This window comes from Neovison vison, chromosome 13, assembly GCF_020171115.1.
Source record: "Neovison vison isolate M4711 chromosome 13, ASM_NN_V1, whole genome shotgun sequence".
Lineage (NCBI taxonomy): Eukaryota > Metazoa > Chordata > Mammalia > Carnivora > Mustelidae > Neogale > Neogale vison.
The window spans coordinates 82,305,175-82,449,353 of NC_058103.1; the positions used below are offsets into that span (position 1 = coordinate 82,305,175).

The 144,179-nt window shown below is 43.4% G+C and overlaps 2 protein-coding genes and 1 pseudogene across 5 annotated transcripts; 1 reads left to right on the forward strand and 2 right to left on the reverse strand.

The window, feature by feature from the left end:
* Positions 1 to 19,641: 19,641 nt before the first annotated feature.
* SQOR (sulfide quinone oxidoreductase) lies at positions 19,642 to 87,624 on the reverse strand. 4 transcript variants are annotated; one of them, XM_044230160.1, is made up of 10 exons: positions 87,542 to 87,624; positions 51,124 to 51,374; positions 47,606 to 47,776; positions 40,543 to 40,596; positions 38,271 to 38,465; positions 35,364 to 35,573; positions 29,554 to 29,737; positions 21,745 to 21,812; positions 21,273 to 21,451; positions 19,642 to 19,960 (listed from the first exon to the last, which is right to left on the reverse strand). In XM_044230160.1, exons 2-10 carry the CDS (start codon positions 51,355 to 51,357, stop codon positions 19,903 to 19,905), a joined length of 1,353 nt encoding a protein of 450 aa, XP_044086095.1. In that variant the 5' UTR covers positions 51,358 to 51,374; positions 87,542 to 87,624; the 3' UTR covers positions 19,642 to 19,902. The 4 variants fall into 4 exon arrangements, with proteins under 4 accessions (XP_044086095.1, XP_044086097.1, XP_044086094.1 ...); XM_044230162.1 differs by lacking the exon at positions 87,542 to 87,624 and adding an exon at positions 73,134 to 73,152; XM_044230159.1 differs by lacking the exon at positions 87,542 to 87,624 and adding an exon at positions 72,908 to 72,999.
* LOC122894847 lies at positions 72,080 to 72,167 on the forward strand (annotated as a pseudogene).
* BLOC1S6 (biogenesis of lysosomal organelles complex 1 subunit 6) lies at positions 84,992 to 103,954 on the reverse strand. The gene is made up of 5 exons (XM_044230165.1): positions 103,443 to 103,954; positions 98,430 to 98,571; positions 90,290 to 90,377; positions 88,191 to 88,277; positions 84,992 to 87,746 (listed from the first exon to the last, which is right to left on the reverse strand). The coding sequence occupies exons 1-5, from the start codon at positions 103,522 to 103,524 to the stop codon at positions 87,627 to 87,629; spliced, it is 519 nt and encodes a 172-aa protein (XP_044086100.1). The 5' UTR covers positions 103,525 to 103,954; the 3' UTR covers positions 84,992 to 87,626.
* Positions 103,955 to 144,179: the final 40,225 nt, after the last annotated feature.

Sequence of the window (144,179 nt, forward strand, 5' to 3'; positions counted from 1 at the left end):
GAACCTCTTGGAGACGCGAGGACCACCATGCACTGAGTACACAGCGCCACCTACAGCACTATCCGCGCAATTCATCATAGCCCTCTTGAAAAGCAGAAACAACCTGGGAAACACTTCAGGGATTCAGAGCAGAAAGTATCTAGCCTAAACTTTAAATTTGGCAGATACTATGTTTATTTAAGGGTAGGAAAAAATAGAAAACTCCAATAACGTGGAGGAGTTTGGCCTAATTGATTACAGTCTTGTATTTTGCTTACTTGCTCGCTTTAGGCTAACAACAGTTCTGACATTGTGATTTTTTTTTTCCTGAGGTCTGTTGCAAGAATTTACCAGGAAGTAAAATCAATCAGAAATAACCATCAAGAGCAGCTGACAATGAAATCTGATGTGAAACATTCAGTCAATCATCTGCCATCTCTGAAATTTAGAAAATAAAACCCTAGTAGAAGAGACTCCGAGTCTTCAAACCAACAAGAGCTAGAACTGGATGTGATCACAGCTCAGCATTCTGGAAAGGGCTGCTACAGTCACCTACCCATTAACTCCTGAAAGTCTCACCATCCTTCCTCTCTTTTGAGTCCATTTTCGCTGACTATTTTATTTATATTTAATTTAAACTGATTCAGCATCTCCTAATGGTACAGGAAGAGAGAGGATAGAAGAGGGAAAAACAAATATACAGACAAGATTAGCTCTTAACCTCAAAAACTTGTGCCATTTATACTGCCGAGCCTAATTTTATCCATTTAATATAACATCCTGTAATATACAGATTCATGTTTTCTACCAAGTTTTATTTGCTCAGAAGAGGAAAGGTCACTGTGTTTGGGAAACTTCATGCAGACGGAAAAAAGAATCTCACTTCTTCAAATTCAAGCTCAAATGTCAACAGGAGATAGCATGTGAAACAGAAGAAACGACACAAGCAAAGTCAGTACTAGATGAGCTCTACATAAAATTGCACTCAGGCTGCACACACACGGGCAGAGAGAAACACACCTTCCCTCACACAAAATCCACTCTCAGTATCCTGCTTTGTTCTCACAACATTTATTATCACCTATTTATTATTCCTATGATTACTTTCTGTCTCCATGATAAGCTATACAATGACAAGAACTTTGTTTCATTCACTCCATATTCTCAGTAACACACCTGGCACATTGTAGCTTCTAGATAAATATGGAGGGTAGGAAGGGAGGGGGGAAGGAGTGGGGGAAAGAATAGGAGGAGGGGAGGTGCTAAGGACACCCACTGAGAAGCAAATGAGGAAGATCATGGGAAATTAGATACCAGGGATGATGAGGATGGAGTATGGGGTGTCTTGAATGCCAGGTGGGAAACTTCGATTTTTTTTCTGCTTCTTCAAAGCTGCCAGTTGTTCAAAAGATAATGACAGTAGGCTAAGCTAAGATTTTAGAAGATTGATCTGGTGAAAGTATAGGATGACTCTGAAGGGAGACAGATTAGAGGTGAAAGGAGCAGTTACTGTGAAATAAATAATGGGGTAGTGATGGGTTACAACCATTGAATAAAGTAAGAATCTATAAGACCTTAAAGATATCAATAAATAAATGAGTACAAGTCCAAGACGAATCTGGAATATTCTGCTGTGTCAGAAAGTAAGGAAGTGCATGTAGGTTAATGAAGATATGTCAAAAGGACTAAGGAGACAGCTGGAAGGGGGTCCCATTAGCCAAACTTGGATATTTGAAACTTCAAAATAAGTGATAGTGATGGTTTACAGCCTATTGAAAAAAATGAGAGCTCATGAAAACTTAAAGATAAAAATAAGTGGGGAAGAAGAGAAAATTCTTTCTTACGGTAAAATGCCAACTAATAAATGGAAATGGAATGATGGAAATGGGCAATCACCATTTGGCAACCATGGCGTAAGTTATTAGTAGTTGCTAAAGCGGATGAGTAGAGATTTAATGAGTAATAGGATACTGATGTAATTTCAGAATATCTTCCCACAAAATATTTACTAATCACAATGGGGGGGAAACGGTGGCTTTATTGGTGGAGAAATCTTGCAGAAACCAACTTGACAAGGTGGTCAGGATAAATCCCATCAGATATTAACAGGAAGAGTGACCATCAGCTGCTCACTTGGCTGATGCCCCAAGAGCACAGCATCCTGTCCATGTAATTCCTGCCGAGAATGTATGGCATGAGTCTGCTCATGGGACACAGCAGCCAGACCCACACTGAAGGTCAGCCTTTGGAATGGAAAGGTCACTACTCTGTAAATCTTTCTAGGTCATGCAACACAGGGAAATACTGAGGAACCATTGCAGGCTGAAGGAGACTAAAGAGCCATGACAACTAAATACGTGTGAGCCTGGGCTCGATCCTAGACCAGAAAGGGAAAAAATAACATCGTTGGGACAGCTGGGAAAACTTGGATGGAAATGTATTAGTGTTGACTTTTCTTTTTTTTTTTTTCACTTGGAGTACTGGATTGTAGGGTGGTTACTAAGGAAATTACTATTTGGGGGAAAGACCCAGTGTAGTATTTAGAGGTGCTGAGGTTTCATATCTGCAGCTTGCTCTTAAATACTTCAGATAAAAAAGAGCAAGAACAATGATTCTATATAATAACAAAGTTTATTTTTAATTATAGTAAGATGGTATATAGAAAGCACCTGGCCTATGGCAGATTCTCATTACAAGTTAGTTGTGTTCCCCCCCCGAAAAAGAGGGGGGAAATGTTAAGTCTGTGTCTACAAACTCTGTCCAAAATAAAAATATCACATAAACTCTCTCTTCAACTTACAAGGGGGTGGCCCACCCAAAGACACATTGCTAATGATAGGTATTGAGCCACACACAGTATAATGATGGTTCTTTTTGGATTACAAAGCATTTTTTAGTTCATTATCTCATTTTATCTTCACAGTACCCCAGGGAGACAGGCAATTATCATTATTGTTGCTTGTTTTTTATACTATTATTATAGTTATTATTAGGAAGAAATAGCAGTTCAGAGACCTCAGAGTTGGGCTAAATAAATAATAATTAAAATGATGGTTTACCTTCCCAGAGAGCAGCAAGATTATACTCATAACTTACACGCTCTTGTATATAGAACCACAACCTAATACTCTGCGGACAACAGAGGTGTCTCTTAGGACCCAAAGGAGAATGATGCGACTGTATATTCACTCTGGAACTGGTCCAGCCTGACCTTAACATGCCTGCCCATGGGCTTGACGACCCCCAATATATGCTTTCCATCTCTGCACCGGTTAGAAGATGAGTAAGTTCTGGGAATCTACTGCACAGCGTAGTGATTATAGTTAATAATATTGTTTCATGTATTCAGAAGTGGCGAAGAGATTAGGTCGTAAATGTTCTCGCCCCAAAATGAAATGGTGATTATAGACATAATGCAGGTATTAGCCAACGCTAGGGTGGTCATCATTTCACAATCTATAGGTGTAACAGATCGGCACTTTGTACCTCTAAGACTTACACCATGTTCCATGCCAATTATATCTCAATAAAACTGGGGGGGAAAGGTCGATGTTATAAAAGACAAACAAAGGCTAGGGACATGTTCCAGGTTAAAGCTTAGCTAGGGGGACATGACCTTAGCTAAGGGGACATGACAACTACATGTAATCCCTGGCATGACACTGGAGCCTATACTAGAGGGGACAGTGCTCTGGAGGACATCATTACATCAACTAATAAAACTGGAATATGAGCAGAAGATTAGGTAAAATACTGTATCAGTGAAACTTTGTGAGGTTGATAACTGTACTGTGAGACAAGAGACTACCCCTATTGCAGTATTTGGTAGATTTAGTATTGTAGTTTAGTATTGAGTATAATGCAGTATTTAGGGCTAAAGGCCATAATGCACGTAACTTCCATAAACTAGTCAGAAAAATGCACACATGCATGCATATATGATACCTATATATACACGTAGATATGTATATGCATATGTATGTTCATGTGTGTATACACATGTATATACATATATAAATGTGTGTACATGTATATAAATGTGTCCATACAAATACTCCACATATTTACAGAGAGAAGAACGATCAAGAACACAAATGACAAACAGGAGCAAAGTGTCCTGAGAGGTGAATCTGAGTAAAGGGGATATGGGTACTACTTGCACTATTTTATGTTGGCATGTAAGTTTGAAATTATTTCCGAATAAAAAGTAGGGGGAAGAGAAAGAAAGAAAGGGGAGCCCTGGCCCCCCACTGCTGGATTCTGGAAGCACTGATAGGGAAAATTCAGGTCTGTCTTTGGCCCTCTTCAGTCCCTCTTCTGTGCACATTAAAAATAGCTGAATTTTTTAAAGACTTTATTTAAGAGAGAGAGCACAGAGGGAGAGGAAGAAGCAGACTCCCCACTGAGCAGAGAGCCCAACATGGGGCTCGATCCCAAGACCCTGAGGATCATAACCTGAGCCAAAGGCAGACACTTAAGTAACTGAGCCCCCCAGGCACCCCAGTAGCTGATGTTTTCATAGTACTCTGGTGCTTCTCAGACACCGCTTTATGTGCCTTATATATATTAACTCACTTAATAATGGTTCACACACTGCTATCCCATCTGATATCAAAAGCCCAATTTTACAAATGAGAAAAGAGTATATATGAGTAAGCTGGAACCTCTTTATGAAGGGAGGTCACTGTGGGCAAGCAGTGAAGCCAGGACTTACATCTGCCTCTTTCTGCTCCGTGTTTGAGCCTCTTTCCACCTTTACATGGTTCCCAAGCCTGCACGAGTACCCAGCTCACCTCTAGGGGTTTTTAAAGTGCAGACTCCCACATCTTCCCTCAGAGGCATTGGTCAGAACCACAGACAGCTGATGTAGAGACCTATCTGTGGGTTTTGTTTGGGTGTCTGCCACCATCTTCTGCAGCTCTTCCCTTGCCCCTGCTCCTAAATAGCTAGTGTCCCACTGAACACACCCTCCCAAAACTGTGGTCCTACTCATCTGGCCTCCAGCCTCTATGGAAACATAAGCATCCAGAGTCCCCGGGTGCCTTTGAGGCCCTATCTCAATGTCAGAGTTGACATCTGTGGCCAGCTGATTCCAGCTGAGAGGTAAAAGGCATCAGAGGCCATTCCAACCTTCTGTTTGGCTCCTATGCAATACGGCATATGGTAGGCCCAGGTGATTCTGGCTCAAACGCTGACTCTCACACCTCCTTCACTGTAAAAAAAGAGGCCCCTAGTATGAAAAGCTGTTACATGGGATCCCTTGTCAGAAGCAGACACTCTGTAAACCTTTGATGATACCAACAGAGCACAGAAAGGAAAACAGGTATCTGAAGGGATCACTTCCGTAAAGGATGGACCCCGTAGCGTAAAAAAGGCCTGATAGCCTCAACTTGCCAGCAAATCTAGCCGGATTCCTTAAGAAGTGGTGCCATATTAAGAGTTCATTTTTGGAAAAAAAAAAAAAAAAGAGTTCATTTTTGGGCTCTGCCACCAACACACTGGATATTCAGCAATGACAGTAACTGGACCAGCTTCAGTCAGAGGCAATCCGTGCAGAGCCTCTGTCCCTGCTATTACAGCTCCACCACCCATGGACCCACTGTGTGAGCAGTGGGGTGACCAAGGGCATAAGCTGACAGACATCTACCAGATGAGTCATTTCATGTACATGGTTGCAGGGTGACTCTTCCACTGGGTACTGATGGTCAACATAAATATCTACATGCTTTGTGCTCACTCTTGTGGTTCAATCATATGCTTCTCCAGAATCCTGGTCTCGGATCTGCCACACCTGTTCCATCCAGTCTCCTAACCAAATTATTCACTGCTGCCTAGGAGTCCATGTAAACTACCTCAGGCCACCATACAGAAAGGACAAACAAGGGTACTGCTCACAAATCTGCCCACTGGAAGGATTTCCCTCTAGACCTAGAGGGTATTATGCTAAGTGAAATAACTCCAACAGAGACAGGAAAATACCATATGACTCCACTTACATGTGGAATCTAAAAAACAAAACAAATGAACAAACAAGGCAGAAATAGACCCATAAATTCAGAGAACAAACTGGTGGTTGCCAGAGAAAAGAATGCCAGGGGAGGGATAGGCAAAGGGGGGGAAGGGAGGGTGTGAGGTACAGGTTTCCACTTATATAATGATTAAGTCACAGGGATAAAAGGTATCATAAAGAATATAATCAATGGTATTTTATAATGTCTAATAATTTTAATAATGGTACTTTAATAATGCTAATTTAATGAAACAGATGGTAGCTACACTTGCATAAGTGTACAGAGTTGTCAGATCACTATGTTGAACACCTGACACTAATGTAACATTGTGTGTCAACTATATTTCAATAAAAAATGAATTAAGAAATATTTTTACGGGCAGGGACACCTGGGTGGCTCAGTTGGTTAAGCGGCTGCCTTTGGCTCAGATCATGATCCCAGTGTCCTGGGATCGAGTCCCACATAGGGCTCCTTGCTCAGCAGGGAGCCTGCTTCTCCCTCTGCCTCTCTGTCTGCCTGTGCTTACTCTCTCTCTCTGACAAATAAATAAATAAAATCTTTAAAAACAAAAAGAAATATTTTTAAGGGCAGATTGTATACATCTATATATTCCTTTGTGTTATCATTGATCAAAGTGGAAGGTGTGCAAAACAGATATTTACATATAAATTTTTTTTAAAAAAAGAGTAAGTGTGGGACGCCTGGGTGGCTCAGTTGGTTGGACGATTACCTTCGGCTCGGGTTATGATCCTGGAGTCCCGGGATCGAGTCCCGCATCGGGCTCCCAGCTCCATGGGGAGTCTGCTTCTCCCTCTGACCTTCTCCTCGCTCATGCTCTCTCTCACTGTCTCTCTTTCAAATAAATAAATAAAATCTTTAAAAAAAATAAAAAATTTTTAAAAAATAATAAAAAGAGTAAGTGCTACTTAGACATGGCGAACCATCAGTCAGACCAAGACTTGAAAGCAAGGGGTAATTGTGGAGTTGGGGGTTGGTGGCAAGGAAGGCTGGTGTCATTAGACTACCTTAGGCAGAGGAAAGCAGCTGCTCCAGACTTTAACCCTGAATGTTACCAACGCAAGAGAACCCAGGACAAACCTGACAGGAAGATCTAGAAAAGTGTGTAAGCTTGCAGGCATACACACATGATGTGGCTTGGCAGCCAAAACTCACAAAGGCCTCTGGTAGCTTTACAGTATCACCCCATATGGTACTGATGACCAACTTCCCAAATCGTACACAATGCCTAATTCAAAAATTCTGCCTCCTGTCACAACAGATGTAGCATAATTTCCAGTTCCAGAAATGTGCTCATAATACCTGCAGCCCGCTTCCTGATGCTGCCCAGTCCCTCCAGTACATACATGCATACATATAAACATATAATAGTGTTATACGAGACATATATACATATAAACACACAACACACACATGCACACATAAACATGCATGCACACACTCACATACAAATATACATGCACATAAACACATACACACACAAACATACACACATACATATACATGAATTCATGCATGCACACATGCGTGCGTATACATACAGACAGAAAGACAGACAGACGGTGTTTACATGGGTTTCTACAGGAGTCAAAATACAATGTGGGTTCCCCCGGGAAAAGCGAGCTTCCTAGAACACAGAAAATGAGGAGCGCCCTCTTGTGGCTCTAGCCTGACCCTGTCGCTGCCTAACCACGAGAGCCGCTTGCTTCTCTGTAAGCCTCAGTCGTCGATAACACACGGCTGAAACGCCCTCCCGAAGGGCGACTGTGAAGATTAAACAAGAAATTGGATGCACAGCGCCTAGCCGAGTGTCTACCTCAAAGCACTCAAAACTGTAGCAGTCGATGTGATTTCGATGAGGACTGGGGCCGTGATTGGGGCTGAGCAAACTCACCGGAGCAGGAAACGGTGAGGCAAGGGAGCGCGACGCCGACCCTGAGGCGGGCCGGGTGCTGGGCCGGGGGGCTGGGGAGACGCGCGGGGCCTTCCCGTGACGCGGGGCTTGGGCTCCTTTACTCAGCGCTCACGGGGCGGCCAGTTAATCAGGTGCAGGTGGTAAACAGACCCAGCTTGGCCTGGCTTCAAACCAAGCGTTCCCAGGCCCACTTTGTTACGGGATCCGGAAGGAAAGACGCCGGTGGAGACCAGCAGGTGTCCGCGGCGCAGGTGCTCCAGGCGTCCTGCAGGGGGCGCCACAGCCCGGTCCGGAGGAGAGAGCTACGCGCGCTCTCCCCTGCCACGCGCTTTCCTCTTTCCCGCGCGTTCTCCACCTGCTGTTCCTTCGTGGTTCTCACAGAGCCCATTGAGGAGCCCCACGAAGCTGAAAAGGGCCATGGTCGGCAGGTGCCAGCAGGAACCCCTGGTGTCAGTGAACTTCCTGGAGGAGGTGCAGTTGCCCCTTCCTAGTCTGGAGGGTGTTTTGCAAGTGACCAAGAGAACCCTTGCTGAGAACTCACTCTCCCTTAGAGGCCGAACCCATCTCACTCACCTGAAGACCCTCGCAGCTGGCCAGGCCTCGTACATCCGTATTTGCAGAATGAATGCATAAATAGATTCATATTGGTGGCGGAGTAGAAAACAGGATGTATCCGCCTTGTTATCCTTGTAATAAAGCTAGGTTTTCACCTCTAGCATCGCACGGGAGAATCACTCCCTTCCCACACGCATTCTCAGTCCCTGTGGCTCACATAGACCTGACACAATCCTCTTCCCCAAGAGTGGGCACATGATTGGTTCCCCAAAAAGTCACAAGCCCAGTTGGGATCATCAAATCTCTTCTCAGATTTTTCCCATTTCCACAGTCAGAAAAGAGGGACTGTTGCTTTAAGGACAAGGGAAGCCTGCCCCTGCCTGGGAGGACTTCGTCCTCCAAAGGTGGTGCACTTGAGGAAGAAACCAGCACAAAGAAAAGCAAACTGAAAACAAGAGAGGGGGACTTTGAGCCTCTGGATCTGGCCATGCCTGATCTCCTTCTCAGACTTCTAGATATACAAGCCAATAAATTACCTTTTTTGCTACTTGGAAAATGAGAGGATTGGTACTGAGGCATTTCTTCTTTTTCTTTGAGTCCTGAGCAGAAATATGATAAGGCTGAACCCTAAGAAGCCTTCCAGTGTAATCCTGATATCAATTTTTCCAAGATACTGAAAACAGACTGAGGTAGATCCCTGTTCGGCTTCTCATTTGTTACATGATCTTGAAAATCTTTCAGGTCTTTTGACAATGAACACATAGTTCCTAGCCACAGATGACAGCCCATTTCTAGACTTAAAAATTGGATTCAAAACTTTCATCTTAACCATAACCATTCAAATTAGTAGGTTTTTACAATTACTGATGTTTAAGCAGTAAACCTACAGTATTGTATTTGCACATAAAAACCATTAAAAGGCATTCCTTGTTTAGAAGACAGCCACTAATTAGTCAAACCTAAGGTGAATTAGTAGGATGTAAGGATGTATTTACAAGCTGGACTGGTACCAATTTGGAGAAAGTAAGCTAATAAAATCAGCTTTGCTGGAGCGAAATGGCACACAATGAGGTCCTTGAGTCTTATTGCTTCCATTTGCTCAGCTAAGGAAGGAGGAGGGTAAGGAGAATTTTCTACCACAATCCTGTTAAATTTCAAAGTATGGTCCCCAATCAACAGTAAGGCATTGATTCTGGGAGGAAGGGCCCTAGCTGACCACTGAGATTGTAAACAAGGTGGGTGCAGAGAGGTAAGGCTGGTCAGCAGTTGTCCCAACACCTTCTCCACACATCCTCCCATCATCCCATGTGGGGACTGATGATCTCGCCCCCGCCTTTTTTTTTTTTTTTTTTAAGAGACTTGAGAGAGGGAGAGAGAGGACATGAGAGGGGAGAAGGTCAGAGGAGAAGCAGACGTCCCGAAAAGCTGGGAGCCCTTTGCGGGACTCGATCCCAGGATTCCGGGATCATGACCTGAGCCAGAGGCAGTGGTTTAACCAACTGAGCCACCCAGGCGCCCTGATCTCTCCCCTTTTTAATGAGACCCATTCCCAAGTGCACCACTCTCTCTCCTCTTCATCCTTGGCCTCACGACTTCTTCATCCAGTCTGTTCTTCTCACTCCTTTGCTTTGCTTCAGACCTCCCTCTGCCATTCGCTGTACTTTGCAGGCCGACAGGGTCATTGGGCCAAAGAGATTGCCAACATTTTCCAAGTCCTAAAAGGTTCCCCCATAAATCTACCAAAAGGAAGATTTATAACTGCTTTTGCCTGAAAGCTGGATATTCATCAGCTGTGGGAAGATCCATTAATCCCAGGTTTGCAGTATCAATTTTTTTAATATCAAAAGTATTCCAGGAAAATCACTGAGTGAAGCGATCTGAGTAAAATCCCACTAGGGCAGATGGCAGCAACTCCACAGTTGGCAGGGGTTTGGGAATCTATCCTCCTGCAGTGCCTCCCTTCCTGTCCAGAATCTTCTCTTCAGCTCTTCTCCCTCTCCATGGCGGCAATACCATCCATCACAGTCACCCAAGCCTGGGAGTCATCCCAAGCTCCATATCCCTTGCCCTTTGGTAGTCATCCCAAAGCCCTGGGCTTGTGTGCCCTCTCCCTTTTATACTTACCCCTGTATTGAGGAGGAAACCTGGGAAAAGACAACCAGTTTCACTAAGAGTCTGCCAGCAAGAGAGGGCCACTTGCACCAGACTGAAAAGCAGAAGAGAAGAACCCTCCCCGCTCTGGCAGTAGTGACTTGTGTGTTGGCAGATGTGAGGCTTGCATAGATGTGCAGGCAACCACCAACTTCAATGTGTTGGACAACTGAGAGCCATGGAACCAGTATTCGCTGCCATGTCTCAGCCTCCTGACCTCCTGAAAATGAACAGCAGTTTTCCATGATGTTTTTTTCCCAATGTTCCAGGAGTCAGCAAACTTTCTGTGAAAAGCCAGATAGTAAATATTCTAGGCTTTGAGGGCCGCATTCAATCTCTGTCACAACTGCTCCGCTCTTCCACTGTAGGGCAAAAGCAGCCCTAAGCAATACAGAAACAGCAATGCCTATGTTCCAATAAAACTTTATATATAAAAACAAACAGTGGGCTGGATTTGGCTCACATATCCAAGTTTGCTGACCTCTATAATCTTCAGTTTCTTTCTGCCTGAACTATTTATACAGTGGTCTCTCTTTGCCTGATACAATTTCCTAAATATCCATGAATTTTCCCCTACCCTCCTTCTGTAGTGCCTTAATTCAAGCCATTATCATCTCTTATGAAGTTTGCTGGCCTTGGCTTTGGTCACTCCATCTCTAGCCTTCTCAATCCATACATCACTCGTGCTGCTACAATTCCCAGTCATTTCTGTGTAAACTCCGATGTCTCTGCATCCTTTGTCGGGGGCACACCTAAGTGGCTCAGTCTGTTAAATGTCTGCCTTTGGCTAGGGTCATAATCCTGGGATCCTGGGATCAAGACCCATGTCTGGCTCGCTGCTCATCAAGGAGTGTGCTTCTCCCACTCTCTCTACCTTTTCTTTTTTTTTTTTTAAAGATTTCATTTATTTATTTGATAGACAGAGATCACAAGTCGGCAGAGAGGCACGCAGAGAGAGAGAGAGAGGAGGAAGCAGACTCTCACTGAGCAGAGAGCCCGATGCAAGGCTCGATCCCAGGACCCTGAGATCATGACCTGCGCTGAAATCAGAGGCTTAACCCTCTGAGCCACCCAGGCACCCCCTCTCTACCTTTTCCTATCCCATGCTCTCTCTCCCCCATCTCTCTCTCAAATAAATAAAATCTTTAAAAAAAAAAAGTTAACTTTGTGTCAGTCAGGGTCCCCATAAGGAGCAGATGACAAGCCAAGTTAGGATCATTCATGATAGGTTTATTTATTTACACAGAGGGCTTGGATTAGGGGAGCCACAGGCACAGTACGGTCATTTGGGGTTTGTATCTTGGGGCTGTTTCCACCATTAGGCCCATAGGGACGGTGCAGGAGTAGTCACTGGAACCCAAAAAAGAGTCATGCAGAAAGACCAGGTTTGGAGTTTTTGTTTTCATGTCATTTGATTTTTTTAAACCTAACTCTTCTCAGACTGGTACTTTCATAAAATACAATCAAAATTCATTAGAAGAAAAAGTGATATTTGAAAACACATAAAATACAAGCTCAATTTTTTATTATTAGATTCAACAGATATAAAATATATCTGCCAAATTGCTATAAAAGTTTATAAACTCTTACTCTCAATTTCTGTTATTACCTCATCATGGGCCCAAGACATCCCACAGAGAAGGGGCCAGCCCCACCTGGAGCTCTCGTCGCTCTCTCTCCTCTCTACCAACAACCTCCACTGTTGTTGCCAACAACCAGACACTAGACAGCAGGAGACAATCTCCACACTGCCCATGCCGTCAGTCTCCCAGGGCAGAGGACAGGGCACAGAAGGTAAGGATGGAACTGGAGGAACAGAAAGCAACATAAATCCCAGCCCTTTCACAGAACTACAACAAATAATCCTAAAGTTTGTATGGAAACACAAAAGACACCCTGAATAACTAAAGCAATCTTGAGAAGAAAGAACATAGCTGGGGGCATTGTGGTCACTGATTTCACACAATATTACCAAAAAAGCTAATGTAATCCAAACAAGATGCCATTGGCATAAAAGGAGACACCAGTGGAACAAAATAGCCCAGAAATAAACCCATACATATATGGTTAGTTAAATTACAACAAAGGAGCCAAGAATTTACAATGGGGGAAAGGACAGTCTCTTCACTAACTGGTATTGGGAAAACTGTACAGCCATAAGGCAAAAGAATACAAAAATGAACTCAAAAATGGATGAAAGACTTCAGTGTTAGACCTGAAACCGTAAAACTAGAAGAAAACATAGGCAGTAAGCTCCTTGACATCAGTGTTGGTGTGATTTTTTTGGATTTGACGTGAAAAGCAAAGGCAACAGAAGCAAAAATAACAAGTGGGACAACACACTAAAAAGCTTCTGTACAGCAGAGGAAACCATCCACAAAATGAAGAGGCATCCTACTGAATGGGAGAAGATATTTGCAAATCATACATATGATAAGGAGTTATATCCAAGATACATAAAGAACTCACACAACTCAATAGCAATAAAAAGAGAAAAAAAAATTTAAATGGCAGGGGGAGGGGGACGCTGCACGCTGCACCTGGCTGGCTCTGACAGGGGGGGCGTGCAACTCTTGATCTCAGGGTTGTGAGTTTGAGTAAACATTCTTTTAAAGAAGACATACAAATATCCCGCAGACACATGAAAAGATGCTCAACCTGGCTAATCATCAGGGAAATGCAGATTAAAACCATGAAGCAGTATTATCTCACACTAGCCAGAACGTCTAGTATCAAAAGACAGTAGCAAGTGTCGGTGAGGATGTAGAGCAAAGGGAAGCCTTGTGCATTGTTCGTGGGAATGTAAATTGGTGCAGTCACTCTGGAAAACAGTATGGTGGCTCCTCAAAAAATTGAAAATATAAATACCACATGATCCAGCAATTCCACTAGCTCCAAGGGTTTCTAGCTCCAAGAAAACAAAAACACTAATTCAAAAAATATATATGCACCTTTATGTTTATTGCAACATCATTTACAATCACCAAGCTATGGAAGCCCCCCTAATTGTCCATTGATAGATGAATTGATAAAGATCATGTACACACACACACACACGTACACACACACAATGGAATATTATCAAACCACCAAAAAGAATAAAATCTTGCCATTTGTGACAACACAGATAGACCTTGAGGGCATTATGTGAGGTGAGAACAGACAGAGAAAGACAAATACCATATGATCTCACTTATGTGTGGAATCTAAAATGAAAACAAATCAAAAACCAATAAACAAGCTCCTAGATACAAAGAACAGATGGATGGTCACCAGAGGTTGAGAGTGGGAAGTGGGTGAAATGGGTAGAGGGGGTCCAAAGGTACAAACTTCCAGTTATGAAGTCAATAAGTCATGGGGATGTAATGTACAGCATAGTGACTGTAGTTAATACTACTCTATTGTATATGTGAAAGTTACTAAGAAAGTAAATCTTTAAAGTTCTCATCACACACACAAAAATTTCTGTAACTATGTATGCTAACAAGATGTTAACTACATTTATTGTGGTGATCATTCTGCAATATATACAAATATCAAATCATTATATTATACACCTGAAGTAATATGGTATTATATGTCAATCATACCTCAATTTCAAAAAATAGCCCAAAAAAAGAAAAAGAAAAAAAATCCCAACCCAAGATCCTCTATAAGCCCATTTTCTACACCGTCTTCCTATGGTCCAATATTCTATCCATACCAAATCATCTATAGTTCCCTCATTTTCCCACCTCCATCCCTTTACACATTTGTTCCCTATGCCTGGGAAGCTTCCACTCTTCTCCTGGGAAAGTCTCGCCCATGTTTCGGGATCATAGAGGTACTAATGGTTTGGGGTGCTCAAAATATTTTTCTACCAATTTCCTGTTGATAGCAACCCTGCTCCCCTAGATGTGGAGTGCACACATGGCCAAAATATAGCTGGTTAGTTCAGTTACTTAGCAAATATTTACTAAGAACTTACTTTGTGCTGTTCTATATCATACTATTGTATGTGCTGTTCTAGATCATACTCTTCTAGGTACTATTAATACAACACAGAAGAAGATAAATCCCCTGTCTGAATGATGGGGGAAACACATTTGTTTATTATGTGAAATTCATAATCCTTCCCCAGAAATGTTCATATTTAAAAAGCAAAGTTCCTCTTTTCCCTCTAGGAAAGTGAGGCTGGGAGGACATGCATATAGTTCTCATTCCTAGCCACACTGAGAAAGCTTGTCTGCCACAGAAGATTGACTCAGGGGAAAAGAATTGGGAGATGGAAAGAAAAGTACCTTGACTATATTATTTGACTCCTAGATCTAGACAAGCCTGAAGTCTACCCTTGGATTTCCTAGTTACATGAGCCATTAAGTTCTCCTTTTTTTGCTTAGGCCTATTTGGGTTAGATTTCTGTCACTTGCAAACAGATGAGTCTTAACTAGTACGGGGACTTTAACTTTTTCTGGACATTTTCCCTGAATGACTAGTATAAGTCAGTGGCAGTTCTGAATTCTATGAGCACATACAAATGGGACATCTATCTTGGCACTTGACCTAAGTAACTAAACAGAGCTCACTTAGGACAAAGACTTTCATCTTTGAATCCCCAGGGTCTTGTATATATTAGACACTTCCAAACTGTTTGTGGGTGTGATTAATAATGAATTCTCACAGTTATTAAATCCCTGGAGAGAGAGGTTGATTGAGATCAAGAGAGAATGAATACAAAGGGCCTTCTAAGATCCAAACTAGCTGGACTCAACACAACTTGGGTCCGAGCAGCTGCCCACAGGACCCCTACTTTAAAGGCACCCATCTGCTTCTATGGGATATCTCATCACAAATCACTAGGAAGCAGCCAGTCCACTTTTTTATTGACTTGAGGCAATTAACAGCTTATACCTAGAGCAGTGCTTACTATTTGCTGAGCACTAGGTAAGAGTCCTCACAGTAACCCAGGAAGGTAAATACTACTACAGTCCCAACTTTATAGGCAAGAGAACAGGGCCTGGAGAATTTCCCCTAGATCACACAGCTCAGTGAGACTCCGGCTCAATCCCAATCTGTGCTCTTAGCTATGACTGTGCATTGGCTCATCTGTATCACCAGGAACTTCCCAACTCTGAAAGTCTGTTGAAATGAGGCAGAGAGATATACTATTGAGTCACACAATCCACCTGGCTTCCAGTTAGGACAAGGATGTTGAAGTCCCCTGTCTTATGACCCCCTGTCTCCCAGGCAGGCAAGCATTCCTAGTCTAAGAGGACGTTGTATTTGAGTGCTTTGTTCAGCGACCACAGTTAACATCATAATCTTCAGTGTCTGTGCTGAACTGCTGAAAGCTACACCTTGATTCATTTGCTTACCTCAATTCTGTGAAGTAGGTGTTACCACCCGCTCTTCAGGCCCCAAGGTGATGGTTAAAAAGCCTGAGCTGAATGCTGAGATGCTAGTGAATGGGTCAGGACCCATGAGTCAGGACCGGAATCCAGGTCTGCAGTTCCAAGTCCTGTGTTCTGTTGGACTGCCCTTCAAGATCTGAAGCCAGCAGGTACCAGCACAGCAACCACAGGTCCTGCCTGTCTGCAGCTTCTGCCCCCTGTTGGCCTAGACAGGGCCCCAAATTGTACTGAGGGATGCAGTCGCCGTTCTACTACGGGCAAATATGGGAAGCTATCACTTAATTTAGGGTTTTTGACGTGTGCTCTACTCCAAGGAAGTTAATTTAAAAATCAATATTGAGGGAGAAAACTATCCAGTATTTCACCATCCATCTTTCTCAACTGTCCCTTCTACCTCTCTGTTGTGAAGTATTAACCTTGACTTTCTCCTGCTTATTACTGACAAGCATTCTCGGCAGTTAACCTAACTAGAGAGACCTGGTTTTCATTAATCCACTCAAAGAGCTTCAGCTTGGGGGACACCTGGGTGACTCAGTCGGTTAAGCATCTGCCTTCAGCTCAGGTCATGATCCCAGGGTCCTGGGATCATGGGATCAGGCTCTCTGCTCAGTGGGGAGCCTGCTTCCTCGTCTGCTCCTCCACCTCCTGCTCTTGCTCTCTCTCAGATAAGTAAAAGCTTTAATTTAAAAAAAAAAAAAAAAAAGCTTCAGCTTGGGGTACCTGACAGCTCAGTCCATTTAGCATCTGCCTTCAGCTTCTGTCATGATCTCAGGGTCCTCAGATGGAGTCCTACATCAGGCTTCCTGCTCGGCAGGGAATCTGTTGCTCCCTCTGCCCCTCCCCACCTCCACCGCTCACTGTCTCTCCCTGTCTGTCTCTCTCTCTCAAATAAATAAAATCTTTAAATAAATAAATAAATAACAAAAACTTCAGGTTATCCAAAGCATTCCTCTTGTTCCTTCCTTGCCTGAGATGATCACAATGAATTCATCCTGACTGAAAGCTCCAAGTGGTGTCTTAGGGCATGAAGAGAGGACTTTGCTTCAAAATCAGACTGGAGTTATCCAGTGCATTAAAACAATCAGAGAAGCTACTCTTAAATGTTGGATTACAAAAGCTACCTTCCTCAAAAAGAAAAAAATTCCATGTCTTTGATAATTTTGTTTGTAGGATTGTTGCAGGATTATGTGAGGAAAGTATCTAGTACTGACTATGCCCCAATTCTCTACTAGGTATGAGACATACATGTGTTACATTAATTAATTAGCAATTCTCTTAGCCAACACAAAGGATCTGTGCTCCTCATATAACTAATTACTCGCCAGTCTACTCTCTACAACCAACCTCTGGGTCTTCAACACATAGGAAGTATAAAATACAAATAGTACTTGCAGTGTGATTTTTTGTTTGTTTGTTTGTTTTCAGAAAGTTGACATGTGATAGTTAGGTCAACAGAGAAAAAGACACCAAGACTTATTAGTTGCTATAACTGGGGGATGGATTTGGAGTCATTTTTATTTTTTGTTTATCTCTGTTCTCTACATTTTCTACAAGAGTCAGACATAGAGGATGCCTGGGTGGCTCAGTGAGTTAAGCCTCTGCCTTCAGCTCAGGTCATGATCTCAGGGTCCTGGGATTGAGTCCCACATCATCGGGCTCCCTGCTCAGTGGAGAATCTGCTTCTCCCTCTCCCTTTGTGTTCTCTCCTTCAAGCTTGCTCTTACTCTCTCTCAAATAAATAAATTAAACTCTTTTTTTTTTCTTAAAGTTTGACATAAGAAAAAAACACTAAAAATGTTTTTAACAGCAAAAAAAATCTACTAAATCTGAAACCATGTCCCCCTTGATGACAAGTGCTACTTCCCTCCCTGGACCCCAGTGGTCCCTTAACTGCCATCCCAGCTCTGTTATTACACCCATAGCTCGCCCAGGGCTAATGCCAAGGCAGGAATTTCAACTCCCAGGAAGAAGCTCCTGGGACAAGGGGAGGGGACCAAGGAGAGATTGCTCAAATCAATAGTTCCAGCCTGGTGTCCCTTCGGTATTCTGAAGGCATCAGCCTCTGAGTGAGACAGATCTCTGCACAGGGCAGGACCTGTAACCTCACTCCAACAGGGACCCCCCCACTGGAGAAACTAGCCACCCTCACCTCTATCCTGGTCTTACCCCCTCTTCCACTACCTGATCCAGTAACTGGAGGCAGTCCCAAGGGAAGGTCTCTCCCTTGGCCAACCCTACATTTGTGGTTAAGGAGATAAGATTTCAAAGATCAAGATTTTCTGGAATTCTGGCCAATAGCGGTTACTGCCTCCTCCAGCGTTGGCAATAAATTCTGCCCAGCATCATGAGAATCCAAAAGCAACTCCCTGATGTTTGGAGATTTATTCAGAATGCATGATCGTAAGTGGACCCAGGAGGCTCTCTGGTTCACTCTGCAAAGGGTTTCAAATTGACTTGACCTCAAGCCAATGGCGTCCTCAGCCATTCCAAGAATCCCAGCCCATGCCTAAAAATGCAGAAACCGTCTTCACCCGCACTTTTGTCCACATCCAGGGAGAAAGTAATGGCTGGCTCTTTCCAGGCCCTCTTGGATCTTGCAGAGGAAGGTCATGGGAGGTGAACAGCATCCAGCTCTCCCTGATTTCACATGCCTGCGGGAATGGGCAGCCCACTAGGAGCCAGCCTGCAGCCACCTCAGGAGGGAGTCAGAGTAAAGGGCAGAATAATCCTGCCCCCGCCTGCTTCACAAGCACTGGGTGAATGTGCAGGAGGTGATGAGCTCCTTTGCTTTCCCTTTCCAGGCCTGAGGTGGGGTGGGAGGCAGTGAGCGCACCTGTGAGAATGGTCAATATATTGTCCAAACAGGACATTTTGGAATAAAAGGGGGCACTGTTAATAGCTCTGCTAGGATAGCAGATGTTAGAGAGGAATACTGCAGACAAGCCAGAGATGTGGCTACCACAGAAAACATCTTCCTTCCACGCCTATAACCAGGGGTCCTCTGCTGGAGTGGTGCCCTGTACCCTCTGGGAACAGGGGCCACTGAAGAAAGTCTGCTTTCCGAGCCAACCAAGGTCTTATCCAGCAAACCCTCCCACATCCCAGGAAAAGAGGAGGAAACTATCCCATAAACCTCAGAAGTCTGGGCAGAGCACCCTCTGTTCACTGCTGCGTCTCCCAGGCCAAAATCATGTGTGGCAGGTAGAGCGTGCTTTGTAAATATTTGTTGAATGAATGACTGAGTGCCTGAGCAGTTTCTCCAGTCATCAGCAGAACTCCAGGAAATCAGAAAGACTTAGCAGTCCTAGGTAAGTAACATTGTTACCTAAACTAGGTAACCGTTCAGGTTTGAACTCTGAATGGTTGTAACAGGCAGTAGCCACCAGCCCCCCGAAGAGGGGGTCTATGCATCCCGTGTTTAGGGCTGTCTCACACACACCGTTTGAAATAGTATTTTCCCTGGAGTGACTTTTCTGTGAATCCAAACAGACTCTGGGGAAATTGCGCCAGCTGTCCGTGGGACACTTAAAAGTAGGCAACAGGCAAGCTTCCACCACCAACTCTGGCTCCCAACAGCTATAACTTTTCATCCCACCAGTCAAGATAAAACTGTCTCATGGAATCCCAATCAATGGCAAGCTTTTATTTAAAAAATAGAAATCTATCCTCTCATTTGAATATTTCCAAAGAATCAAACTCATCCGGGGCAGACCACATGTTGGCTATCCAGAGGAACTGAAAAGGGAGGCATTTGGTCACCATGATCCAGCAATTAAGTCTTTGCACAGGGTTAGGTTTTAAGTTCTTCCTGCTGCTCTTGTTCAGTCAGCGACTATGATTTGGGTTCAGAAGCCATCCAAGGAGAGCGAGGGTTGAGCCCTCCTTAACTCATACCCAGATGGAACACCTTCCTCAGAAAAGCTGGTCCTCCCCAGTAACCCCTGGAAGAAATGACAGAGAAGATTATTTGCATCAGAAAAGATGAGGGAGACTTCAGCAGCAGGAAGTTGAAAGGGAGGCGAGGTTGCTCCGGAAGCCTGCTTCTCAGCACGGAAAGCAATGTCTGCCTAGTGAAGTAGAAAGATCCCATGACCAGAAGGGGACAACCTACTTTGGATCCTGGCTTTAACACAGACTTGCTGTGTGAGCCTGGACACGCAGACTCAATTCAGCAAACTGGTATGAAGTCTTTGCTGCAGGCAAACTGCAATCCTCTCTACGCTCATTAGCTCGTAAATTAATTATAGGTCAGGGTTTCTCAACCTTGGCCCTGCTGACATTTTGGACCAGATATTTCTTTGCTATGGGTCTGTCTTGTGCATTTTAGGATGTTTAGCAACATCTCTGGCCTCTGCTCACTAGATGCTCCTAAGCATCCCCTCCATTGTGACAATCAAATACGTCTCCCAATATTGCCAAATGCCCCCTCAGGGGCAAAATCACCCCTGGTTGGAAACCACAGGTATACATATCCTGATTTAACCATCTCTTAAGGGTTTGGACAAGTGAAATGAGATTGTCACTTTTGGGACAAAGAAGAACTATTAATTTTTATTCTATTTACTGAATGCCTACTATGTAGCTGTCTATGTGTCATCTCATTAATCCTCATCCTGTGAGGGAGGCAATGTTCCTTTCATTTTATAGATAAGAAACTTAAACATAAAAAAGAAAACATAAAGAAACTTAAACAGAGTGTTTAAGCAACTTGCCCTAGGACACTCAGTTAGTGAATGGAGGAAGCAGGACTCAGACACAAGTCTGACTCCAAAGCTATGCTCTTAATCACTAGGTTTTCTTTTTCCTGGAATACAATAAAAAACAAGGGTGGCAGATGAAAAAGTATTTGACACGTGGAAGTGATTTACTACTACTACTCCTCCTACTACTACTCCTCTACTACTACTATTATTACTATCACTATTAATCTAGCACCAAGAGAGAGAAAGGGCATGGAAAACAGATTTGGTCACTGCCAATAATGAAGAAGGGAAGAGGCTGCCTCCCCCTGTGGCTGGCAGATGTGGAATGACTCCTTTCTTTCACCCAGAGCGGCCTCTTTCCCACCAAGTATGTCTGAGGTGAGAAGACCCTAGGCCGCCATCACTCATCCAGGAGAAAACACAACAAAGCAGACACCATCTTCCAGTTCTGCTCTGGGTCCTGATGGCTCCTACAGCTTGAAGTCCTCCTTGAAACAACCATCCTGCACAAGTCGGTGAGGTGTGTCTCTACCCTAAACGATGACCTTACCTCAGCATCATATTCCAATACAGGAAAGGCATCAGGTCGGCCTTCATGAGGTACATGGTAAGTCGCTCTCTGCTCTGGTCAAAGGGGAAAGTTTCCAGCGGCTGAGCATTGTAGTCGAACTCCGCAAGAATCACACGGTTGTAGCCAGTCACCAGTGGACACGAGGTGTAGCCATCGTACTAAATTTGCATGTGAGACCAAGTTGGAAAGTGACTTTTTTCATGGTATGACAGAAATACTTGAGAATTTATGATTTACTCTAGAGAGGGCAATTTTCTTCCTTTTTTGTATATTTTCATTTTTTATACAGTGAAAAATGTAAATTATCTAACAAAAATACATACTAAAGAGGCAAAAATTAAAGTGCCCGTATGAAAGAAACCAATTAACAAAATGGCAGATTGTGGGAAAACACTGCTTTCACACAGAAGAGATGTTAATTGAGCTAGAGCTTCTTATAAGGCATACAAACCTTTTTCATTGGTTTTTGATTCTTCATAATCAGAGAAATTGTTCTGTCAAGTATTCCTGACTGGGCAGCTAGGAGAGAAATGGAAAAGTCAGAAAAGTATAAGCATCTAGGTTTTCTAAGAAAACTAAGTTGTAGGGCGCCTGGGTGGCTCAGTGGGTTAAGGCCTCTGCCTTTGGCTCAGGACATGATCCCAGGGTCCTTGGATCAAGCCCCACATCAGGCTCTCTGCTCAGCAGGGAGCCTGCTTCCCTTCCTCTCTCTCTGCCTGTCTCTCTGCCTACTTGTGATCTCTGTCTGTCAAATAAATAAATAAATATCTTAAACAAAAAAAAAAAAAAGAAAGAACGAAAGAAAACTAAGTTGTAGATAAATACCAACAAGTTAAGAAGCCTTTATTCCCTATCCGTCTAGATTTTTACCTGGAACATGGCTCACCTTACCACTCAAAGTTCTGGCTAACAGAAGGGGTTCTTTAATTCACCAAAGGCCCACACAGATGCCTCTGTAAGTTTGAAACTCAAGAGCCAGTCCTATCTGAACAAGAGAACTGTAACAGTGGCCCTACCCCAAACCCAGTTCCCCTTCTCCTAGGGGTCAATGGTTGTCAACTTGGCCTCTGTGTCCAGAATCCCCTAGCCTATTCGGATGGCCCTCTGTCCTTGTTCAGACGGCCTCAGATATATTCAATTGGGCCAAACAGTAAGTTTTTCTTTGTCCTAGAATGCCCTGGCAGAGGCTGGACCAGATGTAGACAGTCAGACAGGTAGACGGATGTTCTTGGTTTTTTTGTTGTTGTTGTTCTTTTTTTTTTTTGTTCTTTTTTTTTGTTGTTGTTCTTGGTTTTTGATGGCAAGAGTGGAAGGCTGCCTTTTCTATTATGAAAATATTCAAACTCTACCATTCTTGCTCCTTCTATCCTATCAGATGCTACTGTTTTTTTCCTGGAGTATTTTCAGAGCAAACAATCACATCAATTCACCCATAAATATTTCTGTGTATATCTCTGAAAAATGAGGAAATTTTATTATTTTTTTAAAAGATTTTATTTATTGGGGCACCTGGGTGGCTCAGTGGTTTAAGCCTCTGCCTTCAGCTCAGGTCATGATCTCAGGGTCCTGGGATCGAGCCCCGCATCGGGCTCTCTGCTCAGCAGGGAGCTTGCTTCCCCCCTCCCCTCTCTCTGCCTGCTTCTCTGCCTACTTGTGATCTCTACCTGTCAAATAAATAAATAAATAAAATCTAAAAAAATAAAAAATAAAAATTTTATTTATTTGACAGTGAGAGTGAGAGAGCACAAGCAGGGGGAGCGGCAGGGAGAGGGAGAGGGAGAAAGAAGCAGGCTCCCTGCCAAGTGGGGAAGCCGGATATGGAACTCAATCCCAGGACTCTGGGATCATGACCCGAGCTGAAGGCAGTGGCTTAACCAACTGAGCCACCCAGGCGCCCAAAAATGAGGAACTTTTAAAGTGTGAACACAATAGCATTTCTACACCTGAAACACTAGCAATAATTCCTTAATATCCTCTAATCCCAGTCTGTGTTCAATGTTGAATAATCAAACTGCCCTTTTAAAAATATAAGGCAGTTTGTGTCTCTAGAGGTAGAAAACTAGATTTACTTTTGAGGAAAGATGGGTTATGTTTATGCTGTAAAATGTTCATTAAAGCAGTTTTTTTTTGCAATCCCCAAAGTCAGGAGTCAAGAAACTTTTTCTGTAAAGGAGAATTATATAGGGTGCCTGTGTGGCTCAGTCGGTTAGTGTCCAACTCTTGATTTTGGCTCAGCTCATGATCTCAGGGTCGTGAGATGGAACCCCCCTCATCGGACTCCATGCTGGGCATGGAGCCTGCTTAGGATTTTCTCTCTCCCTCTCCCCCACTCCCAACTCCTTCTCTAAAAAAATACAATAAAGAAAAACTTTACATCTTGTGGGCCCAGAGGACAAGAGGCAAATATCAAAGATATTATATAACAAGAGAGAAAACAAGACAAAAAATTATTTTAAAAATCCAAAATATAAAAATAATTTTTTGTAATACAGGTCTACTAGTGAGAAGAATGGAATTCTTTTTCTGACCCTCAGTGCTCCCTATCATCAAACTGATTATAAATGTTAAACGAAAGAAATCATTCCTACAAAAACAGGCAGAACATTGCACCTGTCCAGCAGAGTATAATTTCCTGATGCCCAAATCAAAAGAGAAATAAATGTTTTTCCAAAATGTGGAAGTTCAAAAAAATGAGGAGTAAATAATTCTGCTTAAAAATATAAACTGGCTGGGGTGTCTGGGTGGATCAATCAGTTAAGCATCTGAATCTTTTTTTTTTTTTTAAGATTTTATTTATTTATTTGAGAGAGATAGTGAGCATGGTGGGGGGTGGGCAGGCAGAGGAAGAGGGATAAACAGGCTCTCCACGGAGCAGGGAGCCCAATGTGGGGTTTGATCCCAGGACCCTGCGATCATGACCTAAGCCAAAGGCAGATGCTTAGCAACTGAGCCAGCCATGTGCCCCAAGCATCTGACTCTTGATTTCAGCTCAGGTGATGATCTCAAGATCATGAGATGTAGCCCCGTGTCACGCTCTGTGCTCAGTGAGGAGTTTGCTTGACGTTCTCTCTCTCCCTCTGTCCCTCCCCCTGCTTGCACTCTCTCTCTCTCTCTCTAATATATAAACTGGCTGTCCTCATTGTTTTAACATATCTAAAGATCCTATTTCCATTTTGGAAAACTTTGTTCCCTTTTGAAGGCCACAAAGAGTTTGGAATCTTTACTGAAAGACCCAAGGAGGCCTCTGCACCAGGACATCCAGGCCACCAGATGAGGAGAAACAGGGCCCAGCAGGTACCACCTGCAGAGAGGCCGGGACCCAGGAAGCAGTCACACTGTGAAGTGTCGGGTATCCAGGTTTAAGGTGTGTGTGCATGAAAGTGTACGGGAGTTGTAGGTTTTCCCTGTATTATAATCCCCTTCTGTTATTCCCATACCTTCCGTTAACTTTCGTTAAATATCACATCCCGGTCTTGACTGTGGTGTGGGTAATGAAAGGACAATCTTCAGAGAAAGAGGTCTGAGCGATGGGGAAGCTAGATTCAATGTGGCAACATGGGGTCTCACTCAGAGTAGCACAGTGGTCTGGAATGAGGTTCGACACCTGGCTGAGTGGCAAGTAAGCCAAGGATGGGTTATGGAACAAGTGAAAGCCTTGCTAGGGCTACTCAGGACACCCAGGAAAGGGAATCTACTGAGCAATGTGGATCCACTTAGGGAACACTGGGACTGCAGTCATTTCATCGCTAAATTGTGAAGTGACATATATATATGCATTTAACATGAATGAATGAAAACATTCACGCTGTTTGAAATGCAAATGGACTGGAAACAACATAAATATAAATTAAAAAGAGTAGACTCATTAAATGAATTCAGGAGCAACCATACAAATGCATACAGACTGGGAAAAAAAAAACAGATGTAAAAACAATGGGGACACTCTCTAAGTGGTTAGGGGGAACACAGAAGCAGCAAATTTTCCACTTAAAACATTTTGTGTAGGGGTGCCTGGGTGGCTCAGTGGGTTAAAGCCTCTGCTTTCGGCTCAGGTCATGATCCAAGGGTTCTGGGATCAAGCCCTGTGTCTCTCTGCTCAGCAGGGAGACTGCTTCCTCCTCTCTCTTCTCTCTCTGCCTGCCTCTCTGCCTACTTGTGATCTCTGTCTGTCAAATAAATAAATAAAATCTTTAAAAAAAAAAAACTTTTTGTGTAATCGTACTTAATATTATCTCTTCAGAACAGTGAATATAATGTGTCTGAAGTAGGCCACACTCTGGGTAATCTGTGCCTCACGTGTACCCACAGGCATTCTCCACACATAAATTCAGCAGGTTACATTAAGAGAAATGTAAATTGAGAGTATCGTCACACAGTCTGCCTGTAAATCACAAAGAGAAAAGATATCTTTATAGTAGAGAGAACTGACAGGCACCCCTTTACCCACTGATAAAATCTAGCTTCACCAAGGATAAGACAAGCTAACATGGCGGGCCCCTAAGGGGAGGCAGCGGCAGGAACACAGTCTCATGTGTGGAGGGTCTTGCCAAAATGGATCACCTGAATCTAATTTTAAGAAGACCACCAAACAATTCTAAATTATGGGATGTTCTACAAGACAACCAATCTCAACTCTTCAAAAAGCCAGTGTCATAAAAGTGAAAAAAAAAAACAAACAGCCCTTAACTGGCTTATGGATTTAAGGGGGGGTGATGTGGGGGTCATAAAGGCCATTTTTATGAAAACTGGAGAAATCTGAACTGGATATGAGATGATTATATTTGAGACAATACAGTGTTCGATTCCTTCGACATGATCATGGTCTTATGGATATAGAAGAGAAAGTCCTTGTTTTGTTTTGTTTTGTTTTGTTTTGTTTTTAAAGCGAAGGTCAAGCAAAGCTTTATTTCACACCAAGCATCAAGAATCTAACTGAACGGGGCGCCTGGGTGGCTCAGTGGGTTAAGCCGCTGCCTTCGGCTCAGGTCATGATCTCAGGGTCCTGGATCGAGTCCCGCATCGGGCTCTCTGCTCAGCAGGGAGCCTGCTTCCCTCTCTCTCTCTCTGTGCCTGCCTCTCTGCCTACTTGTGATTTCTCTCTGTCAAATAAATAAATAAAATCTTTAAAAAAAAAGAATCTAACTGAACGTTCAGGGACGCACCTCTTATGAGAGGGCGACCCTTCTCTGTTTCACAGACTAGTTTTTGTGTTTTTTTTTTAAAGATTTTATTTATTTATTTGTCAGAGACAGAGGGAGAGAGAGCGAGTGAGCACAGGCAGACAGAGAGGCAGGCAGAGGCAGAGGGAGAAGCAGGCTCCCGGCGGAGCAAGGAGCCCGATGCGGGACTCGATCCCAGAACCCTGGGATCATGACCTGAGCTGAAGGCAGTGGCCTAACCCACTGAGCCACTCAGGCGTCCCTCACAGACTTTTTTTTTTTTTTTTTCCCCCAATTTATTTATTTTCAGAAAAACAGTATTCATTATTTTTTCACCACACCCAGTGCTCCATGCAAGCTATGCCCTCTATAATACCCACCACCTGGTACCCCAACCTCCCACCCCCCCCGCCACTACAAACCCCTCAGATTGTTTTTCAGAGTCCATAGTCTCTCATGGTTCATCTCCCCTTCCAATTTACCCAAAAGCACATACCCTCCCCAATGTCCATAACCCTACCCCCCTTCTCCCAACCCCCCTCCCCCCAGCAACCCACAGTTTGTTTCGTGAGATTAAGAGTCACTTATGGTTTGTCTCCCTCCCTATCCCATCTTGTTTCATGGATTCTTCTCCTACCCACTTAAGGCCCCATGTTGCATCACCACTCCCTCATATCAGGGAGATCATATGATATTTGTCTTTCTCCGCTTGACTTATTTCGCTAAGCATGATACGCTCTAGTTCCATCCATGTTGTCGCAAATGGCAAGATTTCGTTTCTTTTGATGGCTGCATAGTATTCCATTGTGTATATATACCACATCTTCCTTATCCATTCATCTGTTGATGGACATCTAGGTTCTTTCCATAGTTTGGCTATTGTAGACATTGCTGCTATAAACATTCGGGTGCACGTGCCCCTTTGGATCACTACGTTTGTATCTTTAGGGTAAATTCCCAGTAGTGCAATTGCTGGGTCATAGGGCAGTTCTATTTTCAACATTTTGAGGAACCTCCATGCTGTTTTCCAGAGTGGTTGCACCAGCTTGCATTCCCACCAACAGTGTAGGAGGGTTCCCCTTTCTCCGCATCCTCGCCAGCATCTGTCATTTCCTGACTTGTTGATTTTAGCCATTCTGACTGGTGTGAGGTGATATCTCATTGTGGTTTTGATTTGTATTTCCCTGATGCCGAGTGATATGGAGCACTTTTTCATGTGTCTGTTGGCCATCTGGATGTCTTCTTTGCAGAAACGTCTGTTCATGTCCTCTGCCCATTTCTTGATTGGATTATTTGTTCTTTGGGTGTTGAGTTTGTTAAGTTCTTTATATATTTTGGACACTAGTCCTTTATCTGATATGTCGTTTGCAAATATCTTCTCCCATTCTCACAGACTAGTTTTTAAAGGCAAAGGCCATGCGGTCGGGCCTGGCCACACACAGGTGGCCAACTGAGTTACAATTCACCCTAGTAGACATTTGACCCAGCCTATCACCTTGGTTGGGATTGGTGCCCAAAAGGCTCCCAAAGGGCAGGGTCCATACTCCTTGGTAACCAGGGAGACAGTATGCATCCCCCCCACTGATCGGATGTCTCCACCTGGCCTGACCCATCCTTGTATCTGGGCTTTGTTACCTGGAGCTGGTTTCCAGGACTTGTTTTTAAGTGAATCCCCTGGGGGAAGGGGAGCAGGAACAGTTGAACTTTAATGAAAGCCTCTTGCTAAGTAGGTCCTTATATTCCCCCCTTTTCTTTGGAGACTAGTCAAATCTTTTGACTTTTTAGCCAGGTCTATACCCCCCACCTTTTAACGGCTAACAGACTGTTTTAATGACTCCAGTGTGATTTACCCAGAAACAGTATTTCTCTCCTAAGGTTATGCAGAGCCTCCCCTTCCTTTTATTAGAAACGGTAAGTTAAGTACCCCCCTTTTTATTTTGCAATTGTTTATACCTCCCACCTGCATCTTAACAACAGAGGCAACAATGAATTTAATGAACTCATTGTTTTTTGAGTCTTAGTTTTAGTCCACGATCGGTGGGGTCCATTGGCAGCGGATGGTCTTATGAATATAGAAGAGAAAGTCCTTGTTCTTAAAGAGATATAGGTTGATGTACTTGAGGGTGAGGTATTACTACGTCAAAACCCACTTTCAGATGACTCGCCAAAAAAATATACATAGAGTAATCAAGCCAATGTTACACAAGATGACTGCCGGTTAATATTTAAAGGCTATCAGAATATTCATTGTACTTCCCAATTTTTCATGGTTTGAGATTTTTGAAATCAAGAGTTGGGGGGGCAATGATTATTAATAATGATAAAGACATTGAGTGGGTTTCCCAGAAAGCCCTTCATGGGTTGCAGTAGTGAAAGTAACAGCCAACCTGTTCTATGGGTGTGCAATTCACACAAAATACTCTCATCCCAGCCGCAGGAATGTCTGTATTTTACAGCACCCGGAGAAGACAGTTGTCTAGAGAGGACAGCATCTAAAAGCCAATTCTCCTCATCACTGCTAGTGCAGAACATGGAGGGAAAGAATTTAGTTTTCCAGGCTGAGGCCTTAATCGCGCACCAATGATGGCACGCTCCACTGTATTTGTCCTACGAGAACAATTTTCTGGTCTGCAAGCTTTCATTGACTTGCATGTGTTTTCTGTGGAAACAAACACTTCCCCAGCTTTACAGTGTTTCAAGCTAAGGAAAAATAGCCAACCTGCCTTGTGTCAGAGGCAAAAAGGAGGCCAAGCAGAGGAGTGTGGCGGGATGAGAAGTGATGGAATTCCAGAGATCAGGAAAAATGGTACCCTCTCCCAAATGGCCCCTGCCCGGCAAACCACTTCTCGGACCCAAACAAAGGCAGATGAGGTCAGGAGGCTCTTTTTTCCTCATAGGATGCTAAAACTAAGTTCACAGACAACCTGCTTCTGTGTCAGGGTGTTGGGGTAGCTGTGTCAGGGTGGCTGAAATCATTTCTAGGCCACGGAAGGTTTATTATTAATGAAATGCCATTTGTGCCAAGCTTTGGTTTTTGTGATGACAGTGACTTCGGGGTGACATCATTCTGAGAGAGTAAGAAACCTAGCTCATTCTCTTACCCACTGCGGCTGCGGTCTTTGACGTGGGAAGGTTGGTGCAGTCCCCGATGCCGAAGACATTGGGGTATTTCTTGTGTTGAAGAGTTTCTTTATCGACGTCCACCCAGCCAGCAGCATCAGCCACAGGACTCGTCTTGAGGACATCTGGCGAACTCATGGGTGGTGTTACATGAAGCATTTCATACTACAAAGAAGGAAAGCATCCACATTGGTGTTTTTTCCAGTTATTTGTCCAGCCTCAAAAGTTGTCCCCCGACCTCCCTTATCCAGACACTGAACCGTGCACTACCTACTTCACATTTGCACTAATCCACGCCTTCTCCAAGGTCTTAAATGCTCCCATGCAGCGTCCTGATAAAACAACTAACCATTCTCTTGCCTGATGTGGTCTCCCCGTAGAAAGCTGATGTGATCCTTCTGGGCAGGAGGGATTGGGAATCAGAAACACCGGAATGAACCTCACTAACCCTGATGTGTCTGTTACTCCTAAAAAAAAAGGACGTGGTGGTTCTCAGTTGCTCTCTCCCTGATCCTTGGCTGTCTACTTGCAAAGTCTGGTACTTTGGTTTTATTTTGAAAAAAAGGTGCTCAGAGTCCCCCAAACCTGTAAAAACTGTGTGCAGAGCTGGTAAGGGAGCACCCTTCCCAAATACCGGTGGACTTCCAAAATCCATGAAGGAAACCAACAGAATGCCAATTTAAGGTGAAATAAAGGGTGGTGAGAATATTCACTAGCATTTTGGAGGAGAGAGGAATCTGATTCAGTGAAGGGTTTACTGAACAGTGTAGGAAACAGGGTGGATTTTTTCCCCCACTAAAAAAAATCCTATGTCAACCACACCCTCGGCAGCACTGCTCTAACCCACCATGATCAATTCGGATGGCTCATTTAATTTTTTTAATTTATGTAATACCTTTTTGTTTATATAACATTTCTGCAGTTTATCCTTTTCAGTCTTTTTTTTATTATTATTATTTATAAACTCTAGCGATTTCAACCTGATTTAAGAGTCCCAAAACATTTCATTAAGGTGCAAACTTTAGCCTCATAAGACAATCCCGGCTTTCTGACAGTCCATAGGTCCTGGCTTCCATAAGGAGGTCCATGCCCTCGTTGGTGGGACAATTATGGCAATCATGGACAGCAGAAGGAGTTAAGGAGGTGGCTTGTCTTTATTCCCATTCTCAGCCGGTTAGAAGTGTAATTAGCCCTAAGGCAGAACAGTGCTGTAAATAGCCAGTACTCCTTTCCAAGGGGATCTTGGGTAGTTCTTTATTGGCACAGGCCCCTGAGCCTGCGTCTCCTAATGACCATGGAAACCGAGCACATGACTGCAGGATAATGTATGAAATGGGCCACAGCCATCAGCCACCAAATTACTAAGGCTGGGTCTGTTTTTCTATTGTTAACCAGAACTACTTTTTTTTTTTTTTTTAGCCGAGGGAGAAATCTTACCAGAGTCATCTCAATCCACTGGCATCAATGTGCTTAAATTTCACAAGTACACATGAATTCCATACATCTTTGCTAGAAGGAAAGTTAAATGTTTCCATATAATCATCATAAAGGCATGAAGTTTTATTTGAACTAAAATCCTACAAAAGATATACTAAGGTCTGCTTTACAGATGTATTGAAAATTAACATTGGCATTTAGCCGTAGCTTGTCCTTCATACATTATTTCCACAAACTGTGTATAACGAAGAACTTGGTTCTCCTTCATCACCAGAAAATAATCTATTCCAAATAGCGGTTTTGAAACTTTCATGTTGAGAAGCAGCATTTGGGAGGCTTGTGGGAAATGCAGGTTCCTGGGGCCCACCACCCCCAGAGCCCAGTGCAGCAGGTCTGGGTGAGGCCCAGGACTCCACACTCTAACAAAATCTCAAACAAAAATAGAGATTCTGACACACAAAACCTCTAGGTTTCTTAGAAGCTCTGGCCTGAAGGAACAGGTTTGTTTACAATGAAAAACAGGGGGCGCCTGGGTGGCTCAGTTCTTAAACGTCTGCCTTCACCCCACAGAGCCCCGCGTGGAGCCCTGCACTGGACTCCCTGCTCAGCAGGAAGCCTGCTTCTCCTTCTGCCTGCTCGTGCTCACTCTCTCTCTCCGACAAATAATAAAATCTTTAAAAAAAAAAAAAAATGAAAAAGAGAATGTCATTATATGGACAAGCCATTTCACCTTCCATTTGCTTATCTATAAAGAAATACATTATCACTGACCATTGAACAATTTAGGCTATAGGCTTTCTTTTTCTTTTCTTTTCTTTTTTTTAAAAAATCTTTACAGTGGTGATTCTCAATCCTGCCTGTACATGAGAATTATCAGAGGAAATTTTGAAACTCCCAATCATCATTTCACACCCCCCAAACTAATTAATTAAAATCTGTGGGGGTTAGACTTAGCCATCAGAACATTTAAAAGCTCCCCAAGTAATTTCCATGTGCAGTCAGGGCTGGGAGCACTACTTCAACACCTTTTAGAAGATTTTTTGAAATCCCTAGTTTAAGTGGGGTTGGGTTTGGAAAGAAAATCTGACCTGAAATCCTATCACTCAAAGGGGACCAAATATCCTTCTTCTTTATAAACCCTTTAGAAGAATAACCATTTAGGGGCGCCTGGGTGGCTCAGTGGGCTAAAGCCTCTGCCTTCGGCTCAGGTCATGATCTCAGGGTCCTTGGACTGAGCCCAGCATCAGGCTCTCTGCTCAGCGGGGAGCCAGCAGAGTCTCTCTCTGCCTGCTGCTCTGCCTACTTGTGATCTCCGTCTGTCAAATAAGTAAATAAAATCTAAAAAAAAAAAGAAGAAGAAGAAGAACCATTTATTTATCCAAGTCCCCATCCACAACTTCAACTATCAAGATCACAGCTGAGAACTGGAGTAAAAACCACAGAATAACAAAATTAAGTTCATGCACTCAAAGGCATACACTTTGCTCATATAACTATGCTGGGGGCCCTGACTTGTAGCCCATTCATTTTACTTTACAAAGAATTGAACAAGTTTGGCTATCTCATTTGCCAGTCAATAAAGAAGGAGCAGCAGCAGCTTAGATGAGCTGAAGCTGGAGGGACCTTCTGAAGTCACTTAAAACTGCCTGACAGCCAGGAAAAAAGAAAACTGAAAAGCTAAAAAAAGGACACATACAAAATTAAATAACAGAGTTGTCTGAGACCCTTTTGGAGGTGATAACTAGCCCCAGTAGGCCCTAGGAGCATAACTATATAAAACGCTATTCAAAGGGGCGCCTGGGTGGCTCAGTTGGTTAAGCGACTGCCTTTGGCTCAGTTCATGATCCTGGAGTCCGGGGATCAGTCCCACATCGGGCTCCCTGCTCAGCAAGGAGTCTGCTTCTCCTGCTGACCTCTCTCTTCTCATGCTCTGTCTCTCTCATTCTCTCTTCCTCTCAAATAAATAAATAAAATCCTTAAAAAAAAAAAAGCTACTCAAAATTAGGACCCTGAGCTGTAGCAAGCAGGTATCAGATGAGCCTGGGACATCCTGTGACACCAGAAAGCATGAAAGTGCTCAAAAATATGGCAGCAACAAGTCACAAGGCCATCGCCATCTTGAAAGGGCTCCTACTGACCAAATCTGGACAATGTGAGCACCAAAATAATTATGGACAGTAAGGAATTATAAACTATTGGGGGTTAAAACAAAATTCATGAGTTCATACCAATAACTAATGAATTAAGAGAGAAGGGAGGGCTTTTGCAGACAGAATGCTAACAGCCTACTGTTAAAGGTAGAGAAAATGCTTAATTGGAAAAAAACACCACTTTCCAACTGCCATAGTAAAGACTGGATTAGGCAAAAATGATCAGTGGATGGTAAATCCAGTGGGAAACTTAATGAGGAGGGAGTACAATGTTTGCTTGGCCTTAAGGTGTTTCCCCACAAACTTTTTTTTCTTTAAGATTTTATTTATTTTTTTTGACAGAGATCAAAAGCAGGCAGAGAGGCAGGCAGAGAGTGAGGAGGAAGCAGGCTCCCCCTGAGCAGGGAGCCCGATGCAGGGCTCGATCCCAGGACCCCAAGACCATGACCTGAGCTGAAGGCAGAGGCTTATTAACCCACTGAGCCACCCAGGTGCCCCTCCCCACAAACTTCTTATTAGTAGCAAGAGGGGAAAATGAATAATAGTTAAATAGTAGAGAAATTGGGCCATCTCTTGACTGTTGATCCAAATGAACATCATCAATGAGGGGCAGTTGACCACTGTGTGCTCTCAAATGTGATACCCTAAAAAGACAGTACATCGCTTATACAGTACACTTCAGTCTAAAATGCACAGCCAGAAACTGATCACAAGAAAACATAAGCAAACCCAAAATGAGGAGCACTCTATTAAAAAATGAAGCAGTGTGAGGTGGTCTGTATTATTCCAAAATATCAACCAAGGAAGGCCATAGAAATGTTCCAGATCAAAGGATGCTCAAGAGACATCCCAATTAGAGACAATACCTGCCTGTGGACTGGGTTCTGCCCTGGAGGGAGAAAAACACTATAAATGCTACTAGGCCAATCAACAAAACCGAATATAAACAACAGACTAAAATATTGTGCCCATGCTAAGTTACCTGAATTGGTAACTGTACTGTGGTTATGTAAAAGAATAGGGCTCTCTTAAAAGATTAACAGTAAAGTATTTAGGTAAAGGGCCATGCTATATGAAGTATATAACTCACCTTTAGAGGCTCTGAAAATATATTTTATTATATTATATTATATTATATTATATTATATTAGGAGAGAGAGAGGTCAAATGATAAAGCCAATAGGGCAAAACCCAATAATAAATGAATCTAGGTAAAGGCTATGCAGCACACAGTTTTCTTTGTCCTGGTTTTATGTTTGCAGCTTCTCTAAGTTTAAGATTATTTGCAAATAAAAGTTTAAAATTATGACCTTGAGTCATCAGTAACATTTTAAATGAGAGTCAATACACACCACTTAAGAAAGGAAAGATATGTGCAATACATTTTAGAACAAGCCTGCACTAAAAAGCTTAAAATGTGAAGTTTTGATGTTTAGAAGATTCGTCGTTGGCTCACTTCAAAATTCCTTTTTTTAATGGAACCCTTCATTCCTCTAAAGCTGCAGAATGAATAAAATGTCACTGTGAGCCGTTTTCTCATTGCTAATGGCTCTTGCCAGCGTGCTGTAAACAAGTGATTCTCCCACGGATGCTTCTCCAGATGCCTTTACATCCTGCTCTTCAGCCTCATACACGTCTGCAGAAGGACTATTCTCGCGACACGGAAGAAGGAACAGGCACACGGAATCCAAGCCCATACACAGAGGCTCCATCTTTCCACATCAGGGCATGGCTCTGCAAGATCCTGCAAGGATTCTGAAGTGCCTCCTCTTGTGCACAGGTGAAAGATGTTTAAAGACACCCCTATCTGTCGTGAACAACCCACAGGCAGGGCTGTTTCTCCATAAAACAAGACAATCACCAAATCCTCCTTTGAAGGAAGCCCTTCCTGAACTCTAGGCAAGACCTGAAGTCATCAAATATTTTTGGCTACTTCAACTGACTCAGGGGAAGAAGAATGGCGATACAAAACAGGATCAAAAGGCACCTGATACCAGTAGGTAAACGCTCCTCAGCTCCCAGGGACATCGCCTCTTGCCCCTTTCTCCTTCCGGTCTATTCTGATCCACCCCCTCCCCACCCCCCTGGTGCGCTCATTGTAACCAGCCTCCCCCAGCACAAGGATGGCAACTGGGAGGTGGGAGGCACGATGTCGCCAGCATCCAGAGGTGCGTGGGGCTGACAAGCTTCTCTCCCCCACTCACTGAGATCACTTGGGTCTCTCCAGGTTTGTCCAGATTCTCAAAAACAGCCTCCTGTCTATCAGCTCGGACTTCGATGAGGTTTTGCTTATAGTTAACGGTGAGGTTCCGCTCCTGGATGATCTCCTGCAGGGCAGCTGCATACTTCTTAACCCCAAAAATGGTTCCAAGAGAAGTGTTGAAAATGATATTGGCCTTGGATCGCTTCCCTGTCTGGAAAAAATGGAAAGAACAGAAACAATCAACATCAAAGCATTACTCCAGCCACCTTTTCTTTTTTTTAAAGCCTAGACAAGAGGGGTGCCTGGGTGGCTCAGTTGGTTAAAGCCTCTGCCTTCAGCTCAGGTCATGATCCCAGGGTCCTGGGATCGAGCCCCGCAATGGGTTCTCTGCTCAGCGGGGAGCCTGCTTCCCCTTCTCTCTCTGCCTACTTGTGATCTCTGTCGAATAAATAAGTAAAAAATCTTAAAAAAACAAAACAAACAAACAAAAAAACACCTAGACAAGAATTAAAAGAATTAAAACCCTCAAAAGAGAGCTCACCAGCTTGCTCCATCACTATACACTGGTGGGGCAAGGTGTGAACCAATTCACTATCTCCTTATTTTCTGTCAGTGACATAGGAACTAAGTGCATATTTGAGTCAAGGGTGCCATCCATGTGAAGGCCAGAGATGAAGTCAAGTCCAGGGAAAGACAAGCTGAATTGTTTACTGATATACTCATTTGTTCATCCACTCAGTCAGTATTTAATGAGGTCCTAGAGGTGACTGGTACTGTTATAGGTGCTGCGGGAACAGCAGTGACCACAAAGTTCCCATCCCATTGCCTCATACATGCTTGTATTGTTCATATGTTTCAGAGGCTGGTATTTTCCCAAATGCCTAAGATCTCACAGGGCCTGAAAGAGAAACTTCCTCTTGGCCATCTAAGCCTCGATAGAAAAGAGTTCGCAAAGAGAAGTCCAGGTGGGAAGAAGCAGCTAGTCTCTCTTTTTCTTTGTTCAGCTCCTTTTGGGATTTGTTCATCTGGAGCACACTATTTGCTTGTCTGTTCATCTTGAGAGAAAGAAAGAGGTTGGGGAGGCACAGGGGAGAGGGAGAGAGAGAATCTCAACCAGACTCCACGCCAAACACGGAGTCCGATGTGAAGCTCAACACTGGGCTTGATCTCATGACCCTGAGATTATGACCCTGCAATCATGACCTGAGCCAAAAATCAAGAGTCAGATGCCTAACGGACTAAGCCACCCAGGTGCCCCTGGATCACACTATTGGAAAGAAGTTATGTGGGTAGAAACCTCAAAAGCCTGTGCCATCCAGTAATTCTCATGACCCAGAATGACATTTCTTAGAAACAGAAACAATGACTCGAACTGTTCCTTAATTCCCCCGGGGTGGCTGGCACAGGTTTGCATAACTCAGGTGAAGGCTTCCCAGGGTGGGTTCCAAGCATTGCATTCAGACGGCACTTCTGTCCCAGCTACCCCTCCCCTTCTCTCACCTGCCCCTTTACAGAACCACAGGCTGCTCTGAATCCTGCCATTGCCTCAGGTCAAACTACACTGCAATAAACCAAATGTGACAACCCACACCTCGGTAGGAGGCCGAGAGCAGCTTCCTGCTGCTTCGGGCCAGATGGACTCAAGCTGCCGACAGGGGCCTGGACATGCTGGAGGCATGTGGAGTGTCCCCACCCAAAGAACTCTTTCCACCCAAGTCTGAAGTTCTAGGTCAACACTTTTTTTTTTTTTTTTTTTTTGCCTTTAGAATTGGCATTTTGCCTACTGTGTTTTTTAAGATGTTTATCAAGAGCCAAAAAATATTCATAACCTTGAACCTGAGTGAGAGCAATGGAAGATACTGTTTCTTTTCTTTTCTTTTTTTTAAGATTTATTTATTTATTTATTTGACAGAGAGACAGAGAGCGAGCACAAGTAGGCAGAGCAGCAGGCAGAGGGAGAGGGAGAAGCAGGCTCTCCACTAAGCAGGGAGCCCAATGCAGGGCTCGATCCCAGGGTCCTGGGATCATAACCTGAGCCGAAAGGCAGCCACTTAACCAACTGAGCCACCCAGGCGCCCTGAGGATATTGTTATGTGAACAACCAATTATTCAGCTACATGGAAAAATTTAAACAATCTCTAATGTATCTCCCCAGTAGATGTCTATATAGACATTAAAATTATGTTACAAAGATTATTTAATAACAAGTAGCACATCAAAATTTGTATGGCATGATTAAAAACATGTTAATAAAAAAAATTGGGGCACCTGGGTAGCTCAGTCACTTAAGGCTCCAACTCTTTTTTTCTTTTTTTTTTTTTTTTTAAAGATTTTATTTATTTGACAGACAGAGATCACAAGTAGGCAGAGAGGCAGGCAGAGAGAGAGGAGGAAGCGAGCTCACCACTGAGCAGAGAGCCCGACATGGGGCTCGATCCCAGGACCCTGGGATCACAACCCGAGCCGAAGGCAGAGGCTTTAACCCACTGAGCCACCCAGGTGCCCCAAGGCTCCAACTCTTGATCTCAGAGTCCTGAGATCAAGCCCTTCACTGGGCTCAACTCTGGGCATGTATCCTGCTTAAGATTCTCTCTCTTTCCCTCTCCATCTGCACCCCCACATGCTTGGGTGCACACTCTCTTTCTCTCTCTCTCTCTCTTAAAAAAGGAATGTATAGGGAAAAAATAGAAGGACATGTCAAATTGATAACAGCAGCTATATTAAAGTAATTGGATTACAGTGACTCCCTTTTTTCTATTTTATAAACTCCCAATTATATAACTTGGTGGATACATAATAAAAATTTATAAATAAAAAAGATATTTTGACATGGATAAAATGGAATTCTGGCATTACTGGATCAGCACCGCCTGCCCTCCCTGTCTCTATCCCTAGGGAGGAAGCGTACCTTCCGGAAATAGGCTTCTGACAAATACATTATCTTCTGGGGCGCTCCAGCACATTTTACAGGGGTATTTGGGAAGGTAAAGATGGCATTGCCTTCCTTGAAGTCCTGCAGAGCTTTCCATGTCTTCTCCACCGTCTTCACTGAATAATTGGACCCTATTTTGGGATGGTCAAAACCTTCAGGTAAGCCTTTGATCTGCAAGAAAGCACACAAAACAATTATTTCTTAACAAAACTGCAAATTCACAGGTATAAATTTTCTAAGTGCAAAACTCTTTTTTAGCGCCTTCGTTCTCTGCCATTTCAATAACCAATATTTCAGTGCAATTGTGAGGCCCCAGGATTCACACACACTGGAGTAGGCAAGAGGGCGAGGGACCTGCTAAGATCAGGACTGTGGTGCCTGGAGTCAGGAGCCAAACCACAGAATGGACTCCGGCCCACGGGAAGGCCTTTGCCTTGCTGGCCTTGGGAGTGTGGTTTGAACATATCTCTTCCCACCATCAAGGTGAGGACAAGAAGCCAGCCACGCTTCCTTTTTGGAGAATCAGTTGCCTTACTGGGAAGAAGGACAGGCAGAATCAAGGGCCATATTGTCAATAATCACAAACCTAAACTACCCTTTATCAGTTGTACCAACTCTTGGTAAAGGCAGTAAAGGCTGACCATTAAAAATATAGACTTGGGAACCACACCGATCTGGCTTGAGTCCCAGCTTTTCCACTTACAAGTGTTATGACCCTGGGTAAATACCAAATATCCCTAAGCCAGTGGGTCTCAAGGGCAGTTCCTGGGAACTTGCTAGGAATGCAAATGATCAGTCCCCACCCAGACCTACTAATTCAGAAACTCAGGAGCAAGCCCAGAACTCTGTCTGGCTCTCTGGTTGGTTCTAATGTACACCGAGTTTATGTTCATCATCTGTAAAATGGGTGTAAAAGTAACTGCTCCAGAGGGCTGTTGGCAGAAGGATATGAGACCACACACAGAAAGTACTTAGAAAAATGGCACTTAGAAAAATGGCACCCACGCGGTAAGTGCCCCACAAAGTGTCTGTGTTCCTGCCAGTGAGATTAACTGGACACTTGACTTGGCTACTAGAAGGTTCATAGAGTGCTGTGAAGATGGCTGAGTATCGAGCACCAGTACTTCCAGCAAGAGCACAGAGGAGCCATCAAAAATCAGTGATGAGGGTGGGCTGGTCCTTCAGGACATCCCAGGCTGTTCTCCAGACTGTAGGGCAACCACGCGACACGCACCCCTCAGCTGTCAAGGAAACAGTGCTAGGATCTCCTCCACGAGGCTCAGTGTGAAAAGCGGCTATTCCTCCGATTATTGACCATTATCTCCTGCTATAGTTTAAGTAGTTGTAATAGCAGCAGTTTCAATAGCAATAATTCTCACTATTATTATTTTTATAGAATCTCCTCATATTTTAATGTTTCTGAAGTCTCAGCCCATGCTAACAGTGGATAGTTGTTCGCTACAGGCCTCTGGGGCAGATGGGGAAATCATCCTGGATCCTAGACCCAGATGAGGGAACTGAAGAAGAGCGAGGTTGAGAGACCCACACAGAACCAGATGCCGAGACTCTGGACCGTCCCCTCTTGTGCCCTCCATACCTCCCGGTTCCTAAAGCAAAATGCACTATCCAAGGGATAAATAAACAGCTGATCTCGTATCTCCTTCATTACTTGTCTATAGTTTGAAGAGGTTATTGTTAAGGAAAAAGGTGCCAGAAAGCGGTAACCAAGTTTGTTTTAGAAGACTGCTCACAAAGGGCACTTTATGACCCCTCATCCAAGTCAAGTTGCTTCCCCAGGAACTCTGGAGCAGAGGAGACAGGGACAGTCAGAGAAAGAGAGGCAATCTGATCCCCCCTTTGGCTGACCAGGCCAGGGAGCAGGACATCATGGTGTAGACACCCCGTGGAACTGAAGGGAGAAAGAGACAACTCAGTTCTACACAGCAAGGTGGCTTTCTTGTGAGTCTGGAAAAGCCTGCTGTTTTACAAGAATTGCCATTAGGGTATGGACATGCGAAACTTGGATTAAAGCTTAAAGCTAAAACATATCATCATCGTTGACATTGTCTACAAAATCTTAAAGATTTTTTTAAAAAACCATAAAAAGACCGCTGTGAAAAGAAAAGCTAAAAGAGGATCCCTTAGCACCCTTTCCTGCCAAAATGAATACAAAGCAACTAAATGCAGCATTTGAACTTGGCATAAGGAGGCCAGTGCGACACAGAAGTAGTTTAGTTTAAAATCGTACCTTCTCATAGTCCAGCTGAATCCCAAGAGCAATAATAAGGTATTTGTAGGAAATCTGCAACACAAACAATGGTATTTTAGACCAGGATCCCAGAAGTGGCAGCCCAAGGGGTAACTCAGCCCCAGCCCCATGCCTCCATTTTCTACTGAGGACGCCTAGAGGCTGTGGGTGATGGGCAGGGCACAGGCAGGGAGTCCCGCTCCTATCTGCCATCATGTCTGCCAGTCTGTTTCTCACACCTCAGTGCTTCTTTCTCACACCTCAGTGCTTCACAAGCATTGAATAGCCTGCCTGGCCCCCAGAGGGCTTGAGACTCCTGTGTTTTTACACAGTGAAGAGGGATACAAAGAAGCAGACTGTTTGTGTGGTGCTTCTGTTAACACCTCCTCAGCTGAGGCGCTGAGGAGTGAGAGAAGCACTTCCTAATCTTAAAAGACAATCAGTTTTAAAATGTGTGGAGTCAACTGTGAATCCTTGGCTAATCTGACCTGCCATATGGATCGGATCGATATTGTAAGTGAGAAACTGCTATTTTGAGGGTCATGGAAAAGGATGTGATTTAAAATCCCCTCTTTAAATATGGGTATTGTGGGGCATCTGGGTGGCTCAGTCGGTTAAGCGCCTGCCTTCGGCTCAGGTCATGATCCTGGAGTCCTGGGATCGAGTCCCATGTTGAGCTCCCTGCTCAGCGGAGAGTCTGCTTCTCCCTCTCCCACTTCCTGCCACCCCCCACCATGCTTGTGCACAAGCTCTCTCCCTCTCTGTCAAATAAATAAATAAAATCTTTTAAATAAATAAATAAAACCTTTTAATTAATTAATTAATTACTATATTGTGATCACTCATGCCAAAGGCAAAAGTTTCCATAAGTATCATGATGGGAGATGTGGGTTTAAGAGCAAAAGGAAGAAAGCTGAGGCCAGAAAACATAAGCAAGAGAGATGTAAAGAAACAGGACTTGCCTAGAAAATTGGAGGTGGAGAAGGATCGTGATACAAGTCAGGAGCCCAGCAAAGTTGTTGTAATGAATTGGGTTGGTAATGAATTGGTAACGAAATGGGTTGTAATGAATTCCTGTACTCAAAGGAGAAGCAGAGCAGCAAGATGGGTAGGTCACAGTTGAAGGGAGAGGACTCTAAGACCTGAGAGTGCTCAGCTCAGGCTGAGGAACCAAGGGCAGGAAGTTTCTGCAGAGGCCCTGCCCTGGGATCCAGGAGGCTCAGCTCCAAGGTCACCTCCACAGTGAGGCCTCCCAACGATTCAATTCCCCTCCCCGCTGGCCCCTTCTGGGAGCTTCCTTAGTGTGTATGATGCTTTATAGAACTGGTTGCATTATATAGGAATAATATCTTCCCTCCCTACACTGAGTACCCCAGACAATAAAGGTTATGTCTTGTTCAATATTCCTGAAATTAAAGTGAGGAACTCAGTCATGTTTCTTGGATGGATGGATGATTTCAGTTGTTTGTGAAATATGTAATTTATCAAAGCACACAATAACATACACATCTTCCTCTGTATGATGTACCTATCCATAGAGCGCTGTACCCTGAAAATTCCTTGTTCCATAGCACTGTACCAGGCCCATTAACTACCTGACTGAGCTATGCTGAGTCTTCAAGGTCAGTGAGGTCAGATGGGACATGGGATCTAGGGGGTAATAATCTATAGGCAAAACATGAACATGGTCAACAAGAAAAACCTTTGGTTTGTATGCGCCCTGATTGTTTAATTACAGTATAATATTGATTATTTTTAAGGACTGGTAACAGACAAGCTTAATATTATGGAAAGAAAATCATTAAGGGAGAATAAACCCTAAGAGAACAAAGAACAAAAAGAAAGCCTTAAGCCTTCTGAGTAAATTCAAGTTTCCAGGCCAGATGATTTAAATTCTAAGGAACTGCAAAAACTTGTAGACAAGACTTTTGAGCAATTATAGTCAACAGTGCAGTCACTGCCAGAAGGCTCAATATGGGCACCTATTCTCATCTTCTACAGGAAGTGGGGGCAGTAAACTCTGATACTAACAATCTCATAAACGGGATTTTCTCCATGGTGAAATTCCAGACTCATCTACCAAATAAATGTCTCCTGGTGATTTGGAAAAAGAGCACCAAATGGGTTCACAGACTGCAAACTGCTTTCAGTCAGTCAGGGGTTAAGAACTAGGCCAGCTCACAGAGGATACCTAATAAGTATCTCCTTTTTCTTTTTTTTCTCCTGTGTTCTTTAAAAAATAGTAAGAGTAACATCTCTTGAGCATTTACTCTGCAGGAAACTGTTCTGAGTCTTTCGTATGTTTTAATTTGTTTAGTCTTCAAAACAACTCAGTGAAGGTGGTATTATAACCATTTTTTTTTTAGATTTATTTATTCATTTTAGAGAGAGAGAGGGATGAGGAGCAGAAGGAGAGGGACAAGCAGGCTCTGCACTTAGCACAGAGCCCAGTGCAGGGCTCAAACTCACGACCCTGAGATCATGATCTGGGCCGAAATCAAGAGTCAGATGCTTAAGCAACTGAGCCACCCAGGCACTCCTTATTAGTCCCATTTTATACAGGTAAAGAAACTGAGACACAATTTGCTCACAAATATTTACTGAGCATCTCCTATGTGACATACTGTGCTAGGTCCTGGACATACAACATTGAACCAGAAAGAAATTGTTCCCACCCCTCCAAGAACTCAGTGTAGTGGGTGAGATAGGGATTATCAGATAATCATAGAAATAACTACTACATCACAGAATGCTGTGATAGCTGGTCAAGGGGGAATCTGACCTAGTCAAGTAGGTCAGGAAAAGCTTTCCCAAAGGGGTATATCTAAGGTAGAGATGAGTAGGAGTTAGCTAGGAAAAGAGATTAAACTCAGCATGTGCAAATGGCCTGGGAAAGAAGGAACCCGAGACTTCTGAGGAAATGAGAGGGAAATGTGCTGGAGCAGAAACTATGAGAGAGAGGGAGAAGGAACCAGAACAAGGTTAGGACTGGAGAAGGACAAGGGCCAGTCCAAACAGCCTACAGGACACATTCCAGACAAGCAGACCCCTGCATCAGGGAGAGTCAGAGACATACTGCGTCTGAATGTCAGCAAAGACTTCAACTCAGTCTTGAAGAAATACTAATGTATAAACTAATAAGGGAATAATTTTGGTAAAATGTTAGCAAAACATATTTATTAAACAAGGTTGATTAATTTTTGCAAGCTAGAAAAAGCTCTCTAGGGACATGTTATCAAATTAAAACCTTGAACTTAAATGAAGCCATCATGGATAATGGCTAGGAAAAAAAAAAAAAAATACTAACTGGATGACAGAATTGTAAATCCACAAGATCCAGGCAAGTTGGGAAGATCAATAAAACCAACAAGATGACATCCCCCATGAGTTGTTATATGCAGATTTCTGAGATCTGGCTATAGGAGACTTTTGCTTAATAAAACCTTGGAAGAAAGTCCTGCCAGTTTACACCAACTTCTTCTCTAATCCTAAAACAAGACACTGCAACTTTCCTAACAGTCTGAGCATAAGTAAAGTCTAAGTAAGGTCAGAAGTGAGAACACCTACCAGTGCCTCTCTTTCTCAAGAGATGATATAATTTTATGATTCTTGAGATGCGCATGAACCCAACCACAGAGGGCTCTAAGCTCTATGTGGAATGTGAAGGGGTCTAAGCAAGGAGGCAAGCGCTGCTATACCAAACAGGTGATATACGTGGTCAGAGACAGGTATCCTGGACCCAAAGGAAATGAACCCTGAACCTCAGCCTTCTGTTTAATACTGTCTGATCTTCTGGAGATTCTGGAGAAAATAAGTCCATCAACAGGGATACATCATTTGTAAGTTATATATATATATCAATCTATTATATATATCCTCTTCTATTATATAGATTCTAATCCATTACATATATCCATATATTAGATACGGATGGAGAAAGTGTGACCTGACACTGGGTCATGTGGGGAAAAAAAAAACCAGAAGTCTGAAGTGACCTTAAGCCAAGCATGAATCAGCACTGTGCTAATGGTTGGTAAAAAGGCAAATGCTAATTTAGGCTATATCCAGTTGTGAGAAAGAAGAGTGTCACTCTGTTCTGGGATGTTCTGTAAACCTGCCTCCTCTTCTGGGCAACCTCTTTCATGGGGCACTGATATCCACAGATGATGTCCACAGCAGGGCGGAGAGAAAGGTGAGGGCCGTGGAGACGTTGCTGGAGGACAGGAGAAAGTGCTGAGCAAAGTGGGGTCAGGGAACAAATCTACCTGAAGACTAGATGTACCCAGACAAGAAGAGCCACCTTCAAACAGTTGAAGAATTCCGGGGCGCCTGCGTGGCTCAGTGGGTTGAGCCTCTGCCTTCGGCTCAGGTCATGATCTCAGGGTCCTGGGATCAAGTCCCACATAGGGCTCTCTGCTCAGCGGGGAGCCTGCTTCCCCCTCTTTCTCTCTGCCTGCCTCTCTGCCTACTTGTTATCTCTGTCTGTCAAATAAATAAATAAAATCTTTAAAAAAAAAAAAAAAGAAAATTAAAGAAAAAAAAAAACAGTTGAAGAATTCCTCCACAGAAACTGAATGATACCCTTGGCCACCCTACATACAGGACAAAGCAAGGAACAAGAAAGGCATTAAGCCCCAAAACGCCCTGGGGGCCCAAGAGAATATGAAAGAGGCTACAGAAAGGGTGGGTTCTGGCTCTGCTGAGGCAGAACTTTTATGTGACCGGTCTGTTAAAAAATGGAGACTGATCGCTTGTTGTCAGAGAACTCCTGGACGTGTCAGTACCAACCCATTTTAAATCCAATCCCTCCCCACAAATGGCCCACTTCCAATTACTGTGCTCTACTTCTTTTCATTAATACTCATTACCTTCTAACACACTGTATCATTTACTTATTATGTCTACTGGTTATTGTATGCCCTCCCCTGCTTAAAATGAAAACCAGGAAAGTGGGGCGCCTGGGTGGCTCAGTGGTTTAAAGCCTCTACCTTCGGCTCAAGTCATGATCCCAGGGTCCTGGGATCGAGCCCCCCATCAGGCTCTCTGCTCAGCGGGGAGCCTGTTTCCTCCTCTCTCTCTGCCTGCTTCTCCGCCTACTTGTGATCGCTGTCTGTCAAATAAATAAATAAAATCTTTAAAAAAATAAATAAATAAAACCAGGAAAGTAAGGATGTTTGTTCTTGTTCACTCATGTATGTCTAAAACTGTATTGTTTATAGAAGACACTTAATAGGGCACTGGGCCGGCTCTGTCAGACCAGAGCATGCAACTCTTGATTTCTGAGTCATGAGTCTGACCCACACTGGGCATAGAGCTTACTTAAAAAAAAAATTTTTTCTTTTTTTTTTTTTGAGAGAGAGGGAGCATGCATTGTGGGGGGGCCAGCAGAAGGAGAGAGAATCTCAAGCAGGCTCCACACTCAGCTCAGAGCCCAACCTGGGGCTTGATCTCACAACCCTAAGATCATGACCTGAGCTGAGATCAAGACTAGGAAGCATCTAGGCACCCCTAGAGCTTACTTTAGAAAAGAAAGAAGGAGGGATACCTGGGTGGCTCAACTGGTTTAAGACTCTGCCTTTGGCTCAGGTCATGATCTCAGGGTCCTAGGATAGAGCCCTGTATCAGGTTCCCTACTCAGCTGGGAGCTTCTTTCTCTCTCCAATGTTCCCCTGTTTGTTGTGTGCTCTCTCTTTCTGTTTCAAATAAATAAATAAAATCTTTCTTTTAAGATTTTATTTTATTTAAGAGAGAGACAGTGAGAAGAGAGCACGAGCAGGGAGAGGAAGGAGAGGTAGGTTCCAGCTGAGCAGGGAGCCTGATGCCGGGCTCAATCCCAGGACCCTGGCATCATGACCTGAGCCAAAGGCAGATGCTTAACTGACTGAGCCACCCAGGTGTCCCAATACATAAAATCTAGAAAAAGACAGTGAGAGAGAGAGAAAGACAGACAGACAGATGGGCTGGAGGGGATAAGGAAACCCCAACTCTGCATGCTCTCTCTCTCTCTCAAATAAATAAATAAAATATTTTTTAAAAAAGATTCTCTAAACTCAATGAAATTTAATGCAAAATTTAATCATCTCAGGATCCTGAGATGGAGTCCCAAGTGGACTCCACACTCAGTAGGGAGTCTGCTCAGAACTCTGTCCCTCTTCCTCTGCTGCTCCCCCAGTGTGTGTACGCACAGGCACGCATTCTCTCTCTCTCTCTCTCTCTCTCTCAATCTTTTTTTTTTTAACTGGTATGTATATGCATTTTCTAGATAAGGCTTTTTATCGGGTACTCAGAAAGATCCATGACCCCAGGAAGGGTTACAACTCCCTGCAGCCAATGAGTCCCTGTTTAGAGGAAGGGATTGGACTTGGAAACCTTTCAGATCCCCAACAACTCTCAGATTCTACAGTTCTATGACAACGCCTACCAGGGTGCTTGGCTCAGGGGCAGACCAGAGGACAGAACCCTGCAGAGGACTTCCGAGTCTGTCACCTCACCATCCTGCTCTCGTCCCTACAGCGGCTTTGATCTCTGGGTTTTAGGAGCAGACTTCTAAGTGGTACTGACAACTTCAGAGTCTCAAACTCCAGGAGCAGAAATCTTCCTTAGCCCTTCCTTAGCCCCACACCGTGAGGACTGCCATGGTCCCTTACGACTCCAGCATAGCACCCCTGGCATAACAGGAAAGGATATTTTCCAAATGTCTTCCTCCTGAGGTCAACTGACAGTGAGAAGCGACTGTTTCAAAGGTAAAAGGAAGGAGGTGCTGCTATTTGAACATATGGTGATAGTATCGTTGAATAAACACTCAGATGCAAGATACTGTACCAAGCAACTGAGCAAGAGTTCCACAAATCCGTGTCTTAGTTGTTCATTTATTCGTCACTCGCTCCTTCCATCTAGCCCACCCCTCACCCACCACACCCCTTCCCACCTCGTGTACTATCAACATACACACCCATGCACACACATGCATATACGTTGCCCTCCATGCGGCGGTCCCGTTTGCTAATGGCTGTCCATGAACACAAGCCCTGACTAACAAAAGCCAAAGGACCCCGATGCTTACCTCCTTGCCACTGTCTGTGCGGACACAGTTCTTGTTGGGGTCCAGCTCAACCACTCGAGTTTTGATCCATTCTACGCCAGAGGGTATCACACTTGCAGTGGGACGGCCCGATGCGGATAACTGCTTGGCTCCAGCACCCACCAGTGTCCAGATTGGCTGGTAGAAATGCCTCTGAGAAAGGATTTGAAGATCAGTTTCGATTTGAGACGGAAAGGGTCATAGTGAAAGGTACATAAGCTAGACTCTCAATGATCCCTCCTACCCCTTGCAGCATCCCGTAAAAAAGCCTTAGAAGGTTAGTCTCCCCCGAGCCACCTACTGGCGTCTCCCATTATGTTAAACTCTGAAGGGAGTTTAACCTAACACAAGAATTCTGCCAAGATCATCCCAAAAAAGCCATCAACTATCTTTTGTGACCATTTTATTATTTGTTGCTCAAAGCTGATTTGATGCTTAACTTATACATGTTATATTATACACATACACACACACACATATTATGGATACATTTATGTGCACAGACATAAAGAAAAATTAAGCATGGCAGCCTAAATGTGGTTCCTTAGAACCATCTGGAGACTTTGGGAAGTCTGGGAAGTTTACAACCACTTTTGAAGAGTCTCAAAACTTCCTGAACTTCCAATAGCGCTTCCCAAGCCCATGGAGGACTGTACACACTCTCTATTGGCCCTAGGATGACCTCTCCTTTCTCAGGGGTTTTATTTTTTTTTTAAGATTTTATGTATTTATTTGACACAGAGAGAGAGATCACAGGTAGGCAGAGCAGCAGGCAGAGATAGAGGGGGAAGCAGGCTCTCTGCTCAAGCAGAGAGTCCGATGCGGGGCGCAATCCCAGGACCCTGAGATCATGACCTGAGCCAAAGGCAGACGTTTAACCCACTGAGCCATCTAAGACGGGCACCGTCTCAGGAGTTTTATGCCCGAAGATAGTAGGCACCAGATTCTACCCCCGATGCCAAATTTCCACTGTTTTTCTAGAGTTATCTAGAGTTATCCACTGTTTTTCTAGATGGTCCTCACTTGAACTAAGCTAGTTTTGAAAGTTCTAGGGTCATGGGCCAAGGGCAGATTGATCTAACCGTGTCTGAGAATCCCGGTGCATTCATGCAGTGGCCGGGGGGATCAGGAATTCTCAAAACGGCAAAATGCCTCAAACTGGCTGGACAGAATTGCCAGCCACAGAGATGCTAAAGAGGACACGAAAAATGCCTTTGCAATCTCCGTACAGAGAGTAATAGAGGTGCTCAAAGAGAGGAAGGCAGAGGTCTCCAGTGGTGAGAACTCACTGATTTCGAATCCATCTTGAACAGGAAAAGGAATAAAAACACAACCTCAGATTCTGTTTTAGACTACAAACAAGCACTGGCTCCACCAATCGCTAAACCAAACACAGGAGAGAAAGTATCAAAGACCCGAACCCCTCATAGCACCCCTGAATGACTCCTCCTGCACCTCCTCACAGGGGAGGACAGCCATGACTCTGGCCTCCTGAATTGTGCCCAGTGCCTCAGAGAGCCGTCATTACCAAGACTAGCCCCAGTGGGACACATGCCCATGGGTGAGCTACAACACACCACAGACCCCTGATGGAGCTCTCAGTTCAGTGTAATTTAAAACACTGGGGCACCTTGGTGGCTCAGTGGGTTAAGCAGCTGCCTTTCGCTCAGGTCATAATCCCAGGGTCCTGGGATCGAGCCCCATGTCTGGCTCCTTGCTCAGCGGGGAGCCTGCTTCTCCCTCTCCCTCTATCCTTCCCTGCTGCTCATGCTCTCTATTTCCCTCTCTCTGACAAATAAATAAAATCCTTTTAAAAATTTAATTTTGGGCACCTGGGTGGCTCAGTTGGTTAAAATTTTAATTTTAAAAAATTTAAAAATTAAAAATATAGGGGTGCCTGGGTGGATCAGTGGGTTAAGCCTCTGCCTTCGGCTCAGGTCATGATCCCAGGGTCCTAGGATCGAGCCCTACATCTGGGTCTCTACTCAGCGGGGAGTCTGCTTCCTCCTCTCTCTCTGCCTGCCTCTCAGCCTACTTGTTACCTCTGTCAAATTAAAAAAAAAAATTTTTTTTTTAATAAAATAAAATAAAAATTAAAAAAATAAAATGCTGACCCTGAATTAGTCACTTTAAACAGGAAATGGTTGAGAACACACCCTCTCAGATCACAGCCTACCCATCTGAGACTACAGGCACGCCCCGGGACACCTCACAGAGGCTCGGCAGACTTCTTGAAAAGGAATGAGCTTTTCTTGACCTGCCTTCCCCATCAAACAGGACCTGGATCCATTTTGCTTTCCTCCCAAAGACACTGCTCCCAACTCGCGTACACCCAGCTCCTCACGAAACATTAGTCAAACCACCAAAAATCTGGAATATTTTTTATGAAGCTACTGGATCATCTTAAAATGTTTTGCATGAAATAGAGCCTTACACACTCTTCCCAGCTTCCTGGCACCTCTACCCTTTTCTGCTTTATAATCTGTTTATAATCCCTGGTTCTTCAATTTCTCAATCCCACTAACATCTTTCCTAGAGGCCTCCCTGACTCTCAACTCATCACCTGCTCTCCATACGAGAACAGAGAAAGGAAAGTGTAATGGCCACTGATCTCCCTCTGGATACTAGCTTGGAACTGGGAGACATTTTTGGGTTGAACTATCTCCCCAAAAGATACCAGTACCTGTGAATATGATCTTATTTGGAAATTGGGTTTTCACCGATGCAATCAAGTTAAGATGAGGTCATGCTGCATTAGAGTTGGCCCTAAATCCAAGGACTGGTGTCCTTATAAGAAGGTCACTGAAGACATTAGAGACACACAGAAAGAAGGCCATGTGAAGAGAGAAGCAGAGATTGGAGTGATGCCAGCTATAAGCCAAGGAACACCAAAGACTGTCCACAACCACCAAAGCTAGGAGAAAAGTATGGGACAGATTCCCTCTCCTCTCCACAGCCTTCAGAGGGAGCATGACCTTGCTAATACCTTCGCATTGGACTTCTAGCCTCCAGAACTGTGAAAGAATAAATCTACTGGGGCACCTAGGTGGTTCAGTTGTTAGGCATCTGCCTTCGGCTCAGGCCATGATCCCAGGGTCCTGGGATCGAGTCCCACCTCGGGCTCCCTGCTTGGCGGGAGGCCTGCTTCTCCCTCTCCCACTTCCCCTGCTTGTGTTCCCTCTCTCGCTGTCTCTCTCAAATAAATAAATAAAATCTTTAAAAAAAAAAAAAAAAGAATAAATCTACTGTTTTAAGCCACACAGTTTGTGATCATTTGTTATGGCAGCCCTAAGAAACTAATACAGAGAACATGAAAGCCTAGAGATCTGTCCTCTCCCATTCTCCCTCTCCCCACCTTCTCCCAATCCTTTGTGCGCAGAAGGAGAAGCACTAACATGGGAACAGGACAGCAACAGGGCCTGACAGCCATCCACACTCTAGCCTCCAACACATACGCACACCTACACACAGGCACAGGGATTCAAAAAGGGGAGACTTACCTCACTGGGCTCAACAATGGCGACGTTCTCCGCACCCACTCTCCTCTTCATGCGGGCAGCCATACTGATCCCACCGCTGCCCCCACCCAGCACCAGCACTTCATAGTGGTTCTTGGCGGCAAGGCTGGACCTTGTGTGCAGCTGAAGGAGGCCAATCTGCTGAGTGCCCCGCCTGAGGGAGCAGGCAAAGAGCTGGGCTCGAGGGCCAGACACCACCGCGGCCAGTGGGGTCATCTTCAGGCTGGATCAGGCTAGAAAGGAACAGATAAGGCTAGGAGTAAGGAGGGACCACTATGGGACCAAAGCATTTTCTTTCAGGGAGGAAGGGGAAGCTGGCAACTGACCAGCTCTAGTTGGTTCCCACCATCTGCTCTCAAGACCCCTTTCCCATCTGGCTGTAGTCAAAAGTCTCCTGGGAACATCACTGAGAGCTAACATTGGGCTAAGCTTTCCATTTCTCTCATCCTCCTTTCAGGACACCTCGGACTCTGTCTGAACTAGGTAGGCCTCACCTTTTAAGTTCTAATAATTTGCCTATACTTATCCTTGTCCATCCATAACCCTACGGCGTCCTGTGGTTTATCTGCCTGCCCCCCCATTTTTCCTCAGACATACTCTGTTTCTTTGACTTTTTAGTCCCTCAAAGATGTAGGAGTCCACAGAGAGATACCTGTACAATCCCTTACCATAAAGCACACCTAAGACCTTGGGGAATTCCTAAGACACCCACCTTCTGCAACTCAGAGTTCAGACCAAGGTAACTGGGGCATTGGCCGCCCTCAGAAGCCTCCTGGCTGTGCTTCCCAGCAGACATGCAATGTAATCACATCACTGACCACACGTCAGCAAAAGCCCTCCACACCCTTGGTAACTTCAACCAGAAGATAAAAAAGCCATAAAAGGAGCCCTGCCTGGTATCGTAAAGTTATGTTTTATGAACAGAATCTGCACGTGCTGCTGACCAGTCTTTTATTATGTCCAATTCAATAAACAATCTGGTTTATTTATTATTGAATCACGGTTCCTCCCAGAGACCCACTTCACCTGTTTCTGTGCTGAGCAGTTAGTGCTTTGCCAGAGAGGAAGTAAGGGCCTCTCAGGAACTGGGCCTGGCTTCACCCCATCCACGCAACGGGTCTCACACTTTGCACACCCTCTATTTGCGTAACTTGAAAGGCCCAGACTCAAAATATCACCCTCTTTGTGTATTCCATTGCCCTAAATTTTACCATCAAGTTCCGTCCTTCAGGTTCAACAATGCTCTAGGAACCCTTTACTAAAATGAGGGCACCTAGCTGGGGGATAACACTTCTAGTTGCTAAGGTCATGAACTTCATCATGGGAACACTTCAATTACATGATTTTTTTCCCTCCAACTAAAGAAGAGGAAGGCTACACGAGGGGATTACACAAAGCCAAGATGGGAAAAGGATGTGAAAGGAAGTAAGAAAGGCCCTGAAGGAGGGAGGAATGAACTAGTGGGAAGGAGGAGGAGGCGAGTGCTGATTTTGATTAGAATTAACTATTGCAGAGTTTTGGCAAACCCAACAACTTCCTCAGTATCTCTGCTCTGAGGTCCAAGTGGAGGTGGGGAAGGGGGCGTGGAGGATTTGGGAGCCTACAGTAAGTGGGGCAAGCTCATAAATTGTAGCTACAAGTTTAAAATCAGTGCAACCCTTCTAGAAAACAACATTTTCATCTGGTGACACTGTGTTTCCATTTCTGGGATTCCAAGCTAAGGAAATCACCTCTAACCCTGAAGGAAAATATCCTTTACGAAGATACTTCTCACATACTCATTCCTACTATGGTGAACCTTCAGTTAACTGGTCGTGGACTGGCTCTGATTTCATCCTGGTTACAGAAAACCCACAGGCTCCACTCTGGCCAGGGAAGGCTCAGGTCCCAGACTGTTTTAACCACCACTAATTCATGACTGATTCAATTTAACATGGTATGAAGGGGCAGGAATAGCGGTCTGAATGTCTGAACACTGGGGGAAAGGTTAAGTACCGTTATACATGAGAATGGGTGATTTTGAGTTCTTCTGCTTTTCTGTTTTATAAAATCTCACCTATATACATAAATTAATGTTACAATAAAATCTTTATTTTGACAAGAAACATGTATGAAGTCTTTTACATAAGCCTTCAATCTCTGAGTTAGATGTCATTATCATCCCCATTTTACAGATGATAAAATTGAGCCAGGGAGCAGTTCAGTGACTTCGAGGTCATACAGCCCATCAGTGGTGGGCTGTGAACTGAATCCAGGCACTTTGGTGCCAGAGTCTCTACTCTAAACCACTGTACTCTATTATCTGTGTGATCTTTATCAACAACAGCAAAACACTGCCTATGTGATAATGTTAAATGAAAAAAAAAAAAATCCAGATATATTTTCCACACTTCACCATTCCTTTTTATGGTACTGACACCTAACTATTAATGTTGGGGTATAACTATAATTCATTTTTCTTCTTCTTTGTACATGCTTTTCTCGAGTTTTTGTTAATGAACTCTAGATTTTACATTTTGAAAATCATTTTTTTAAAATGATTTGAGGAAAATCGCCATGTAGGATATTGCTGTCTCATGGGGAGAGAAGATTTTTTTTAAAGATTTATTTATTTATTTATTTATTTGAGAGAGAGAGAGAAAGAGAGCGCGCGAGCATACCAGTGGTGAGAGGGAGAGGGAGAATCTCAAGCAGACTCCCCACTGAGCATGGAGACTGATGTGGGGCTTGATCCCAAGACCATGAGATCATGACCTGAGCTGAAATCAAGAGTCGGAAGCTTTGGGCACTTTCGTGGCTCAGCTGGTTAGGCGTCTGCCTCCAGCTCAGGTCACAATCTCCGGGGCCTGGGTGAGAGCCCCACATCTGGCTCCTGCTCCCTGGGGAGTCCACTTCTCCTCCCTCTGCTCCTCCCCTGACTTGTGCGCACTCTCTCTCTCTCTCTCTCTTAAATAAACAAAATCTTTAAAGAAAAAAAAAAGAGTTGAAAGCTTAACCAACTGAGCTACCCAGGTGCCCTGGGAAAGAAGTTATTTTATGGTGAACAGATACCTATCACTCCCTGCTTTTTTCCTATTTTTCACAAAATGACAGAATCACCACAAAACTCTTCACTTCCCAGAAAAGGGAAACCATTTTTTCATGGTCTTGAGGCTATATCTTAAACCCCACTGGAGAGGGTTAAACAATAATGATCTAGGAGGAGGCCTGGCTAAGTATCTGGTTTCTAGCTGCTTCATCTATCGTTATTTAACCTCCTAGTCCCCCTTCCAGCCTAACACACCAAGTTTTTCTCTTGGAAGAGGAAGAGTTTACACAAATATTTCCCTCATTCGGCCAAGATAGCTAGTTCTGTTCTATTTCAGCAGCTACCCATAGCCTGTTTCTGGATTCAGTATTTTTAAACACAAAGTCCTCTCAACTCCAATAGTAGCAGTCATCAAACAGAATGTCCTGAGGATTGACTACAATAAAAACTCCTGAAGAAGATGCTGAGAGCTTCTGAGTTCATGACACATGCTAGGAGGGGGAAGCGCTCCCCGACCCACATACATATGCTCTCGTCAATGTGGCTATTTCCGAGTTGTAATAAACTTTAAGTATGTTGTAATAAAATGGTAAGTTTATAACTGGTAAAATTTAAGTTGTAATAAACTGGTAAGCATGAGTAGTGTTTTCTGTGTGTCATTCTAGTGAATTACCAAACCTACAGGGGGATCATGGGAACCCCCAAATATGTAGTCAGCCAGGTAAAAGTGTGGGTAACCTGGGACCACATTTACAGATGACATCTGAAGTGGGGGCAGCCTTGTGGGGCTGAGCCCTTAACCTAATGTAATTCCAGGAGTTACCACCAGAATTTAATTGTTGTACACCCACTTGGTGTCAGAGAACTGGCTAATGTTGGGAAAACCATACATTTGGTGTTAGAATATTAGAAGTAGTGTCAGAAAATATCATGCAGGAACCAATAAGAAGTTCTGACATTATCTAAACCAAGTCTATAGCAACAACCAAAAAAAGAAAAAAAACAAACAAACACAACAACAATGAAAGGAAGCAGCAGTCACACAACCTTAACCAGAAGGCAAACAGAAAAGAAAGACCAAACTTGACCCTGAAGCCAGCAGAAAAGAAACAGAATATTTTTACCAACCAAATAACGAGGAAGCATAAATCTAATATGATTTCTTAGTCTCTCAAGAAGATTATCTAGGGCACCTGGGTGGCTCAGGGGGTTAAGCCGCTGCCTTCGGCTCAGGTCATGATCTCAGGGTCCTGGGATCGAGTCCCGCATCGGGCTCTCTGCTCGGCAGGGAGCCTGCTTCCTCCTCTCTCTCTCTCTGCCTGCCTCTCTGCCTACTTGTGATCTCTCTCTGTCAAGTAAATAAATAAAATCTTTAAAAAAAAAAAAAGAAGATTATCTAAAACATATTTACTTATTCAGTTAAGAAATGAGAACTACCCACACAAACAGACAATCATATAAAAAAATGGGCAGGGGGCGCCTGGGTGGCTCAGTGGATTAAGCCGCTGCCTTCGGCTCAGGTCATGATCTCAGTGTCCTGGGATCGAGCCCCGCATCGGGCTCTTTGCTTGGCGGGAGCCTGCTTCTCTCTCTCTCTCTCTCTGCCTGACTCTCCGCCTGCTTGTGATCTCTCTCTCTGTCAAATAAATAAATAAAATCTTTAAAAAAAAAAAATGGGCAGAAGATATGAACAAACACTTCTCCAATGAAGACATACAAATGGCTATCAGACACATGAAAAAATGTTCATCATCACTAGCCATCAGAGAGATTCAAATTAAAACCACATTGAGAAACCACCTTACACCAGTTAGAATGGCCGAAATTAACAAGACAGGAAACAACATGTGCTGGAGAGGATGTAGAGAAAGGAGAACCCTCCTACACTGTTGGTGGGAATACAAGTTGGTGCAGCCACTTTGGAGAACGGTGTGGAGATTCCACAAGAAATTAAAAATAGAGCTTCCCTATGACCCTGCAATTGCACTACTGGGTATTTACCCCAAAGATACAGATGTAGTGAAAAGAAGGGCCATCTGTACCCCAATGTTTATAGCAGCAATGGCCACGGTCGCCAAACTGTGGAAAGAACCAAGATGCCCTTCAACAGAGAAATGGATAAGGAAGATGTGGTCCATATACACTATGGAGTATTATGCCTCCATCAGAAAGGATGAATACCCAACTTTTGTAGCAACATGGACAGGACTGGAAGAGATTATGCTGAGTGAAATAAGTCAAGCAGAGAGAGTAAATTATCATATGGTTTCACTTATTTGTGGAGCATAATAAATAGCATGGAGGACAAGGGGAGATGGAGAGAAGGGAGTTGAGGGAAATTGGAAGGGGAGATGAACCATGAGAGACTATGGAGTCTGAAAAACAATCTAAGGGTTTTGAAGCGGGGGTGGGAGGTTGGGGGAACCAGATGGTGGGTATTAGAGAGGGCACGTACGACATGGAGCACTGGTTGTGGTGCAAAAACAATGAATACTGTTAGACTGGAAAAAATAAATAAATTTTTTAAAAGATTAAAAAAAAAAAAAAAAGAAATAAGAACTACCAACGAGGGACACCTGGGTGGCTCAGTCAGTTTAAAGCATGGATTCTTGATTTCAGGCTCGGGTCAAGACCTCCCGGTTGTGAGATGGAGCCCTGTGATCTCCGTGCTAGGTGTGGAAACTGCTTAGGATTCTCTCCATCTCTAACTCTCTCCCCCTCTCCCCCTCTCCTTCTCTCTCTGCCCCTCCCACGTCTAGGGGGGAAAAAAGAATTAACTACCAATGATACAGAAGAATGCAGCCACTTTATGTCTACTTTCTTACAAGGTGAAACACACATTTTTAAAAATTAATAAGGCAACTTTAACTTGCATTTAACAAGTGCATGTAATACATTTTATAATTAAATGATTTTATGACTCTAAGTTAAATAAAAATTCTTCAGTTAATCCTACATCCATTGAGAGCTTCCTGCAAGGTATCAAAATAAATGCTTTGCTCAAAAAAAAAAAAATTTTTTTTTAAGATTTTATTTATTTATTTGACAGAGAGAGATCACAAGTAGGCAGAGAGGCAGGCAGAGAGAGAGAGGAGGAAGCAGGCTCCCTGCTGAGCAGAGAGCCCGATGCGGGACTCGATCACAGGACCCTGAGATCATGACCTGAGCAAAAGGCAGCGGCTTAACCCACTGAGCCACCCAGGCGCCCAAAAAAAAAATTTTTTTAAAGGGGCACCTGGGTGGCTCACTGGGTTAAAGCCTCTCTGCCTTTAATTTAGGCTTTTTCTGCCTTTAATTTAATTTGGGCTTTCTAGGCTTATTTACTTAAATCGGCCCTGTGCCTGTCATTAGTTACAGCTCAACCAAATTACTTCCAGAAGATAGTATTTGATAGGAAAAAGTAGGGAGAAACTGTCACCATGATAATTGCTACATTTACTGATCATTTACTAGTTCTACTTTACTTTCTCTCAGGGACTCCTTAAAATAGCTTTGTATAAGGGATGGTAACATCCCCATTTTACAGATGAAAAAAATGACGTTTAGTATAAGGTTGGAGGACTTTCCTGAGGTTACATCACTAATTTAAGCAGGAGAGTTTAATTCAAACTGACTCCTCAACTGAGTTCTCACAGTGTTGATTCTAAGAGATAATTGGAGGAAAATGACTACTAGCTAAATTGTATTGATACTCAAATTTAAAGTAACTCCTGCCCCCCCCAGAGGGGTGGGAGGGAATCTACAAATTGAAAGAAAAAAAATTACATTTCTTGGGGAGGGGTGAGATACAATAACAGCACTAATATAATTTTTGAAGAGCCCTTATCTTTTAGAAATACATACTGAGATTCTTTAAAATGAAATGATTTGGAACTTGCTTGAAAATACTACAAGTGGGGTAGGTAGAAGCTTAGAAAACACAAGACTGACCATGAGTTGATAATAATTTGAAGCCAACTATGGATGTATAAGGGCATTCTCCATGGTAGGAAAGTGTCCAGAATTTAAAAAAAAAAAAAAAAATGAAATAACAAAAAACAATGTGTTAGAATGGGCAGTTCTTTAGTCACTGAAATGATCAGTTGTGGGCATATTTCAAGTAATAGCAAGATAACAGACGTGCAAGGAATAGCAACACAATTACAATCATACTTCCCTCCTGTGTGCACAGAGCTGTGCAACTCACCCGCCCATACCTGAGCCCCCCTGTAGGTACTGATACCACTTTACAGATGGGCAAACCAAGGCTCAGAGAGGCAAGGTGATCTTCCAAAGGTCACACAATGTGTCAGCAGCAAGACTGGCACCACAATGAGTCCTTTATGTGAACAGCAACTTTTTCTGAATGGCCCCTGGAGCACCAATGCAGACATTCACAGGAGCTAGTAAGTCAGAGGATCATTACCCAGCTCGAGATCTGGGACAGCCTCTCTTCTGGGCTGGCCTGGACCTGGAAGGGCAGAAGAGTCCTACAACCCCTAGGGGCCCCACACACCATCTCCCAGAGAGGCGGGACTCTAGGCAAGGACAGATCCAGGTTTTACGGTCATCAACGCCTATACATGTAGGGACTGAAATTACAAACACGATTTTAGATATCATAGTTATTATTAACTTTGAATGAGAAAAGAAATCACAATAACTGTCTGGATTCTTGGTGATTCATGACTCTTCTGATAGCTCCCTCAGGCAATTTATCGGAAATACAAGCACAGAAATATTTCCTGGTTGCAACTTGGCTGCCCCACCCCACCCCCTCATCCCCACAGCCCCGTACCCCTGCTAGAACTACCTGCCCCCACAAGGACCTGGACAAGAGACCGGGCCTGAAACTTCAACTTCATGTGCTTCTGGAGAAATTCACCTCTAGTGCCCACAGCACTCCTTTAAAGCACTCTGCCCACCCACGTCTCTCTCCTTCTACCAGTCCTGAGTTTTGTCAATCCCCCCCCCACCCCTTCCCAACATAACATGGCTTGTTTGGACAATCGGAACCTAGATCCTGTGAAACTGGTTCCTCACTGTCCTACGGCAGATTTTTATGTGCTGGGCACTGTGCTGGGCACTGGAGGGAGACACATTATCTTCACTTTACAACCAAAAAAAGTAAGGCTGCAGAAAGACTGGCTATATTCTCAAGGGATAAAGACAGAAAGAAAGAAAGAAAGAAAGAAAGAAAGAAAGAAAGAAAGAAAGAAAGAAAGAAAGAAAGAAATTAAACAAATAATAAAATAAATAATAATTAAAAAAATAAAAACAGGATTCAACCAGAAGAGACGGTAAAGAGGGAGGTAGAGAAGGAAAGCAAACATCGTCACTTTCCCTGGCACACAGAATACTCCTGGGAATTTGCTCGCACAGCTAGAGAGGCTGACAAGTCCAGAGAGCAGCAGTCAGCAAGAGGGAGACCAAGGAGAGCCAATGGTGCTGTTTTCGTCCAAAAGTCAGCAGGCTCGAGACCCAGGAAGAGCTCATGTTGCAGTTTGAGTGTGTAGGCAGGAGAAAACTACTGTCCCAGATCAAGGCAGTCAGGCAGGAAGGATTCTCTCTTGGCAGGATTTTTTTTTGTTCTCTTCAGACCCTCAACTGATTGGATGAGGCCACCCACACTGGAAGGGCCATCTGCCTTACAGATTCCTCCAGAGACGTCTTCATAGACCGCTCCAGGATACTGTCTGACCAAATGTCTGGGCACGAATTAATGTTATGTCTGACATAACCTATAAAATGGCAAGTTCAACTCCGGAAAAACCTCAGGAAGTGGAAATTGTTACTATGACTGGATTAGTATCATTTTGGGATCTCAAGAAAATGCCATACATTGTCTCATAAATCCTGTGGCTCCTTAATATGATCTCATCTTAATCTACATGCAAATGAAGGATGCAGTCATTTCTGTGGGAATTATCAATGGCACTGGACTAGACACTTCATGAAGCCTTCCTGGAGATGTTCTGAGTCCTACTATATTCATAATGTTTTTAATTGTATTTTATGATTGTTTGACATATGGGAACCTTGATAATCCTAGTTAGACTGTCCCTCCAGGGCTAGCTAACCCCTAGAGAGAGTAAATAACTTGTCTGGGAGCACACTTCTGTTATGTAAACCAAACCGTCCACCATACTTCCAACCCTTCCTCCATCTGGCTTTCACACTCCAAAAGGCAATATTCCGATGACCTAATTATCCCCGGGCCAGACATCAGACAAATGGGGTAGCCCCTATACTCCAAAGCCCACTAAAATTATTCAAATTAGTCAACCCCAAACCTGGTCAGCCCCTTCTCCTTGCCTCACAGTAACTCCAGTATAGGCTTTGCCCATGTCTTCCCCTCCGTTTTCCCCCAGGTGCTTCCCCATATGGCCAGATGTGGTAAAACGTGCTCCTGTCCCTGAATAAAAGCTGCCTCATAGTCCTCTCAGGACATGATGGAAGATTCTGTATGTTTAGCCAATTTTTTCCTCTGCTCCTTCTCCTTACATCTCCACTCAACAGTCAGGTGGCAGGCATTTAAAAAGTAATCTAGGGGCGCCTGGGTGGCCCAGTGGGTTAAAGCCTCTGCCTTCGGCTCGGGTCCTAATCCCAGGGTCCTGATCCCAGGGTCCTGGGATCGAGCCCTGCATCGGGCTCTCTGCTCAGTGGGGAGCCTGCTTCCTCCTCTCTCTCTGCCTGCCTCTCTGCCTACCTGGGATCTCTGTCAAATAAATAAATAAGATCTTTAAAAAAAATTTTTTTAAGCAATCTAATTATACAAGACTATGGAATGCTAGAATTATGTGGGTGACTGGACCAAAGTTTTACACTAAATAACAGATACAATGTGATTTTCCTAATCTAATAATTACTCTGATAGACTAGAGTGCTGGACCTTCCTTTCCTTTGTCATACTCTTATTATCTGCTCTACCTAAATGAGCTATCTTCTCCACTAAGGAAAGTGTTTTCACCTCCTTTTTATCCACCTAACCTTGGTAAATGGCAAGTGTCATCAGTCAGAGGTGCTCAGAAAGGCATTTTAGGAAGGAGTTTCCCGCGGGATATAAATACATGTGCATTTCTATACCTATGCTAAACGCGTCGCAATCATACTGTGCCTAATGTGCACAACCCAAAATCTGCACAAAAGATCTGCAAATTAAATTATATTTAGCTGTGCTAAACATGTATCTTTATGGAAAGAACAGAGTTATGTTAAGTCCACATGCTGCTAAGACTATTTCTACCAGTATTCACGGAGTCTCTGTTACATACAAGGACCTGTGCAGATGGACAGAAATTTCCCCAACCCACTCCTGCTCCCATTCTCTATTAGCTTTAGGTGCTAAGGGAAGAAGAGCAGATTTGTCAACAAATGCTAATGTAGGCCAAGAATAAGGTGAGGCAAATTTCAGGGGAAATTCTTTTTTAAATATTATAATGTCCAATTTGAATATTGGAATGTTTAAAATAAGCCATAAAAAAGCTAGGAGAAAATTTAAATGGACATTTACATCATCGGTGAGTAAGATTTAAAAAAAAAAAAGTTCTTGGGCGCCTGGGTGGCTCAGTGGGTTAAGCCGCTGCCTTCGGCTCGGGTCCTGATCTCAGGGTCCTGGGATCGAGTCCCGCATCAGGCTCTCTGCTCAGCAGGGAGCCTGCTTCCTCCTCTCTCTCTCTCTGCCTGCCTCTCTGCCTACTTGTGATCTCTCTCTGTCAAATAAATAAATAAAATCTTTAAAAAAAAAAAAGTTCTTAGCACAACATCTTAGCATAACAAAAATCAGATCAATGGTTTGAATATTTAAACATTTTTCAAAACTTCTTTTTTAAAGATTTTTTATTTATTTGAAAGAGAGCATGCCAGGAGAGGGGAAGAGGGAAGTAGAGGGAAGGGAAGGGGAGGGGTAAAGGGGAGAGAGGGAGGGGAGAGGAGGGGAACAACAGCAACTGTGGCCTCGCTTATATATAATTTAGGTTATCCAGAAGATGAAACAGAGACTTGGGAGCTGATGAGACTCAAATTTGATTTTGTGCCTTAGTCAATACTCTGATAGGAGATCTCTTCGGGGACCTTGGAGTGAAGATCTTTTGTATATGGGATAAGAAGGAATCTTTGGGAGCCAGAGTATGAACAGTGTGGCGGGCAGAATAAGGCCCCTGCCTGAAGACGTCCTCCTCCCAGGAACCTATGAGTATGTTACATTGCAAGCTAAGGGGACTTTGCTGGTGTGATTAAGTTAAGGACCTTGAGATGGGGAAAGTAGCCTGCATGATTCAGATGGGCCCACGTATGAATGGGATGGATCCTCGAAAGTGAAGAACCTTTCCCAGCTGTGGCCAGAGGGCAGGCGTGACCTCTGGAAGAAAAGAGATACCAAGCTGCTGGCTATGAAGATGGAGGAAGGGGTCCATGAGCCAAAGATGTGGGCAGCATCTAGAAGCTGGAAAAGAAAAAGGGAAAAACAAAAACAAAACTAGATTTTCCCTTGGAGGTTCTGAAAAGAACGTGGCTCTGCTGGTGCTTTGATTTTCTAGTGAGACGCATGCTGGACTTCTGAACTACTGTACTGTAGGAACGGAAATCTGTATCCCTTAAGTCACTAAGTCCATGGTAATCTGTTAGAGCAGCAGTCGAAACCGATGCACCACCTTACTCAAGCTTCACCACAATCGCATTAGTTAGGTATTGTTATTCCAATCTACTGTTGCTGAAACTGAGGTTCGGGGATGTTAAGTACATTCTAGTGAAATCTAATAGCTTGGATATAAACCCCAATTTTTTTTAAAGATTTTATTTATTTATTTGACATAGAGACAAAGATCACAAGCAGGCAGAGCAGCAGGCAGAGAGGTAGGGGGAAGCAGGCTCCCTGCTGAGCAGAGAGCTCCATCCCAGGACCTTGAGATCATGACCTGAGCAGAAGGCAGTGGCTTAACCCACTGAGCCACCCAGCCACCCCTCAACCCAGATTTTTTTTTTTTTTTTTTTTTTTAGATTTTATTTATTTATTTGACAGAGCGAGATCACAAGCAGGCAGAGAGGCAGGCAGAGAGAGAGGAGGAAGCAGGCTCCCTGCTGAGCAGAGAGCCCGACGTGGGCCTCGATCCCAGGACCCTGAGATCATGACCTGAGCCGAAGGCAGCGGCTTAACCCACTGAGCCACCCAGGCGCCCTCAACCCAGATTTTTGAAAGTCAACACTAACACTCCTTCCACTAACCCAGAGACGGTGGAGGTGTAGAAAATAAAGGTAGCCCATTTTTTGGCAGCTGTTCCTACAGAGACAGCCAGAATTTGGTGCTATGCTCTTGGCAGACTACAGAGGTTTTCTGCCTGCTACAACCCGCTATCCTGACCATCCCAGGGGATGACCAGAACAGTCCAGTGGGGACAGACATGACCAAAGTCTAGAACCAGAGTTCAAAAGCACCAAGAGGTTTCAATCTCTCTGGGAAAAGAAATGCATCAAAATGCCAGCAAATAACTGAGTGGCCACAAGAAAGTTCCAAGAAAGGCAAGGAAGGTAAACACAATGTATAGAATTGGCTTGAGCTGGAGGGACTAGAGCAGTGTGAGCCAGACTGGACGTTGGGCCATGGCTGAGATCAGGGTATTTCGGGGGGGGGGGTATAATCATGGGAGGGGGACAAGGGAGCACCATGTACTCCATTCCCCCTGGAAAGTAAGTTCTGTCTGTGCAAGGACCCCATGTGACATGCTCACTGTGTTAGTCTCAGCACCTAGCACAGTGCCTGCCACAATAAGTGATCTCGGTAATCGTCGAAGCCCATCTAGCCTACTAGAAAATACCATAGACACGGTAGTCAATAAACAGGAATTTATTCCTCACAGTTTTGGAGGCTGGGAAGTCCAGGATCAAGGCACCAGCATAGTCATGTTGATGAAGTTCTAGAACATAGGTGAGGTTTGGTGGGATGAGATCCAGAGCCAATGACCAAGAGAGAATTCTTGAGACATCTTTGGTGCAATATGGTGGTTTATTAAAGCACGGGGACAGGACCCGTGGGCAGGAATTGCTGCTGCCCTGGGTTATGAGGGATGGCAGGTTCTGTACAGTGCCGTTCTGTACCATGCCTTGGGAAAAGGTAAGGGAAAGGGAGGTTTCCACAGAACTTACATATGCTAAAGAGGTACTGGATACCGGAGATCTTGCAGCATTGATCAAGGTTGTCTTTCCCTTTTAGCAAGCCATTAACATCAAGATAGTTGGGAGATTCCTAAAAAATGTCACATGTGTCCCATCCAGGAATGGTGGGGGCGAAGGGGAGATTGCGAGGTGTCAGCCTTTTGCTTTGTCCTCAGCCAGCCTTCTGCTCCCTCATCAATGTGAGGGCCTTTCCCCCCCGCCGCCCCCCCCCCCCGTGTCCTCACCAGTTGGAATTGGCTCTGGATCTTCCTGGACCCTCTTTCGTATAGGCAATAATCCCATTCATGAAGGCCCGTGACTTCATCACCTCCCAAAGGTCCCACCAACTAATACCATCACCTTTGGGGCATAGGAGTTCAAAGATGAATTTTGGAGGGAGCACAAACACTCAGACCACAGCAGTCATATTTGCTTTGAAACATGAATTAAAAGATGAACAGATTTATGGGAGTTAATTCATTCAAAAAAATCTACCGAGTGTGGAGGAAATCACGTTCTAGGATGTGTCCTTTCTTGAGCTAGTAAGAGAATGCAGTGCACAATTCGCACCTCACCCTTTAGGGACAGAACAAAGTGCAGTGTAGTCAAAAGGGGCTGAACACCTTAGGAGTCTGATGAAAAAGTAATCTCTGAAAACATGGTGAAACACACAGAATCTGAACAGAAGCAGGCAGGAGTTGACAAGTGGACATGTTAGGGAAGGGAAGAGCGCAAATCAATGAATCAAAGAGCACATCTCACTCCAGCCTTCTCTGCCCTGCGCTGAGCCCTGAGAGCTGACCTGGGAGGTTGGTATCAACTGGCCTGCTCCACCAAAAGCCTTAATTCTTATGGGGAGGCCCTCAGCTACAGCTCAGCTCTTTCCTCAGGGTTTTTTGTTGTTGGTTTTTTTAAGATCCTATGACCCTACAATTGCACTACTGGGTATTTACCCCAAAGATACAGATGTAGTGAAGAGAAGGGCCATCTGTACCCCAATGTTTATAGCAGCAATGGCCACGGTCGCCAAACTGTGGAAAGAACCAAGATGCCCTTCAATGGACGAATGGATAAGGAAGATGTGGTCCATATACACTATGGAGTATTATGCCTGAATCAGAAAGGATGAATACCCAACTTTTGTAGCAACATGGACGGGACTGGAAGAGATTATGCTGAGTGAAATAAGTCAAGCAGAGAGAGTAAATTATCATATGGTCTCACTTATTTGAGGAGCATAACAAATAACATGGGGGACATGGGGAGATGGAGAGGAGAAGGGAGTTGAGGGAAATTGCAATGGGAGGTGAACCATGAGAGACTATGGACTCTGAAAAACAACCTGAGGGTTTTGAAGGGGTGGGGGGTGGGAAGTGGGAGGAGCCAGGTGGTGGGTATTACGGAGGGCACATATGACATGGAGCACTGGGTGTGGTGCATAAACAATGAATTCTGTTATGCTGAAAAGAAATTAATTTTTTTAATTATTTATTTATTTGACAGAAAGAAATCACAAGTAGACGGAGAGGCAGGCAGAAAGAGAGAGGGAAGCAGGCTCCCTGCTGAGCAGAGAGCCCGATGCGGGACTCGATCCCAGGACCCAGAGATCATGACCTGAGCCGAAGGCAGCGGCTTAACCCACTGAGCCACCCAGGCGCCCAAAAGAAATTAATTTAAAAAAAAAAGATTTTATGTATTTGAGAAAGAGACAGGGAGAGAGCGAGCATGGGCAAGGGGAGAGGGAAAAGCAGATGCCCCACTGAGCAGGAACCCCCCTACACGGGACTCAACCCCTGACCCTAAGATCATGGCCCGAGAACCAACTGAGCCATCCAGGTGCCCCTCTCAGGGTTCTGGTAATCACAGAACTGGCCTCGAATCAATACAATCACTTCACCACTCCCACTGGTTTCTCTTAACCTTGCCCATACCTTTGTAAACAGTTATTGTATTAAAACCTTCTTTTTTTTTTTTTTTTAAAGATAAGTTTTTTTGTTTTTTTTAAGATTTTATTTATTTATTTATTTGAGAGAGAGAGACAGTGAGAGACAGAATGAGCGAGGAGAAGGTCAGAGAGCGAAGCAGACTCCCCATGGAGCTGGGAGCCTGATGTGGGACTCGATCCCGGGACTCCAGGATCACGCCCTGAGCCGGAGGCAGTCGTCCAACCAACTGAGCCACCCAGGCGTCCCGTATTAAAACCTTCTTAATAACATGTTTGAATGTGCTGTTTCCCAGAGACTGGCTGATAAGGCGGAAAGGCCCAGAACCTGTCTGGGCAATGGAAGACCAACCAGCTTTGGCTGCTGTTCAGAGGAGTAGAAGAGTAGACAAGAAAGAAATATTATAGCCCAATTCTGAATGGTCACACTAGGGAACTGAGGCTTTCCACCAAAAAATCACCTTTGAGAAGTAACAGAATCAAGGGAATAGTTTTGAGAAAATGAACCTGGTATCAGGGGACAATTTTTTTTTTAAGATTTTATTTATTTACTTATTTATTTGAGAGACTGCAAGCAGGGGGAGGAGCAGAGGGAGGGAGGGAGGGACAAGCAGATGCCTGCTTAGCGCAGAATCTGCTGCAGGGCTCAGTCCCACAACCCTGGGATCACGACCTGAGCAGAAATCAAGAGTTGGATGCCCAACTGACAAACCATCCAGGCGCCCCTCAGGGAGCAATTTAAATAGGGGGAGAATCAAACCAGTCCCGGAAGTGGGTTTTAGAGACGAGTGCAGAGGTGTAGGCGTGAGTGATAAGGGCCTGATCAGGTACTTGCAATAGAAATGCAAATAAAGATTCAGATAAGAATGAGGTGGAGGAAAGGGAATGAATTGCAGGAGAGGTGGGAAGGGCACCCTGGGGGAAAAGTCAAAGTTGACACCCAAGAAGCAGAAGAGAGAGGAAGTATATGAAACAGGAAACAGGGCAATCGGGCAGGCGAGAGAAGAGCATTATGTAACTGTGGACAGGAGGAGGGCAGCCTGCGGCTGATAGGTGTCCCCTGGGAAGAAATAAGATTGGAGAAGCATATGGCACTGAAGCTCAGGCTGGGAGCTTAACCCCAGATGACTGCAATCCCATCTAGGGGTCACAGGTCAGAGCAGCAGTCTGCAGGCCAAACGCAGACCGGAGCTAACCGCCCCCAAAACTCCAGAGTCTTGGCCTGATAGCGCCAGGCCCACATTCTCACGTGCCGACCCTCACCTGGAGCTGAGCAGTCCCTGGTTCCAGCTCCCCGGAGTCTTGGTTGCTCCCCTGCGTCACCCGCCCAGCCCTGGCCAGCATTTGAACTCATGGCCCCCCACAAACAGCAGTGAGAGCCCTTGGAAGTTCTCAACGCCGGAGATCCCCTGCGGGAAGCACAGAGGATGAACCGGAGCAATTCGGTTGAGTTCAGCATTTCCGAGTGTCTGCTCTGTGCCGAGCATCAGGCTAGATGCTATGGGGACCGCCACAAGATGGTACGATCTGTCTGTCTTACTAGAAGAGGCCAAGAATACAAGCCTTCACTAAGTGGCTGCTTCAGAAACTCAGGCACCAGCGAAGGCCTGGAACAGGTAATGCGAAGAGAGCTGAAGGCGGCAGATATGAAAACACAGGCTGAGTGGGCTTTGTGTGACACACGGACTATAGGGGACCGAGGAGGAAGAATGTGAGCCATGACCTTGCTCGGGTGGCTCTAATGAAGAGAGGCTGTAAGTAACAGTGCTGGGTTACTCAGAGCAGAGTCAAGGTCCAAAGGAGGGTGGAAGAGAAGGAAACCACACCTCGAAAAGGGCAGGGAGCAGTGCTCTGTGAAGACCAATGTCAGCTGCGCCCTTCCTCTTGGCACACGTCCCCTTGAGTAATGGCAGCGCTGTCACCACCTGTGTGTTCGGGAACTGGATTACCATATTGCTAGCAAATAAACAAAATGGAGCAATCTGCGTTTAGACCTGCAGGACCACAGCGGAATTCTCCAGAGTTGCTATAAAAATCAAATATTTTAATATTTTAACATTAAGTATTAAGCTGTGCAGCAAACACTCTGGTTATGGACCAAGAGAAAATCATCCAGGAAACAAATATCATGTACTGCTCCCTCATGACTCAGGGGTCAGAGCCACACTGGGGCTCATTAGTCCCCTAATTCTTTAAGAACAAAGCATAAAAAATGTCTTTGAAGAGTGACTGACAGAATTATCAGTGAGGAGCTGGCCAAGAAACAGCAGTCCCCTTGGCTGCTAAGGAATTTCCTACCAGTTTCCCTTGCCTGTACTCATTTTATAATCAAGAAAGTCTTATAATTGAGGGATTGACAATTTCACCAAGCCATGTATTTGCAGAAAATAAAAATTACACTTACACAAGGAAAATGCTTGCACTCTGACTTCAGACAAGGAAGAAATAAGTCAACTGGATTATTTCAATGGAAAGTTAGAGGGTTTGACTGAGCTGTTGGCAGGTGGGGGAATGCCTTGCTTCCCTGCTTGAGTTAGCCAATGGAGTGTGGCCGCACGTGTTCTGGTATATGAATAATCACCCTTTAGCTCTCCTTCAAGTCCATCATTCACAGTTGGCCTCTAGTCAAGTATACTGCAGGGTTCCTTTCAACGTCTGCATATGCCTATGTGGTGGGCCCATCCCCAGACTGTAGAACAGGACACACTGGAGAAGGAGGCCTGATGTGGGATTAATTTGCTCCCAGTCACACAGCAGGGTCAGCTTAGGCGGAATCTGATAAATGGTCACAATAAAATTACTCATCAGGCTCGGGAGTGCTGGGCCTCCTGCTCAGTCTCCCATACAAGAAGGCTCTAAAGGGTAGAATTTCATTATAAACAAGGACTGGCCAATTAATCAGGCGTATTAGTCCCTGGAATCCAGTGTGTGAGATCTTAGCACAATGAGAAAAGACTCTTTAATTACAAGTTATATATCTGTTGTTTGAACATGACTGAAGAGATGCCAAACTCAATCCTTTAATGGTTAGAACAGAACGAGGGGTAGGCTAGGTAACAGGTGTGCCAAGTCGCCTAAGCTGGTGTCTGTCCTATGTCTAACCCAATGACGCAGTTCCCCATCCTGGCGAAGCTCTGTTTGAGGGTGTGTCAGGAGTCAGGGAGTCAGAAGACTGGGTCCACATTCCAGGCAGTGCCAGGCAAGGCTTTTCCTGAACCATTCTGGGCCATGCTTTCTTCAGCAATGGATATAGGATTGAACTGGGAGTCTCCCAAAGTCCCTTCCTTTTCAAAACACTGTGATCTTCCAAATGAAGGGGGGAAAGGGAGGCTCACAAGCAGGACTCAAATGGGAATACTTGTTCTCCTAACTCCTCAGATTGATCCCAGCTGTGTATTGCAGCACAGAATCCCACAGGTATAACCAGGCTAGCCCCTGGTATCTTTTCCTAAAAACATCAGTCATATTGGATTAGGTCCCATCCTATGATCTCATTTAATCTTAATTTCTTTTTTAAGGGCTCAATCTCCAAATACAGTCATATGCCAAGGCCCTGGGGGTTAGGGCTTCAACATAGGAATTTTGAGCAGACACAATTCAGTCCATAACACACCGAGTTAGCCCCAGTGTGTTCTAAATTTCCTATTCCTTTCAAAGTTCTCTCCCCATCTTCCAGCCCCCAATTTAGCACTTTTACAAAGTAAACCTCAAGGCTGGCTGGCTAGACTGACTTTTCTTTTTCCTGTTACCATCCACATTTGCTGGATTACAGACTTTAAAGGCTGGGAATTAAGAAGCAACTAGTTAGGAAGCAGCGGGGTGGCTCAGTCGATTAAGCTTTGAGACTTTGGCTCAGGTCATGATCTTGGGGTCCTGGGATGGAGCCCCCCCCCACCTTGGGCTCCCCACTGCATTAGAAATCTGCTTATCTTTCTCCCTCTACCCTTCCCCTGCTAGTGGGCTCTCTCTCTTAAGTAAATAAATAAGATCTTTTTAAAAAAAGAAAAAAGAAAAAGAAGCATTAGTTGGCTTCAGGCCTAGTCTGGGCAGCTTCTAGCAAATTCTTCCCACCACTACTGTTATTTACCAAGTCTTCAGGGTCAGACTTATGTAGTGGGTGGTAGGGCAGGGAAAGGTAAGAAGAAAAGATGAACAAGAAATGTGCATCTATGCCCAGAAGTGCCTCATCATGGGTCTGTCTCCATTCCCTATTAGACATTTCCTGTGTTACAACATACAGGATGAACAAGCTTAGACACAGTAAAGATGCAAAAGAACTGTTCTGCAGAGGAATGCGCATTTCCCAACAACATTCAAAATCATTTTCTCGGGCAGAACACCAGCTGCACAGACCCACTCACACGATCCATCAGCCCTGACTGACATCCTGAGCACTCAGCTCCAGATGTGTTTATATATTTGTTTAGCCTGTAAAAAAAAAAAAAAAAAAAGCCGCCCAATTTTTAAATAGTCATATCTCAAACCACCAGCTGTCTCCTCAATGAATTTTCAGTTTTTTAGATGTAATCATAAGCAACCCTCTCCAACCTGCTTATTCATTCAATAAATGTTTATTGAGTACCTTCCATATACCAGAGCTGGGCATACCAACCATGATGGCCATAAGCATGAGGGAGACAGGTTCTAATAAATGGTATTTATTTCACATCTCTGTGCCAGGTGTGGTGCTAAGTACTTAAACAGATGGGAAGACACAATTATATCTCCACCATGCAATGAAAAAGCTAAGGCGGAAGGACGCCAGGGTGGCTCAGTTGGTTAAGCCGTTGCCTTCAGCTCAGGTAATGATCCCGGGGTCCTGGGATCAAGTCCCACATCGAGCTCCCTGCTCGGCAGGGAGCCTGCTTCTCTCTCTGCCTCTGCCTGCCTCTCTCTCTCTGGCAAATAAATAATAAAAAAATCTTTAAAAAAAAAAAAAATGCTAGGGCGGAAAGAAGTTCAAAAGCCAAGGTCAAGCTGCCAGTCAAAGCAAGTGTCAAGACACAGCCATGTCACCTGACCTCCAGGACTGCTCTTTGCACTCTGCAGGGATCTTAACGGGAGGCCTGTGAACTTGAGTGGAAAAAAAAAAAAATCACATCTTTAATTTCACTAATCTCTAGCTAAAATTTAGCATTTTCTTCAGTTATACATGTGGGCAAAAAACCACGGCAATATCAGCAGTACCTATGATTGCCAACAGAAATCACAGGTGGTAGGACACCTGGGTGGCACCCCCTCAGGTAAGCATCAGCCTCTGGCTCAGGTCATGATCCCCAGAATGATCCCTGCCTCTGGCTCCATGCTCAGTGGGAAGTCTGCTTCTCCCTCTAGCCCTCCACCTGGCTTGTGCGCTCTCTCTTTCTCTCTTGTTTTCTCTCTCTCTCTCTCAAAAATAAATAAATAAAATCTTTAAAAAAAAAAACCGGGGCACCTGGGTGGCTCAGTGGGTTAAAGCCTCTGCCTTCAGCTCAGGTCATGACCCTAGGGTGCTGGAATCAAGCCCCGCATCCGCCTCTCTGCTCAGCAGGGAGCCTGCTTCCTCCTCTCTCACACCTACCTCTCTGCCTACTTGTGATCTCTGTCAAATAAATAAATAAAATCTAAAAAAAAAAAAAAAAAAAACACCAAAAACCAAAACCACAGGTGTTTTTTTATATCACAGGTGTTGCCTGTATCTTGAAATATTGTTTATGCTCATTACTATTCCAAAATTATGGTAGCTAGATCTGGTGCTAGATCTTTAACGCATTAGGTTTTCTTTAAAGCACATATATTACTACATTATAAATTCTTTTAATATTTTGATAAGTGCTTTGGAAATAGCTCCCTTTACTTTTATTTTATAGCTTCAGTGGCAGTATTGTAGCCAATGAGGTTTATCCGAGGCACGATTATTGCTAATTGAAAAGTATTGTTCTGAGAAGGAATCCTTACTCGAGTTCCCCAGAAGGGCCTGCCAAAGGGCTACACGGTACAGAAACGGGTCAGAACCCCGCATTACAGCAAAGAAGCCCAGGCAGGTGCAGAGGCTCTCCTCACTGCGTCTTTGAGCAAGAAGCGAGGCTGGGATTTTCATATTTAACAGAGAGATGAAGAGCAAACGGTAAGAGCCCCAATTCCACCAGAGGATTCTCTCTCCTTTCCACCAATTCCCGTTCAGCATGTGACCTAAATGCTATCTTGCTCCAGCCGAAGCTGATTCCCTTGAGTGTCCGCCTCAGTCCGACGCTCGGCGTCGGTGGATAAATGTGCCTCCGGGGCGGGCTGGTGTCAACCTCGGATCCCTGAGACTGGGCACAGTGTGTCGCGACGGCGCTAAGGGACATTTCAACAAGTGGAGGGCGTCACCAATTCCCGCATACCAAGCCGCCAAGAAATTCCCACGCACCAAGACCACGGATCCTTGGGTTTCAACCGCCGCTCGCAGGTTGGCGTCTCCGCGCCCCCGAAACCCGACACTCGCGAAGGAAGCACGAGTCCCCACTGCCAAGTTCCAGACAAGGGCAGCAAGAGCTGCGGGCGTTGCGGGTGGGGAAGGAGCGTGAAGCGACGGTCCGCGCACAGTCCCGGCTGCGTGGGCAGAGCGGGGCCACCAACCAGCCTCCGGGGTGATCTGTCCCCGCCTGGCCCCCTCCCCTGGCCCACGGCCCGAGATAGCCTCTTACCCAGGGGCGAGCGGAGCTTCCGGCCACAGTGTTGGCGCAGCAAGAGGGGCTGCTCCCTGCCCGGGCTCACCGCCTCCGCTGGGGCTCCGCCCGCCCGCCTGCCCGGCCCCCGGGCGGATGCTAGGGGCGGGGAGAGCGAGGCTTCCCCCAGGAAAAGTCCGGAAAGGTCCTGCCGCTGCCCCGCCTGGCGCCCCAGCCCGAGACCAAGGCCAAGTGCAAACGGTACCGAGGCTTTGAGTGCGCCCGGAGGACAGAGCCAAGGACGCGGGTCCAGCCGGCCCGGGACGCTGCGGACACGCTGCCCCCCTAGCCCTCGCGCACTCTGGAGGGCGGCCGGCCTCCCCACGCGAGTCAGCGAAGGGCACGGAGGCCATCTGTTACTCCCGCCTCCCCTTCCCCCCGCGCCCTCCTGCCCCACCCCCTCTCCCGGCCGGCGCCGCGTAACTGGGAGGGGCGAAGGGGAGGCCGGGCTCTGGATAAAGGTCTGGCAGTTTGGGTTCGGTCCTCCCCGGCGTGCTTCTGCCTTGTTCCCAACGCGTCCCAGGAAAACAGCGACCCCTGCGCACACTTAACATAAGGCCACCCTGGCCCAGAGCAGCCCAACGACTCGCTTTGGTAAAGACTGGAGTCTTTCTCTTAGCTCGGGGAGCAGGCTGGGGCCAGCTGGTTTCAGCACTGGCCTTCACACCATCTTCCATCCTTTCATGACTGGACATTTTCAATTGGCTGCTCTTTTGGGGGGGTGGTGGGCTGCAAAGTGTGGATGAGCGGGTCTCCACCAGAACAGATCAAGCAGCACCTCCTTATAATAAATAGAGGGTGTCCCAGGGGCGCCTGGGTGGCTCAGGAGGTTAAAGCCTCTGCCTTCGGCTTAGGTCATGATCTCAGGGTCCTGGGATCAAGCCCCACATCAGGCTCTCTGCTCACAGGAGCCTGCTCCCCCACCCTCTCTCCTGCCTCTCTGCCCACTTCTGGTCTCTATCTGTCAAATAAATAAATAAATAAATAAATGGTGTCTGCCCACTTCTGGTCTCTATCTATCAAATAAATAAAGAAAGAAAGAAAGGGTGTCCCAAAAGTCTTACTAAAATTTAAACTGCCTGAGACCTTGAAAACTGTTAAGATACTGATGAAAGAAGTTGAAGAACACACAAACGGAAAGACAGTTCGTGCTTGTGGATTGAAAGAATTAATGTTAAAATGTCCACACTACCCGAAGCGATGTGTAGGTTTAATGTAATCTTTCCAAACATTTCAATGACATTTTTCCCCACAGAACTAAAACAAACCCTCCTAAAATGTGTATGGAACTACAAGACCCAGAATATCTAAAGCAATCTTGAGCAAAAAGAACAAAGCTGGAGGCGTCATGCCTCACCTAAGACCCCTCCTCCTTCCTCCAAGACCAGTGTCTGTAACATCACACAGCCAGGAAGGGGGCTAAGAGTTTGTGCACTTGCTCCTGCAATCATTCTTTCATATGATGTATACTCCCCAGTCCCCCTGCCTGCTAGGTGTCCAGTAAGTGCTGTGCCTGCTCCCTGGTTGTACAGTGAACAAAGCAGACTTGGTTCCTACCCACGTGGGGCTTGCAAAGTAGTAAAGTGTGTTTGTCCTGTTGGGGGTCTAGCACAAACATCACTGAAGGGTGGGAAGATGAAGCTGTTTTTCAGAGCAGAAGAACTAATGTAAATGGAGGGACATCACCAACTACAGAGGGCTCTATCTCAATCAGCATTCTTGGTTGTGAGCAGGAAACAAGCTCTGGATACCATATGTAGAAAATGGTTATTAAAGACTCTCAGGGGTTCACGGAACCACCAAAATGATGCAGTAATGGTGGCAGGAAAAGTAGACAGTGTAAGGACCTACTTAGCCAGAGTGAGCCATTTTGTTGTTTATGCAGTAAACTTGGATTGAACCTGCCCCTTCCCCCCAAGAGGAAAGTGCTTAGAAACAGAACTGGTGAAATACGGCCAAATAGCCCCCAATAACGGAGCACAGATACCAGGACATGTCAGGCTGGGCAGAGATAATGGAGCCCAGATACAAGGACGAGTCCGGCCAGGTGGAAACATCCAATCAGTAAAAGCGCACACGTATTACCTCCCTCCCGCCAAGGATGAGCCAAGCCCGGTGGAGACATCCAATCAGGAAAGCACCTCCCTAACCATCCAAGAGTGTGGGCCCTGCCTTTTGGGCGCCAATTCTGACCAGAGTGATAGGCTAGTTCAAATAACTACTATAGGGTGAATTGTAATTCAATTGGCCACCTGTGTGTGGCCAGGCTCAACCACATGGCCTTTGCTCTATAAAAGTTGGTCTGTGAGACTGGGAGGGGTCGCCTCTTTGCAAGAGACCGCCCTGGCCGGTCCGTTTGATTCTCGATGCTTGGCATGAAATAAAGTTTTGTTTGACCTTCGCTTTGTATCAGTCTCGTCCTTTTATCCACGGACCCTTTCAGACAGGAATCAAGACAGCTCTGCAGAATCAAAACCCAGAAAGCACAATACCATCTGGCGGCACCAAGAATGTTCCACTGCACTCTCAAATGACCCAGATCTAAAGGAAATGAGAATTCAAGTCCTCTATGGGAGTGTCCACTGGCCAACTCTATGTCAAAAACCAGCCCATAGCTACTGAAGCAGAGTGAGAGCACGTTCCGTCCCTCTTCCACCAGTGTTCTTATGATGGGTGTGCCCCCAAGTGGGGAAAGGGGTGGGATACTGGGCAGGAAAATGGGAAAAAAAAAAAAGAGAGAGAGAGAGAAAGACGCTGTCTTTATACAGAAAGAAAGTGAGGGAGATGGAGAAGGCTGGGATAACCATCAGAGCAGGATCCAAATCTGACCCTAAAAGAAGAGGAGAGGAAAGAAAGGCTGAATGGAAGCTTTCTAGACAGCTGTGTAGGTTCAGCAAAGCTATCAGGGGGAAGTCAGCTATTAGAGGAGACCAGTACTCTCCCAGGCAGAGCCACCTGTAGTCTCACAGGGCCCACACCTGGTTTAATGTTCTGTGGCTGCCATCTTGAAATTCTCCATAGAATTTAACAAGGGGACCTGGGCTTGCCTTAATATCCCCGCTGAGCTCAGTCATTGGCTCGGAGCAGCCCGCTGGAAGCATAGGTTAGCAAAAATGTGTCAGTGGAATCCAGAGTGAAGTAGCTGAGGCCTTTGTTCAGTTATCTTCCTGTAGTTGGAGAGCTGTGAGCCATAGTCTCTTGGCCTCCAAAGTCCCCCTCCTGTGCCACATAGATCTCCTTCTCCACAAAGGTGCAGAAAGCAGCTCCTCCCTGGGCCTCCTGGCCTCCCTCTTGAGGAGCCACTGAGAAGAGGAAATTTACTGGATGAACTATAGTCCCCCAAGATCATCACAGCTGATCCCAAGGCCACAATGAATACTCACTTTCTCCCTTCTCCAACATCCATTCTAAACCCCTTTCAGCCTCTGCTCTCACTTTGGCGGGTCTTGAGACAAACCTTGATTCCTGAAGGGTTTGAACACTTGATAGTCATAGCCTCCCTTCTCAGGCTGGGTGGCTGCATGTATCCTAGTCACAGTTATAGTGAGACAAGGGAGTAGAGGAAGTGCCTGCATGACTCACCAGAGTCCCACCCGCATTCCTCCTGGCCCCCGCGGTGTACAATCAGGTTCAGTTACTCCTGCTAGGGTGACAAATCCCCTCTCGCCTGCTTATCCCTGACAGGAAACTTCAAAGTGCCCTGTCAGCAGTTTAACTTCTCATTCAATGGAACCTCCATTGTGCCTCTGGTGAGGGCGTTTCCTTTGGGGACCAGGCCCCTCAACCATGCAGAGCCCAGGGTTGCAAGGAAAGAAAGCTCAGATTCCCTGGGGATCATCAAGAATGATGGTAAATTAGGCCACTTCTGCTCCCACCCCTTGGTTTTCAGAGCCTTGTGTCCTTCCTACTGAGAACACAGCACCACAGAGAGGGCTCTGATTTAAGAAATGCACCATGTCCTAAAGGACCGCACTCCATTTCAGTGTGACTTCAGACCAGTTAAGTCTCCACTTGAAGTAGATCCCGTGGTTGGACACTTTGCTAAATGGGATTCCACACCTGTGGATGTGACACTTAAGCCTCCAGTGAGAAGCATTGGCAGAGATTGTGGGCAGGGAAAACAGACAACATTCAGTTGACAGTTTGCTTCAGGTTATGTTAACGCCCCCACGTCCTGTCATAATACCGTCTGACAGATCTGGGCCTGATATCCAAGAGAGTATCACACTGATCCATTTCACTGATGACATCCAGTGACTGGACAGGACCAGCCAGAGGGGCTAGAATACTAGCAGGTCGTGATCAGATGCATGCACTCGACAATGGGAGAAAACTCTACGAGGAGTCAGGAATAGGCCATTTCTGTGACATTTTTAGAATCCTAGTCATCAGGGGGTATTCTGGGATATCCCCTCCCCAAATAACAGGCAGACTGCTGCATTGTGCCATCCCGTCACATAGAAGGAAGCACAGCGCCTTGCAAACATCTTTGTGTTCTCGAGACAACACATCCCACTCCGCGGGGGGGGGGGGGTTGCTGGCTCGTATACTGGGTGACACAGAAGGCTGCCAGCGTCAAGCAGAGCTGAGGCGGGAAAAGGTGTTACCGAAGGTTCCACTCAGTGCCTTCAGCCCTGCCCCCTGCCACCGCGGGCTGGGCCTGGATGGGGTCAGGGGAGGGGTTTAGACTGATCAGTTGTGGGAAAAGATGCAGTATGGCCACTGGGTGGAGCTGTGGCTCCCGCAGGGCCATCATAAACTGGACTTGATGCTTGACCTCATTTTTCACCTGGTCCTCACAGGCCCCCATTCAAACAGGAGGACCATGACGCTCCTTTGTGTCTCTATGAATCAGGGTCAACTCAGAACCTTTTGTCCAACAGTCCTAGTACACAGTCACCCCAATCAATGGCCATGGGTTCCTAAAAGGAAGAACTGGAGGGACTGTCACAGTCTGTACATGTTAGTGTTGCAGGGTCCTTCCTCCAACCACCTCTTTAGTCAGTGGGTTCCAGACCTCAAAACTGACTCAAGTTTGGGAACTGAGCAAGAGAACATGACTTATATTTTTTTTTTAATATTTTTTATTTATTTAACAGAGACAGAGAGACCACAATGAGGCAGAGAGGCAGGCAGAGAGAGGAGGAAGCAGGCTCCCCGCTGAGCAGAGAGCCCGACTCGGGGCTCAATCCCAGGACCCTGAGATCATGACCTGAGCTGAAGGCAGAGGTTTAACCCACTGAGCCACCCAGGCACCCCGAGATCATGACTTGTATTGAAATGACTGCCCTTAGTTTCTTGCTCTTCCAATTCTGCTTAAAAAAAAAAGATAGATAAGGGATCAGTAAAAAATGGTCCATGGACCAAATCAAAACAACCACCGCTTTTTGTAAACTGAAACACAGCTACACTCATTTGTTGACATAGTGTCTATGGCTGCTTTTGTACTAGAACAGCTGATGGGACCTATAAAACCTAAAATTTACTATCTAGTCCTTTACCAAAAAAGTTTGCTGACTCCTGTTACAGATACTAAGCTGCACTCTTTCTATCTCCCTATTTGGCCCCCAGATGCAAAACCAACACCATGCCCCGTTACCTATCACCATGATACCCTGCTGGCAAAGCCCACTAACTGCCCTCCAACCTTGCCTTCTGGTGAGGAAGGTAATTCTGGCCTTGGGACTTTTGACAGTTGAATGCCACTCCTGACCTCCATCAGTCTTAACATAAGCTAACATGCTCAGTTTATAATCACTTCTCAGAACTTCCACCATCCCTGGCCTGCAGAACTTCCTAGGGATGTTGGTGCCCCTCCTGGTGGTGTGCTCTGTGCTCTTTCATAGGACATATTCCTTGTGGGTCTTCTGGTCTTAAGTAACACACCCTTCCCACATGCCCACTTCCATCCACCTCTTTTCTCCTTCTTATGCTGCCTGCCGGGATGAAGAAGAAAAGGAAGTAAGTTTGGGGGTGGGGGTGGGGGAAGCGTCCTACACTGCTGAACAGAGCTTTGGTAATGCCAAGGGGGAGACCTTAGCCAAAGCTGAGCATCAGAGGAAGGCCCATCTCTCCTAGGAGCAGGCTGTGCTAATGCAGAGAGGCCTCAGAGCACCGCAGCTGGGGCCCCAGGTCAGATATGGTCCCTACAGGTAGAGGTGTGCGAGACATAGTCTCCTGGCCACAATGGGAACAGAAAGATTAGGGTGGAGGTGACACAGCCTGCTTAAGTGCCAGTCTGCATCCTTCACGTTAGGTGGGACTCATAAGGTGGCACAAGCAGCAGCTTGTCACCTTACAAGTTTGTCACCTCTCTTGGGGAGCAGAGGGTGGGTCACTAGAATAAGAGGACTCCCAGAGGGACTGCAGAGACAGAGGGTGACTCATGTGTGCTTTACCTCCTCTCCTTACCATTACGCTTTCAACCCAGAAGGGAAAGGGGCCTCTGCCCTCATTTAGAAGCAATCTCTTCTCTACTCCCCTCTTCTGAGAGGGTCCATTTGTGGACCTCAAGGTTTGTCCGAGGCCCAGACTGTGAGGCAGTCAACAGCCAGGAACATCTCATTCAAGATGAAGTCATTGCCTGGATGCGGCCACCGCAATGAACAAAGAGACTGGTGCATCATTAAGTGAAAACAGCAGTCCAGAAGGCAAGGCTCGACAGCCACGGAATCCAAGCTGTCTTGTGTTAAGTAGCACTGGGAAAGTGTTAGGGCTCACCTCGGGTGTGCGCACTTACCCCCAGGGGAAACTGAATGAAGCCAGGTCCTCCAGTGAGAAAAGCTGGCCTCCAACCTTAGCTGTGCTCTTCCCCCAGAGTTAATAAGGTACAGAAGAGCTGGAGCTGAGTGGTACAGGCCAAAGATCCAGAAATGCAGGCTCAGCGAGGCAACATCAAAGGTAGCTTTCTTGAGGTGGTGGTGGTGGAGAAACGACTCAGAACAGCCGTAATGGGACTGTCCTTGCCACTCTGGAGTTGTTTATTCCTCCTAGAGGCTTGGCTTGGCTTCTGTCAACTCCAGCATCATTACCATTTCAAGGCAAGGCTCCTGCACTACATCTCACCCAGTTCCAGTCTCTCCATCGCTTGTTTCTATCAGAGAGGTGTGGGGCTTTGCGGCCAGCCTTGCAGGAAAATCAGAGAGTTCTGTGCTGTCTTCCCACTCAACTCTCTACTAACAGAGATGCTCAGGCCTCCTCCACTTCCCTTCTTGCGATATTATCAGAATGCATTAAGAGGATTAGCAGATGAAATGGTGTCTCCATGTAACTCCCTATCCTTGGTATAGTTTTACCACAAGAGTTAAGGTAAAACTCTTACATTCTATTGTTACAATCTCTTGTGTCTAGGGTCTCCAGCCCAGGGAAATTCCCCTGCAATGCAATAGCTTTGGGTTTTTCCCTAAACCAAATCCCAGCTCCACCCCTTGTCCTCATCTGGAAAATGGTGACAAGAGCAGTGTTATGGGGATGACCTCCTACTACCGCTGGTACAAGGTAACACATGTATAAAGAGGCACCTGGGATGTGACAGATGCTACACAGAGCTGGGGCTCTGAGTGCTGGGCTTGAGAAGAAGTTGCAAGTATAGTAGGATCGGAAAGATGAAAATACTCTAAGAAATTGAACAAGAGAAAAAACCCAATAAGCAATGAGAACAGATGAGTGGCTGACAGCAGGACTGCACATGGGCGCTGGTCATTGTCCTCTTCTTCCTTGAATTCCTGGGTGAGCAGGCATGGACATACCTATGCTCCTAAGTAGCATCTTCATTATTAAATTAGTTCATGCATATTAAAACACTTTGAAAATTATAACATTCTAGAGTCACCTGAAAGACAATGACAATGTTAGGTGCTTTTAGTTGTTAATAGATGGAGATTTGTTCAGGTAACTTCAGAAATGGGAAAGGTAGGAAGGAGATGGGAGGGAGGCATTATAAAATACTTGTGGAAAATAGTCAACTTAGCTCTGCACTCAAATCCCATAGGAACCCAAGAAAAGAGCCTTCTACAGGAAAATGGCTCAGGATCCATGGCATTTTGAGGGATCTGGTCACCTTGTCGCCTTTTTTTAGAAGTGGAAGTTCATGGTTCATTACTCCTCACTTAGCTATTCTCTGTCTGCTTTCTATGTCTTCTTATTTCTCCTTCAATGACTAAAGGGCTGATTCTGAGTGAGTATTCTAATACATATTCCCAAGATAGTAATCAACAAAGTCAGTGAGATTCTCTGTAGTTCCCATTTAGGCAGTTTTTACTGCGAGGCTAACTTTTCACCAACTGGCCTCTGGGTTTGCTGCCATTGGGTTAGGTGCCCATCCCAGATCCTATCAGCTGAGGCCCAATGTGGAAGTTCGGCAGAATAAAAACACAGGACTTGCCCACAGTGAAATCTCTGGCCTGTAATGTTTTTCTCAGAACAGGACACTGAGTGTGGCTGATGATAAATTACACAACTGGTAAAGAAAGAGAGAGGGAAAAAAAATAAAAGCCCTCAAGCCCAACATCAGACTAAGACTCAGGGTCCCTTGATGGCTCAGTTGGTAGAACATATGTCTCTTGATCTTAAGGTAGTGAGTTTGAGCCCCATGTCAGGAGGTAGACTGACTAAATATTAATATAATATTTTTTAAAATCTCTAAAAAAAAAAAAACCTCAAAGACTCAAAAAGTTAGAAAACTGTACTTGTAAACTTTATCAGACATTTCACACAGATTACTTTCAAACACCTCACTGTTTAAGCAAAAGTTCAGACCATACAGAAAAGCATGACTTCCCTAAAACTATAGTTGAAAACCCTAAGCCAGGGGCGCCTGGGTGGCTCAGTGGGTTAAAGCCTCTGCCTTCGGCTCAGGTCTCCATCCTGGGATTGAGGGCCACATCGGGCTCTCTGCTCAGCAGGGTGCCTGCTTCCCCTACCCCCCCGCCTGCCTCGCTGCCTACTTGTGATCTCCGTCTGTTAAATAAATAAAATCTTTTAAAAAAAGAAAGAAAGAAAGAAAACCCTCAGCCAAATTTCATCAGAGACAACACTAGAACCTGTAGAACGAGGGGAGCAAAGAGAACCACAAGATGGCAGCATTATCCCATCCATGCTCTATCGGGTTATAAATCTAAGACTGTGTTCGGCTGTTGAACCTGCTCTAGACCAGCCCACCTTCTTCCTTGAAGCTGTTTTTAAGAGACTGGAACAGCCCATAGTTGACAGAGAATGTATAAATCTAAAAAGCACATTCATTATCTCTGTGCTCATTTGATTCCCCAGATCTGGCTATCATGTTTTTAGTCTAACTGAATCAATGGAAGCAGTAACTTGGATTACCCAAGGATTACAGGCTCCTGAGGCTAGTCTACATTGTAGAATTTAATCTTTTTATTGTAATATTCCTTATTTGACAGAGAATCCAGATTTTAGTTACAGCTCTCTTAATTACAGCTTTTTAATATCTGTATCTCTCTCTCCTACCAGATTCATTTCAGGCTCTTAACCGAGGTTAATTTCCTATGGCAGCTTGGCTAGACCATAGTATTTAGGTATTTGGTCAAATGTCAGTCAGGATGTTGCTGTGAAGGTTTTTCTTAGACTTACAGAGTACTCTCCCTAATGCGGGTGTACCTTAATCAGGTGAAAGCCTCTATACAAAAAGACTTATTAGGTCCCCTGAGCAAGAGAAAATTCCCTCCAGAATGCCTTTGAACTCAAGCTGCAACATCAGCTCTTCCCTGGGTCTCTGGCCTGCAGGCCTGCCCTGTAGATTTTGGAATTACCAAGCCCCAGAATCATGGGAGCCAACTCCTGAAAATAAATCTTTCTCCTCTCTCTCTAAACACACACACACACACACACCCCATTGCTTCTGTTTCTCTGGAGAACCTTGACTAAGACACCAACTACAGAACCAGGCCCTAACAGCACTATGGAATAATAAAAAAAAGACTACAAATTATCTTTGATCCTGAGATACATGTGAGCACAAAATTAATACTGTAAATGTGAAGGCATGTGCATTATTAAGTACTACAGAACACAAGAAAAAAATTCTTTAGGAAGTGGTTTGGAAAAGACTGCAAAGAACAAACAGGTGTGTCTCAATGGGCAGAAATTACAGGATGAAGGATCCCTGCCAGCGGAAACCCAGGGAGCCAAAATCAACATGTAGGAAGGGGCAAAAGAAGCACCACTGCCCTGTGGCTGTGTGTGACCTTGAGCTACTCTAACATCCACCATTTCCCGAGCTCTACTTTGTTTTTATGTGGATATCATAAAACCTTATAAATTAGAAAGCCAGAAACACTCATCCCACCTAACAGTTTAGAAAACTGAGGTACAGGAGGATCAAACAAGTCCAAGGCCCGAAGATAATCAGGAGTATAGATCACACGACGAGCCTGACTTCAGAGGCTGCAGTCCCAACCACTATACTCCGAAAACCCCAGACACTGTAGTTTTATGGCCAAAGCAGAGGCCAGAACATTCTGGTCTGTACATGCATTTTTGTTGCTTAGGATTCCCACATTCCCTTGCACAGTGTTCAATACACTTTTTGGCTACCTTGTCCAAAGTTCTAATAAAAGTCAAGCCTAGAATAGGAGTAAGCAGCACCCACACATGCTCAGAAATTTTCAGCCCCATCCTTTTCCAGTCTGAAGCACTGCAGGCCTCCTGAAGCATATTAAGAATATATTTATGGGGCACCTGGGTGGCTCAGCTGGTTAAGCCACTGCCTTTGGCTCAGGTCATGGTCCCAGAGTCCTGGGATCAAGTCCCACATCGGGCTTCCTCTGCTCTTCGGGGAGCCTGCTTCTCCTTCTCCCTCAGCCTTTCCCCCTCCTTGTGCTCTCTCTCTCTCTCTCTCTCTGTCAAATAAATAAATAAAATCTTTAAAAAAAAAAAAAAAAAGAATATATTTATGATCTGGGGCACCTGGGTGGCTCGGTGGGTTGAACCGCTGCCTTCGGCTCAGGTCATGATCTCAGGTCCTGGGATCGAGCCCCGCATGGGGCTCTCTGCTCAGCAGGGAGTCGGCTTCCTCCTCTCTCTCTGCCTGCCTCTCTGCCTGCTTGTCATCTCTCTCTGTCAAATAAATAAATAAAATCTTTAAAAAAAAAAAAAAGAATATATTTATGATCTAAACCAGAATGAACAGCCAGCTACAACTTTCTTTCCAATTTCGGATGAAGTGACAGTAGGAGGGCGACCTTGTGCTAAATAGGTGGATTTTACTAATTTATTATTCTGTATATGCCTATCAGCTTCCCTTCTTTTCAGGCTACACAGGTCTGCAAAACATCATTTCCTTTCCTTCTACTTCAGTCTTGGCCTTCCCTTGTCTCTTTCTTGATTACCATTTCCACACTGCCCCAAATTTTACTTCTCTTTGACCTTCTCTTTTACTACTCTTTGATCACACTGTGTTTCTTCAGAATTTTTGCTCTAAGTGCTTTTCAAACTAGTTATTAGAATGTCTCCCTTGACTACTCTTCGCTCTCTTAATGGCTTTGAAATAAACCTAGTCTCACCCAAATGCTAACCTGAAGACTGGATGGCCTCTGGCCTCATACATTCAAACAGAACTAAAAGAGTATGAAAATGCAAGAAAACAAATCTTAAATACCTGATTAATCTGTATAAACATAGTCTTTGAACAAATACGCAACACAGGAACTATCTGGGTGCCTGACGGGTAGAGAATGCAACTTTTTTTTTTTCTTTTCTTTTTTAAAATTTGTTTGAGAGAGAAGGAATAAGCAGGGGAAGGGGTAGAAGGAGAAGTAGGTTTCCCACTGAGCATGGAACCTGATGTGGGGCTCAAACCCAGAACCCTGGGATCATGACCCAAGCTGAAGGCAGATGGTTATTAGCTGAGCCATCCAGGCACCCCTCTATCATCTTTCCGAAAAGGATTTCATAAGTAGCCCAGTCATTTTGTAACACAATCTACAGAGAACATTAAGAGGTAGATAATAGGAGAGGAAAGCAAAGGAATGAAATGTTTGAAATAATATGCATAAAAGGGAAATATTGCTATGTACAAAACAGAGCTTCATAAATGACCTGGGATAATTCAGGACCTTTTTTTATTAAATGTGTAAAAAGTAGTCCACATTGTACAAGCTCAAAATCAGACAAATGTACAAGGGTGTATAACTGGCATATTTATGAACTATATCCACCCAAACACCTAAATAGATGGATTTTACTAATTTATTATTCTGTATAATAGGCAGACACCGTAGACACAATCCATATTACATTCAATGTCTGCATATTTACATAATACCACAAAGTAAATACAAAATTAATTGTCATCATTTTAGTTCAGTATGTATGTGATATACTTCAAAACAAAGGCAATTTCTTCCACCAAAAAACTAAAAGTAATTATTTTCAAACCAAATACCAATTCATTATATTATGCAAAAATATTTCAAGACTAATATAAGGGTTCCATTTAGGTTTAGTCAGTAAAGTATGTTTCTACGCTACTGAAATACAGCTAAAGTTTTAGATTGTAATTACCAATATAACAGTACTTCTGATTTACAACTGACCTAAAAATAGTGACTGCTAATACGTAATTCTTGACATTTTAAAAAATCTTCAAACCTTAAATGCAATTCAAAAAGTGTATGTGCCTTGCCACTCACACTATAAACATGATTTACTTTAATACAGGTCACAGAAATTCAACTAATTAACTAAAATTCTGTATCTATTTCCTGCCTGCTATCTACTTCAGTCTTAAATCTGACTTTGTATCAAAAACAGCAGTTCAGAATTCACTTCATAAGATTAATCCCAAGATTTACCGGGTAGCTTTTTAAACTATTTCATTCCTTATAAATATAAATGACTAGACAGTCCAGATGGGTAGTTCCCTGTATTGGACTTGTATGGGGAGCTCTTAAAATTTGCATGGGCCCACCTCAGAACTAATGAGTAAGAATCTTCCAGAATGTCTGTTTTGTTTTGTTTTATTTTTAAGTTCCCAGGTGATAACGGCATGCAGCCTAGAGTGAACCTCTGACCTAGACCACTGGACCAGGGGGTCTCAACTTTTAAGGAACATCAGGAATCACCGATGGGGTACAGATCTGCTTCCGTTAGATTCAGAGCTTGGTGTCCAGGAACCAGCATTTTAAATAATCACTTCAGCTGGCCCATAAACCACTCTGAAAAACAATGCACCGCCTTTCTAAATAAGGACATTCAACAATTCAGGTGTTAATGACTCCTGCCCTGGGCAAGTTTTAGCTAGTGTCTTAGGGCAAATGTGGCCTTTTAAGATAAGATCTATTTGTATTTTTAAATATCCCATAAAGTCAAGGAAATTGTGAGATCATAATTCATTCATTAAAGGGACTGGCTTTCCAATAAACTGTTTAAAGCCTGTAAATAGACCAGTTTTGAGCAGTCAGCTTAAATCTAAAGCCCTCTCCCTGATTAATTGGCCTGATATGAGATCAGAGGTAGTGATTCCAGCTTACCAAAATGTAATGTAGACTACAAAAGATACACAGTTCTAAGCATACACCTTTATAGGTTCTGTACAGTCTCTATGTAATAGAGACTGAAGACCAGTTGGATATTAAATAACTCTAAAACAATGAATAATATACTCTCAATCTTAAAAAATGAAACTTCATGTGATATTTCCCTCACATAGGTTCTACTGAAAATATGGAGGGGAACAATCTAGAAAATACTAAAGGTATCATGCTGCCTCTGTGTGAAGAAGCTATTTGCTAATTTTCCACCATTCTTCTTATTTATAAAACGGGTAGTTGCTATAGGTATCATTCTACTTTATGAATTTTTTTTAAAAGCACAGAAAAAATAACCACATGTAAGGCCACAGAGCAAATCAGAGGACAGACAGACCTAGCGACAGACCTTCCAATGGAAAGTTGGACTCGTATCTTACCAATCTGACAACTGGATCTCAGTATGTGACAACTCTAAGTATTATAAATATTGTAGCCTACTTGAGCATGTGATAGCTCTATCACCCTTATCAGACATTAGAAGTAGGGATCATCTACTTTCAGCATGGAGAACATACGAGCAAAAGAGCAACATTAGGAAGCAGAGGAGATGGTTAGCAGGATCTGTTTGGAATCTTGCCCACCTGTCCCACGTCCAAGATGCTATTTCCTGTGTACACGTGTCTCTATCATCTTCTTCACAAAGGCTTATACCAACTCCTTTCCAATGGCATATGTGATTAAACAGTTAGCATTTCTTCTTAACCAAACAATGAAAAGGCAATTACCAAAACCAGCACTCGGTTGCCAGAAAGGCAAGTTATTCCATAAATAAGAAACTGAATCTTTTAAATCCACACTTACCAAGATGCTACAAAACCCATCCTAGTTTTTAACCACTTAAGAGTCTATACCATGTCCCAGTTTATATATCATTCAAGGCCAAAGTAATAAATTTGAAAATTATGCACAACAGAAGTTGAAAAATTACACATAAATACTCAAACCGAGTGACATTATTTCTTCTGCTCAGGGGGGAAGCTTCTTGAATGTGGAAAAGAAGATACGGAGATAGCAGTCCTGGGGAAAGAACTGTAAGACGTGAGACAGTGGTGTAAGGCACTACCTTCACTCCAGTCTACACTGAGGCCACCCTGGATGCCAGCCACACGGGCAGGGAAGCGGGGACACACACACACTCTCTCAGCTTCTCACGTCCTCTTAGCTGGTTTGGCAGTTAACTGCTTTTCTCTTTCAAACTCCTTCTCACGTTGTTGCTCCCTTTCCAACTCTTCTTTCTGCCTCTTCTGCTGCAGTTTAAGGGCTCTTTTCTGTGTCAAAAAAATTAAAACCGAGAGAACAATCAAGGCTTATCAGCTATGGCCTCATTTCAAAGTAGCAGCGCTCTGACTTGAGGTAATCCACATGTGTTAATAAATTTCATGTTTAACTTTTAAAATAGCTCTGGGTAATTTAACATAAAAATTTAATATAAAAATACTAAATATTTTAATATAAAATATATTTTAATTAATATAAAAAATAATTTCTTACTCCAAACTTACTGAATGAGAACAGCAGGGAAAATGAAAACACAAGTATCTTAGTCCAGCTATTAGTAGAAAAGCCCAGAGTAGAATGCGTTTTAAACAGTGAACCATGAATTAAGTATATTATTGAATATGGGTATCTAAGAAGTCAGAAAATGAATACTGAAAAAAACAGACAATTAAACCTCTACTTCTATAAAGAATGTGAAAGAATTTTCGACTCACTTTTAACTTGGACGTCTTTTCATGAAGCATCAGCATCTCTTTTCTTATATTCACCAACTTAGCATGATAGTGTTTAGCTTCAGTGAACTAACCATGGAAAAGGAAATGAAAAGTCAAGTTAAAATAGGCTGAAATTTTTTAAAAGGGGGCGGGGGGAACAGACTGAAATAGTAAAATGGATGAGTTATAAATTACATTTCATTCCACCTCAACTGGTCACATCTTTTAAAGCCTTAATTATCCCCACATTTTAATGCCAAAATTCAAATTTCGATTTAAACCATTAATAGGTATTTGAAAACACTTGATTTAGTTCAAATTGAAAACAGTTACTAAACATAAAATAGACATTTACATTGTGTACAGGTAATGTTTTGTTTTAAAAACACACATCAGAATCCCAAAATTTTATTAAAACTATCCAGTAATGCTATCGGTTTCATGTAAGAAAAAGTAGAACATTCTACTGTCTTGACAATGGAAAGCCTGAGCCAGGGTACACGGGACAATTTCAGTGAAGTGTCCATCCATCAGAAAAACCAAGCTATGGCCAGAGAATCCTGAGAGGGCTGTGGACAAACCTGGTCATGTTCCTTGGGCTTCTAAAGTCAGACCAAGCAGAACCACTTCTGTAAGGACACCTTTCTTCCCAAGTCATGCTATATATAGACATTCCATCTCAACCAGAGATGGGAGCAAAGGAAAAAAGCACCTCATTCTCAGGAGCCAAGGTTAACAGAAAGAGAAGACCAAGTAACAATAACGGGAGAAGCACCAGTAAAGAAATTAGCAACCTACATATATCCACAAGTAAAGTCTTAGTCTGATGAGCTCTAGAACTCACAGACTCTCTTCCTTCTCTTTCTCTGGGCCTTACAGTTTTCAGATTCTGAATGATAACTGAACCACTCTTGGGCTGAGAGAGTTAAAAACAGGAAGATCCCTGCAGACTGAAGCAATACTATTCCACCTTCTTGGTTCATTCATTTAGCATTCCTTCACTCAGCAAATGTTTCTTCTGCTGCAATATGAATTCAGTGGGGAAGACAAAAGTAGGTCAGCATAGCCTTGTCCACGTCCTTTACAAGTTAGAAAACCATTAAGTGGAAGACTTTGTATTTACAAAGGCCTCTGCCTAATGCTAGAGAAGATGAACTCTGTTTTTGATCATTACAAAGGGAAAACATTAATGACCCACATTTGTTCAACAAAAAGTCCATTTTTTGACATACATATGAAAGTCCATAAAATCACGCAAACCAAGCTATTGCTTAATGCTGAGGTGAAAAGAAAGCTAGCCACAAATTCCTAATTTTTGTTAACTCCCTGTTTCTTAAAATAGAGTATCAGTTCCTCTCATCAAAAAGCTATAGAGCTTCTGATGAAATTCACTACTCTCACATATACTGAAAGATATAAGGATCTATAAGAGGACCCCCGAAGGGTCCATTTCAGTATTATTAGGTTATGGTATTATGAATGGACCATACAATTAAATAAAGTACTGATTTTTTTTTTTTAAGATCTTATTTATTTGCCAGAGAGAGAGAGAGTAAGCGAGTACACATAAGTAGGCAGAGAGGAAGGCAGAGGCAGCGAGAGAAGCAGGTTCCCTGCCAAGCAAGGGGCCCGATGCGGGACTTGATCCCATGACCCCAGGATCATGACCTGAGCCAAAGGCAGCGGCTTAACCCACTGAGCCACCCAGGCGTCCCTATAGTACTGATTTTTAAAAAGTCATGTAACTGATTAGGAAGAGAGATGCACTTTCCTCAAGGGAAAACAGTACCATTAAAGTTCCATACTTTCGGTTCTTTTAGTTCTCTTTTAGAAGTCTTTCATTATTATGAGCAAATCTATTCCAGACATTCACAAATAATTTCCATTTTCTAATACAAGTTCAACATTTGAAAGATAACAATTCAAGACAATGGAAGTTCTAGTAAAGTAAATCAAGGTTTCCTGTTAAAAGACAAATTCTAACCATTAAAAATCAGAGGAAAAGATCCTAAATATACCTAAGTACAAAGCTGCACAGGATAAACCCAGCTATTTCTAAGCCAGTTCTCATTACGCTGTGTCAACTAAATCGTACTTACCAAAGCATTAATATCCAACATAGAATGACATTCTTTAAATTTCGAAATCTCTTGTTCCAGTGTGTCTAGTAATACAACTTGGTTCTGTCTGAAACAAAAGCACATAGCCAAAATAAATTGTACATACTGTAAGTGCTGGAATCACATTTCATCTTGGTTAATGTCAAAAGTAAAAATTAAGTTGAATATGTATTGCCTTTCTGAGACTTATTTGTCTTAACAAAATATTTTTCAAAATAATATTCCAGGGGACTAGGTGGCTCAGTTGGTTAAGTGTCTGATTCTTGATCTCAACTCTGGTCTTGATCTCAGGGTCATGAAATCAAACCCCACACTGGGCTCTACATTGGGCATGGAGCCCACTTGAAAAAAAAAAAAAAGATAAAATAACAATAATTATGTTGTTATTATTACTTCAAAGCCTCATTCTGGTAACTGTAAATCTTTTATTCTTGCTTAAATGAATAGTACTTCTACTAACTGAATCTAACTGTGGATAACTCAAATCACCAAATCATTTAAAATCATTTTATTATTTGCTATTTCTAGCAACTCTATTATCCAAAAAAGTTTTTTTATACTATCTTGCCCCCAAAACTTGATTTTATGTATTTTAAAACTGCAAAATTACCATAAAGGAAATGAGGAGCAATGACTTTTTAGGTTAGAGTTGGGGAAAATGCAGTTAGTTATCAATGCATTTAGTTAATACTAAATTAAAAGAGGTAAGTAAGATGAAAAAAAAAAGGACTAGGAAACACAAGATTCCCCATCAAGAACCAGTTGTGTGGGGACGCCTGGGTGGCTCAGTCGTTTAAGCCACTGCCTTTGGCTCAGGTCATGATCCCAGCGGCCTGGGATCCAGTCCCACATTGGGCTCCTTGCTCAGCAGGGAGCCTGCTTCTCCCTCTGCCTCTGCTGCCACTCTGCCTGCCTGTGCTCTCGCTCGCTCTCTCTGACAAATAAATAAATAAAATCTTAAGAAAAAAAAAAAAAAGAACCAGTTGTGAGACCTTGGATATTTAGTTTATTTCTTTGGTCCTAAATTCTTTATTTATAAAGTGAGAAGGTCCAACCAGGTAACTTCTAAGAGTCCACATTAAAATTCTGATTCAAAACCTTCCATTGAAGAACAGAAGCCAACTTCCCTGATACTCCACTCCCGATCAACCAGCACTAGTAGCACAGGAATAAGTAACACTGTATACTTAAACACTTACTGTTTAAGTAAACATTAAAATGTTTAATAAATAAAACATTTTTTAAAATACTGTATTTATTTATTTGACAGACAGAGATCACAAATAGGCAGAGAGGCAGGCAGAGAGAGAGGAGGAAGCAGACTCCCCGTGGAGCAGAGAGCCCCACGTGGGACTCTATCCCAGGACCCCGGGATCATGACCTGAGCCAAGGCAGAGGCTTTAACCCACTGAGCCACCCAGGCGTCCCTGAATTAAACATTTTAAAGAATACTACAGGCAAAGCAAAATATGACATGATTTCCTTGCAAAACTATGCTAAACAGAGAATGAAGAAAAAAAGAAATAGCAATGAGGAGAATGAAGAGCAGTTACAACCTTCACCATCCAGCAAGGAGTTTGGCATTCCCCTCAGGTAACAAGTTGGTCTGTTCAGCTGAGTGGAGACCACAGAAAGTGAAAAACACAATAAGAGAACCCAGCAAGTCAATGGCCTGACATAAGCAGGACAGCAATGACAGACTGTTACAACTAGAAAACAGTAAAGAGAAATCAATGAAGCGAAAAGTTGTTCTTCAAAAGATCAATAAAATTAATAAACCTCTGGCCAGACACACAAGGGCTTAAGACACATTATAAGAGATATCATCATTAATTCCATGCATATTAAAAGGATCAGAAGAGAATATTTTCAACAATTCTGTCCACAAAATTGATTACTTAGATGGAAATGACTAATTCCTTGAAAGACACAAAACTTCCAAAACTCATACAAGGAGACACATAATCTACATAGGCCTCTATTTGTTAAAGGAATTCAATCAAAAAGTGAAAATACCAGAACCAGAAGGCTTTACATGTAATTGCTACCAAACATTTAAGGAAGGAACTATACCACTTCTCCACAACAGCATCCAAAAAACAGAAGCAGAAGCAGCACCTCCTAATTCATTCTATGAGGCTAACATTACACTAAAACCCAAACCAGAAAAAGATATTACAAGAAAGGAAAACTACAGACCAGTATCTATCATGAACAGGAATACAAAAAACTCTCCACAAAATATTAACAAAATGAATCCAACAACATATAAAAAGAATTACACACCACAACAAGTGAGATTTATTAAAAGTATGCAAAGCTGGTTCCGCATTTGAAAATCAATCTGTGAAATCCAGGACATCAATTGAGTAAAGAAGAAAAATCATTTGGTCCTATTACAAGAGGCAGAAAGGTTATTTGATAAAATCCAACACCCATTTGTGATTAAAAAGTCTGAACAAAATAAAAAGAGAGAGGAATCTGATCAACTTGATTAAAAAAATATATTTTTTTAAAGCCTACAGCTAACACCACACTTGTGAGAAGCTAGATGCTTTCCCCTTAAGGAGGATTGCCTGCTTTCACTCCCTATTCAACATCATACTGGAAATTCCAGCTAATGTAATGAGACAAGAAAAAGAAATAAAAGGTATACAGATTGGAAAGGGAGACATAAAACTCTTTGTTCACAGATGATATGACTGCCTATGTGGAAAATCCAAAAAAATCAACAAAGTATATGAGTATAGCAACTTTTCAGCACACCAGGTTAATGTATAAAAGTTAGGAGTGATAATTAGAAAAATCAATATCATTTATAATAACCCCCTTCACATAAATACTTTGATATAAATCCAACAAAATATACACAGGAATTATATGCAAAAACTATAAAACTCTAATGAAAGAAATTAAAAAAGATCTAAGTAATGACTATTCCAAATACATAGAATAAAAAAACTCAATATTGTTAAGAAACCAGTGCTTCCCGGGCGCCTGGGTGGCTCAGTGGGTTAAGCCGCTGCCTTCGGCTCAGGTTATGATCTCAGATCTAAAAATGTAAAACTCTAAAAAATCTAGAAGGAAACACAAGAGAAAATCTAGGGGACCCTGGTTTGGAGATGAATCTTTACACAAAATATCAAAAGTATGATCCATAAAAAAAAATGTTGGTATAAGTCAGACTTTTAAAATAAAAAACTTATAAAATTAATTAATTGATTGATTAAATTAAAAACTTCTGCTCGGGAGCGTGTATGGCATAGCTGGTTAAGCATCTGCCTTTCAGCCCAGGTCATGATTCCAGGGTCCTGGGGTCAAGCCCCGCACTGGGCTCCCAGCTCAGCTAGGAGCCTGCTTCTCCCTCTGCCCCTTTTCCCCACTCGTTCATATGCGTGCTCACTCTCTGCAGGAAATCAATAAATAAAATCTTTTTTAAAAATAAATAACTTCTGGGACGCCTGGGTGGCGCAGTTGGTTGGACGACTGCCTTCGGCTCAGGGCGTGATCCTGGAGTCCCGGGATCGAGTCCCACATCAGGCTCCCAGCTCCATGGGTAGTCTGCTTCGCTCTCTGACCTTCTCCTCGCTCATGCTCTCTCTCACTGTCTCTCTCTCTCAAATAAATAAATAAAATCTTTAAAAATAAATAAATAAATAAATAAATAACTTCTGCTAAAAAACAAAAAAATTTAAAAAAACAAAAAACAAAGACAAAACAAAACGAAACAAAACAAAAACAAAAAAACTTCTGCTCTGTAAAAGACACTATTTTTTTTTTAAAGATTTCATTTATTTATTTGATAGACAGAGATCACAAGTAGGCAGAGAAGCGGGCAGAGAGAGAGGAGGAAGCAGGCTCCCTGCTGAGCAGAGAGCCCAATGTGGGACTCGATCCCAAGACCCTGAGATCATGACATGAGCTGAAGGCAGAGGCTTAACCCTCTGAGCCACCCAGGCGCCCCTGTAAAAGACACTATTAAGAAAACAAAAAGGCAAACCAAGCGCTTGGAGAAAATATTTGCAAGACACATAAAGGATTTGTATCAAAAGTATACAAGGAACACTTAAAACTCAACAATAAGAAAATAACAAAACCAATTTAAAAATAGGCCAAAGATCTGAATAGACACTTAGCGTATAATCATGGATTTGTTTGATCTCTGTCCCAGGTTCCTGACATGCCTATTTTAAGACACTTGTAAGTCCCCAAATGATAGGAGTATCTTCATTATTCACAAATCCCTCTTGGAGCATCCCAGAGTTTATAATAATGAGGTGATTATAGCATTCCTATAATAATGCTGGTCATGCAGGAAAGATCAATCATGTGGTTAAAGAGTTGGGGCTTTGAACCTTGTAATATCAGTCCTCATGATGCCATGACTGTTATCAGTCTTCTCTCCACAGAAGGGAGGTGGGGGGAGAGTGCTGGAGAGTGAGTTCAATTACATGGCCAATGATCCAATCAATTATGCTTACAGAGCGAAGCCCCAATAAAAACTTAAAACACTGAAGCTCATGGGGGACCTGGATGGCTCAGTGGGTTAAGCCTCTGCATTCCACTCAGGTCATGGTCTCAGGGTCCTGGGATTGAGCTCCACGTCAGGGTCTCTGCTCAGCAGGAAGCCTGCTTCCCCCTTTTCTCTCTGCCTGCCTCTCTGCCTACTTGAGATCTCTCTCTGTCAAATAAATAAACAGGCTCTTAAAAAAAAACAAAAACAAAAAAAAACACTGAAGCTCAGTAGCGCTTTCTGGTTGGTAAACACATTGATGTGCCAGGAAGGTCACGTGCCCTAATTTCACTAGGAGAAGGGCGCCTGGGTGGCTCAGTTGTTCGGGCGTCAGCTCAGGTCATGATCCCAGGGTCCTGGGATCCAGCCCCGAATGGGGCTTTCTGCTCAGCAGGGAGTTCTGCTTCTCCCTCTCCCTCTGCCTGCTGCTCCCCATGCTTGTGTTCTCTCTCTCACTCTGTATCTCTCTGTCAAATAAATAAAAAAATCTTCAAAAAAAAAATAATTTCAATAGGAGAAAACACTGAAGCTCTGTGGTGAAGGTAACTCCCAAACCCCGCCCCTATGTGTCCCTTCATGCAGCTGGTCCTGATGTGTATCAAATAGTAATTCTAAGTAGTGTTTTCATGATCCTTAAATCTAGACACTCTAGAAGAAGATTCCACAGAATACCTAGCTACCTTATCAGGCAGAAATGACTGGCTTTCCTTTCCCTTAAAGTTTTGTATAATCTATGGCACATATGCTGGGAGTGACTGGGAGGCCTTGATGCAGTATCTGGGGAATGATCCTGCGAGAAAAAAACTATTTCTTTGGAAGGTCCAAGCATGAATTATCTCAAAGTGAATCCCGCTAAGGATACTTACAAGTACTTTGCTAGAGACTTTTAGGACCTAGGTCCCAGAACCTCTTTTTTCTTTCTTTCCAATGTTCTTAAAATGAACACATGTATAAGAATATTCATAACCTTTCTTATATATAAAGTCACGTTTTGTTCTTGGTCTTCCCTACCCACTGTTGGCTACAAAGTGAACTTGATTTGTGTCTACTACAACCTTCTCCTTCACCTCTGTAGGCCTATAAGCCTACATGTAAACCACATGTAAATGGCTTAATGAAAATTAAACTGTTTGATAACACAGCCAGTACAGGATCCCAGCTGCCTCTCAGTTCAGTACTCCTCCCCCTAAAATTTTATCAGCAGTGGGATTTGTGGAGAGAACGATGGACGAGGCAACTACTAGAAAACACTTCTCTTTTTTCTTTCTCTGAAGTTTGCATATCTTTCCTTAATGCTACAGAGGTATAACTGCTTACTGATCGTATTTAGTTATTAATTCTACCACTAACCACTGCCTGTGTAATCTTTTTCAATTTACTGACCTTTCTGGACCTCGGTTTCCTCAACTATAAACAGCAATAATATTAATACTTCATAAGGTGTTGGGATTGAGATATAGTATACAATGTCCTGGGCAAGTAGTCTATATAGTAACAGCAGCTGAGTTTACCATCATCATCATCGTCATCACCATCATCATTTAGGGGCCTTGGAAGGTAAGTGAGATTACTTAAAACACTGAATTGTAGCCACTGTCATCAATTAAACTCTACAATTAAACTGTGCTTCCCAGCTCCCCGTATGCAAACTGCTATCCAGACATGTTTTGCTTGCAGAGTTTATCTTTCTTCAGTCTGACATACTTCATCCAAACTCCCCTACAAAATTTTTATGACTTTTTGCCACAAAAATGGACTGGCTTTCAAATATAAGGAATACGGGGACTTGAGAATCGAAATCAATTTTCCAGCAGATACTACTCAAGCCACCAAAGATCACATTTAAAACAAAGACTGATCACTGGAACATCGATGAAAAGGGGCAGGTCTGTCTGCCAGTAATTAGTGCTGAAAACTGGAAGCCAGAAACCAAAACAGACCAAGTAATCCTGTCCCTCATAGCACTGGTGAATGACCACCAGCTGGAGCACCCCCTTAGAGCTGATCTAGCTGAACAACACTCTAAGGGCCATAAAAAATTCTGTCAGGGGGCGCCTGGGTGGCTCAGTGGGTTAAAGCCTGTGCCTTTGGCTCAGGTCATGTTCCCAGGGTCCTGGGATCAAGCCCCACATCAGGCTCTCTGCTCAGCAGGGAGCCTGCTTCCCTTCCTCTCTCTCTGCCTGCCTCTCTGCCTGCTTGTGATCTGTCTGTCAAATAAATAAATAAAATTTAAAAAAAAATTCTGTCAGAATGCTGAAGAGTTTTCAAAGAAATAGAGGGAGAAGCGACCTGTGGACCAAACTCTGCCAGGACTGATTCCAGTAAGTGTGACCGGAGACCCCAAGCAGCACATTCAGACACCCCTGCAAAGCAGGACTCTGTGGAAAACTGACACGTGCCGCTGCCTGGCATATGCTTGTGGCAGTTACTCACTTTCTACAGTTTTCTTAATCAAAAGTGGTCTACGGAGCCTGTAAAGGAAAGATTAAAAATTTAAGATGTTCTAGTTCTGCTTTCTTTGTTTTAAAAATCACTGCTTCAATCTACTTAACAAAAAAAGAAATACAAGGACTACCACACACTAGGGATTAAAAAAAATGCCACTGGAACTAGCAGAAAACCAGGAGTGCTGCCAACTCCCTAACTCCAGGAGGATCCCACATAGAGAACACAGCACCACTTTCACACTCATTTATCACCTTCAAATCCAAGGCCTGTAGCATTCCTTACTAATATGTAGAAAATGGACAGTGGTTGATTGATCCTCTCCTTTTGCCCTACTACAGGCTTTTAAGGTAAGTTTTCAAAGCATAGGTCTTAGAGCAGCAGCAGCTCATAGCTGGTTCATAGCTAACGATCACGAAAAGAAATGATAGGCCAGTTTGGGCAACCAAGCGAGGTCCTACCCAAGAGGAAGTACAAGTTCAGTCTGCTCTTCTGGGAGCTGATAAAGTTAGTATTTATTTTGCATATTGATCCTACTTCATGAAATCCCTTTTTTCTCTTGGTATATCCTCCAATCCTTTAGTTAAGTAGATTTATCTGCTAGAATTAAATGGGTCCTCTCAAAAAAAGACACAAACTTTTGGCAACTCACGCAAACCAGTGACAAAACAAATGTGGCTCTGACAGAGGCAATTTTGCAAAACTACTCAAAAACTGGCACGTGCCCATCCCACAACACTCCCAGTAGGCAATGTTTTCATAAAATAATGATAAAACACCAAAACTAATCAAACAGTCTAGATCAGATTTAGGGGTACCTCTTATAAAAGACCAAACACTCTAAAAGTAATATTCATATCACTTTTTACATTTTAAAGTTTTATTCATTTAAGTAATCTCTATGCCCAATGTGGAGTTTGAACTCAGGACCCCAAGATGCAGAGTCACATGCTCCTGCTTCTGTGACTGAGCCAGCGGGGCACGTCTCACTTTTACATTTAGATTACTAAGTACTCCTTCACTCCCAACTGCCACCACTAAAGACAGAACTACTCAATGTTACAAAATGTTATACCTTAATACAGTTTATATACACATATACAATAAGTTATAACTATGCCAAAGGGGAAATGAGTGCATCTAAGGTTTCTGTTAGCTCACGTGAGTTCCTGAAGAGCTTGTTTTGATCTCTGCAAATCTGGCAGGTAATGAGAAAGCAGTCCTTCTGCCAGCTGCTCCACAGCTTTGTCCTCTACAGTCAAGTCCTCTAGTAACCCTTCATCTGGCGAAGTGTCACTTAAACCTGTCCCCAGAAAAAAATTAGATGTAGGAGTTGTGTAAATGGACATGGGGGTAAGAGAGTAGAGGGGAGGGAGGGGGTTGGCAGTGGGGTTCACAGCACACACACAGGATACTATAGCCATCCTTCCTTTGTTTTTTTTTAGTTTTACCTTCTGAGAGTCCTCTAAAAAACAAGATATGAGCACTCAAAAAATGTTTTTAAACTACTAGTATAAAGAAAAATCTGGATTAAAAGAACATTAACACCTGCAAAACATATTCTGTGTGTTTACGTATTTTCAAGGGCAGAGGATTTACAGTTTTCAATGGATTATTAAGAGTCCACCTAAAAGTGGGAAACAGTCACTGAATGAAAACAATACATTCTTTTCAAAAGCATGTGGAAATGCAATGCCTAAAATAATTTTTTCTTCAATTGAATATAAGTAAAAATGTGGATCAACATTTACTTTGCATATAGCTTGATATATTATTTACATGTAAAAGGAAGGTTGTTTATCATTTGTTAGGAGAAGACTTTGAAAGGATTTCTCAAGACTTAGCACCTTAATTTACCATAGAAAATAGTGTATAATAATTGCATGCAAATTTCAACATAATGCCAGGAACTATGCTTCATACTTCTCCTTTGAATAATAGTGTAAGCACTTGTATCAGCCATTCAAAAACATCTAAAATCAAGAGCCATCATTTACTACTCCTACCAAGTAACAGTAACATGGCAAAAAACAGCAACTTTCTTTAAGGAAATACAGAAAACAAGTATTACAGACAAACAACAGAAACGTCAACCTTAAGGAATAACAACTAATACACTTCCCTTACATTATATAAACATTTTTAACTCACAGACCTCCCCCTACTCTACCCCAATCTTCTGGTTAATTATGGAAGAATCTAACTTACATTTCTAAGTACATCAAGTCACTAAATTCAAGGTACTTTATCTTGAGAGGTAAAGTAAGAGAGGTAAAGGGAGAGATTAAGGAAAAAGATAGGGGTCCTTACCCTACTCATACAAGAAACAATAGATACACACTAGTATTAATACTAGGTACTAGTGTACCAATTTCCAAAGTTTTAAGAATAAACTAAGCAACTCCTCTTCTCTGAAAGGGCAGGGAATCATAATATATAAGAAGTGCCATTAGAGAAAAAGAAACTGTTATGGGAATTCGGAGGACAGAAAGATCATGTTCATCTGGGAAGTCTGGGAACAACTTCTAAAAGGAAGTGTGGGAACTGGAGCTCAAGCTTGCAGAATGGATAGAATTTTCTTTTTAAGTATCACTCATTTTAAGAACTTGAAATACAAAAAGAGAAGTACAAAACTGAAAAGTAAAAATACTATTTCTTGGGGCACCTGGCTGGCTCAATTGGTAAAGGATGTGACTCTTGGTCTTGGGGTTATGAGTTCAAGCCCCACGCGGGGTGTAGAGATTTCTTTAAAAATAAAATCTTAAGGGTGCCTGGGTGGCTCAGTCAGTTGAGCATCTGCCTTAGGCTCAAGTCACAATCCCACTCTGGGATTGAGCCCCACATCAGGCTCTCTGCTCAGAGGGAAGCTTGCCTCTGTCCTCCTTCCTCTGCCTGCCACTCCACTGCTTGTGTGCTCGTGCATGCTTTTTCTCTCTGTCAAATAAATAATATATTTAAGCAAATAAATAAAATCTTTAAAAAAAAAATTCTTTCTCACTCCCTTACTCTAATCACACTGTAGTTTCATACACAGGCTTCAAAAAAATTATCTCTGCATATCCATGCATAAACCCTGTTTTTAGGGGCACCTAGTGCTTCAGTTGGTTGGGCAACTGCCTTCAGCTCTGCTCATGATCCCAAGGTCTTAGGATCAAGCCCCATGTCAGGGAGCCTGCTTTCTCCCTCTCCCTCTGCCGTTCCCCCTGCCTATGCTCTCCTGCTGTCAAATAAATAAATAAAATCTTTTTTAAAAAATTTTTTATTTGACAGAGAGAGAGAGATCACAAGCATGCAGAGAGGCAGGCAGAGGGAGAGGGAGAAGCAGGCTCCCCGCCGAGCAAGAAGCCCGACGTGGGGCTCAATCCCAGGACCCTGAGATTATGACCTGAGCCGAAGGCAGAGGCTTCAACCCACTGAGCCAACCATGTGCCCCAATAAATAAAATCTTTAAAAAAAAAAAAACACTTTTTTAATCATTAATGAAATACAACACATATTGTTCTCTTAAATATACATTTTAGATAACCTTCCATATATATATATATATATATATATATATATATATATATGCATCCACTACATTATTTCTAACATAATAGAATTCTACCATATTTTGTTTACTAGTTCTCTATTATGGACTATTCTCTGTTATGTTTGTATCCCTCCCCCACTAAAAAATCCTTTTGTTTAAGCCCCAACCTCCAACATAAAAGTATTTGGAGGTAGAGCCTTTGGAAAATAATGAGGTTTAGATGAGGACATGAAGGCCCCATGATGGGATTATTATTCTTAAAAGATAAAGAGAATCCAAAAGTCTCTCCCTCCACTGTGTGAGGAGACAGTGAGAAGGCAGTTGTCTGCAACATGAGAAGAGGGATCTCACCAGGACCTGACTGGCCGGCACATAGATCCTGGACTTTGTAGAACTCCAGAACTTCAAAGAATAAGTGTCTCTTGTTTAACCCACCCAGCCTACGGTATTTTGTTGTAGCAGCCCATGTAGACTAAGATACCTAAGAATTGGTATTTAGGTTATTTTCACTTTTTGCTATTTCAAACAATGTTACCATTAGTTTCCTTGCTTGTCTTTGCATATCCATGTCAATGTTTCTGTAGGATAAATTCTTAGAAATAGAATGATGGGATAAACGGTTTATGCATTTCTTAAACAGACATTGCAAAACTGCCTTCCTAAGATAGGGCACCAATTCATACTCCTACTAACAATCTTTGAAGGCCACTATTTCCAAATGGGTAAGAGTTCTAAAGGTGAGGAAGGAATACCATATAGTTTAAAAAAAAAAAAAAAGGCACTAAAAGGAAAGGTGGAAATATGGGCTTGCTTTAGAAAGAGGATGTAGGGATGCCTGGGTGGCTCAGTTGGTTAAGCAGCTGCCTTCGGCTCAGGTCATGATCCCGGCGTCCTAGGATCGAGTCCCACATCAGGCTCCTTGCTCGGCAGGGAGCCTGCTTCTCCCTCTGCCTCTGCCTGCCTCTCTGTCTGCCTGTGCTCGCTCTCTCTCCCTCTCTCTCTGACAAATAAATAAATAAAATCTTTAAAAAAAAAAAAAAAAGAGGATGTAGTTTGGAGTGTCTGGAACATAGGACATATGCAATAGTGACCTTATAAAACCATGTGGCCATCCCATGAGGAACCCTGAGTGTCAAGGGGTTTGGCTCTTTGGTTAGTAAGTAGTAAGGAGCCATTTTAAGGTTTCCAAGCAAGAAAATTACATGACTGGAGCTGTATTTTTGGCAAGTGATATGACAACAGTGGGGCAAGTGCAGTGGAAGAGTAAGAGACTGTAAGTGGATAGCCTTAGAACTGTCCTTGAGAGTGAAACTAGAGAGAGGAAATGGAAATTGCATAGCAGAATCCCCTAAATGGACGTAGGAGGCAAGTGAGAGGAAAGTCAAGAGTAATGTCAAAGTTTGAACTGAGAGTGACTTGGCACCATTAATAGAATCAGACATCGACTTTTTTTTTTTTTTTTAATTTGAGAGAGAGACAGTGAGAGAGAGCATGAGAGGCGAGAAGGTCAGAGGGAGAAGCAGACTCCCCGTGGAGCTGGGAGCCCAATGCGGGACTCGATCCCGGGACTCCGGGACTGTGACCTGAGCCAAAGGCGGTTGCTTAAGCAACTGAGCCACCCAGGCGCCCCCAGACATCAACTTTTACTTATGCACACCCTATATGCGAGGTTAGAGCAAACAACCATGTCAAAATATCCAGAAAGCAGAGGAGAGGCAAGTGAACCCAAGCTGCACATATACACAAAGGAAGTTGTATTAATAGAAGTAGTTTATGAAAGAGTAAAGAGGGGACGATCGTTGAGGAAGAGGATGACCAAGAAAGGGCTGAAAGCACTATTTTTTTTTTTAAGATTTTATTTATTTATCCGACACAGAGAGAGAGATCACAAGTAGGCAGAGAGGCAGGCGGGGGGGGGGGGGCAGACTCCCCACTCAGCAGAGAGCCCAACGCGGGGCTCGATCCCAGGACCCTGAGATCATGACCTGAGCTGAAGGCAGAGGCTTAACCCACTGAGCCACCCAGGTGCCCCTGAAAGCACTGTTTTTAAGCAGCCCCTATATTCCTAGAACTGGAGGTAAAAGAAATACATAAAGCCCTGCAGCCTTCCTCATTTGGGGTTCCTCATCTGAACAAAAACTGTTTTGACGATTTTCTCAATTCTCCTAAGGATGATACCACATAAATAGTACCACTCAGGATGCCTGGCAAGACAATTTATTACAGTCAATGAATGCCTTTGGGTATTCGGGCTTAAATCTCTCCAGGAACTCGGGCTGAGAAAGCTGCTGGAGGAATGTCAACAAGCAAGACAGCACTTCATGGGTGTGTGGTCAGTAATACTTGGATACCTCAATTCTCCGAACGACAGAACCGATCTTTCTGACAGACTCATCCTCAACTGCTAACATAACCAACAGCCAACGACGTGCTGGAGTCAACACACGAACGCAGAATGACCTCACCATCACCCGCCCCCCAAACACCGCCTCCCCTCCAGACTTCGTTTCCCACTCATTCAGCTCCGCACCCACTTCCTCGCTGGGGCCAGAGTCTCCGAGACCAGCAACCTGCAGCGCGAAGGAGCCGGGGAGACCCAGCCACTCGGGTACCGGCCGCCCGCCCCGCCCCATTGCACGTACCTGGCGTCAGCTTCCCGGCCCCGAGGCCGCGGGGTGGCCCTGCCAGGACCCCGTCCGGGGACGTCGGCCCAGGAACACTCATGTCCTTCCCGCTGGGAACAGGGAAGGGGCAGTTGCCCAGACGGCCAGATGCAATGAGAGAGGACCCAGGGCGTCCAGCGCTCAGCCGGACAGAAGCGGCGGTCGCACCCGGAAATGACGAAAGCGGAAGATGGTGTGACCGCGGATCCGCCCCCCTTTTCTAGCCTCCACCTGCCTGACCACTACCCGCGGTGCTCCTGGGACTCCGCGCTGACGTTGTAGTCGGGTAGAGGGCGCGCTATCATTAGACTCTGCGCAGCCGGGGTCGTGGTCCTGCGACCGGTGGTCGCGGAGCGGGTGGGTCGCGCATAAGGGAAGGACTTCGTGTTGAACGTGATCGCGCAGTCAGGCTTTGTTCACCGAAGCAGGCACAGCTTTTCAGCTTGTCTGTGTTAAGGAAACGCTTTAAGAACAAGGACTGCATGGTTTTCCTGCGGTTCAGAACATTAAAAAAGAGAGAGAGAGAGAGAGAAAGAAAGAAAGTAAAAGAGTATTTAGCTCTTTGAGCTTCGTACTTGCTAATTGGAGATTTGCCAGGATTCCGGTCTCCCCTTGTTGATTGTAGATGAATGATTTTAAGGCCTGGGTTGCAGTATCTACTGGACAAATTGATCCAAATTACCGGAAACTGCCCATATAGAGATCCTGCGGGATGATGTCATGATTTTATTAAAAAAAACTCAGAAATGGGTAGAGGCAGCCTCAGGCCAAATACAAATATAGTCCCTCCCTACCTTAGACCATCTCACCTTGAGTGTAATAATGGCTTTCTGATGTTGCACCCCCAAATTGCCGGTTCAGTGTTTTATGGGGCAGCCAAAAAAAATTTTTTTTAATGTGGATTTATGTCAAGCCTCAGAAACATGCACCTGCTCCCCATTGTTCTTACCAGTGCATTCACACCCTTTTGGTCTTTCCTCTCAAGATGAGCTCTTTACTACCTGTGGTAAGCAGAATAATGCGCGTGCGCGCGCACACACACACAGCCCGCAAAATGTACACAGTCTTAATCCCCAGAACCTGCAAATATGTTAAATTTCACCCACAGAGAATGGTTAAGATTACTAACCATTTGGCTCCAAAACAGATTATTTTGGATTATTAAAATGGCCAAATCAATCACAAGGGCCTTTGAAATGAAGAGGGAGGCAGAGAGAGATGTGACTATGAAGAATGATGGGAAAGGCTTAGCCCGCCAGTTCTGTGGTAACCTCTAGAAGCTAGAAAGACAAGGAAGTGAAATTCATCCCTAGAGCCTCTAGAATGGAACTCAGTCCTGCTGACACCTTAATTTTATCCCAGTGAGACCTGTATTAGACTTCTGACCACAGAACTATAAGAAAATAAATTTGTTGTTTTAAGTTTGTGGTAATTTGAACCATGGCAATAAAATAATGCACTACCCTTCAAACATCCTTTGTTCCTTCCCAACATACGATTAAAACTATGCCCTTTGATGTCTTCAGTGTTCTTGCTCATGTTTCAGCCTGGAATATTCTATTCTTTTCAAAGTCCTACTCATCTTTCAAGGCTTGATCTAAATAATACCTTTAAAATAATTCACAATTCCCCTCCCCTCTCAACTTCCAGAAATTATAGTAATAATCTTTTCTCAACTACAAAGCATCTTGCTATTTAGCATTTAATCCATTCTTATATGAGTTATTTCCTTTGACTTCCTTTTATTAGATTTTAAACCCTAAGCAGAAAGTCTTACTCCGAGAAAACCATAATGAATTTTCAATAAATGTGTACTGAATGAATGAAGTATTGATTGTCCAGAGCCAAATTCCAAATACCTATCATCTCCAAAGTCTGAATCACACAAGATGGCAATAAACTGCCTGCTCACCCTAGTTGATTATTAGTATTCTCCCAACTATCTACTAAGGTCCTTTAGAAGAGACCTGTGTCCTACCAGTTGTCTATAACCTCTTTATCTCCTAGAACAGTGATAAGCCATATTACTTGGATTTTAAAAGACTGACTGTTTGAATTTAATAGGATGAAATTAAACTGTCACACCCTGCTATTTTTATTATCTTGTCCTTTCTTCTCTTTTGCTTTCGGGTAAGATTCATGTTAGAGATTTTGATGAAGTTTCTTTTTCAACATTTTACTTAAATAAAAATGGCATCAGCTAAAGAGACAAGGAGGACTTTCTGCCAGACCAATCTTTTCTCCTTCTCCTTTTCCATCTTTCCCCTGCAGATTTCAGCTCAATACATCAAGTGCTTGTTGAAGATCCACTGTGTTCCACCCTCCATTATGCAGGTACTGTGCACCTAACACTACATTTGAGAGAGAGCTCAAAGCACAAGATTAAAATTTGATGCTGAAGGGACGCCTGGGTGGCTCAGTTGGTTGGACGACTGCCTTCGGCTCAGGGCGTGATTCTGGAGTCCCGGGATCGAGTCCCACATCGGGCTCCCAGCTCCATGGGGAGTCTGCTTTGCTCTCTGACCTTCTCCTCGCTCATGCTCTCTCTCACTGTCTCTCTCTCTCAAATAAATAAATAAAATCTTTAAAAAAATAAAAAAAATAAAATTTGATGCTGAAGACATAAGTTCATTGAGTCATATATGTCTTTCAAAATATCTTTCATCTCCCCATTGGTAGGGCTGTCCTCTCTCTCTCTCTCTCTTTCTCTCCCTCTCTTTATTCGAGAACTCATGCAAAATATTCCAAATGAGTTTTAATCCTCGTCTTCCTCCTCTTTTCTCTCCTGGTTCAACTGTAAGTAATGCAATTCATAACTCTCTTTGCTGTTAGCAACTACATATAACCAATCACCTTGATTATTCTTCAAATATTTTTTGGTGAGATATTTCAAATGCCTTTTAGAAGAAGACACCTCAGAAGTTACAGAAATCTTGCTCTTGCTCCTTTTAATGGTTACAGCCTCTCCACCGAGATTCCCAGCTCTTCCATTCACTTCTTTTCTTTTCTGAGTCTAAGCCTGTTTATTTGGTCACCTTGATTCTCTCTTGCAGAAACTGCTCAAAATTGGCACCATCCATGATTCCATCTTCTAGAGGGTGAGTGCAGTCAAGGGTAAGCTTCAGAACTTGCTGCTTTTTTTTTTTTTTTTTGCTCCCTTTCACTAAAAGCTTTTTCTTGGGTACCATGGCAGCAGTGGAGACAGAAAGGGGCCATTCTCTTTTATGCTTCAATCCATTCCAAATACCTTAGTTCCTAAGATTGGACTAGACATTGTAGGTTTTTAAAAAAAAAAGAGGTAGAAATTCTGGTTCCTGTCCACCAAGAATTTATATTCTACCATTTAATGTAGTAGGCTTGGAGAACATGACAGTAAAGTGCTAAATTATGTGGAGCAGGCCTAGAGGATTGTCAAGGGTATAATGATGGCATGTTAGTTTCCTACTGTTGCTATAACAAATTACCACAAACTCAGTAACTTAAAACAATACAGATTTATTATCTGACAGTTCTTGAGGTCAAAAGTTCACAATCAGCCTCAGTGGGCTAAAATCAAGCTGTTGGTAGTGCTGGTTACTCTGGAGGGTCTGAAGAAGAATCTGCTTCCTTATCCTTTCCAGCTTTAGAGACTGCCTTCATTACTTGACTCCTGGCCCCACGTCTCATTGCCTTTTCTCCCTCTACTACCATTGTAGAATCACCTCTTCTCCCTCTGATCCTCTGGCTTCCCTCTCAGAAGGACCCTTATGATGACATTAAGCCCCCCTGCATAACTTCTCCAATCTCAATGTCCTTAATTTAACCACATCTGCAGGGTACTTTTTGCCATGTAAATCGTATCACAGATTCTAGAGAATTGAAAGTGGACACCTTTGGGGGCAGGGGCCATTATTCAGCCAACCACAAATGCACAGTTGTATAGGACACAATTGGGAAGTAACTAGAGAAATTTTTAAAACTGAAAAGAGGAAATGAGCTTAAGCTAAACCTTGAAGGTCAGATAAAATGTAATATGCAGAGAAAAAATAGTAAAGCCTTCCAACAGGAAGAAAACACCACAAGTGATGAAACAATACTTTAGACTCAAGGACCTCAAGATCCTGGCTTTGGGGAAAACAAAACTAACACAGATCCAACAGTTAATAGAAGAACCTAAAGAACCTAACAGGAAAAAGGTATTGTATAGTCTTTTAGAACAAAATAACTTAAGACAAAAGATAACATGAAGTGTAGTCATATAGCCCTGAAGAAGTTGGTCCAAAGAAATGATGTCCAGAAAGAGTTAAATACTGTATGCATTCATAGCAAAAGGAAAACATGCCCATTGGTCCCTGAAATCCAAAAGAGAAGGAGCAAATATAATGTAATCCATCAAAACCATTTATTCATCTCAATTTTGTGGTTTTCCTTAAATTTTCTTACATCCTTTATTTTTGCTAACTGAAAAGGAATAAGGATGTGGGGGATTCAGGTAAAGAAAAAAATGTTCATCATTAAGACTTTCTATTCCTTTTATTGATCAACAATGTCCTATATTTAGAATGTTCTAAGATTGATCAATCTCCTCCCAGTTTGACCTACTTCTCTCACAGGATTTGCTTCATATTCCCCTTTATTTTTCTCCATCCTTTTCCAAAAACAAAAGAAAAATGGAGGAGAGGGGACAAAAAGATTTGAGTGAGGAGGTGTTTGAGTGGCTCAGCTGTCTTGCCTTGTCTGCCTTTGACTCAGGTCATTGGTCTCTTGGTCCTGGGATTGAGCCCCTTAATCGGCTTCCTGTTCAGTGGGGAGTCTGCTGCTCCCTCTGCTCTGCACCACCCCCCATGCTCTCTCCGTCTCTCTCTCTCTCAAATAAATCGATAAAATCTTGAAAAGAAAAAAAGAAAAGAAAAAGATTTGAGTGAAAAAGATGTAGGAACCAGGGCCTACAGAGAAAAGGGATGATAAAGGGAAAGATAAACAGGAGAAAGACATTACAGCCCATGACCTTTTGGTTCTGGTGGATTAAAGCATAGCAAATTTGAACACACTCACACAAGGTATATGCTCACAAAATAATGAAAAAGGAAAGAAGAAGGGGTGCCTGGCTGGTTCATTTGGTAGAGTATGCTATTCTTGATCTCAGGGTTGTGAGTTTGAGCCCCACAGTGGGCTTAGAGATTACTTTGAAGTAAATAAAATCTTTTAAAAAATAGAAAGGAAGGAAGGAAGGAACTGAAGATAGGAAATCAGAGAAGTTGGGGTACTAAGGAAAACTAGTTCACCATCTTACCTATGACTAACCAATCTAAAAGGTTGCTCAAGCAATTTTAACCACTTTTCTCATATATTTACATGAGAAATATTCTTTTATAGTCACAAAGTGCTAAAATATTTCCACGCAGTGCAAGTCTGCTGCACTTTCCATCAGTCTATGAAAATTAATAAAGGAAAACTTCACTAAAGTCGAGTCAGGAGACTAGAAGGGGAGAACATTACTACTCAGTTACAGGAAGAATTATCAATTATAGGAACAGAAGAATCTTCAACAGGAAGAATCATCAATTACACGCCCCAACAGAGAAAAATGTACACTGCCTCTCCTATAAGAAATCAACTACTGCTACAATTCAGCCAATGAGAAAGTCCTCACACTGAACTTTTGCTTTCCTCCAAGGGACTTGTACTCAAAATGATCCAATTTCCTCCTCCTTCTCCATAAAATAACATTCTTATTTGTTGGATTTGCCTTTGGGTTTTTTTTTTTTAAAGATTTTATTTATTTATTTGACAGAGAGAGATTACAAGTAGGCAGAGAGGCAGGCAGAGAGAGAGGAGGAAGCAGGCTCCCTGCTGAGCAGAGAGCCCGATGCGGGACTCGATCCCAGGACCCTGAGATCATGACCTGAGCTGAAGGCAGCGGCTTAACCCACTGAGCCACCCAGGCGCCCTGCCTTTAGTTTTTTTGTTTTTTTGTTTTTTTTTTTAAAGATTTCATTCATTCATTTGACAGAGAGAGATCACAAGCAGGCAGAGAGGCAGGCAGAGAGAGAGGAAGGGAAGCAGGCTCCTGCTGAGCAGAGAGCCCGACGCGGGACTCAATCCCAGGACCCTGAGATCATGACCTGAGCCGTAGGCAGTGGCTTAACCCACTGAGCCACCCAGGTGCCCCTGCCTTTGGTTTTTGATGTAGTGTGTATGCCTCCCATTGCAAGTCTTTGTTATTCCTGCATAAACTCATTTTTTGCTGGTAAAATAACTGACAAGTTTTCTTTTTAAGCTTAACAGTTCCTTACTTGCAGTAGGTATGGATTATTTCACCAACACATTCTCTTAACCTTGCCACCAGATGTTTCTAAGATACATGCAGGGGTCAAAAGCAATGGATTTTGAAATGTTTTAAATAAACTGTATTTTATTTTTATTTATTTATTTGTTAAAGATTTTGTTTTTAAGTAATCTCCATACCCAACGTGGGGCTCGAACCCACAACCCTAAGATCAGGAGTCACACACTCCACTAACTGAGCCAGCCAGGCACCCCTAAACTATTTTGAGAGAGATTTTAGGTTCGCAGCAAAATTGAGAGTAAATTTTTTAAAAACCCACTCCCCATCCAGTAGTTTTCATTAAAATCCACTGTTTGTGTTGTATATTCTGTAGGACTGCACAAATATATAACAACATGTATCCACTACTATTAGTATCATAGAGGGGAGTTGAACTGCCCTAAAAATTCTCTGTGCACTGCGTAGTCATCCATCCCTCCCCCAAACCCTGGCAATCACTGATCTTGTTACTCTACTGTTTGTCTTCATATATTTGGAATCATACAGTATGTAGCATTTTCAGATTGTCTACTTTCATGCCGTCATATGCATTTAAGTTTCCTCCATGTCTTTTTGTGGCTCAGTGGCTCATTTCTTTTTGGCAGAGAATACTATTCCATGGTCTAGATCTGTTGTAAAAACCAACCTCCATGCTTCAGAGCCAAAATAAAAGGTGAAGACAAAGTTTGGGATAAAGAGGCACAATAGCTTTATTGCTCTGACTGGCCAAGAAGGCTGCAGCAAGCCATGGCCTTCAAAACCTGCAAGGAAATACAGGGTCTAGCTGGTTGTGACAGGAAGTGCTTACATGCTACTGGCCTTCAGCTTGTCTTGAGGGTTGGCACCTTCTTGAAAGGAAAGGCTAAGAAGGGAAGAGGGGAGGTTTGCAGAAGGGAGGAAAAAGACTACTTTAAAATCGAGCTTTGCTGAAGCCTTAGTGCGGCCATTGTGATTTTCAACTTGAACCCGTTTCAGATGTATCACAATTTATCCATCCACTTATGGAAAAACACGTTGGTTACCTCCAAGTTTTGGCAATTATGCATAAAGCTGGTATCCGTGGACAGATTTTTGTGTAGACCTAAGTCATTAAACTCCTTTGGGTAAATACCAAGGAGCAAGATTATTGGACTGTAGGGTAAGAGTGTGTTTCGTTTTTTAAGAAACTGCCAACTTGTCTTCCAAAGGGGCTGTTCCATTTTGTATTCCCACTGGCAATGAATGAGAGTTTTTATTCTGCACATCGTCACAAGCATTTGACAATGTTTGTGTTCTGGATTTTGGCCTTCTAATAGGTATATAGAGGTACTCATGGTTGTTTTAAATTGTATTTCCTAATAACATATGATGTGGATATTATCATATGCTCATTTGCTTCTCTTTACCTTCTTTGGTGAAAGTTCTATTTAGATCTTTTGTCATTTATTTATTTATTTATTTTAAAGATTTTATTTATTTGACAGACAGAGATCACAAGTAGGCAGAGAGGCAGGGAAGCAAGCTCCCTGCTGAGCAGAGAGCCCGATGCAGGACTTGATCCCAGGACCCTGAGATCACGACCTGTTCTGAAGGTAGAGGCTTAACCCACTGAGCCCCCTAGGTGCCCCATTTGCCCATTTTTTAATCAGGTTGTTTGTTTTCTTGTTGAATTTTGAGAGTTCTCTGTATATTTTGAGTAACAGTCCTTTATCAGATATGTCTTGTGCAAATATCTTCTCCCCTTCAGTCTGTGGCTTGTATTCTCACCCTTTTGATATTATTTTAAAAATGAAAACTTGAGGGGCACCTAGGTGGCTTAGTCTGTTGAGTGTCTGACTTCGGCTCCAGTCATCATCTCTGGGTCCTGGCCAACCCCGAATTGTGTCAGCAGGGAGTCTGCTTGCCCTTCTCCTTCTCCTTCTGCCTCTTCCATGCATTTTCTCTCTCTCTCTCTCAGTCAAATAAATAAATAAATTTTAAGTAATGAAAACTTGGGCGCCTAGGTGTGGAAAGCCTTTGGCTCTGGTCCTGGTCCCGGTGCCCTGGGATCAAGTCCTGCATCGGGTTCCCTGCTCCAAGGGGAGCCTGCTTTTCCCTCTGCCTGCTGCTCTCTCTCTCTCTCACTGTCTCTCCCCCACTGCCCCTCCCCCCATCTCTCATGATTAAATAAGTAAAATCTGTTTTAAAAAAATGAAAACTTGAACAGAACCTAGAACAGAGAACAGGTTGTCTCCTCGAAAAAAGGGCAGTTTCTCAAGTCTCTCACAACAGCACCTGATCCTTTTTGACATTTATGCGTGGGCTACCTTTCTGAAATATGCAGCAGTGGAAATAACAAAGGATGTGATGTCAAAAGATGTGTTTCAATCATAACTAAGACTTTTTAGCTGTATTAGGATTTTTTTAATTGCAAGTGAATTAGTCCAAACTTACCAAGCCAAACAAGGAATTTATGAACTCACTGAACTTGAAAATCCAGGTTAGGGGCGCCTGGGTGGTTCAATCATTAAGCATCTGCCTTTGGTTCAAGTTATGATTCCAGGATCCTGGGATCAAGCTCCGCATAAGGCTCCCTGCTCTGGAAGCCTGCTTCTCCCTCTCCCACTCCCCTGGCTTGTGTTCCCTCTCTCGCTGTGTCTCTCAAATAAAGAAAGAAAAGAAAATCCAGGAATTGATCTGGCTTCAGGGATAGCTGTATTCATTTCCCCAATGAAATCAAGAATATCTTTCTCCCTCTCTCTTTCATTCTCCACTGGACTTTCCTCCCTATTGGCTTCACTCCAGCAGTTCTCTCTGGAAAACAGCTCCAGGTTTTCATAATTCTTACAGTTCTCAAGTGAAGCCAACTCACTCTTAGAATTCACTTATTTCACTCTGTTGAAAACAAAAACAAAAACACCTTGCATTACTTGGATCACAATACCTACCTGTATATCAGTCTCTGCTTCCAGAGGCTGTAGAAGATCCTGATGTGCCAGTGTGGGTCACGTGTAGTGGAGAGAGGAGGAGCCCCTTGGTGACAGTCCTGTTAGGAGTTCTAGAAAGGCACAGGAGTAGTTCCTTAAAGGAAAATTACAGTCCTATTACCAAAAGGAGGAAGGAAATTGGCCCAACCAAAGCAACAGATGTCGACTATATCAGTTATGAGATTTGAATTAAGGCACTTAACCTCTCAGTGCCTCTGGTTTGGTTTGGTTTTTGTTTGTTTGTTTGTTTTTGTTTTTTCATCAGGAAAAGAAGGGGGGCTCCTGGGTGGCTTAGCTGGTTAAGCCTCTGCCTTGGGCTCTGGTCATGATCCCAAGGTCCTGGGATGGAGTCCTGCACAGGTTCCCTGCTCAGCAGGGAGCCTGCTTCTCCCTCCCCCTGCTTGTGTGAGCTCTCTCTCTCTCTCAGACAAATAAATAAAATCTTAAAAAAAAAAAAAAATTCCAGTGAATCATGGCACCTGGGTGGCTCAGTCAATTAAAAGTATCTGACTCTTGGTTTTGGCTCAGGTCATCATCTTAGGATAGTGGGATTGAGCCCCATGTCAAGACATGCTTAACACAGAGTTTGCTTGTCCCTCTCCCTCTGCCCCTCCCTGCCTTTGCATGCTCGCTCTCTCGCTCTCTCTCTCTCTCTCTCAAATAAATAAATAAATAGACAAAATCTTTTTTTTAAATCCAATAAATCAAGTTATTTTAAAATTATTGTCCTAGTCTTTGGCCTTCCTATAAATTTCCTATCAACATGTTTTAAGTTATCTTATGAAAGTGACATCTTTAAATTTATTCACTTACCTTCATCTTTTAAGTTGTTTTTCTAAACTGCTCATTCAATGTACTAGATGAAAAAGCATGTTTAAAAGCATTCATTTTTATTAACAGCTGTTAAAAACATGACAACGGTCACCAAACAAAGGCACTGAAGCCCCAGGTCACCAAACCAGATGTAAATACATTTTTGGCTCTCCCAGAAATGGAAGTTTAAACCAGTTCAGTCAGAAACCACCTGGTGAGCACTAGTTAGGCCATGTGCCTGGGAGACCTCTCTCCTAAAGGAAAGGAACTTTGCAATAAGCAATAAACAGTAAGCAATCTGCTTTCTCACCACTATAAATTCCCAGTTCCTGCTCCTTTCTGCCTGTGAAAGTCTTTCATTTTGTACAGCTCCTTGATGCTCCTCTCTGTCTGCTAGACTGGATGCTGCCCGATTCAAATTGATTTCTGCTCAAATAAGCTCTGAAAATATTTCATATGCCTCAGTTTAACCTTTAACACAGCTAAAGAGTCATTTTCCTTTTTAAGGTTTTGGAAAAGTCTCTGTTATGTGTTCTCATGGGGAACAATGAACTCTAATTTAATTTACTTAAAGAGATAAATATAATCTGTCTGTATTTCATCATAAACCTGGCAGAACTAATTCCTTAATGTCAGTAACTATTGCAGGATTTTGCCAGTTCTGGTTGCCTTCAGGCCTCTTATGTAACAAAATTCAACCAAGTGAATTTGAAGACCTAATTGGCTTTGTTCAACAATTCATGGGTCAGACAGCACCCCGTGTAGCCAGCAGAGAGGTGCACCGAAGAGGTGTCCAAAATGAAAAGATTTTTACAGGCAGAGGGTGAGGACAAGAAGGTTACTAGCAAAACAAAAGGACTGTTCCAGAGGAAGCTGTTTGCTAGGGGAAAAACCAGGGGTCTTCTCATTTACGTTACCTCATCTTTCTTTGGGAAGATGGAGAGGACCCAAGTGACAGACTCCTGGGCACTGATGGAAAGAAACATTTCCTGACTGACTAGTGAAGGCCACGTTTCTTTAGGAGGTTGAAACTGTCATTAGATTGGGTATTAAGCTCTGGTTTGGGAACTCTGTCTAAGTGACACCATCTGGGGCCTTCAATTTTCCTTTTTTTTTAACAATTTTTCCTTCTCAATCACATCCCACTTTGAGATGTGATCAAACATGATGGCCTTAGCACCACTCAGCTACTGCTCTGCAGTTCCCAGGTTCTGTTGCCCCTTTGTGTGGTATCCATAACTCCTAACTTTTTAAAATTTAGCCTTTGTGATATAGGTCATGATTTCTGGTTCACAGTCTTTAAGTTGGGTATTTTCCTCATTCCTTACATGTTCCACCCTTAGGGAGAGCATTTGCTTGGTGGTTAGCAACTGTAAACTATTTAAGGCTTTTGAGAGAATACAATGCCCCAGATTATTAGAATTACTATAAGCAGGGGAATTCCCAATACTTGGAATATGCTTTACAGCCAAAGTCCCAAGGACCTATGCAATCAAAATCAGATAAGCCAGAGAAAGACCCCTTGGGAAGAGTTCCCTTTTTTTTTTTTTATAAAGATTTTATTTATTTATTTGACAGAGAGAGATCACAAGTAGGCAGAGAGGCAGGCAGAGAGAGAGATAGGAGGAAGCAGGCTCCCTGTCGAGCAGAGAGCCCCATGTGGGACTCGATCCCAGGACCCTGAGATCATGACCTGAGCCGAAGGCAGCGGCTTAACCCACTGAGCCACCCAGGCGCCCCAAGAGTTCCCTTTTTTAAGCCAAACAGTTTTAACTTCCCCAGGAGGGTAAATCCAGGCCTAGCACGTGGTGTTGGACCCTGCACAGAGACCTCCTTGATGAGCTAAGTGATAATCAAGGGCTCTTCTGTTATTTTTTTTTAAGGGCTCTTCTATTATTCAGGACAATTTAACCAGAGTCTAAAGATTTGTGTGGGGGCAGCTATTGCTTTAGCAGCAGATTTTGTAATGATTTTAAGGGTTAAGGAGAAGTGGGGGGGGGTGTGGTTTTTTTGTTTGTTTTGTTTTCATTTAAGGATTTTATTTATTTGACAGAGAGAGACACAGTGAGAGAGGGAACACACCAGAGGGAGTGGGAGAAGGAGGAGTAGGCTTCCCGCGGAGCAGGGAGCCCAATGCAGGGCTCAATCCCAGGACCCTGGGATCATGACGGAGCCGAAGGCAGATGCTTAATGACTGAGCCATCCAGGCACCTTAAGAAGAAGTTTTTGATCAATGCTTCAATTTGCATTTATGCCTAACCAGGGAAATAGGGACCTGTCAAAAGAAGTGTCTTTTTTAAATTAACAATGTCAGTTTAGAAGAGCAACCAATAAGACTGTCACCAGCTAGACCCCAAGACCTGACTTATACTGCCCACCTGCTTATAGCCACCAACTTTTGTCCCACATTTTTCCTTATATTCTTCTTTCCAGCTTATCTCTTAACTTGGGCAAGAGACCTTAGGAGGTATGGCATCCCATGCTGGAAACTGAAACTGACCTTTAAGCCATAATGGCTGCCTTGACAAGACCTCCAGCTGGCCCAGACCACCCAGAACAGTTCAAGCTCAACCCTCAACTCACACCTGTGCAAATGGACCATGGAATGACACACAGAGTAATGACTCTTACCTTTACCTCATTATAATGCCAAAATCTCTGCACAAGGAGCACATAAGCCTCAATGACCTAACATACAATGTACGGATAGGTGTGTATTTGCTGCAAATAAAGTTTATTATATGTGACATCTCCATCTGGTATAGTTTTTCTCTGTGACTCACCAAAGGAGCAAACTAATGCTTGTTCAGTTACAAGAGGTCTTATTTTGCTTGTGAAAATTAGAGGCGCAGTTTCCTACCCTGAAATAAGAGAGGTTACCATCTCTCCTTAGCAATGACCTAGGAGATACAGCTGAGGATGCCATCCTTTTGGGCCAGTACCAGAAAAGGTCGGGAGAAGAAAGAGAAAGGGTTTTATGCTTAAAGTGTGATGTCTTGATCTGACGTCTTGGGAAGCAGTCTACACGTGGATGTCAGCTACTCTTCTTCCGGGTCAATTTGATTTAGAGCTCTCCCACATCTTTTCATTTTGGAGCAGTGTCGGTGGTCAGGAGCACTTGGGAGAATCCCTTTAATAGCCTGAGGGCTATTTACCTCTGATGATGTTTTACAATACCAAATTATTAGGCTCTAGACTATAACAGGCAGGTTTCCTTTCATTAGGATCCAAGAAGGCTTCTTAACCTGTTGATAACAGGCTTGAGCATAAAACTTTAGAGATTTATAGCAACCGGTCATATTGGCACAAAACAGCAGGGATCCAAAGAAGGTTGTATACTGATAGAATTTCTAGAGTTTTGTAAGGTTTTGTTAAGGCTCCTATGATTTGTCCAGTGAATGGGTGCCTTCATCCCTAGAGATGATGGAAAGTATAACCCAAATAGGAAACCTTGCTTTTAACAGTTGTTTTGTTTTGTTTTACTGTGAGGGCATCAGCCTGGTAGCAAGGAAAGGTTTTAGCCCATCCAGAAAAAAACACAAATACAGTAACAAGTACACATTGATAACTCCTACTAAGTGGCAGCTTAATAAAGTCCAATTGTAGATGTTAAAATTCTACAGAAGTCTCTATACTTTTGTCTATTCATAATCTGAGTCATCTTAAATATACTATGGATGAGGAAGGAATGCAAAAACTGAAAAATGGGGTTTGTCAAGGAGCCAGAAAGAAGCAAGCAGCTGTCTTGGGCTTCTCATAGCCCTGACTGTTTATTGAATTTATAACCACTCTGTGTCTATTTTAATACTAATTTTTTTTCAGTTGCAGACTGCTGCCATGATAAAAGGACATTATGATGGCAAAAGTGTGGCAATAAGGGGCCGTGTGTACAGCAGAATGGACTTTGTGTACATGTGCCACAATCTTACAAATATAAAGAAGGCATAGTACTATTTATTTGACAATATTTTCTATGCAAATTTACATAGTAAATAAGCCTAATTAGTTTTACAACTCTTTTGGAATATTTCAGGTCAAAAAGACTTGTTTTTTTAAAGAATTTGATTGGAGGGGTAGTCTGGGTGGCTCAGTTGGTTAAGGGACTGCCTTTAGCTCAGGTCATGATCTCAGCGTCCCTGGATCCAATTTTAGTATATGTGCTGCCAAAGCGAGCACAGCGTCCCTGGATCAAGTCCCCTATCGCACATAGTGCTTCTCCCTCTGACCTTCCCCCCTTCTCTCCCTTTTTCAAATAAATAAATAAAATCATTTGAAAAAAAAAAAAAGAATTTGATTTGGGGAAGTTTGTTAAAAATGTAAAAAAAAAAAAAAATGTTTGCAAGCACTTATCCAAATAGGATCATGGATCATTATGAAATGATACTTAGAGGGTAAAGAAACTTACAAAACCTCATCAAAAGCAGACTAAAAGTCCAAGAAAACTTCATTCTTTTAACAGAGATAAGACCAAATTTTAACTTTGTACCAGTTTAATTTTGATATAAAAACATTATTTTTATTAAATTTATTTTAATCTTAGCCAGCTTGACCACACATTAAAATTTTTTTAGGATTTTTTTTTTTTTTAATAAGCCACTGATTTTTGTTTTCTATATTCTGATCTTGTCCCATTGTTACTAAAACCCAAGTTCAGCTGCTCAACCTTGAAAGCCAGTAGTTGAGAGACAAGTGTTTGTCAGAAAGGAGAGGTTGCTAGGGGCACCTGGGAGGCTCAGTCGGTTTAAGCAACTGACTCAGTTTTGGCTCCACACTGAGTGCAGAGTCTGCCTGGGATTCGCAGAGTCTGCCTGGGATTCTCTCTCCCCCGCCCCTTCCCCTGCTCATGTGGTCACTTGCTCTCTAAAAAATAAATAAGGGGCTCCTGGGTGGCTCAGTGGATTGAAGCCTCTGCCTTTGGCTCTGGTGGTGGTCCTGGGGTTCTGGGATGGGGCCCCATGTCAGGCTCTCTGCTCAGCAGGGAGCCTGCTTCCTCCCCTCTCTCTCTGCCTGCCTCTCTGCCTCCTTGTGATCTGTCAAATAAATAAATAAAATATTTAAAAGAAAAAAATAAAATAAATAGATAAATCTTAAAAGAAAAAAAAAAAGAAGGAAAGGTTGTTTTACTCATGAGGCCAGGCAACCTGGGAAGATGGTGGACTAATGTCCAAAGATGGTCTCCAAGTCTCCAACGAAGCACGGGGTTTTTAAGGGGAATGCACTGAGAAGTGGAAGGATTGATGTGCTGGGGAAGCATTCTTAGTGTGAGCCCAAGTGGACTTGCCAGCATTATCGTAGCCAATGAGGTTTATCCGAGGCGCGATTATTGCTAATTGGAAAGGCAGTTTACTACTGCGGTCCACACCTTGATCTTCTAGGAATGCCTTGTTCCTTGTTTCCCCCAGGGTTAGTATTGTGTTGCAAACTCAAAGAAGCTATGATTAGTCAGGCAATAGCTAGAGGACCCAGGTCAGTGGATTAGAAGTATGTGGCCTTTTTAAAGGGCTGGGAGCACAGTTACACTGTGTTTTCATTTCAAACCAACCTCATTTTAGGAGAAAATTATTGTTGTTGTTGTTGTTATTGTTATGACTACTATTACCATTATTTGTGGGGCATCCCAATTAGGTCGGGGCTAGTGGTGCATGTGGTGAAAAGGATTCACCCAAGGCAAAACAAAAGAGAGGGAAGTTTATTGAATACACAGCCTCAAGGCAGGGGTGGGCAGGACAGTACAGGAGAAACTGTGATAGGGCAGTGGTGAAGGACCACAGTTACAGGGTAGAGTGAGTAGGTATGAGAACATACAGAATTTTCCCTTTTTTGGTAATCTTAAGAACTGTGTCTGGTCACTGAACAGTTAGGGCCAATGGCAACTTCGAGGAGGGTCATGTAATGAACGTGTTCGCATTGTTCCAGCTTGCTGCCTAAAAGGGGCCTCTAAATTATCATCATCATTATTATTACTGAAAATATCTCTCATTTTCCTGGCATAGGGAGATGTTTCTCTTACTATTTTTAGTAGTTTTAATTACATATTAATTAGAATTTTTAACCCTTTGAAACCTTGGTTTCTAATTGTGGGCAGGTCCCCCTAAGACAGGCCACTTTGGCATGACCATTATTTTGAATTTAAAGCAATTAAAACCCAGGGCGCCTGGGTGGCTCAGTGGGTTAAGCTGCTGCCTTCGGCTCAGGTCATGATCTCAGGGTCCTGGGATCGAGTCCGGCATCGGGCTCTCTGTTTGGCAGGGAGCCTGCTTCCTCCTCTCTCTCTCTCTGCCTACTTGTGATCTCTCTCTGTCAAATAAATAAATAAAATCTTAAAAAAAAAAAAAAGGCAATTAAAACCCAGAAGACTCAGAAAAAACTCTTTAGGTCTCTCTTGACTGCCTGCTTGTACTAGGAAGAGAGCTTTTAACAAAGTCTCTTGACTAAGTAACCTCGCTCCATCACAGGGGAGCTTTTGTTTTCCGGCATCTCCTCTCACCTTCCTGCTAATGGTCTTTCTCGCTTTTGTATCCTAGACTCTACCCTTCTCCTTAGCTTATACAAACAGCACGCTGCCTCACTGTCTTTGGAATTTCCATGTCTGTATGGAAATGCCTGTACATATAGCATTAAACTAGATTTTCTCCTGTTCATGTGTCACATGTCAATTTGGTTCTAAAAGGACCTCAGAGGGTAAAGAAAATTCTTCCTCCTTGACACATCGAAAACTAAGTAAGGGATGTCATATAATTTTTAACATTTGCAAATTAATGAGTATTTAAAATTTTTATAAGCATATGTCTTTAATTTATCTAAAAGTAACATATTCAAATAATTTTAATTTCTCTTTAATAGAAAGCCTAAAGTAGATAAACCTATATCTAGCACAAGCCATGCTTCACCACCAAGAGACCTAAAACCTTCATTTAGAGGCAGAACTCCCTGTCCCCAGGTTTGCCCAAATCAACTCCTTGAAAAACCAAAAAAATAATAATGGATAGATAGATAGATGGATAGACAGACAGACCGATAGCTAGCTAGATTTGTGAAGAAGACCCTTAAGATTTGTATTTGTCCTTGGCAAGTCAAGTTTTAAGTAGACTTTCCCTCTTGTTTTTACTTAGTAATGCTTCCCTGGAATTTGCATTTTAAGGAGATGGACTAGATTAAGAATTCCTAGAAAAGACGAGGCAGGACACTGTATTTAGTGTGAAGGTATGGGGTGGTGGGGGAAATGCAAACACTTTCTAGAAGGACTTTCCTTCTCTTCAGGCCAGAATCTTTCAATACTTACAAAGCCTTTTGAGATGAATAAGGGAGGTCTTGGGATTGGTAAAAGGATTGGTCTTCAAATTGTTTTCTGGTCCTGTACCAACTAGATTTGTAAAACACAGAGAGTCATTTTTCGTTTCTCAACGAAACGAACGTTTTTCATTTTTCTTCTTTTCCTCTGGGTACCTTTATTTTTTTTTTTTAAGATTTTATTTATTTATTTGACAGAGAGAAATCACAAGTAGATGGAGAGGCAGGCAGAGAGAGAGAGGGAAGCAGGCTCCCCGCTGAGCAGAGAGCCCGATGCGGGACTCGATCCCAGGACCCTGAGATCATGACCTGAGCCGAAGGCAGCAGCTTAACCCACTGAGCCACCCAGGCGCCCCTGGGTACCTTTAGCTTAGGGGACAAGGTCTTAAAAATTTTTTCTTTTTAATCAGTGGGCACCCGGGTGGCTCAGTCCACTAAGTGTGTGTCTTTGGACCAGGTCATGAATGCAGGGATCTTAGGATCGAGCCCCAGTTTGGGCTACCTGCTCAGCAGGGAGCCTGCTTCTCCCTCTCCTTCTAGCTTCTCCCTCCCTGGCTTGTGCTCTTTTTCTCAAATGAATAAATAAAATCTTAAAAAAAAAAATAAGCACAATTCGTGGCTCAGTCAGTTAAGTGTCTACTTTTGGCTCAGGTCATGGTCTCAGGATCCTGGGATCAAGCCCTGCTCCTTGCACGATGGGGAGCCTGCTTCTCCCTCTCTTTATGACCCTCCTCCTCCCTTGTGCTCTCTGTCTCAAGTAAAACAAAAATTTTTTAAATAAAAATAAAATAGGCATCCCATTCTGTTTAATTTGGGAAACTTTGCTTTCAAGTGCACTTCTTAAATGAACAAGTTTGTCTAATTGAACATTTCTCATAGTGGCCTCTGTAATTCTAGTTTTGTTGGTTTTTTTTTTTTTTAAGATTTTACTTATTTATTTGACAGAGAGAGACACACAGAGAGAGGGAACACAAGCAGGGGGAGTGGGAGAAGGAGAAGCAGGTTTTCTGCTGAGCAGGGAGCCCGATGAGGGGCTCAATCCCAGGACCCTGGGATCATGACCCCAGTCGCAGGGAGACACTTAACTGACTGAGCCACCCAGGTACCCCTATTCTAGGTTATTTTTAATAAAACTGTTTTATCTTGCTAGATATCTACAACTTCCAGGACTATGGTTCTTAGACACAAAACAAGCAAGCACACCAGAAGGTAGCGTGCTTGACTCTTCAGAATTTAAGGACTTCATTAGCGAACCCTTTGGGTTTCTCGGAGCCAAACTAGTACCTAAAAGGGTTGTGCAGAAGGGTTGTGGATTGTGTGTGTTTTACAGTATACCTCGTGGCTCTGAAGTTTTCTTGAGGTTGGCAGGTGACCTAGTGTCAATCTAACCTATTCCGTGACCAACTTATCCTACCACAGGAATCTTTTTCAGGTGGCTCACTCTCTAACAGCCTTTAGATATGCAACTTGAGCCCACCAATTTCTGCAGCTTTAAAACCTCTAAGATTTTGCTAGCAATAGCCTTTGTTTACACAGAATAAGACAGACACACCTCCTCCTTAATATAATAGTAGTACTGTGTCCTGGCCAAAAGAAGGCCCTGTGCATACCACCACCAGTTTCCATGGAATCTTGCTGGGTTTTCCACCTGGGGAATTGCGGTCTAAAGGTTTGGAGGCTTGGCTTTGCCAGTTCAGTAGGGCTCCAGCAAACACGTCAGCTCAGCTGGCTCTGGGCATAACTGTCTGTCAGCTCAAGCCCACCCACCCTGGAAAGAAGAGCCAATTAGATGAAGAGCTCAAACACAAAACAGAGCAGACCTGAGACCAAGAAGAGCTTACCCTTGGAAGACTCAAGAAAGGCAGTGACCTCAAAGGGATTTGCAGATGCCACACCTGTGATTCTGTCTCCAAATGCTTGCTAGATAGTGTGCTGTGGATCCCTCCACTGCCACCAAATCTTGTCAAAGAACAAAATTCAACCAAGTGAATTTGAAGACCTAATTGGTTTTGGTCAACGATTCATGGGTCAGACAGCACCCCATCTAGCCAGCAGAGAGGTGTTCTGAGGAGGTGTCCAAAATGGAAGGTTTTTTACAGAGGGTGGGGACAAGAAGGTTACTAGCAAAACAAAGGATTGTTCCAGAGGAAGCTGTTTGCTAGGGGAAAAGCCAGGGGTCTTCTCATGCACATTACCTCATCCTGGACAGGACCCAGGTGACAGATTCCTTGGCACTGATGAAAAGAAACATTTCCTGACTGACCAGTGAAGGCCACATTTCTTTAGGAGGTTGAAACTACCATTAGATTGGGTATTAAGCTTTGGCTTGGGAAATCTAAGTAACACCATTTGGGGTCTGCAATTTTCTTTCTTTCTTTCTTTTTTTTTTTTTTAGAAGACCCATTCCTTTAGAAGACCCTTTCCCTTCTCTGCTCTGTGTCACAGTAATCTGTGTTCCCTAGTCCCTGTGTCATGTGGCTTCCAACTCGGTTTGGCTAGTGGGGGACACTGGGAGGGATTGGAGGCTGGGAGATTGGAAGGGGAGAGTAAAAGAGAAATCAGGGTCTTTGCCCCTCTTTCCTCACTGCCTCAGGAAGCAGCTCAGCTGGTGCAGTGATCAGTTCCCTTGGCAGCCCATGGTTTCCAAGGGGAGAGTTCTACCATGGATTCCAACTTTGTTAGGTATGTCAGTCAGAGTCCAATCACAGGAGAGAGAACCCATCCAGTAGTGTGAATAGGGAAAGTTTGGTATGAAGAAGTATTCACTCTAGCAGACGCTAGAGTACTGCAGGAGTGGCCAGTAAGAAATAAAGAGAACTCTAAACAATTTTAAAACAGCAGATACAAAGAACAGTTACAACCTGGCACAAAGAGAATGAATCCAAGTACATCCTTCCCAGCCTCACCAAACTAAGATTTAGATCTTACTGGAGACAGAATTGCCACGGCTCACTGGATGGTGGTGAAGATTGCTAAGGGGCCATGCCAGCAGAACTCACTGAAATACTGAGGACACCCAGCCCCAGGCTGGTGCTTTCCCTTGCTACTCACTTGGAGATCCACTCCAGGGAATGCTGGGAAAAGCTGCCTGCAGGGAGGTGCCATGTGCCACTGGCGAGGCGATCCTGCAGAAGCTGGGCATTGGGAAGCAAAACAGACTATGGGAGCACTGGTAAGACAAGCACAGGTCATGAGGAAGAGGGAGGGAGAAAACAAACCCCAAAACTCCTCCTGAAATGTTTCTCTGGCGGCTCCTACTGACAAAGCGTAATATTATGCCAACTGACAAAGTAGTGTAGTGTTTACAGGACCTGTCTTAGTTTACTATTGCTGCATCATATATTACCACAAACTCAGTAACTTACACAGGACAGATTCATCACCTCCCTCTTTCTGTGGTTTAGGAGTCTGGCTCATTTTGTCTGGGTCCTCTGCTTAGGATCTCACATGCCTGAAATCAAGGCGTCAACTGCTGCAACCTCATCTAGAGGCTCAGTGAGGAAAGGATCCCCTTCCACATTCATTCAGGTCGCTAGGAGAATCCAGTTCCTGACAGGGAGGTAGGGCTAAGGCCTCTGTTTCCTTGTTGGCTGTTGCCTCAGGACCACTCAACAACTGGAGGCCTCTCTTGCCATGTGGTCCCCTCTACAGGCCCTCTTAAACTTTGAATCTCTTATCTTAGGAAGAGTATAGTCTCTTTTTAGGGATCACCCGACTGCCATGCCCACTCAGGAAAATCAACTTTTTTATTAACTCAGTCACCTGATTTAAGACATAAACTATATTTGCAAAAGTCCTTCATCTTTGCCATCTGATGTAATCTAATCATGCATGTGAAAACCCATCACGATCACATTCTCACCACATTTAAGAGGAAGGGATTACACAGCATATATACCAGAGAGGTAGGGATCTTGGGGGCCATCTTAGAATTATGATGATGAAGTGTAGATCTGGGGTGGGATAAGCCTAACTCCTGGGTTCCGGAAACATTACCTCCTCTCCCGCCAAAAACAAAGCCACTGTCCACCATTGCTAATCTCTGAGTTGCCTCCCCATGTCCTGCTGATTTTTTGGTTGTTCCATCACTTATACGTTATGACTTCCTGTGCAAATGTCTTTGTATCAAACACTCAGAATAGTTCTTTTTCTCTAGTTAGACCCTTATTAAGACAAAGTTTTGCTGCCTGTGTCTTTTCACTCAGGCAACACTGGGTAAAACCGTAAAAGTGGCAAAGTTAAGATAAATGGAACTGGGGTCTGGATTACGTGCTTCTGCAGTTTGCTTGTGCCCTCGTGCCCTCTGACCCTGCTTGTACCTAATTCAGATGGACCACTTCCAAATTACAATGGCTTGCTGGTAGACCCGTGTGGCTTTATGACTTGGTGGGTCATACAGAACCCAGCTCGCAACAGCTCTGGCCACATGGATACTTGCTGTTGCATAATCAGATGCTCCATTGCTCTTAAGGCCCAATAGCACAATAGAAGCTGATTTTCAAAAGGGTTTTAGGTCTTATGCAGATCATAGACCTTGTTCCAGAACCTAGAATCTACCACGGATGATTCTTTATGAGAGTTTGTCATAAACCACACAAGGCATGTTTTCCCACCATTAATATTTCCAACATCACAGGGTCTTCTAGATCTTAAGTTCAAAGCAACAGTGCTGCTTATTCCATTGGCTCCAGGAAGCCTTTCATGCTACTGAGTAAATGGGTTGGAAGGTAGAATATGCTGTTTCTGGAACACAAAGAAATCTATGAGGTGTTGTACTTCCTTCTTAGTGGTGGGAGGTACAACTGTCAGTGGTGAGTATCTGCATTATATAAGCGGGGCTCTCAGTCACCAGATTCCCCATGAGATGATTTACGTGGGGATCATCCACTCTCATAATAAAGACAGTCAGAAGGAAAGTAGCAAGCACAAGGCAATTTATTAAAGCTCAAGTAAACGCTCAAGGTGGGAGAGCTAGCAGGTTCCTTGCAGTAGAACCAGCCCCTAGGTTGTTTTGGAATTGGATAGTTTTGGGTCTCTCCGGGCAGGGAAGAACTGTGACTTATAGTGGGGTAGTCTCTAATAGAGGCTGTTTCCAATCATCTGGGAAACTTCTCCCACAGGTTGGAAGGGAGGAGTTTTTGATCCTTTAAGATTTGTACCAGAACTGTCAAGGCAGCTTTCCTCCAAGGTATGGGGGAGGGCAGGCTGGGCCCACAATGCAAATTCTTTATAACGAGTCTAGGGGTTACCCTGGGGCAAAGTAGAAGAGGAAAGGGACTGTTCTGCACCTGTGGCTCTTGATCTGTGAGGCCTAACATCTTGAAAGCCAAAGGTCAGGATGTTGAGCTCCTGGGCTTATAATATGTAGTCTTGTGGTTTTTTTTTTTTTAAAGACTTATTTATTTGAGAGAGGGAGAGAGTGCATGTGGAAGCAGAGGGTGCTAGGGAAGAGGCAGAGGGAGAGAATCTCAAGCCGACTCCCCACAGAGTGCAGAGTCGGGGGAGATGGGGCTTGATCCGAGGACCCATGAGATCATGACCCCAGCGGAAACCAAGAGTCTGGGCTCAACTGACAGTCATCCAGGTGCCCCATGTGTGGTTTTGGTTTTGTTGTTGTTGCTGCTGTTTTTTGTTTTTAAATCACCATCCTTGCCTCCAGTTCCCGTCTCAATCATGACCCTTCAACGACTTGGGGCTCTCCCTCGGGGCATTCTTTTCACTACTCATGTCTAGCTTCTACCTAATGTAATCATGGTAATTTGTCCTTTGCTTTAGAAGGGAATGTCCCAACATGCCTACACCACCCAATCTCTAAAAACTTCACCTACAGGGCGCCTGGGTGGCTCAGTGGGTTGAGCCTCTCCCTTTAGCTCAGGTCATGATCTCGGTCCTGGGATCGAGTCCCACTTCAGGCTCTCTGCTCAGCAGGGAGCCTGCTTCCTCCTCTCTCTCTCTGCCTGCCTCTCTGCCTACTTGTGATCTCTCTCTGTCAAATAAATAAAATCTTAAAAAAAAAAAAAAAAGCCATCACAAGTAGGCAGAGAGGCAGGCAGAGAAGGGGGGGGTGGGAGAGAGGCAGGCTCCCGGCCGAGCAGAGAGCCCGATGCAGGGCTTGATCCCAGGACCCTGGGACCACGACCTGAGGTGAAGACAGAGGCTTTAACCCACCGAGCCACCTAGGTGTCCCTAGACACACATCTCTTCACCATCTTCATAACTCACTACGTGTTAGACTCCTGTGAGGACCACTCTGCCCTTTCCTTTATGATAACTGTACCCACTTTGCTTCTGATAATTTTAGTCCTACCACTTGGCCTCTGTTAGGTTCAGATCTCGTCATCCCCATGGATATCAGATAGCAAAGTCTTATGATGCCAGAGCTTACTGCTGAAGCCCAGCCTGCAGAAGACAGTCAGCACGGAGTTTCTCAATGATTCTGGTGCCGTTTTTACCAGCACATTCTTTATCATTTTAGAAAATGGATTCTTCTGCAGAACATAGTCAGCAAATGGCTTTTTCAGACTTATCTAATACATCCACTCTAGAATACACACATCTCTGAGACTTTTAATCCTTTACTCTCTCCCAAAGCAGTCTGAATTTTCTATTTCACTTTTCCAAAGCTTCCTCAAAAACCATTCCTGCAGCAAATTAACACTGTTGCCCAGAGTGTTAAATCCTGTTAGAGAGAATGCTCTCGCAACCATAAATTCTTCTTTATCCAACTTTTTATCTCACCCCCATTAACTGAATGTCCTTCGAATCCAGTCCCATGTATACTCTCCCAGCTCCTGCCAATACATGCTGGCTAGATGCTGCACCTCCTTAGCATGTGGTCCATTTCCTCCCTGAGCAGCTACGGCATATGCAAGGCTATGTTGTTACTTGACCCCAGCAATTAGTCTGATGGCTAGAAGGCAGTGTAAGGGTGGGGCAGACTGAGTGGAGTCATCCAATCAGTAGGCCGTATGTATATCCACTGGGAAGGTTGAAATTCAATTGGCCACCTGTGTAGGGGCGGGGCTCAACCACCCCCATAAAGGTTGCTCTGCCAGGCTGCCAGGGGGGGCTCCTGCAGGAGAGCCGGGGCTGCTGCAGGAGGGATGGAGTCGGCGGAGAGCGGTGAAGTCCGCGGAGAGCGGTGGAGAGCGGTGAAGTCCGCGGAAGGCGGTGAAGTCGGCGGAGAGCGATGAAGTGGAGCGGAGAGCGGTGGAAGTCGCAGAAGAGCAGGGGAGTCAACGGTGTATAGAAGAGTTGTAACAGCTCTTGTAAGAGCTATAACCGCGTTTGGCGGTCCAGCCTCCAGCCTCCGGCGGCCCCGAGCTGCCGCCGGCAGCCTCCAGCCTCGGCGGCGGCGCCGAGCCGCCGCCTGCAGCGTGCAGCCTCCGGCGGCGGCCCCGAGCGCCGCCGCCTGCAGCGTGCAGCCTCCGGCGGCGGCCCCGAGCGCCGCCGCCTGTAGCTTCCATCCTCCGGCGGCGGCCCCGAGCGCCGCCGCCTGCAGCCTCCGGCGGCGGCCCCGAGCGCCGCCGCCTGCAGCGTGCAGCCTCCGGCGGCGGCCCCGAGCGCCGCCGCCTGCAGCTTCCATCCTCCGGCGGCGGCCCCGAGCGCCGCCTCCTGCAGCCTCCGGCGGCCCCGAGCGCCGCCGCCTGCAGCCTCCACCCTCCGGCGGCGGCCCCGAGCGCCGCCGCCTGCACCCTCCGGCGGCGGCCCCGAGCGCCGCCGCCTGCAGCTTCCAGCCTCCGGCCCCGAGCGCCGCTGCCTGCAGCTTCCAGCCTCCGGCCCCGAGCGCCGCCGCCTGCAGCTTCCAGCCTCCGGCGGCGGCCCCGAGCACCGCCACCTGCAGCTTCCAGCCTCCGGCGGCGGCCCGAGCCATCGCCTGCAGCCTCCAGCCTCCGGCGGCCCAGCAGTCCAGTCGTCTGCGGTCCAGTTGTCAGCGGTCCCTCGACGCCTGCGGTCCTGAGACATCTGCGGTCCAGTTGCCAGCGGTCCCTCGACGCCTGCGGTCCTGAGACATCTGCGGTCCAGTTGTCAGCGTTCCCTCGACGCCTGCGGTCCTGAGACATCTGCGGTCCAGTTGTCAGCGGTCCCTCGACGGCTGCGGTCCTGAGACATCTGCGGTCCAGTTGTCAGCGGTCCCTCGACGCCTGCGGTCCTGCGACATCTGCGGTCCAGTTGTCAGCGGTCCCTTGACGCCTGCGGTGCCAGCGGCCCTGCCCCGCACTCCAGGACCCTCAGCAGTGACACAGTGAGAAACGACCTAGATGTCAGCAACCTCATTGGGAGTAGGCTCGCCGGGGTCAAAGTTGTCATCTTTTATAAAAGAAAGCCCTGACCGGTCAGTGCGATTCATGATGCTTGGCGCGAAATAAAGCTTTGCTTGACCTTCGCTTTGTATCAGTCTCGTTCCTTTGATCACGGACCCTAACAGGCAGGATGGGGGTTGATGTTCATGTTGTCTAATAAGGTAAAGGCCTATACATCATCTTCAAGTAGAGGATGGTAAGTGGCCTTTCACAGGAAGGAAAGGGTCCCTTCCTCAGGCCCAGAGGGTCCAGGGGAATCCAAGCATTCCAGATTTTTAAGTTCATCAATCCAGATGAGATACCCCATCTCCAGTTTCACGGTCCCACTCCTTCCCATTCATGACCCTAACCTTGGGGTAACAGACTTGGCATGGCTGGGAATTCACTCTTCTATGGAGTTTTGCTCCTATTTATAAAGTCCTGGGCTCAATCTTCAACTTTTGCTTCTATCTGGCTGCGGGATTTGAGAGTCTGCTTATATGCTGCCAAGAAGGTCCTCTGGCTTTCGCATTTCATCTTGAATTGGAGGTTAATTGCCCTCAATATTTCATTGTTTGTTTGTTCTTTTCCTCCAATGCTTTAGTAACAGACAGCAAATACCATTTAATTCCATAGTCGTAAGTACTACTTTTCTCAAACATCTCAAAGAACTGAGTTATTATGCCTCATGTCCCTTCCACTGGAGCCCTATCCCAGTTGTCAGTGAATCTGGGTTATCAGTGAAATTTTTTGCTCTAGTGAAAGTTCTAATAACTGCACAGCTGTGGCATGCCAGGCACTATCCAAACTCCACCTTCCACCACTGATGTAACCCTCCTTGCTGGCCAGCCAGTGGGCCTCGTTGCTAGGACAGCTTGGGCACTGCTGTGGATGGGACTGTCTAGAAAATAGATTCTGAGGCACAAATTTGTATGCAGGAGGCTTATTGGAGCGCTTTCAGAAACAATACCTGTCAGGAAGTGAAAGAATCCACTGCCGGCCGTTCCTTCCATCTCACTTCAAATTCAACACATCCAAAACAAAATTCCTTTTTTAAAAGTTTTTACTTGTTCACTTATTTAAGTAATCTTTACACCCAACATGGGGGCTTGAACTCACAAGCCCAAGATCAAGCATCACATGCTCCATCAGGAGCCAGCCAGGCAACCCATAACAAAATTCTTTAACATTCAAGCGCCATCACAATCTGGTCCCTACCTAATTGGGTTCTTGACCTTCTGCACTCACTGATATCCTGCCTTTTCCACTGGTTATTTTCTAGATACACATACTCTTCTTTCTGACTGGGATGCTCTGTTTAGCCTTCTTCGTTTACCAGAATTCATCGTCCAAATTGCATATTGCGTGTCTCTCTATTTAAATCTTTCTTAATGCTACTATCAGAATTAATCTCTTCCACCAGGCTTTGTTTATACTTCCAATGAAGCAATTACCATAGTCTGCCCTGTATTATGGTTAGTGAATTTGTATCTTTCTTTCTCCCTAAGTTGTGAACTGTCTCAGGATTTGTTCGATCAAGTAGTTTCACTCATCTTTAGACATTCATTGCCTAGCTCTGTCTCTTGCCTGTGGTAGGATTTATATTAGCTAGGGTACATAGTCAATTGCTGTAACAAAGACCAAGGTAATACTGGCTCAGGCAAGATAGAAAAAAAGTCTATTTTCATCTCTCTCACACAGGGACATAGGGTTCCTTGTAGCTTATAACTCTGTCACCGCTTGAGTATTAGTCTCATTTCTATGTCCTAGAGAGCCCCACAAGATAGCTGCTGAGTGGGAAAGAGAAGGAAGAGACTGAGGGGAAAATAGAGAACCAGAGACTCCTTTTCAGTTGGCATTATCACTAGATGCTGTCAGCTGACTGAGGTACAGTTCTCTCTCAATATGATGGCCTCTCCTCCCTCGGTAAGAACTTCTTCAAAGTCACTTTGGCCATACAGTGAGATTCACATGTCTGATTTGTGGCAGAAATAAGAAACAACTCAGGACTGACACAGCCAATAATAATTCCAAATAACTAGACACCTCATCTCTTAAGGCTTTTCTCTCTTTCAAATTATTATTTGTCCAAAACTTCTAGAGAAGCTGTATTTCCCCTTCTATTTAAGGGAAAAAGAAGACAGAGAATGGGAAGACAGACTCACAGAAAAGACTTAGGGGAAACTGTTGTCCCTCCTGCTTATACTATATTCTCTGTATTAACCAAATTTAATGGCTAGATTTATTAATGGGACTAAAGGATGTCAAATGTCCCCTCCATAATTCATTCATTTCCCTTTCCCCATCTCTCTTCTTCCTCCCCTACTCTTGTGCTAATTAATTAAAAAACAAAACTGGAGGCCCTATTTGTTATAAAAGTTATGCATATTTCTTAAAATGAGGCATACCCCAAAGTTGGAACTAACCCAAATATCCACCAGAAAAGAACAAATAAACAAACGGGTCTATTCACACTGTGGAATCCTAGCAACAGAGAAAGGGTAAAATTACTGGTACACACAAGAAAAAAATCTTAAATTCATTATGCTGAACAAAAGCATATGGACACAAGAGAGTTCATTTTCTATGATCCCATTTACAATAGGCTGTAGAACTGGCAGAACTAACCCATAGTGATAGAAAGCAGAGAAGAGGTTGCATGGACCTGAGGGGAAGGGGGCTGGCTAATCAGAGGTATGAGGAAACTTCTGGCTTTTATTTTTCTTTTTTAATTACAGCAAAATACATATAACATAAAATTTACCCTCTGAACTATTTTCTTTTTTATTGTAAAGGTTTTATTTATTTATTTATTTGAGAGAAACAGCTGGGAGGAGGGGCAGAGGGTCCATCAGGGTCAAGCAGACTCCATGTTGAACATGGAATCCGATGTGAAGCCTGATCACACAGCCTTGAGATCACCACAGGAGCCGAAATCAAGAGCCAGACACTTAACCAACTGAGACACCCAGGTGCCATTTGTGGGTGTGCATTAAGTACATTCACATGGTTTTACAACCATCACCATCTTCATCTTCCCCAACTGAAATTCCATACACATTAAATACTAACTCTCAGGGCACCTGGGTGGCTCAGTAGGTTAAGCGTCTGCCTTTGGCTGCAGTCATGAGCCCAGAGTCCTGGGATGGAGCCCCATGTTGGGTTCTCTGCTCGGCAGGAAGCTTGCTTCTCCCTCTCCCTGCTGTTCCCCTGTTTGTACTCTCTCTCTGTCAAATAAACAAATAAAACCTAAAAAAAAAAAAAAGAAAAGAAAAAGAAAAAAGCAACTAGCTCCCCCTCCCCCTCACAGCCCCTGATAACTACCATTCTACTTTCTGTCTCTATGAATTTGACTACCCCATGTACCTCATACAAGTAGAATCGTACAATATTTGTCTACTTGTGATTGGCCTATTTCACTTAGCATAATGTCTTTAAAGTCTGTCATTGTTGTAGCACATATCAGAATTTCCTTCACTTTTAAGGCTAAATAATATCCCATTGCAAGTGTATTCCACATTTTTTTTTATTTACTCATCTGATGATGGGCACTCAGGTTGCTTCCACCTTTTTCTACGTGAATAATGCCGCTATGAACATGGGTGTACAAATATTTGTTGAAGTTCCTGCTTTCACTTCTTTTGGGTATATACTCAGAATAGCTGGAGCATATGGTAATTTTAAGTTCAAAATTTTGAGGAATTGCCATAACATCTTCCACAAGAGCTGCTCCATTTTACATTCTCACCACTAATGTACAAGGGTTCCAATTTCTCTACATCCTTGCCAACACTTGCTTTCTGTTTTTGTTTTTGTTGTTGTTTTTAAAGACTTTGTTTATTTATTTGACACAGAGAGAGAGATCACAAGTAGGCAGAAAGGCAGGCAGAGAGAGGTGGGGGGAGCAGGCTCCCTGCTGAGCAGAGAGCCCTATGAGGGCTCAATCCCAGGACCTTGAGATCATGACCTGAGCTGAAGGTGGAGGCTTAACCCACTGAGCCACCCAGGTGCCCCTGTTTCCTGGATTTTTTATAATAAGCCTTCCTAATGAATGTGAAGTGGTATTTCATTGTGTTTTTTATTTGAATTTACCTAATTATTAATGATGTTGAGCATCTTTTCATTTGCTTATAAGCTACTTGTAGATCTCCAGAGAAATGTTTATCCAAGTCCTTTGTCCAATTTTTAATCAGTTTGTTTTTTCTTGTTGTTCTTGAGCCATAGGAGTTCTTTATATATTCTGGATATCAATCCCTTATCAGATATAATTTGTAAATATTTTCTCCCATTCCATGGGTTGCTTTTTTTCTTTTCTTTTTAAAAAATTTTTTATTTCTTTTTAGTGTTCCAGAATTCATTGTTTTTGCACCATGGGTTGCTTTTTCACTCTGTTGATGGTGTGCTCTGATGCACAAAAGTTTTAAATTTTGAGAAAGTAGAACTTACGTATTTTCTTTTGTTGCCTGTGCTGTTGGTGTCATATTCAAGAAATCACTGATAAATCCAATATCATGAAGTTCCCCCTATGTTTTTATTTACGAGTTTTATAGTTTTAGCTCTTACAGTTAAGTCTTTTTAAAAAAATATTATTTATTCATATGAGAGAGAGAATGAGTGAGAAAGAGAGAGAGAGAGAGAGAGAGAGAGTACAAGCAGGGAGGGGCAGAGGGAGAGGGAGAAGCAGACTCTTTCCTAGAACTCCAGGATCATGACCTGAAATAAAGTCAGACACTTAACCAACTGAGTCACCCAGGCACCCCTACATTCAGGTCTTTGATCCATATTGACTTGATTTCTGTATATGGTATAAAATAAAGGTCCAATTTTTATTTTTTTGCATTTGGATATCCAGTTTTCCCAGTACTGCTTATTAAAAAGACCTCCTATTCTCCGTTATATGATCTTGATGTCCTTGAAAGTTATTTGGCCATATATACAAGGGCTTATTTATGGGCTCCCTATTCTATCCTATTCCATTATTACATATGTCTGTCTTTATGCCAGAATCTAGTTTAGATTACTATAGCTTTGTAGTAAATTTTGAAATTGGGAATTGTGAGACCTCCAATTTTGTTCTTCTTCAGGATTGTTTTGCCTAATCAATGTCTTTGGGGTTCCGTATGAATTTTAGGATAGATTTTTCTGTATCTGCAAAAAAATGTTGAAATGTTGGGCCACCTGGGTGGCTCAGTGAGTTGAGCATCTGACTCTTGATTTTGGCTGAGGTCATGATCTCAGAGTTGCGAGATCGAGCACCCAAGTCAGTCTGCTCGGTGGGAAGTTTGCTGGAGATTCTCCCTCACCCTCTGCTCCTCCCCCTTCTGGCATGCATGTACACTCTCTCTCTCTCTCTCTCTCAAATAAGTAACTCTTTTTAAAGAATGTTGAAATTTTGATAGAGGTCACATTGAATCTATACATCATTTGGGTCATATTAACATATTAAACAAAAAAATTTTGATGATAAAAAATTCTGTATCTTGTGATGATACATCAGTGTATCATTTTCCAAAATTCATAGAACTGTATGAAAATGAGTATATTATATTGCATGTCAATTATACCTCAATAGGGGCACCTGGTGGCTCAGCTGATTAAGCACACAACTCTTGATTTCTGTTCAGGTTATGAGCTCAAAGTTATGAGATCAAGCCCCACATTGGGTTCCCTGCTCAGTGGGGAGTCTGCTTCTCTCTTTCTCTCAAATAAATAAAATTTTAAAATCTTTAAAAATTAAATAAATTAACTAAAATCTTAAAATTATGTCTTGATAAGTTGATTAAAAAGTACCATAGACTGAGTGCCGGAGAAACCTGTGTCAATGGGCATAGAAAAGAAAAAAAGGAAACACCCCCAAGAAAAGCCTATTCTCTCTCTAGCCAAAGGATCTGGAAAGGAGTAGATTAACAGAAGCCTGGACCCTGGGTTGTAAGTCATTAAGTCACTCCCTAGAGAAACAACATAATCTATATCTTTTCTCTTTGATTTTTTTGGGATATTATATTCTCTGACCTTCTTCTACTTTTTCAATTACCTCTTCTAAGTCTGTCCTAAGCCTTATTATTTTCTCCTAATTATCAGTAGGCTTCAGCCTCACTTAGCTAAAAGTAATAACCTTGTGCCCCCGATGTGACTCTCCAACCCACAAGCGAGCTCTGAATCATTCCTGCACCTTCAGGCCTCCTTGCCTTTTCTCATATAGCTCACTCAACCTGAAATATACTTCCTCCATCCATCAAAAATCTTCAAATCAGTGGGACGCCTGGGTGGCTCAGTTGGTTAAGCAGCTGCCTTCGGCTCAAGTCATGATCCCAGCGTCCTGGGATCGAGTCCCACATGGGGCTCCTTGCTCAGCAGGGAGCCTGCTTCTCCCTCTGCCTTTGCCTGCCTCTCTGTCTGCCTGTGCTCGCTCTCTCTCCCTCTCTCTCTGACAAATAAATAAATAAAATCTTTAAAAAAAAAAAAATTAAAAAAAAAAATCTTCAAATCCCAGCTGAAAGGCACCATGAGATTTTCCCAGAATCTCTTAGTCAGAATAACTGCTCTTTCCTCTGTTCTGGGATTGTTTCATTCTGTCCTCTGCACTAGAGGCCAAGGTCCTTTGGCCTAGGGTTTGAATCTGTTTATTTTAGATGTGTTACCTGCCAATGCCCCAGATAAATACGATGGGTGAATGAATGAATAATTGGGTCTTCAAATTACAAAGACTCCTATAATTTATAGGACTCTTACACCTTTATAAAGCTCCTATAACTGTATAGGGGACAGATTAAACATGAGAGAAAAGTATGGTCTATAAATATGTGCACAGAGCTGTGGGTATAGGGGAAGCCCAAATGTAGGTATGTGAGGTGTAGATATCAAGATATGTTCATGGAAGGAAACTCTGAGGTGCTGCGGAGGAAGCTTGGGATAGATATGTGGGTGAGGAGGAGGAGAAAAATGTGGAGATAAAAGATCTGAAATAGTTGATATACCAGGAAATGGAAGGGCAGGTGTGGGACATTGAGAAGCAGTGAGTGTACCTGTGGGCAGTCCTGGCCTTTTGACTGCCCAACTTCACCTCACAGATACTTAGCTATTTTTATTTTATTATTGTTTTACTCCTATGGTTCTTGAAGATTTCTTCGTAAAATGAAAATAGCCCTGAGAAGTTCCATCAGTTAACATTTTAGTTACCAATTAAACCAGTATTTAAAAGCAATAGGGTGTGGTGGTCAGTTTTATACGTTGACTTGGTTAGACAATGGTTTCCCCAGTTACACAATCAAACACTAATTTAGGCGTTACAGTGAAGGTGTTTTGTAGATATGAATTAAATCCATAATCAGTAGATTTCAGGTAAGTAAGAGAGATTATTCTAGATGATCTGAGTGGGCTTGATTCAATCAGTTAAAGGGTTTTAAGAGAAGAACTGAAGTTTCTCTGAAGAGGAAATTTCTCCGTACATTTTAGCTGCTGGCAGGAGTCTCAGTCTTGCCCTACCAGTGTTCCTTGCCAGCTATCACAGTCCTAGAAGCTAGTTCTTGCAATAAAGGTCTTAATAGCTATCGCCTATTGGTTGGTTTTCTGACTGGGGTCTGGGGGCTAGGAGAGGCAAGGAAGGAAGAGGAGGAACAGCAAAGGGAGGGCTGACATAGTAGCTGATAATTCTACCCAAGGCAGGGTATATTCAGGGAAAATAAAGGGTCAAAAAAGACAGGAGCCAGAGGACACTGTGAGTTCAAAGTGAAGAAAGATAAGAAGGGTAGGGACACTGCCCCACGAACTCACTCTTCCATGGCAGCTTTAATTATTGGCAGCAATAGGGGTGGAGAGGGAGCACTGACCTTCTAATGGAACCCAGTCTCTGCAGATTGCATAAATTATTCCTCACTTATTCCTCACTTTTGCTACTTTGTGCATTTCTAATCTTTCGTGTAACAAGAGAGGTTCGTGCATACCTTTGCAGCTAATGCTTCCAGACTCATCTGCAAAGTCAAATGCTCCTGAAAAAGAAAAAGAAGGAAAGGAAAAAAGGAAGGAAGGAAGGAAGGAAGGAAGGAAGGGAGGGAGGGAGGGAGGAAGGAAGGGAGGAAGAAAACAGAGGAGAGAGGGAATTGAGTTCCTTCTATATCTAGAGTGTTCCCCTAAACACCATGAATAATTCCAAGTTTCCAGAAGTTTGCCAAGTTTCCAGAAACTAGGTACATATTTGAATAACTTAATAGCAAGAATATAACCTCAAGTAGGTTATTTGGATAAATAAACTTAAATAAGCAAGTTAGTAAAAAGATAGCAATGTATATAAGCTTTGAAAGAAAGAAAATCACCTTTGACTATAGTACAATCGTCAAGGGACTTTAAAAAGACAACTACATAGGCATGACAAAAAAAAGAGGAATAAACAAAAATTCAGATATCCCAAACTGGACCTACTTAAAATTGTACCAAATATTAAAGGAATTCGCAATCGGATAAGAAATGTAACTTGTATTCATTTGAGAGAGAGAGAGCATACGAGCAAGAGAGCACAAACAGGGGGAGCAGCAGAGGGGGAGGGAGCCACAGACTCCCCACTGAGCAGGGAGCTGGATATGGAACTCGATCATATGGGCCTCCATCCCAGGACCCTGAGATCATGACGAGACTGAGGCAGCTGTTTAACTGACTGAGCCACCCAGGTGCACATCAAAAACACCATGTTTAATGAAAGAAGCCTATGCTAAACAATGTATATTATGTGATGCCTTTTATATAAAGTTCTAGAACAGGAAGTAAGGATGTATGATATAAACTTATCAAAGCAATGGTTAATTCTAGGGGATAGGGAAAGGGTTCAACTGGAATGAGCAAGCAGAAACTTTTTAGGGCAATTATTTGCCATCAGGAAAATACATATTAAATGCAAGTTAGAACTACAATGAATTATTCCAATGAAATGATGCACAAGGGTAGGCATATAAATCAATGGAATAGAACTGAGAGTCCAGAAATAAACCCATACATTTGTGGTCAATTGTTTTTCTACAAAATGACCAAGACAATTCAATGAAAAGAGAATAGCCTTTTCAACAAATGATGCTGGGACATCTGGATATCCATATGCAAAAGAATCAGTTTGAACCCTTCCTTCACACAATACTCAAAAATTAACTCAAAGTGGATTATAGATTTATATGTAAAAGCTAAAGCTATAAAACTCCTAGGAGGAAAAAGAAGTCTAAATATTTGTAACTTTGGATTAGGCAATAGTTTCCTTTAATTTTTTTTTTTTTAAATCAGATAGAGAGAGAGAGTGAGAGAGCACAAGCAAGGGGAGAGGCAGGCAGAGGGAGAAGCAGTCTCCCCACTGAGCAAGGAGCCTGGTATGGGACTGGATCCCAAGACTCTGGATCATGACCTGAGCCAAAGGCAGATGCTTAACCGACAAAGCCACCCAGGCATCCCAGGCAATAATTTCTTAGCTATCACACCAAAAACACAAGGGGGACAAAAAAAAAAAAAAAAAAGAGAAAGAAAAAGAAAAATAAATAAACTAGAATTCATCAAAATTAAATGAAAAAAAATGACAGTACCACATGTTGGTGAGGATTAGCAGTAACTTCTCATACTCTCCTAATGGAGGTATAAAATGGTATAAGCTCTTTGGAAAACCAGCAGTTTCTTATCAAGTTATACATATACCTATCCCATAACCCAGAAATTCTACTGTTAGGTATTTACCTAAAAGAAATGATGGATTATCCATGAATGTTAACAAAATTCTTTTTGTGGAGAAAGTTGTCAATCAGTAGCCCCAATGCATGGAAAGCCCTCAGGAAGATGACAGCAAGGAAAGTTCTCATGCTATATGGGGGAAGAGTTAAACTAAGGATCCCTCCTTGGAAATCTTTGTCTTTAACAACTGAACTACCAAGATAGGTGAGTAAGCTTTTAAAAAAAGGGGGTGGGGCAAACTGATATTTATTGAGCACTTAATATACGATGGACACTGTGTTACATGGTATGGTTAATCTCATTTAGGTTCCGCTGGAACCCTAGTAGTGAATATTACAGTGATCTTGCCTTCATTTTACAAATGGAGAGTTATCCAAAGAGAGTTTGCCCATGGTTACCCAGGTAAATTCATAATTATATATATCATGGCTTAAAGAAGTGAATCTGTCTCATTTATCTTTGGGTTACCAATATCCAGCACAAATTGATTACATAAATGACTGAATTAATCATCTAATGAATGGTAGAAGCACTTGACTGATCTCAGAGAATACACACCAGTGGCTCTATGCTAACTCTAACAGCCCTCTTTTTAAGACCCAAATGTATAATTCAAGGTTTTCTTTTGTTTTACACATAGATACTATAGAGCTCTAGCGTTGACAAACCAGTGAACTTTATCTTTCAAAATTCTAAATGTTAGCAAGACCCTTGAAATTAAGTTACTGAAAATAAACAAAATGGGGGCACCTGGGTGGCTAAGTTGTTAAGCATCTGCCTTTGGTTCAGGTCATGATCCCAGGGTTCTGGGATCAAGCCCCACATCAAGCTCCCTGCTTAGCGGGAAGCCTGATTCTCCCTCTCCCATTCCCCCTTGCTTGTGTTCCATTTCTTGCCTTGTCTCTGTCAAATAAAGAAATACAATCTTTCAGTAATTAATTAGTTAATTTGAAAAAATCTTAGTAAGTTCTAGAGACCAACTCTACAACATTGTACCTGCAGTCAACAATAATATATCAACACTTAAAAATTTTTTGGTAGGAGGGTAAATCTTATGTTAACTGTTCTTTCCACAGTAAAATAAAATACAAGAAAATGAATTGTCAAAAGGATTATTTTGTGTGCAAAACTACTGTATTTACAAAAATGGCACAAAACTGAATTCAACATTCAATGCACATGCATACTTCCTTCACATCTTCAACAAAAGATATTCTGACACTATGGAATGGAATAAGAATACTGGCCTCAAAGGCAGCTGTTAAGCACGAGAGTCATGTAAGTTATAGCAGAATGGGCATATGTTGCCCAAGTAAAATTCTAATGTTAAAGTTGAAAGACATTTAGGGCCATTCAAGTTCAAGCACAAAGAAACAAATCTATCAGAGCCTCATCTATTTTTGTTGGAAGAATGTGACCTGCCTTCCATCTGGTTGTCTTAAATTTCTGTTTTATGAAATCCGAAAGGAAAATACAGAAGAAATCAATACAATAGAGGTTATATTAAATAAGAGTAACATACAAAGCTATAATTAAGATGAATTAAAGAAAGCCAAAAGATTACAATTTTAAAACTTGCTTTTAACTTGTTCAATCAGTCCTACACTAGGAGTTAGGTTATATATACATACAATCATGTTCAAGTAGATTATGTTATGTTGCTCTAACATGTTCTTTGTCAGTGACTGTTAAAACGAATCAAAACTCTGCAAACGTATATTCCCTTAAAATAGCAGCACACACTACCGCTACCTGCAAAGCTGTCATTCTCAAATGACTTAGTGAGTGAAAGGAAATAAAAAGCAGAGAAGTAACATATTAAGGAGAAATAATGGGAATTAGAAGATTCATGCAGTTCAGCTCTTTTGATCAACCAGCCACTTGCTAGCCACAAGGGACGGTTTCTGTTGAGGAAGGTCCTATGGAGTGGGAATGTGGTCACCAGTGACTTCTATCTTATCTAGAACTACAGTAGGAAGCTGCTTGTTCTTCATTTTTGTTGTTATTGTTGTTGTTGTTGTTGTTGTTGTTGTTGTGTGCATGTGTGTTTAGGTAGGCTCCATGCCCAGTGTGGGACTTGAACTCAAAACCTTGATTCATTTTTGCTTTAACCATGTTATAATCCCCAGAATCAAGATATTTTTTCCCTTTATGCAATTGTTTCCTTAAGAAATCTGAACCTCGATGCCTTTGTTCCAGATGAGAACACCTTGTTTTTAATGTTGCTTCTTCAGCTTTCTCTACACTAGTTACTGTATCTTCTATTTCCTTCTGCTCCTCTGTGGAGGCTGCCTCTGGGACTGCACAGACATACTGCTCAAGTCTTAACCTGGCTTCTCCTTGCCAAAAGGATTCAATCAAGTATCAGGCTTAGTCAAGAACCCCAAATCCAGGACTCCAAATTGTGGGGTGGATACCTTGTTACAATCACAAGATACTGAATTTGGAGATTTAAATCCCACACAACCTTGGTCAAAAAAAAGCAAAGGAAGGAAATCTAACAACACAAAAAGAAACATGAATCAGACTTGGTCAGCTCTGTTGTGATGTTAACACATGAGAGTGGAATGATTCCATTCACAGACTTCCCCTTTTCTAACGATATTAAGGAACAGTGAATTTCTTCACCACAAGTCAGTGTAAGATCCTGACCGTCATACATAACACAGTGCAATCACACTCAGCTCTCCTTTGACAAAAGGACAAGAGAGAGTAGTCAGAACACTGTAGCTTTGAAGGTGCAAAACAGTCCATTCATGTTCATGTTCAATACTTGCCCCTTGAAAAAAACCAGACCGTAACCAGAAGTGAAGAGAGGTAAACCTATCACAATCTTTCTCTCTTCCCCACCCCTCATCCTTACACTTTGGGGTCACTTTGATATGTGTCCTCCTAGTTTGGTGTGCACATACACCTGCACATAATATATTTATGCTTAGGTATTTTCTTAACCATAACATGCTGCCATCTGCCTTTTCTACTTAAGATCTGTATAAGTGAACCTTGTTGTTTTTTTTTTTTTCCTATTGGCTGCCAAGTATTACATATAACTACTTAAAAATCACTCATTGAGGGGACACTCTTCATTCTATTTCATTTCTTTTTTTTTTTCTACTTTTAAATGACTTTTTTAATTTATTGAAGTAAAACTTACCCATATTTTTAAAAATTCAGACTGTATTGGGGCACCTGGGTGGCTGTTGGTTAATCATCCAACTTCTAATTTTGGCTCAGGTCATGATCTCAGAGTTGTGACACTGAACCCCACATTGGGCTCCACACTCAGCACAGAATCCGCTTAAGATTCTCTCCCTCTCCCTCTGCCCTCCCTGCCCCCAATCCACTCACATCCTCCCCACCCATAAAAATTCACATGGTATAGACATGTCTAAAATGAGAAAGAAAAAGGTTCCCTCCTCCCATCCCCACCAACCACATCTCTGCCACACCCATTACTCAGGTTCCAACAAGTTTCTGTTTTAAGTTCTCTCGATTACCACTGAAACTGTATGTGATACATTTATACCCCTTTTGCTTGACTTATCAACTATAGATATTATTTATCAACTCCTCATAATGAAACATTAGGAATGTCTTGTTTAAATTAGTAAATGCAGGGGTGCCTGGGTGGCTCAGTCTGTTAAACATCTGCCTTTGGCTTAGGTCCTGGGATCAAGTCCTGCATTGGGCTCCCCTCTCAGTGGGGTGCCTGCTTCTCCCTCTGCCTGCTGCTCTGCCTGCTTGTGCTGTCCATTTGTCTGTCTCTCTCTCTGTCAAATAAATAAACAAAATCTTAGAAAAAAATTAATAAATTCGTAACACACAGATGAAAAGGAAATATGGCATTCCACTATTGAACAACTTTAGCCTGCTCTAATAATGACTCCTCATTTGTGGTAATTCAACTTGGTTACTACAAATAATAGTTTAATTAGGGAATTATACTAGTTTAGCAATAACTTGGATTTAGATACAGATAAACTCCTCCAGGGGCCAGGAATACCTAAGTTCCCATCAGGGTCCTGCTGCTAGTTAACTCTGGCTATAAACACATGACCTCACCTTGCAGTGTCCTAGTTTCCTATCTCTTCAAATAGGAATGATAACTTTCTCACAGATCTGAATGAGAATTGAATTAAATAAATCATGCCCTTGAACACGATTTGTAAAACACAGAGGTATCCTCAGCACCTTTCCCTTTAGCCATCTGTGTCCTTCCTGGGGTGGGTGCCAGGCAAACAAGGCAGAAAGTGGGCCGACAGATCAGGCAGCAAGGTCAGGAATCCTCACCGCACCATGCCTCACTGCTTTGCAGGTTTCAAGCCCCTACAAGATCTGATAGAATGGTGGTTCAGCAGGAGTGGAAGCTGAACCAGCACTTGAGTCAGCAGGGTCTCTCATGTATCCCAGGAATGGGAAGTCCTAAAGCAAAATGAGAAGCTGGAAGTAGGAGAACCATATGCCTGTTGCCAGTGGCAGTCACAACAGAGGCATCAACCCACTCAGTCTGGAGCAGGATTTAAGTGTCTGACCCAGGACAGGACGTAGGACGGGAGAAGCCCGTGGATGTCAAAATCAGATGCCTTAGTCTCTGAGACAGAACCCAGAACTAGATCCTGAGGTAGAAGAGCAGAAGGGGAGAATGAGCTCCTAGCTGCAGACAAGAATACGTCACCATCTTGGGTGACCCAGTAGTCTTAGGTTGAATTAGCTTTCCACATTGTATTCCTGGTTAAGTTAACTTGAACACCAAGGTAACCTGATTTTTAATTTCTTTCTGGAAATTACCGTCATTTTCTTTATATGTTTAATTTTTTAAAGATTTATTTATTTATTTTTTATTTGACAGACAGAGACCATAAGTAGGCAGAGAGGCAGGCAGAGAGAGTGGGGGAAGCAGGCTCCCTGCTGAGCAGAGAGCCCAGCTCGGGGCTCAATCCCAGGACTCTGGGATCATGACCTGAGCTGAAGGCAGAGGCTCTAACCCACTGAGCCACCCAGGTGCCCCTATATGTTTTATATTAAGAAAAATTCCAAACACACAGAAGTAGAGATATAGTAATAATGAGATTATAACATACAAAACATACAAATAGTATAAATTACCCATTACCCAGATTCAATCATTATCAAGATTTTCCCACACTTGCTTCACTTTCTTGCATTTTGAAAAACTAAAATAGTTTAAAGCAAATAATAGACCCAGGTCATTGCATCCCCACTCACTTCAGTATGGCTCTCTAGAACATATGTACATTTTCCCACATACCCTCAATAGTCTGTTTTGTATTTATTAGTTTCTGTGAGCCAAGTTAATGGGAAATGACTATTTTCTTAGGGTGCCAACAAAATCAAGCTTCTGACTCTGATGCACAGGGGT

Excerpts from the sequence above, each read along its gene's own strand:
- BLOC1S6 (XM_044230165.1), bottom strand. The coding sequence starts at position 103,524 with ATGAGTGTTCCTGGGCCGACGTCCCCGGACGGGGTCCTGGCAGGGCCA. Across the intron at positions 98,572-103,442 it reads GGCCGGGAAGCTGACGCCAG|GTTTAAGTGACACTTCGCCA; the intron begins GTACGTGCAATG and ends TTCTGGGGACAG. Across the intron at positions 87,747-88,190 it reads AAAAGACGTCCAAGTTAAAA|AAAAGAGCCCTTAAACTGCA; the intron begins GTGAGTCGAAAA and ends TTTTTGACACAG.
- SQOR (XM_044230160.1), bottom strand. The coding sequence starts at position 51,357 with ATGACCCCACTGGCCGCGGTGGTGTCTGGCCCTCGAGCCCAGCTCTTT. Across the intron at positions 29,738-35,363 it reads GAGAGACCCAAGTGATCTCA|TATGAAATGCTTCATGTAAC; the intron begins GTGAGTGGGGGA and ends CCTTCTTTGTAG. Across the intron at positions 19,961-21,272 it reads TATTGGAATATGATGCTGAG|GGGTTACTGGGGAGGACCAG; the intron begins GTAAGGTCATCG and ends CATTTCTTCCAG.